Source organism: Sorex fumeus, unplaced genomic scaffold, assembly GCF_029834395.1.
Source record: "Sorex fumeus unplaced genomic scaffold, SorFum_2.1 ptg000043l, whole genome shotgun sequence".
NCBI lineage: Eukaryota > Metazoa > Chordata > Mammalia > Eulipotyphla > Soricidae > Sorex > Sorex fumeus.
Window position 1 is genome coordinate 5,967,539 of NW_026606100.1, and position 144,179 is coordinate 6,111,717.

At 43.9% G+C, this 144,179-nt stretch overlaps 1 protein-coding gene across 6 annotated transcripts; it reads right to left on the minus strand.

The window, feature by feature from the left end:
• Positions 1-23,988: 23,988 nt before the first annotated feature.
• PANK1 (pantothenate kinase 1) lies at positions 23,989-105,730 on the minus strand. 6 transcript variants are annotated; one of them, XM_056121062.1, is made up of 7 exons: positions 105,393-105,727; positions 57,482-57,834; positions 45,594-45,847; positions 39,975-40,151; positions 39,318-39,441; positions 33,187-33,312; positions 23,989-25,524 (listed from the first exon to the last, which is right to left on the minus strand). In XM_056121062.1, the coding sequence occupies exons 1-7, from the start codon at positions 105,625-105,627 to the stop codon at positions 25,465-25,467; spliced, it is 1,329 nt and encodes a 442-aa protein (XP_055977037.1). In that variant the 5' UTR covers positions 105,628-105,727; the 3' UTR covers positions 23,989-25,464. The 6 variants fall into 6 exon arrangements, with proteins under 6 accessions (XP_055977037.1, XP_055977039.1, XP_055977040.1 ...); XM_056121064.1 differs by lacking the exon at positions 105,393-105,727 and adding an exon at positions 104,540-104,672; XM_056121065.1 differs by lacking the exon at positions 105,393-105,727 and adding an exon at positions 97,738-97,806.
• Positions 105,731-144,179: the final 38,449 nt, after the last annotated feature.

Below are 144,179 nucleotides of genomic sequence, written 5' to 3' on the forward strand. Positions count from 1 at the left end.
TGCTGAACCAGGAGCAACTCCTGAGTATTGCCGGGTATGGCCCAAAAAGCAAAAAAGTAAGAAAGAAGGAAAGAAAGAAAGAAAGAAAGAAAGAAAGAAAGAAAGAAAGAAAGATAGATAGATATTTTCACATATCACATATCACCTGGAGTGATAGCACAGCGGGTAGGGCGTTCGCCTTACACGCAGCCAACATGGCCGACCCAAGTTCGATTCCTCCACCCCTCTCGGAGAGCCCGGCAAGCTACTGAGAGTATTCGATATGCCAGACACAGTAACAACAAAGTCTCCAATGGAGACGTTACTGGGCCCGCTCGAGCAAATCGACGATCAACGGGAGGGCCTTTACCTTTACCTTATCACATATCACCATCATCCCTCTCCTCTCATATCCTTATCCTGAACTTCATTTGATTATTCCCAAACAAGTATTTGTTTTTATATGTCTGATAGGTTAAAGTGTATCCCTAACCAATCTGCAGTATTAAAATGACCTATTTCTGCTCGGAGCTTTTTGGAAAGCCAGGTATGAGCAGGCAGTGACGGGGCAACTGAAACCTCATGGGAAGGGGGGCGTTCCCAGCTCATCCTTCACACCCTACCGAGGTCACGAGTTACCCCCCCCCCCCCCATGAGTGGATCTCTGGCACAGCCATGGCTCCAGAGCCACAGATACCAATCTCGTAATTATCTGGCTCGTGGCAGAAATACCTCCAGGGGTAATAAGTAAAATATCAGAAATCCAAATTCTCGTGGTCGCTATTGCAGCCACGCGACATCATATGGTTCTCATACCTAACTGCAGAAAAAAAATTATTTCACAATGCCTTTTCAGCAGTTCTGATTGTTGGGTGTAAACTCTAAACAATAATGGTGCATCTTTTGTCGAAATAATGAATGTAATCAAAGTAGATAGAGTGTTAAGTAGAATTCATCTGCCTCACAGGCATTGGGAGGGGTGGGAGGGGGGTATATTGTGGTTCTTGGTGGTGAAAAATAAGTACTGGTAAAGGGAAATGTGTTTGATCATTGCATAACTGAGACTTAAACCTGAAAGCTTTGTAACTTTTCCCACAGTGATTCAATAAATAAATATAAAAAAACTAAAAGTTCTTAGCATTAAAAATAGAAAACAATTATGATAAAAGCTAACTTTTATGCAATATCCTAGTGAACAATTTCAAGGGGATTCAAAAGTTAATTATACAAGATAATAAAGTTATTGTTTTTAATGACCACATCTTCTTTTTAAAAAGCCAAGTTTTTAATCTCATTGAAATATAACTACTAAAATAAAATGACCTATTTCCAGGGACCAGGGATGTGGTTCTGCTGGGTGTGACCCATACTCCCCCTGCCCCTAAAAAAAAGAAAGAAAGAAAAGGAAGTAAGAGAAGGAGAGGCCAGAGCAAGTGGACTAGGAGGGGCCGGGGGAAAAGGTGGTAGCCCTATAGTATCCCTATGCAGCAGAGCATGCCTGCAGAGCTATTATTTCAGAGTGAACATTCTAAATCTTCTTTGTGTGTCCTGAAGGGCTGAGTAAAAGAAGGTGAATTATGTCCCCTCAAACTTCAAAGCAGCAAAATTTTCAGAAAATCCAAGTGATTTGCTAGCAATACACAGTGCCAAGGGTCCTCCTGCCATCTGCTTTAGATCATGAATACCACAACAGCTACATAGCCTTAAATAAATATTTGAACCAGCTGCCAAGAAGAAATTTTGTTACACACAGTCTTTTAAGGCATCTAATTCCAAGTCTGAAATATAACAGAAGTATGGAATGTTTTCAAAAGGCTAGAAGGCTTTTTTCAAGTAAAATGGTATGGTAAAGTCAATTATATGCTTACTTTGCTTTGCCACTAAAATGAGAAAAGTTTGTCCTTTATAATCATACCAGTTGACATGTTTTAGCCAAGTGTGTTATTAATCACCATCAAAACCCTGAGTTGATTTAAACACAAAACCATGGTATGGTCATATGATTCTTTATAGTCTCTGCCTTTGATTGATTAAAATGCCAAATTGGGGTGGGGGGTTTAGAAGACTCTGTCTCCTATCTTACTATCCAAGTTAGTGCCTTCAGGAAAGGGAGGGTTTTGAAAATAAAGTAATAAGGGGTGGGAGAGATAGTACAGGGGTTAAAACATTTGGCTTACCGGCAGTGACGGGGCAACTGCTGTCTCATGGGAAAGGGGACGGTACCGGCTCGTCCTTCATGCCCTACCGAGGTCACAAGTTGCCCCCCACGAGAGGCTCTCCGGCACTGCCATGGCTCCAGAGGCAAAAGGACTTAATCCAGAGCCCGGCAGTTTGCGGCAGAAAAATGAATGGACCATGCCTTAAACTATGGCGCCATGCCTCGCCGGGAGGGAAAGGGTGTTGCTCCCTTCCGCCTTTCTCCACCCCCCACCCCAGCAGCAAGGTGGCCACCTCCTCAGAGCTTATTGGAAAGTCAGGTATGAGTCGGCAGTGACAGGGCAACTGTAGTCTCATGGGAAAGGGGATGGTACGGGCTCGTCCTTCATGCCCTACCAAGGTCACGAGTTGCCCCCCACGAGCGGCTCTCCTGCACGGCCATGGCTCCAGAGGCAAAAGGACTTAATCCAGAGCCCAGCAGCTTGTGGCAGAAAAGTGAATGGACCATGCGTTAAACTATGGCACCATGCCTCCCCGGAAGGGAAAGGGTGTTGCTCCCTTCCACCTTTCCTCCCACCTGGCAGCAAGGTGGCCACCACCTAAGAGCTTATAGGAAAGCCAGGTATGAGCTGGTGGTGACGGGGCAACTGCAGTCTCATGGGAAGGGGGATGGTACCGGCTTGTCCTTCACGCCCTACCGAGGTTCTGAGTTACCCCCCATGAGCGGCTCTCCAGCAGAGCCATAACAGCAGATGCCAGAAGCTAATCTCTAAATTATCTGGCTCTTTGCAGAAATCCAAAATCGTGTGGCCACAATAGTGGCCGCGCAACATTATATGATTCTCATAACCAGCTATAGAAAACAAAGTATTTCACAATGCCTTTTCAGCAATTCTGATTGTTGGGGGGGAAATTCTAAACAATAATGGTGCATTTTTTGGTCAAAATGATGAATGTAATCAATGTAGAGAAGAGTTAAGTAGAAATCATCTGCCTCACAGGCATTGGGAGGGGTAGAGGGGGGATATATTGGGGTTCTTGGTGGTGAAATGTGAGTACTGGTGAAGGGAAAGGTGTTTGATCATTGTATGACCGAGACTTAACCTGAAAGCTTAGTAACTTTTCCCACAGTGATTCAATAAATAAATATAAAGATTAAAAAAAAAATTTGGCTTACACAGTTCCTTCCCTGGCACAGCATATGGTTCCTCAAAGGCTTCCAGGAGTGACCCCTGAGCACTGCCAGGCATGGCCCTAAATTCCCCAAGAAAAAAAATGGAAAAGAAAAGAATGAGGGAGAGAAACAAACAAACAAGAAAGAGGGTGGGGCAATGGTATGCATTATGCAATGTTGATTTTGGAAACAGAGTGATGTTCCTTAAATGTCTTAAAAATACTTCTGCTCAGTGGGTCCTGCATGTCATTAGACCAAACATCCAGCTGTGATGTTAAAGAACAGTGCGTCTTGCTGAAACTTGATGGCTTTAATGTCAAAGTCCCTTGGGATTTTGTATACCTCTGTTAATTCTTTAAGGGCAAAAAGGTGTGTAAGTTGTAACTGCATAAAAAGCAACAATATAAGTTTTTGTTGGATAGTCTGAATATGATATAAATTTTATTTATGATAACAATCTATGAACTTACTTTATAAATTAGTGTATATGGTTATACAGCCATATAGACATAGCCACAGATATATGTATATATCTTCGCAACAAAATGATGGACCTTTTATTTTCAAAATAATGAAGTTGATGCAGAGAAAAAAATTAACTTTTATTCTTTATATTTTCACATATTTATCATTTCATTATGTGTGTGGGTGTGGGGAAATCCTCACGATAATGAAATGATCCTGGGTAGACTCTTTTTTAGTAATTACATAGTAAAACTTGAAGACAAGATATTTATTTCAATCACTTTTAACTTGGTACAGGCTTTTAAAAATAAGTTTCAGACATATTGTGCATTAGAATATATTATATATCATCGATTTGCTCGAGCAGACCCAGTAAAGTCTCCATTGTGAGACTTGTTACTGTATTTGGCATATATATTCGATATTATATATACTGTATTGTTGGGTAACATTGCTTTGTCCTTCAAGAAGCTTAGGTTTTATCTGGTTACACCCATTAATCTGGTTACACCCACCACAGTGCTTCCACTTCCATTGTGTTTACATGTAAACATGTAAACAGTCTTCCCTATGCTCTCTTCCCACCCAGTTAATCAGCTTTCCCCTTAATCAGACTTTGTTAATTTGTAAGATCAGTTTCCCAGAAATCTATGATTTTATATGTATGAGTGAAATATTGCCTTTTTCCTCTCCTTATGCCTTATGAACAGTTTACTTTAAAGTAATATCCTTTTTGTATAGATACAGGAAGACCGTTAACATTATGCTTTGTAACTTAGGATTTGATTGGCCCTGAATATTATTCACTCCCGGGCATCTGCTTTCTCGACTTAGCCTCAGTTGCCCTTAGTTCCTAACACCCCAAAAGCAGGGTCCCGACGAGGGACTGAATGGACCCAGGGCAAGCAATGAGCTACCCTGGCAGCGAAATGGGCCAGGCCAAAGTGCCACGATTCTTAACTATAAGTTAAGAGTTTGATCATAGACAAATGCTGTCATGATCCAAAGGTAACGACAAGTCTAGGATCCTGCTAGGGGTGGGAAAGACTATCTGGCCTGAGCACTGTAGTCTGAGATCAAGATGGCCCTAGGAGAGCAATTCTATAAGTTTAAGATATTTCTTACTGTATCCATACAAAATATTTATATTATATTCTTATATGCTTGTCGGACAAGGAGAGGAGAGGCACGCCCATGGGATTATGCTCTAGGGTGGGTCCTCCTGCTGAGGAAGGATCTGTCCTAGGAGCGGTCTTTCCTGAGGCTAAGATTTCTACCCCTGTTGATCTCTACCCCTATTGATTGTGACCGCACCTATGTAATTGTTCCCGCAATTCCTCTTGGAGAGAGATATAAGGAGATGGAAGATTAGGCAGAAAGAAGGAGAGAGTTCGGAGAGAATCAGAAGGAAGAGGAGGATGAAGGGGGATGGAGAAGGAGAATGAAGTAGCTGGGGGAGGAAGAATGGGGCACAGAGAGAGAAGGAGAGAGGGAGCAGAGACAGATGAGGAGAGAATCAGAATAAACTACGACTAATACCTACCAGCCTGGCCCTCGTTCCTTCCTCTGCCTGACCATCGCCATCGACCTCTCCGGGGTGGGAGAAGGGTGAGACTAACGAACACAGGCGGCGGGAGAGATAGAGCCACCGCCGCTGTGGGTGCTGAGCCCACTTTCTGTGAGCTTACACACTGTATACTATTCTAGCATTTTAGCATATTTACTATATATAAAGTAGCCCTGTCTTCCTGTTGTTCATTGATTTCCTAGAGCAGGCACCAGTAACATCTCCATTGTGAGACTTGTTGTTACTGTTTTTGGCATATCGAATACGCTACGGGTAGCTTGCCAGGCTCTGCTGTGCGGGATACTCTCAGTAGCTTGCCGGGCTCTCCAAGAGGAACAGAGGAATCGAACCCAGGTCAGCCATTTCATTTCATTTCATCATCCTGTTATTCGTCGATTGCCTCGAGCAGGCCCCAGTAACGTCTCTTTCATCCTAACCCTGAGATTATATTCAAGGCTATTTAGGAGAATGAGACCCATCATTGTTACTGGTATTTGGCATATTTGGTATGCCACGGGGAGTTTGCCAGACTCTGCCCTGTGGGCAGGCTACATTCGATAGCCTGCAAGTTTGTCAGCCATGTACAAGGCAAAACGTCCTACCTGTTGTACTATTGCTCCAGCCCTTGTATACTATATACTTTATATTCATATATATAAATTTCATATATGTTAAATCATTTATTATGTAGGTAAATAAGTGATTTGCAATCATTGGAGAATTTTTTATTTCAGATCCTAAAGAATCTAAAACTTCTCAATCCATGGGACATACTTTTTTTTTTTAAAGAGAAGTAATAACTTTGGATTCTGTTAGGTAGAAAGTTGGGAAAAATATAATGACATCTCTCAAGATAATAAGACTATAGATTTTGTAACCCAAGATGGGTTTGGAGACTAAACATAATATCAGGTTCATGAAGCCTAAATATATTAACTTACTAGTCAATTAATATTGAATTTAACAGAACTTTCACAGAGTGGAAGTTAACAAACAAGGGTTAATTTCTGTCCTGGAGACCTTTATCAGCATGACCTCTACTAGGAAATTGAATTTGAAATTATAGTTTTTAGTTGCTGGAGAAAATCTGGAGGCCGCCTAGGTCCTGGATGAAGAAGGATGACATCGTGGCAAGGAACAGGAGGTAGTTACTCCCCAAACACTGAAATAATCATACCATAGCACTGTCTCTGCCAATCAGGATAATGATCTTTTTTGAGGGGAAAAAAGTTATAACTTCTATAACCTGTACAAATGGCCTTAAACTTTTTAATTGTCCTTAAAGTTTGCAACACACTTCAGAAACACAGTGCTGAGCCCCAGAGGTAGTACAGATGGTAAGACACGTGTGGCAACCCCAGTTTGATCCCATGGCTGCATATCCCTGAGAGCACCACCAGGAGTCACGCCTGAGCACAAAGCCAGGAATAGTCCAGGAGCACTGGCAGGTGTGATTCAAGCTCCTCCCCACCAAACTTTAACCAACCACTTCTTGATGAACTTTTCATCTAACCTACACACTATTGCACTTACTTGAATGACTTTTTCCACTGTTGGGAGGGGCTGGAGAGATAGAACATAGGGTTCTTGCCTTGCATTCAGCCAGCAGAGATCAGGTTTAATTCCCAGCATCCCACATAGTTTCCCAAGTAATTCCCAGGAGTTTCCCAGGAGTAATTCCTGAGCTCAGAGCCAGGACTAATCCATGAACATCTCTGGATGTGGACCAGAAAAAAAAAAGCAAGCACTATTAGGTCAGAAATGTGATGTAATGTAGTATGTGCCTTGCATGCATGAGACTAGGACTTGACCCCCAGTACCGGGGGAACTGGGGTGGAGGGAAGAAGGTTTGTGTAATCAGGGATAATCAGGGATGACAGCAATAATAAAAGCATCTCATGAAGATGTCTTTGTCATATCCCTTGACTTGGAGAAAGCACTGTGGTTTAGCACACAGGCTAAACTTCATATGACCTTAAGCAGAGTAAATGCCCAGCTGTGAATGAGCTGAAACAAGCCCACACCTCCGGTGACTCAGAATTCCATCTTGAACCATTCACTTCCTGAAGAACTTCTCACCAGACCTGCACACTATTGCACCTCTGGTACCCTGAATGGCTTTTTGCCTAATTCATACACCACCTCACTTAAGAGCTCCTGCCTTTCCTTTGGGGTTGAAAGCCTTATCCTTCCCGAGGCAAACTGGAACACTATTCAAGGCTTTCTGGTATTTGTCTTCCAGGCCCCAGTCCCACTAATGGCCCAAACAAAGACCATCACTCTCACTGTCACTGTCATCCCATTGTTCATCGATTTCCTCGAGCAGGTACCAGTAACGTCTCCATTTGTCCTAGCCCTGAGATTTTAGCAAGTGCCACATTGGAGGCTCTTTCAGGGTCAGGGGAATGAGACCCATCGTTACTGGATTTGGGCATATCAAAAACGCCACAGGCAGCTTGCCAGACTCTACCGTGCGGGCAAGATACTCTCTGTAGCTTGCCAGGTTCTCCAAGAGCGAGAACTAGACAATAAGAATTCACGACCTCGTGCTTCCAGGAGTTGGTTTTATAGTCTCTGGGTCTTAGCCGTTGATGGAATTACACAGCACGGAGGCAGTTGGCAGGTGCGATGCCTAGCTACTGGAAGGTGGGGGGTCTGGGTGGAAGAGGCCCAGTCCTGATCTAAGCAGCCTTGGAAATCTCAGCCCTGGGTCCTGCATACCTGGGTTCCTCTGCTGGTTCTTTCATGCATGAGGCATGTCCAAGTGTGTGGAGAATGGTCTCAGCATGGCTGTGGCTGGTTTCGGAGATCATCAGCTGCCAGCGCCTTGCTTGGGGCAGGGAGGGAAACTCAACCTGCCGCCATCCAAGGGGCCCTGGTGAAGACAGGCAGGCATGGCGCAGGAGACAAATACCTTATTTTGTTTATTTTTGAAATTTCATAATTTCAGATCAACCAGGTTTTGATTTCTTGGTAATTATTTCATAAACAGAGCCACTAGATAAATGTGGGACTAGAGCTAATACCAGATGACAAAACTGTGCTGTCAAAATCTATTTCAGAGCTGGAGCAATAGCACAGCGGGTAGGGCATTTGCCTTGCACGCAGCTGACCTAGGTTCAATTCCCAGCATCCCATATGGTCCCCCAAGCACCGCCAGGAGTAATTCCTGAGTGCATGAACCAGGAGTAACTCCTGTGCATCGCTGGGTGTAACTCCCCCCAAAAAATCTATTTCAAAATAATGTGTGCTGAGAAGGGTCACATTTGTGTCTTGGGAGGGGATGGGACAGACAACCCACAGAAACCATGGCTGATGGAATCTATGCGGTGCCACCCATTTTGCACAGATGTCACCTACTGTGGAATGAGGAGGGTTTCAGAGGGGACATGCTGTCTGAAGCTGGCCTTAATGTAACCTTTTTGTTTGGTTGGCTGTTTTTGTTTTGTTTGGAGATCACACTCTGCAATGCTCAGGGGTTACTCCTGGCTCTGCACTCAGGAATTACTCCTGACAGTGTTTAGGGGACCATATACAATGCCGGGGATCGAACCTGGGTGGATTGCATGCAAGGCAAACACCCTACCAAAATATTAGTGCTCTGGCCCCCTTAACATAACCTTCATATTTTAAGTTTTTAAGGATCAGCTGGGGAGATTTTTTTAAAAAATAGGGGGACCACACCTAGCAATACTCAAGGTTTACTCCTGGCTCTGCACTCAGGGATCACTCCTGGTGGTGTTCAGGGGACCATATGGGATATTCCGGAAATAGAACCCAGGTCAGCCTCTTGTAACGCAAGCACCCTACCCGCTGTCTATCGCTCAATCCCTTGGGGAGACTTTTTTATTTATTTATTTATTTATTTATTTATTGAATCACTGTGGGAAAGGTTACAAAGCTTTCAGGTTTATGTCTCAGTCATGCAAATATCAAACACATTTCCCTTTACCAATACTTATTTTTTACCATGAAGAACCCCAATAAAACCCCACCCCTCACCCCTCCCCGTCCCTGTGAGGCAGATGAATTCTAGTTAACACTCTATCTGCTTTGATTAGATTCATTGTTTCAATAAAAGATTCACCACTATTATTTAGAGTTTACCCCCCCCCCCCAAATCAGACATGCTGAAAAAGCATTGTGAAGTGATTTGCTTTCTACAGCTGGGTTCAAGAATTAAATGTTGGTTTTGGATTTCTGCTATTTTACCTATTGACCCTGGAAGTATTTCTACTGAAAGTCAGATAGTTAAGAAATTGGTTTCTGTGTTCTGGAGTCGTGGCCGTGCTGGAGAGCCGCTCGTGGGGGGACCGGTGGCCTCGGTAGGGCGTGAAGGGCGGAGCGAAACGCCCCCCTTCCTATGAGGTTTTAGTCGCCCCCACACTCCCGGCTCATACCTGCTGTCCACAAGGCTCCCATGTGGCCGCCATCTTTCTTTCCAGAGAGGGGAGGGCGAATGGGGCAACACCCTTTCCCCTCCGGCAGACTTGATGGCCTGGATCAACGCATAGTCCATTCACTTTTCTGCTCCAAGCTGCTGGGTTCTGCATTAAGTCCTTGTGCTTCTGGGGCCATGGCCGTGCTGGAGAGCTGCTCGCGGGGGGCGACTGGTGACCTCGGTAGGGCGTGAAGGATGGACCGGAACGCCCCCCTTCCCATGAGGTTTTAGTCGCCCCCACTCCTTGGGGAGAATTTTAAAAATCATGCAGTAATTTGGATTCAGAAGGTCCCAGGGAGACATCCTCAAACAGGTATTTTCTCCCAATATATGTTTGCTTATTGCCCTCTGGGATGCTCAGGATTTTGTGGTACTTCTTCAGCAGGTACTGCCGTTGCTTCAGCTGCTACTTCCATTTTTATAAAATTTTTTTAATTTTTAAAAAAAATTTTTTGCTTTTTGGATCACACCCGACAATGGACAGGGGTTACTCCTGGCTCATGTACTCAGGAATTACTCCTGGCGGTGCTCGGGGAACTGAATGGGCTGCTGGGAATCGAACCCGGGTCGGCTGTGTGCAAGGTGAACACCCTTCCCGCTGTACTATATCACTCTAGCCCCTGCTGCTTCCATTCTTGGGTTCTCTTCATGCCTATTGAGTCACAGAAGCTTCTGGAGTTTTTCTGAGACTGGTTAATGAGGGACAGATTTGAGGACAGGTCAGATCTTGGGAAGCTCAGGCTTAGCAGCCTGTGTCCAAAGCTTTAGTGACACGGAGCTGGACAGCTTCATGGGCCTCCAGCAGCTGAAGCAAGTGAAGTTTCTTTTCAAGGAAGGTCGGACCTTCCTCCAGGCCATAGCGCTGTAGCTGCACAAACTGCCCTGACTCCAAGGGGGAGCCCAGCATTCAGCGCAACTCTCTGGGCTTTTCTGAGGCAGGTCAGCCTGCCCTGTCCTCTTACAGTTCCGGTTTATGTTGATGGGCCCCACGGGTGGCTCATGTAAAGTGGGGAGGAGAAAGACGATCACTTTCTTCTGATCTGCCTCTGCCACCTGGGACGCAGGATTGCTGGGTTCTTGTCTTGCCTCACAGAAAGGAATTTCAGGAGTAGAGGAGCAGTGAAATTACAGTTTTATTTGGAGGTTTTGAAGGGAAGGAGGGAGATAAAGTGAGAGAGAGAGTGAAGAGCAATGTGCTCAAGAGAGAACCTGGGCTTCTTCAAGGGCGGAGAGAGCCCCTACACACATCCCAGCACTAGACATGAAAGAACACATCTCAAGAGGGAAGATGCGGGAGACACGAGCTCAGGCACCACATGTGCTTGGTCACATGGCTGCAAGAAGCATGTGGGCTCAGGCAGCTTCTGCGCACCCTTGCTTTGTTCTAGGTGGCCTTTAGAGGACTTCTTCAACCTGCCCCCACTTGAGGTTTCTACCTAGGTCAAAGACTGTTGCTAAGGAGGTTACCAGAGGGTTGGGAATGGTGATGGTCTTCTTTCAAATTCCTTTCTTGGCCTTTTGTTTCCTCAGGAGCTGCTTTGGGTCTGTTGGTGTAGATGGGTAAGGGTCTTATCAGGCCGTAGTTCCTATTTTTCCCTGTTTTCTGCAAGGTCAGCTTTTGCCATTGCCTGGGGAGGGGGCCTTCCTTTTGCTGCCTACATCAGGGTTAGGGCTGAAAGGACAGTACCGGGGGGGGGGGGGGGGGGGGAAGTGCCTGTCTTGCATGTAGCCCACCTGGATTCCATCCCTGACACCACCCAGGCCCCAGAGTACAACTGAGTCTGGCCCCAAACAAAAAAGATTTGTAAATTATTTTAGTTTTAGTATTACACTTTACTATACATATTTGTATTATGAACATCTCAGTAAAAGCCTGAAATCTGAGAAGCAATGATTATTTAAGCCATTGAGCTGAGCTACGTGAAGATAGGATTCTATTTATTTTTTCTGCTTTTTTTGGGGGGGGGGGGGTCACACCTGGCGATGCACAGGGGTTACTCCTGGCTCTGCACTCAGGAGTTACCCCTGGCAGTGCTCAGGGGACCATATGGGATACTGGGAATCGAACCCAGGTAGGCCATGTGCAATGCAAACGCCCTATCCACTGTGCTATCTCTCCAGCCCCTAGAATTCTATTTTAAAATTAAAACTATTTGGGCCAGGACGATAATACAGTCAGTAAGGCATCTGCTTTGCACTCATCTAATCTGCAGTTCAATCCCCAGCACCCCATAAGTCCCCCTAAGAAGCACCAGGATTGACCCCTGTACATAGAGCCAGGAGTAAATCATGAGCACTGCTGGGTGTAGCTCTAAAAGAAAATGAAAATGGTCTTTGACCTGCTTCACTCCTGGGGTTAAAAATGACTCTTAAATAATTCCTTTATAAATCATCTTAAGGATAGTCAAATGAATCTAGAAGTCAAACTCTTCTTAATACAAATTATAAGCAGGACAAAGTGATAAATCATTTAAAAATTAATTAGCTATTGATGAAAATTTAATCACTGAAACCAAAACTTACACCAATGATTTTTTTTATTTAATAAGAACTACTGAAAGCCAAATGCTGCAATTCATACACATCTATCTCCCAGAATTTAATTTGTAAAAACACATACATACCATCAAAATGAATTTATTTCATGGAAAATATATTTTTTATCAGAGCTAAGAAGTACAAGTTACTGAATAAAATAAAACATATTTCTTTCAAATTATGATAAAAGTCATACAGTAATTATTAACAGTTCCATTAAGAAATAATTTTGGCATGGGTTCTCATAATGAAATCAATATTTTATAAATATAAGTGTCTCTTCCTGGGCAAGATAAAATTGCATGTTATTTTAACCACATGGTTTTGATAATAAATTTTTGTTGTTGTTGTTTTTGGGTTTTTTTGCCTTTTTGGGGGGGGTCACACCAGGCGATGCTGAGGGGTTACTCCTGGCTCTGTACTCAGGAATTTCTCCCGTGATGCTCCGGGGACTGTATGGAATGCCTAGGCCGACTGTGCGCAAGAAAACGCCCTACTTGCTACACTATAGGCCCAGCACCTTGATGTCAGTTTTTATGAGCACTCTGATCTGTCCAAGTCTAACATCAATGTTTGTATAAAGTGTGGGAGAAGTATAGTGAAGGAGAAAAGGGGATGTCAAAAGGAGAAATGTTAACACTGAATAAAGAGGAAAGAAATAGGGCCGAGGGATCACAGTACCGGTGTGAAGGCACTTGCTTTGCATGCAGCCACTCCTGGTTCAATCCCTGACACTGCATTGGCCCACCAGGCAGTAGGAAAAGTGACCTCTGAGCACAGAGCCAAGAGTAAACCCTACGCCTGCCAGCTGTGGTCCAAAAACGAAAAGCAAACAAACAAAAAGTGAGACATTTCAGCTCGAATGTCAGGCCAGTGAGAAATCTGGAGCCGGAGCAAGAGGAAATATCAGTGAGATGAAAGATAAGCACGCTTGTTACACAGACCCTTTTGGAGAATCGAAGCAGACATCTGGATCCTTCAAATTCAAAGAAGCCTTGATTGTTTCCAGAAGGTCTTTTCAGGATTCTTAGTTCTTGCTACATCATCTAGGGCAAGAATCTTTCCCTCTTTAAGCCTCATCTTTTCTCTTATGAAACAGCTAGAAATCTCCACCCATTCGTTGTCTGGGGAGATTATAGGAGATTAGGGGCAAAGAATGCCAAGGGCCAGAGAAGCTTAATTCTTCAAAGATGTTCTGGTCAAACACCTTTATCCCCTATGATAGCTTCGCCAGGGTAGACTTGCTGTCTCATTCTCCACATCACAGTCGATGAACAACGGGAGGATGTGCTAGTGTTAGTGCTAGTTTGGAGAGCGGCCAAGTGCACGGCTAGTGCTTTGCCTGTGGGAAACCCTGGGTTTAGTCACCAGCACTGGCACCATATGGTCTCCAGAGCACTGCTGGGTGACCTGGAGCAAGGAGCCAAGATTAGCCCCTGAGCACCGCTGGGTGTGAACCTAAAACAAAAACATTCAAATTATAACAAAAAGTATGAATTTTCATTTCTCATATGTGGTGGCCTGACTTTGAATAAAGGGGTTGGGTTTTTTTTGGATTTCCCTCCCCCAATTTTATTTTATTAAAGCACCATGAGTTACAAGGTTAATCGTACTTGGGTTTTAATTTAGGATCAAGTTTTGCAACTTCTCTGTTGAGTAATCAAAAATAACTTCTCCTGAGCTAAAATATAAAACTCAGCTATTGATTTCCAAGTCTCTTTGACAGCACTGGCTGAGGAGTAAGAAGTGACACAAACGGGGGGGGGGGGGGGGGCGGGGTCTGGAGCAATAGTACAGTGAACAAGGCATGTACCTTACATGTCACCGACCCAGGTTCAATCCCCAGCATCCCATATATCTCCTGAGCACTGGCAGTGCAGAGGCAGGAGTAAGCCCTGAGCACCTGGCAAAAAACCCAAAACACACACAAAAACTGTGTTTTGGGGAGTCTGAGCCAATAGTACAACGGGTATGGGTCTTGCCTTACATGCTGCCTTCCTGGGTTAGATGTCTAGTATCCCATGAAGTCGCTTAAGCACCACCAGGCACATTTTCTGAGTGCAGAGCCAGGAGTAACCTCTGAGCACTGCCAGACATGGCCCAGAACCAAAGCAAAAAAACTGTCCTCCTGCTGTTCATCGATTTGCTCAAGTGGGCCCAGTAACATCTCCATTTTGAGACTTGTTGTTACTGTGTTTGGCATACTGAATACGTCACAAGTAGCGTGCCAGGCTTTGCTGTGTGGGCGAGATACTCTCGGTAGCTTGCCAGAAAAAAAAAAAGTGATACTGAAATATGAATAGTAACCAATAGTTCACACTGGGGGGGTCAAAGTCATAGCTCAACAAACTGAGCCCAAAGCTCTGTATGAGGCCTGGGTGACGCATGCTGGAAATGACCCCAGGCACAGGGTCAGGAGTGGCCTGGGACTACTGATTTTGGCTTAAAATCCAAAAGCAGGGCTGGAGAGGTAGTAGAGATTAAAGCTTTTGCTTTGCTCACAACTCACTTGGGTTCGATTTCCAGCATTGCATATGTTCCCCAGAACTACCAGGAGTGATCCCTGAGCACAGAGCTAGGAGTAAGCCCTGAACACAGGTGCATCTGGCTCAAACTCTCTCTAAAATACTGAGCAGTGTAATGTTCTTTTTATTTTGGGGGAGGGGAGGAGCACACCTGGTGGTCTCAGTGCTTACTCCTGGCTTTGTACTCAAGGATCACTCCTGGATGGTGCTCAAGAACCAAGGGGGGTGGGCTGGAGCGATAGCACAGTAGGTAGGGCGTTTGCCTTGCACGCGGCCGACCCAGGTTCGATTCCCAGCATCCCATATGGTCCCCTGAGCCTGAGTGCATGAGACAAGAGTAACCCCTGTGCATTGCTCGGTATGATCCAAAAAGAAAAAAAGACCCAAAAAACCCCATTAGGGTGTCAGAAAATATAACCTGAGTCAGCCACAAGCAAGGCAAGCGTTCTACCCACTGTACTATCATTCCAGTCCATGACGTTATCTTTTTAAAGCAAATCTTAATGGCATATACTTAAAGACTATTTTCTTATATCCAAATGAGATTGTATTTCAATCTGATCATATTTTACTCTGTGCCACTAACATCACTCATTCAGATGAAATAGTTCTTAAGGTTCTGAAACCAAGTTTACACTGGACAGCTCCGTTTTGCTGGAACAGTCCTCACAGTTAATGAACCACCACAGTCATAAATGCTTCAGACAGCTGAGGTCACACATGGGCTGTTCGAATGCAGGCTAAAGGAAGAATTGTGTAATTAACTGAACTTTCAGAGCTAATAAGATTCAATTGTTCTGGACAAGCAGGCCCTTTTCTCCCCAGTTGCTGAAGGCTGTGTCGGAAAGACCAACACATTATGCCTCCCTTTTTCATTTCATTTCATTTTGCCTGTCTAAACATTGCATAAACAACTACTTGATAAATTCACTGTTGATGTTGGCTTGTGAAAAGACAGACAAAAGTGATTGCTCATTTTAAAATGTCTAAGTCCAATATAAATAGCACTAAACCCACAAAGAGAATGTGTTAAAAAACAAAAGTACCTATTTAAAATTCACAGATGCTTTTAACCTGCCTGATTTCAACCCACACACTAATGGAGATTAATGCAAAAATACTCTTTCCCCTTTTTTAAATAATGAGACATTTGACAAATCTTCAAGTATTGAATTTTAAAATGTACTCTGCCTAGATTATGACTGAATCTGAACTCTAGATCATTTGTGGGGTAACTTGAGGTTTATCTCTCCCCCAAGACATACATATATATAGTGTATATACAGACATACATATATGTGTATATACATATATGTATGTACATATATACACACATACATACAAAGGTACACACAATATAAATACTAGAAAACATAATACTATGAAATAAATATTCAATATATTGGGATAGATACATTTTAGTAGTTAATAGAAAACCAAAATTTGTAAATCTGCTCCCTTAAAAATGAAAAAGTGAAGATACACCAGAAGTCAGAGACCACTTGCATCCCTGGTGGGATGTGCTAAAACAGACAAAATTTGTTATTTATGTCATAGCAGCCAAATGGCATGAATTCTTTAGATGCCATAACCATTCAAAATAGAAGTCTTTGTAGGCTGTCACTAACTGCAAAAAACTAAAAAGAAAATCTTTGTTGGAAAAAATACTAATTTAGGCCACTCGGACGAAGGCAGTTTACATTTATGTCATAGCCCCTGTGATAATCACATGAACCTCAGGTCATTCGAGTGACCAAAGGCAATTGTTTAAAATGTGACACTGTAAGGAATGAATAGGGGAAAACGGTAGAAAAACAAAGAAACAGGAATATTTTACTAAACTGAGAATTAAATTTTATGACACTCAAAAGTTTTTTTTATTATTTGCTTTTACTTTGGGGCCACACTTGGCTGCGCTCAGGGATTCCTCATAGTTTTATCCTCAACCAGCAACATTTTGGTATGCTGTGTTGTTGGCCATTTTTAGTCCTTTCGAAGTATTTTCATGCTTTTGTGACTTCTTGGTAAACTGTTTATACAGAAGCATACTGTTTAATTTTGATGTATTTGTGAAATTCCCACATTTCCTTTGGCTTGGGTATCTAATTCCATGGTCATCAGGGTCATTTACATGGTGGCAATTCTTTTGAACGTTGTGTTTATGAACTGTCCTAATAAATCCGCCCCATACAACTGGCTGGAGCAATAGCACAGGGGGTAGGGCATTTGCTTTGCATGCGGCTGACCTGAAGCGATTCCTCTGTCCCTCTCGGAGAGCCCAGCAAGCTACCGAGAGTATCCTGCCTGCAGGGCAGAACCTGGCACGCTCCCTGTGGCGTATTCGATATGCCAAAAACAGTAACAAGTCTCACAATGGAGAGGTTACTGGTGTCTGCTCAAGCAAATCGATGAACAATGGGAGGACAGTGCTACAGTGCTACAACTGGGAAAACGGGTATTCGGGAAAATGGGTATTCCGCTGCTCTTGGGTGGACTGTCCGCTGCTCTTAGGTGGACTGTTTTATAGATGTGTGGTCTACTTGATTAATCAGTGTCAAATTTTATTTCATTGTTGATCTGACCAGTAGTACTTTTCACTATAGAAAGTGGGATGTTGACATTTTCGGTTACTATCATGTGATCTCACTTCAATTTTGCTTTGTACAATTTGGGACGTTTTTAAGTTTTCTTTAGCAGACCTGGGATGTGATTGATGTGGTCTGTGCAGGGCCCTGTGTGTCCTCCCTGGCCTTGCGTGTCCCCCACTCCTGCCCCCCTTCCCACCCCCGCTTTAGCATCACTGTGTGGCCCCTGTTAAAATTATATTAATACTTCTTTTTAAAATCAAGTATCCTTAGATTTTTGACTATATCCCTGCTCAATTCTTTTTGGGGGTGGGGGTGGGGGTGGGGAGGAGGATCACTCCTGGCAGTGCTCAGGGGACTATATGGGATGCTGGGAATCAAACCTGGGTCAGCCCGCATGCAAGGCAAGTGCCCTACCCGCTGTGCTATCACTCCAGCCCCGTCTCTGCTCAATTCTTATGAGGTGATTCTCAGGAAGCCGTACTGGAAGCGACCACGGAATGATCAATGTCGCTTTGCTGGGCAGGGGTTGTTAGGTCATACAGTGATGCCCAGCAGCTACTCTGGGCAGTACTTGGGAGTCTTCATGCAATGCTGAGATCAAACTTGGGTTTCTCCAACCTCCACTGTGATTCTTCTAATTGTTCCTTGGTAGGTCAAGCCCACCCTGGGCTGCTGCTGCTTTTGTTTTCGGGCTACACCTGGCTGTGCTGAGGGTTCACTCCTGGAAGGGTCAGGGGACCATGTGGGATGCCGGAGATCGAACCCAGGTGGCTGCGTGCAAGGTAATCACCCTGTCCTCTGTCCTCTTGCCACAGCCCCAATTCCTGACTTCTTTAAAAATTTCTTTGTGGAGCTGGAGAGCTAGCTCAGGGTTATGTGCATGCTTGGACATAGTTGGACCCCTGGCACTGCATGGTCCCCTAAGCACTGCCACGTGTGGCTCCCAATCCAGAAAATTCCTTTGTCTTTGATAATCTGCAGTGAATATGGTTGACATATGAATATTTTGGTATTTATTTTGATTCTCCAGCTCCAGGTCTGTGTCTGCCATAAATTATGGAATTAATATGAAGGCCATTATTACTTCAAGTATTTTTTTCTACTTCATTCTGTCTTCTGATGTTCTAATTATGCACATGATATATTTGGAATTGCCCCCCAAGCCCTCGATATTGGTTTTGTTGTTGTTGTTGCTTTTTGGGTCACACCTGGGGATGCACAGATCACTTCTGGCTCATGCACTCAGGAATAACACCTGGAAGTGCTCGGGGGACCATCTGGGACGCTGGGAATCAAACCAGGGTTGGCCGTGTGCAAGGCAAACACCCTATTCAGCCCCATTGTTTTGTCTTTATTATTCTTTATGCTTCAATTTGAAAGAATGACTTATCACCAAATTCACTAACTCTTTTCCCAGCAGTTCAGTCTTCTGAGGAGTCTAGGAAAAACATTCTTCAGTTCTGTTACATTATCTTTCTTTTCTAATTCTGTATTTTACACCCAATAGTTCTCAGGGGCCATGCTTGGTGGTGCTCAAGGGACTACATGAGTTGCCATATGCAGGGTTGCAGCCGAAACAGTCAAACACCTGAACCTTTAAGCTCTCCAGCTCTGGCTTTCGTTGTTGTAAAGATGAGAGTCATGAATTCTAAATTCTTCATATGCCGGAGGTGAAATGAGAAGTTTCTAGAACTTTTCAGAACAGATCAAAGCAATAGTATAGCAGGTGGGGTGGGGTGTGGCTAGGACACTTCCCTTCATGCAGCTAACCTAGGCTCAATCTCTGGCATCCCAGGTGGTCTCCCAAGCCCACCAGGAGTGTAGAGAAGCTACAAGTAACCCTTGTGCACAGCACGGTGTGGCACAAAAAAATTAAAAATAATAAAAATTTTCAGAAAAGCAAAATAGTTTTAAACAAATACCAGGAGCCCAGATGAAGCAGGCTTTCTTACAGCCACACCAGTAGGTGGGCAATAATAGGGCTGTGCCTTCAAAATTCTGAAGAGAAACTGTGACCTAAATTTTTATAAGTTGCCAAAAAGTAAGTTGGGTATGAGGACAAAAACGCACGTGCGTGTGTGTGCGCGAGCACACACACACACATTTTATTTTCATCCTGAGGCTACACCAGAGTCCTCTGGGGTTTCTCCTGGCTAAGGGGATAGAGACCTTGTGGTACCAGGGAGCAAATCTGGGACTCCTGCATGCCAAGTATGCACTTAACCCGTTGAGCCACCCCTTAGACTTGTATAGAGACAAGTCTTTAATACAATGGTTCTTTCATTTTATTTTCTTTTTGGGTCACACCCGGTGATGCTCAGGGGTTACTCCTGGCTCTGCACTCAGGAATCACTCCTGGTGGTGCTTGAGGGACCATATGGGATGCTGGGAATCAAACCCAGGTCGGCCATGTGCAAGGCAAATGCCCTATTCGCTGTGCTAACGCTCTAGCCCCTTATTTTTTTCATTGCAAGTGATGATCCTTTTAGAGCCAACTTTAAAAGACCTACAGAAATGATTACACTGTGGCTTCACCTGGCTTCACCAATACACCTCCTTTGGAAAACAAAACAACTGAGACATTACAAGAACAGATGCTGTAGTTTACTCTAAAATATTCAGTGTCATGACCAGATGAAGGTTTAAGGAGTTGTGCTTAAAATTTGGTGAGCTTTGTATACTACTAAATAATTGCACGACAAAGCCACTGACAATGGAGTCAAGAAAACAGTTCAAATTCTATTGGTTCTTTAAATGTGTAATAAAGAGGTGCATTATAAATTCACAAATTATTTTTGTATGACTCTAAATGTCTGTGAGTCAAACTAAACAGTACTACTCAAACAAAAAGATGAATTAGATGTCAAACTATTTCCAAAAAGCAAATTTTTCATTTCCACTGGGGAGATAGTAATGGATGAAAACAAGAAAAATCTGACTGCCTTCCTTAAAAACAGCTATGTATCATACATTTGACACTTGGATAAGGAAGGCTTAAACTGCAAGGCCTGGCCATACTTGCTTGCATTGGTTTTTTTGGTTGTTGTTCTTATTGTTGCTATTGTTTTTTCCGTTACACACAGCAGTGTTTGGGAGTGGTGCCAGGGAATAAACTGATTTATTGTTTAATGTACTTAAAAATCTATCTCCTTCACCAGAGTGTACACCCAATGAAAGCCTGGCACTTGTCTTATTCACAACTAAATTGAGTATCACCTCGTGACCCAGATCATAGGTGCTTAGTAAAAATTAAGTAGATGAAGAGAGAATGAAAGAGGGGCTGGAGTGATAGCACAGCGGGGAGGGCATTTGCCTTGCACGTGGCTGACCCGGGTTCGATTCCCAGCATCCCATATGGTCCTCTGAGCACCTCCAGGGGTAATTCCTGAGTGCAGAGCCAGGAGTGACTCCTGTGCATCACTGGGTGTGACCCAAAAAGAAAAAAAAAAAGAGAAAGAATGAGTATCTAGTAGAACATGTGTATTAATATATCTTCCTTAAAAATCTGAGGTCAACTCATGGTGTCTCACTAATAAAAATCAAAAAAAAAAATCTGAGGTCAGGACTGGAGAGATAAGCTGCTCACCTTGCCCAACCCAGATTCACAAATGGTCCCCCAAGCATTACCAAGAGTGATTCCTGAGCACTACTAGGAGAGGCTGCAAAAATAAATAAATTTGAGGTCATTTTCTGATCTGGAAGGAAGAGTGTCGTCCCTCCTAACAATTCTTGCAAGTAATGGAATTGTGGTGATCATGGATTGAAATCTTTCTCATGGAATATCATTGTAGAGGAATGAGAAAATTCCCAAGAATGTACATAGCCACCGATATTTCAGGGAAATATATCCACTAAGCAGCTCCCCATAAGGGAAGAAATAAAACAAACACAATAATGGAATGCAGTAGGTAGGGAAGAGCACAAGACTTGGTTATTTATTTTCAATAGATATTTTTCCTCTGTTATCACTTAGAAGTCAGATACTTGAAGCTGTTCGATGACTCCAGGTTGACTATAGACAAAACCGAAGTCTTTAGTATTGAAAAGTCCTTAGTAAAAATCCTGTTTTCTTCTCTCTTGGGGTCTGATTTCTCTTACTAACCAGGCTGCTGCTAAAACGTTTCCAGTTCCCCAGCAAGCTACACCTCATAGGTCTGCTTGGGAAGCCCTCTTCTCCTGGCCCACTCAATAGTATCTACCCTCTGATTCATACCTTCGAAGACTTGGAGTGCCCTCCTCCAGAACTGACCAGTTCCTCCGTCATAAGGAGCCCTCAGTCCTCAATGACTGACTTCCCACAGGGCCTGGCACCCCTAAACTGCTCCCAAAACTGCATTCCCCACTGCTCCCGCAGCCTCCTTGGAGTTCAAGAACACCCTTCCCATTTGCCATGAGTGAAAACTTTTCTCCCAGCTATTTACCTGTGCATTCCTACTGAATTCACTTCGGACCCTCTTTGAAAGCTTGTCTTTGACCACTCTGACAAAAGGAGTTTCTCCCCTCTCATCTACTCCCTCACTTATCCTTTATTACCATAATCTTACTTTCTGAATACTGACCAAACCTTATAGTATCTATTTAATAAAGTATCTGTCTTCTCTCCGAGCACATAAGCTGTTGAGGATGGATCTTCACTTTGTTCGTGGATGAAATAACTGAGAGAATGAAGGACACACGTGTTGTGTTCTTATACTCAAGAGTCTGACTTCCCCTGCTTGAAGGCCAGGTTGGGGGTTATAGTCTATTCCTCTTAGTTCTTCCTCAGCTCCTTCCTGACATCAGGTAATTTTTTAATGGTCTTTGTTTGTCAAGTATAAATGACTTGCAACAATGGTTCCCACCCAAAGGACTCTGATCCATTTATGTGACATAAGCCGAAGAACACAATTCTATTTCCACAATCCCTTACCTGAAGCTCTGGGATCCAGGAATCTTCCAATATTCAGAAGTTTTTATTATTTAACACCCCTCATAGTGTCTAGGACAGTAAATACCCTGTAACAAAATATACTAATAGCATTGCATTAAAATATGTGGAGGATATTACAGAGCATGATAAACAATGCTTAAGTCAGCCTTTTCTGTGAAGTGTACTAGCAAGATACTTGAGTTTGCTATTTTGGAATTATAGGCGTAGGGGTCTGGAGCTGTGGACACCCACTACAATATAGAGAACCGTTAAGTATCTTGGTACTAGAAAGGGTCCCTCACATTCCGGAAGGCTAAGAAATCAGATCTAACACATTAGTTTAAAAACATTTTTATTTATTTAGAACAATAAACTAATGTCAACCCCCATGTTCAGTTCTTTATATGGGGCTAATAAAAATACTCTTTGCCCCATTTTATAAGTGAAGAAACCAGGGTACAAAGAGGCAGTTTGCCTGCATAGTTTATGTTGAATAAGTTGGATCCAAACTGAAGCTGTCTCAGCATCAAAAGCCATGTTCTGAACTGCCTGGCAATCCGAACTCCACTTAGTTCAAATAAAATTTCATTAAAAAAAATTTTAGGGTCATACCCAGTGGTTCTCCACGGCTACTCCTGGCTCTGTGCACATGGGTCAGCACTGGTGGTGCCCAGAGGACCATAAGCACTGCCAGTTTCAGCGACATGCAAACACCTTAACCCCTATACTAAGTATCTCTCTGGCCCACGATAAAAATTCTTTAGTCCTGCCAAGTTTAAACCAAAGGAAATTTCCTATAATCCAAGTGACTATAAAAAATTTTTTGGAGCCAGAGCTATAGTACAGTGGGTATGGCACTCACCTTGCATATGGCCCACACAGGTTTGATCTCCAGCACTACAAACAGTTCCTGGAGCCCACCAGGAGTGATCCCTAAGCACAGAGTCAAGAGTTACCCCTTAACATCGCAGGGCATAACTCCCCACCCCCACCAAAACCAAAAAACAAAAAAAACCCCTAAAATCCCTTCACTGATAAATATGCAATGAAATGATTTATTTCCTTAGCTAACTAAATTATTTTAAACATTTTTAAAAAGAGATCAGTGCTTTTAGAATGTTAAAAATTTTAACATCACACTCATTTGCCCTAATTTCTTTTGCAGAACCCATGATCCAAGGTCTGCTGCTTCCTGACAGATGGGAGCTGAAATGGTAGATCAGTAAAGGCACTCACAGATAATATGTAGATTTCTAGGCTTATCTTTTGTTAAGACTGTCTATGTTGCTTGAATTTTTTCAAGTAGAAAAACTCCAGAAGTTCAGGCAGAAGTTGATAAAATGTATTTGCACTGACCAAATTTAGAAAGCTTTTATTGGAATTACCAAATATGGTAGTGATCGTTTGGCAGTAAAGAGTTACTTGTAGAAGAACAATAAAGCTATTAAAAAAAAAATTAACTGCACAGGGCAGCTTCAATTGAAGTCACAGTGATTTGGATCTCACCTCACTTATGTAGAAGCTTCAAACTACGCAATATAGAGCAGCAAAAAAATAGGGCAAATATGCATTCATTTTATGGTACAAAGGCAGATAATATGAACATAAAGATTAAGAAATAAAAATAAAATATACACTAAAAACATCACAACAAAAACAGACTTTATTTCAACCAGACAAGTGAATACTTTAATTAACATCAACTTCAAGACTTGAAAATATGAAAATTAAAAGATGGTGCTCAGGAGGAAGAGAAGAAAATATTTATCATGGAGCAATTGTACTGCCCTTCAATAAATCCCTTTCAATAAAATGCTCAATTCCAAAGACTGATTAGCTCTAAAACATGAGATCTCTTCCGTTTTAAGACTCTTATTTAAAAGTTCCCCATCATTTCCAATGATGTCTTTCCAAAAGAAATAGAAAGCTAGATCAATATCTTAATTTTTGTTAACTGTAGAAACTGGGGTTGAAATATAATTTCCAGGTAAAGATATTTCAAATGAGAAAACTTTATTATTTCAGATTCCCATTACAATGCTCCTAGGTACACACATGTACAAAACAGATATTACGACCTGCCACCTCAAAACATGACTTCCCCTCAACCTCCCTGTGTGCAGTTAATCAACAAGGGAGACTTTCCTCCTACTTCATAACATCCTAGAGGAGGATGTGCTGCCATTTGTACAGTGTGTGGATGAGAACATGTTAATGTAGAACATTTCAACTAATTTAACATAAACTAAACCCACCAAAAGACAGTGTATTCATAAGGGGTAAGATATAATTGCATATGGTTTTCAAGATTTACCAGGCTTACTAGATCCATTGACACTTTCAGAGTTTTCTATTCAAGGGCACTTTCTGAGCATTTTAGATGTTGCATTTAAGTATGTACTGAGTTGGTCAGCACCTTGATTAATACGAAATTTAAAGAAAGAGAAGGAGAAGAAGGGGAGTTATTCAAGCACAAGGGCTCTCTTTTTCCATGACATTTAAACAGGAACGACAACAACAACAACAAAAAACAAGACCCAAAAGTTTAAACAAACAAACAAAATAGTGTTCACAGTTAAACATGCCAGATTTGTAGTTTCACTTGAAACCAACAGCAAATCATGAAACGTCATGAAAAATATAAGTAAAGGTAAAATCTCCTAGAGTAATTACTAAATGAAGTTAAAATTACCACACTGATCAGTAAACCCCAGAAGAAATATAAACAGCACTTACATTTCAGGTCCTTCTTACACATCATACAACTTTCCAATGTCAATGCATGAAATAGGTAGGTTTTGGCCACGCTGCACAAATGGTTTTTCTTTTAAAAAATATGGTATACAGAAAAAACTCTTGAATTCCCCATTTTGAAACATATGCTCAAAACCCCTGAAGAAAAGATCAGCTAGAAGGATATTAAAGTATTTACAAATCCAGCAGGTTCATCAGTCACGATGGCATGGCGTGCATCCGTCCATCGGTCCGTCCATCCATCCATCCATCCATCCATCCATCCATCCATCCATCCATCCATCCATTTCATGGCATTTACACCTTCTCCAGCAGCGATGCTCAGTTCTCTGTCCTCACAGAAGGTTGTTCCATCTCCAGCTCATCTCTACTGATCATCATTCATTTTGAACAGTTCCAAAAGTGCCCCCACAGCTCCAAAATAACCCTACAAAAAAGAAAAAAAAAGGACCCTCTTGACTCATTAGCATCACTAGCCTCTGAACTTCATATTTTATTTTTTTCTCAAGGGAGGAGAAGATGGGAGGAACAGGGATAATCTCTCAATTTTGACCAAATACCTATTGGTTTCAGTAATTCTATGTTTATTTTGGGTCCATGACAATAAGTGCTGGGGAGACCATGAGGTGCCAGGGATCAAACCTGGGCCTCTTGCATGTAACGCATGCACTCAAGCCCATTGAGCTGTCAGTCTGGCACTGGCTTTAATAATTCTGGAAATGCTGTACTCTAATGTGGTCAAAAAGGGTGACTGAAAGCCTAAACATGAAACACAGTGGAATATTATTTATTGGACAATCACTTGTTTATAAGCTAAATAAGTTAAATGATGTTGAGTGCATAGATAAATGTTGGGCATATGGTATGTGCCCTAAGTGCTGTGTATTGTTTAACAATTTTAATCCTTGCTGCGCAGAATTCCTATTAGTACCTCCGGTTCACAGATGAGAAACGAAAGACAAATAAGTAAATTATTCTTTCGGTGTGTGTGGGGGGGTCACATGACTTATATCCAGGCTACATTTCAAATTTGACTTCAAAGTTCAGTTCACGGGTAAGAACTCTAAACTTTTCCAGTGCAACTCAAGAAGGCAGTGAAATCCCCCTGAGCTCCATTTCTGCACATCTATAAAAGAAAAGTCTCTACTCCTGTTCAAATGAAAGAAGGCTAAAATAACTTTGAGGGGCCAGAGAGTAGTACAGCAGGTAGGGCATTTGTCTTGCATGCAGCCAACCTGGGTTAGATCCCCGACATCCCATATGGTCCCCGGAGCCGGCCAGGAGTAAGCCCGGAGCCGTGAGCAAGCCAGGTATGGGGATTGCCCTCTGCCCCTAAAAAAATAAATTTTGAGAGAATCTGGTTTTGAAAAGGCATTTGCTCAACTCAACCGTTCCTGCAGAAATGGGTGGTCTCTCTATGCCCAGATGCTAAGGCAGGATGTTGGCCTCTGTAGCTCACTAGCTTCCCCCACCCCAGCCCCCCAGGTCTCATCACTATATGCTGAAAATCATTTTAAGTATTTTCCATGAACTTACTCATTCCATCTTCGTAATCATTTTATGAGAAAGATACTATTACTGTTTCATTTCACAGATGATAAAACAGGGACACAAAGCTAGTCATTGTGTGAGGACTCCACAACTGACCACTTCTACTGCTTTTCTCAGGAGACGCTCTCAGGGGCAGGAAGGCCAGTGGATCAGGCCTTCCCCAAACTCTCTCTTCCCAGATTCCTTCAGCAGGGCCTGTCTATGCCAGAGGGAACTTAAGAATGTCAAGAATTTTCTTAGATACATGAAGGAACTTTCTTTTTGCTTTGCAGTGCCAGCGATCAAACCCAGGGCTTCACATGTGCAAGGCGAGTGCTCAACTGCTGAGCTACACTCCCAATTCCCAGCCCAGAAACACTTTTTTTTTCCCTTTATTTTTTTTTATTTTTTTTAAAGTTGTAGATTTACATTTTTTTGTGCTTTGGTTTCAATTATACAATGATCAGATACCCATCCCTCCACCAGTGCCCATTTTCCACCACCATGGATAATATCCCCCCCCACCCCCATCCCCCTATCCCCCCCTGCCTCTGTGGCAGGGCAATCCCCTGTGTTCTCTCTCTCTTTTGGGCGTTGTGGTCTGCAAAAGAGGCATTGAGTGGCAAACATGTTCAGTCCATAGTCTACTTTCGACATGCATCTCCCCTCCTGGGAGGATCCTCCAAACATCCTTTATTTGCTGCTCCCTTCTCTATCTGAACTGCCCTTTCCTCTAGGATACCCAGCTGGCCTCTAAGTTATGGAGTAATCCTCCTGGTGCTGATCTCAGCTATTCTTGGGTATTAATCTCATACTTTGTTACTTTATATCCCCCAGATGAATGCAATCTTTCTATGTCTATCCCTCTCTTTCTGACTCATTTCGCTTAGCATGATACTTTCCATATTGTACCACTTGTATGTAAATTTCATGACTTCATCTTTTCTAACAGCTACATAGTACTCCATTGTGTAGATGTACCAAAGTTTCTCTAACCAGTCATCTGTTCTTGGGCATTCAGGTTTCTTCCAGTTCCAGAAACACTTTTTTTTAAATTAAAGAGCCAAAATTAAATTAAATTAAAATAATTTTTAAAAAAAAAAATAAAGTTACTGATGGTTGCATTTTAGGCATACAATAATAATTCTATACCAATTGCTGGTGTTCCTAAGATTCCCTCCCCCTCCCAAACCTGCACCCCACCCGCCTGTCAACTTGTCAGGCACATTATAAAATTTCAGTGGTTGCCACTTAGATCTCATGTTTTCAGTTCTGTTGAATCTGTATTTTGGGTATACGGCTGTACCTCACACGTATCAGTGGTATAACTGACGCTTGATGCCTGTTCACCCACTACGACTTGTTCTCTTCTTCCCCCTTTGATTTCTTTCCTTCTCTGTCTCCTTTCTACACACTGGGGTCAAGGGTGATCTAGGCGTACTCCTTTTACAAAATAAATTTCCTCATCCAGTATTCTATATACCATAGATAAGTCAGATCATTCTGTGTTTGTCTTCCTTCTTCTGGCTTCACTCAACATGTTATCATCTACTTCCAACCATATTGTGGCAAACTGCATGATTTCATTGTTCCTTGCACCTGTATAGTATTCCATTGCGAAACACTCAACTTTTAAGTCACAGAGATAGTTCCATGGTTAAGGCACTTCCCTTGAACACAGCTTACCTGGGTTTGATCCTTGGCAACACATACAGTTTTTCAAGCCCCACCGGGAATGATTCTTGAGCACAGAGTCTAGAAATAACCTTGAGCACAGCCAGGTGTGGCTCTAAAACCAACACTACCACAAGGAAAACCCACCCCATTTTCTTGGCCACAGAGAATGAATTATGATGCCTAGTAATAAACTAATATTGCTCCAACAGCACAGAGGGCAGGGTGTTTGCCTTGCACGCAGCCAATCCCAGGCAACCCGGGTTCGATTCCTCCACCCCTCTCGGAGAGCCTGGCAAGCTAAGAGTATCCCGCCCGTACGGTGGAGCCTGGCAAGCTCCTCGTGGTGTATTCGATCTGCCAAACACAGTAACAAGTCTCACAAAGGAGACGTTACTGGGCCCACTCGAGCAAACTGATGAACAATGGGAGGACAGTGCTACAGTGCAGTGCAGTCATAAACTAAGCCATAGTCCACAGAGGTTTCAGGCCAAACAAAGTGATGAATGACTATTTTTCAAAGAAAAGGGTTTCTGTGGGGGCTAGGACAGAAGGCTCACTGGACTGGAATGCATATTTTTGCCTGCAGGAATTTTGGGTTCAGTACTCAGTCTGCTAAGCACTGCTGGGAATAGCTCCTCAACACTAATGGGTGTGGCCCCCAAACACAAGAAAACAAAAGTTTCTGCAAAGACACTGGCTCTTATCTTACGAACTAACCATTGTAGCTTCCTAAAGGCCTTTAGTTTCTGATAACTTCCAGGCTTTGTTTCCTGCATTATTCTAAGAGATCCAGATGTAGACTAGACTGCCAGATGAAACAGATAAATGCCAGACAAAATAACGGAGGTGTTGCTTTAGTTTTAATCCCTAAATATGATCCTTGTGTTAAACTAGAATAGTGGTTTTTATCCTTTCTTTAATTATTTCATTAAAACAAGCTACATATGGAACTTGGGTCGGCCATGTTGGCTGCGTGCAAGGTAGACGCCCTACGCGATAGCACAGCGGGTAGGGCGTTCGCCTTACAAGCGGCCAACATGGCCGACCCGAGTTCGATTCCTCCGCCCCTCTTGGAGAGCCTGGCAAGCTACCGAGAGTATTCGATATGCCAGACACAGTAACAACAAAGTCTCCAATGGAGACGTTACTGGGCCTGCTCGAGCAAATCGACGATCAACGGGAGGGCCTTTACCTTTTACATATGGAAAACCAATAAACAGATAAATAAGCCTTTCCTAGCTGAGAAGGGGAGTAAAGACTAATTCAATTCCTCTTCCCCTCCCTCCCCACCCTCCCCTACCCTCCAAAGTTGCAACACTACAAAATTCAAGCTTTGAGAATTCTAAGTAACTTATAAATGCATCAGCAACTTTTCAAGTAAATCAGTTTGGAGATTTTGTTTTTAATGCTAGAGTAGTTATTTATGAAAATTAAAATTTATACAAATTTTCTAGATGCTTTTTTCTACAGATTATACCAAAGGGATTTGGTACTTCCTGTAATAAAGTTCTCAGGAAAGATTTTTAAAGGGACTTTCTAAAGTCTAAGGAGGAGGGGTATGGTGCCGTCAGGTCAATCTGTACCTGTGAGGCGAGTGCATCAGCAGCCTGATGGCGCCTTCAGACTTCCAGATACCCCAAAATTGCTGCTGTGCCTTTGGCTAGACCGCAAAAACTCGGGGTAAAGTTTACCAAGAAAGTAAACGGCCAAAAGTTAGGTATGTGGGAAACACACCCACAAACCACCTCCAGCTCAGCTATGTAAGTGGAGACAGGGTCTCTCTGGTTCCTGATTGAACTGCTTAATGGCCATGATCCCAGAGACTCAGAAACAAATCTTGAAACCCACTGGCTTTTGGCAGAAATGCCTCCAGACCCCGTAGTAGGTTACTGCCGCGGGCCACTCCAGGGGGGAAAGGATGCTGTTCCTCCATCTGCTCCCTCTTGGTGGCCTGGTGGCCGCCATCTGCCAGAGGCCATTGGACAGTCAGGTTTGGGCCCGCAGTTACAGTTACAAGACACATGGGGCCTCACAGGATGGGGGTGGAGCTGGCCCTTTCCTCCCTGTTCCAACAAGACCCTGAGTTGCTGCCCACAAACGGCCTTTCTGGGTTCTGATCAAGCTGCTTAACGGCCATGATCCAAGAGACTCAGGAACAAATCTTGGAACCCAGCAGGTTTTGGCAGAAATCCCTCCAGATTTAATTGTTAAAATTTTGAAATTTCAAAATTGTGCAGCCACTACTGCAGCCTCGCAGCATCATATGTTATTCATAACCAGCAATAGAAAACAAATTGTCTAGTATTGCCTTTTCAGCAGATCTGAGTGTTGGGGTAAAATCCCAAATAATAATGATGGGTCTGGTGTCAAAATATTGAATGTGATCAAAGTAGAGAGAGAGTAATGTGGAAATCATCTGCCCCATAGGTAGAGGGAGGGTATGGGATGGGGGTATACTGGGGTTTTGGGGGTGGAGAATGGGCACTGGTGAAGGTACGGGTGTTTCATTGTATGACCGAGACTTAGACCCAAAAGCTTTGTGACTGCTGTCATGGTGATTCAATAAATAAAATTATAAAAAATGGAAAAAAAAAAGTAAGGTGGAGTTCATGTCCAATTCAATCAGTTAATCAGTGGCTGAATAAATAGCAGTACTCCTACATAAAAAAAATAGATAAAGTCTAGGGAAGGATGGCAGGGAGGAGAGTTCTGCACTCATTCTTAGAGACCTCTGATTCATAGTACTGTAGAAACTGGACATAAGGAGTCCTCTGAAGTACCCCATGTCCTCCACTTTCTTGTAAGCAGCTGGCTAAGGCCATCCCTCAGGTCTACAGAAATGGCCAAACACTTGTCTCAGCAGAAGACTTGCAGATATGCTTATGTTTAGGTAAAGGTTTATTACTGACGTAAAATCAATTTTTATCATACACCATCTAAAATAACAGAAGAGCACAAAAAATGATCACATCAATGAAGATTCAGTTAAATTCTCTTTTTGTTGCCCCTTTGGGTTTTGAGGCCATACCCAGCAGCGTTCAGGGATTGGACTAGGGTTGGCGGTGTGCAAAGCAGGCTTCTACTCCCTGTACTATCTGTTGACATCCCCAATTCAAATCTTGGAAAAAGGATTGAAAGGGGTATTTTCAGTAGTAGAGCACATGTCTTGCATGTGTGATGCCTGAAGAAAGGAAGGAAGGAAGGAGGGAAGGAAGAAGGGAAGAAGAGTAGGAGAGAAAGAGAAAGGGGGAGAAAGAGAAAGAAAGAAAAAAGAAAGAAAAAAGAAAGAGAAAGAGAAAGAAGGAAGGAAGGAAGGAAAGGAGGGAGGGAAAGAGGGAGGGAGGGAGGGAGGGAGGAGAGGGAAAGGTGAGAAAAAAGAGAAAGGTGAAAGAAAAACAAGAAAGAGGAGAGTGAAAAAGAGAAAAAGGGGAGGGAGGAGAGGAAGAAAGAAAAGGAAGAAAGAAAGAAAGAAGGAGAGAAAGAATCTCAGTGAGGTGGAGAGCTTATTGTAATTCTTTTACAACATATACACATATGAAATCATTATGTCATATACATTATATTTCATGTTATACATCTCAAGAAAGGAAAAAAACCAAAAAGACTGAATGAAGGAGTCCCTAGCCGTTGCCCTCTGTTTATGTGGATGGCACATATGAAAGATAAAAAGGGAAATCTAAAAGGATTCTGTTAAGAAATTGCTTCAGGAGCATCTTTAATTCCTTGATCCATGTTAAAGATCAAGCCAGAAATCAAATATATATAAATACATTATTTGTAGATTATGAAGGGGAGTGGAGGGAAGGACAACTGCAGAACTCAAATTAGCAAAACCCAGTTGGAGTTACAGGTCTTGGTCTTACATCAGCAAAGTAGTGAGTAAATGAACTGATCAGTTTTATTTTAAAATTGACTGGAGAGGTAGTACAGCCTATGGCAGGGCACTGGTCTTGCATGTGGCTTACCTGGTTTCAATCCCTGGCATCCCATCTGGTTCCCTGGGCATTTGCCACGAACTATTCCTGAGTACAGAGCCAGGAGTGATGCCTGAGCATCACCGGGGTGGCCCAAATACCAGAATAAATAATACTAAATGAAACAAAACAGTTAGGGTCAGGGCAGAAGCTCAGTGAGCCGGACTACATATTTTGCATGCTGGAGGCCCAGGCTCCAACGCTCGTACCACATGGTCCCCTGAACACTGCCAGGAGCGGTGCCAACCCAGAACCATGAATAGCACCCCCAGGTATGGCCCCCCAAAACTGGGCTAACGAGGAGCCGGAGGGTAGTACAGCAGGTGACGGGCTTGCCTTGCATGTGGCCAACCCGTGTCTGATCACTGACACACTACAATAGTCCTCCAGCCCCAGTATGGCCCCCAAACAACAAAAAGTGAACTAACCTGCTCAGAGTTGAGAGACTGTTCGTAATTATCCACCCCACCCCACCCCCACTGTTCCAGTTTTGGGGCAGGGCGGGAGAGGTGACAGAGGATGCTGGGAATCTGATTCAGGGCCTCATAACCCTAGCCCATCAATTGCCCGTTTCCTTTCACTCATCTGACTCAGGTTTGATCCCTGTGCACTCCATATGGTCCCCAAACCTACCAGGAGTGAGCCCTGAGTGATCCTTGAGAAGAGGAGTGAGCTGGCCATGGCTCCCCAAAACCAAAACAAAAACCAAAAAATTTACCCATTTTCACTAACTTTTCACTAATTATTAGCTCATTACCAGTCTTGATTGCTAAGTGAGTTTGCCTTTTATACACAGCTCTTCATTATTCTTTTTACCTTAATTTTAAAACTGAAAAGCTCACTCATACATTATTCAACCCCAAGTATCCTCTACTTAGTGAAATTAAGTCCATATAAGTTCGACTTACCTCGTGTTCCAAAAACAGAGCTTTTAGCTGTCCTTTGGACCAAAAATCCATAGCGTATGCTAGCAGCTTCATGGAGACCATATTGATTCTGAGAAAATTCCCGACAAACACGACTCTGTCAATATTCTGGTGGGGGGAAGAATGAAAGAAAAACAACTGAACTGTGGCATAAAAATAGTACTTAACAAAGACCCAACGATCCATATATTACATCATTGTCCTCCTAGGATCTTGCAGGATAACTTTTTCAATAGAATTATTTCAGCATTTCCAAGATGAAACTGAGCAAATCTCTAGTATATTCAGTAAGGAGGAGGTCTCATTTTGGCAACATGATGCAGATCCCACCCTTATTTGCAGCATTAAGGTAGATTGCTCTAGATCCCAGAGGAAAGTCAGTTTCCATTTCACACATAAAATTGCATTGGGCCTTTAAATTTGGCTTAATTTTCTTATACGTTCTTTAAAAATGCCCTCCCCCAATTTCCTATTATTAAATATTATACCCAAGTAATAAATAAAATGGCCATAATATGGGTGAGTCATCTAATGAGTTTGCTTTATTTGCCCTGAGCAAAACATGGGCAATATAAAAAGAAACAAAACTCAGCCTCCACTTTTAGGACATAGTGCGGAATATCACACTTTACCAGCATATGGGTTAAAATATGATGATGAAAAAGACATTCTCCCCTTGTTGTCACGGACAGAGATTTGCATTCTGAACACTCATTGGTCTGGGTTCAGCCTGTTCATGCAGGGCTGCTCAACCACTCAGTCCCTCAAAGCCAGTTGCTATGGCCACTCGAAACAAAGGGCAGCGAGTGTTGGAAACTGAATTATCTCTGTTCAGTCTAACTAGAGTAATTAGGGTCTGGGAACAGCGCTTTTTCAACTGCCTCAAATTTTAACAACACAGGTTCATGAAATCTAATTAACCACTAAGACAATTTTCCATGTGTAGAAGGATGCAAGTGGTTTTTAAAAGTGGTTTTATATCCACTAAAAAAAAAAAAAAAAAAAAAAAAACCTGCCACTATAGCCACAAACCACTCACACTGAGAGGTGGCAGGAACTGTTCAAATTCAAAGAAAGAGAAATCAAATTAAAACTTAGGACTTTCATCTTTTCCCACCAAACAAAGAACTTGAAGGTCAATTTGCTTTGATCCTGGATGATGCTGGCAGAAAACCAGAATACCAGTGGCATTAAAGCTAATGGGCATTTCTTATCTCAAATAAATTCCAGATGGGTTAAAGATATACATGAGGGTTTTACTGGATGAGCTCAGGGTTATTCCTGACTGCTCAGAGATCACTACTAGCAATGCTAGAGAACTATCTTCCTTGCTAGGGGAACCAAGTCAGCCACATGCAAGGCAAGCACCTTAACCTCTGTATTCTTTCTTTTTTTTGCTTTTTGGGTCACACCCAGTGATGCTCGGGGGTTACTCCTGGCTTTGCACTCAGGAATCACTCCTGGTGTTGCTCAGGGGACCATATGGAATGCTGGGAATCAAACCTGGGTGAGTCGCATGCAAGACAAATGCTATAGCTCCGGCCCACCTCTGTACTATTTCTACAGACACATTTTTTTAAAAAAAGAAAAAAGGAAAAAGAGGATCCAGAGAGATAGTGTAATGGGTATGGTACTTGCCTTGTATGCAACTGACCTGGTTTCAATCCCCAGGACCATATACAGTGCTTCAAGAACCACCTAGAGTGATCCCTGAGCACAGAGCAGGAGTAAGCCTTGAGCACTGCCAGGTAGCCCAAAAGACTAATATAATTAATAGAATGATGAATTTACTTTACATTTCTGGAGAGAGAGTTCAGGATGAGGCATTTATCTTGCCCACAGCTGGCCCTGGTTCTCAGCATCACATATGGTCCCCTGAGCACCTCCAGGAGTAATCTCTGAGCGTAGAGCCAGGAGTAAACCCTGAACACTGCTGGATATGTAAGTGATCACCCTCCAATTGTATTTACTTATACAGGGACAAAGGGTCATCAAATCCAAAGGGAAAGCAATAAAAAAATATATATACTTTTAGAACATATTATATAAAATGGAGGCCGTCTATAAATCATTAAGGGAAAACAGGTGGCCAGAGCTGTTGTACAGTGGGTAGGACACTGGCCTTGCATCTGGTTGATCAGGGTTCAATCCTTGGCATCCCACATGGCCCCCTCGCCAAGCACCATTAGGAGTAATTCCTGAGCACAGAGCCAAGAATAATCCCTGAGCATCAGCAGATGTGGCCCCAAAACAAAAAAGAAAAAAAGATCAACAGTCCAATAGGAAAACAGGTAAATCATATTAACTTACAGTTTATAGACACAAAAGGAGAAATATTAATGGCTAATGAATAGAAAAGTACAACCTCATTATAACAAAAAAAAGTAGTATAAATAAAACCAAAATGGGACCAGAGATATAGTACAGCATGTAAGGTACTTGCTTTGCACACAACTAACCCAAGTTTGATCCCCTGCACCATATTTGGAACGATCCCTGAGCACAGAGCCAGGAGTAAGCCCTTAGCACTGCCAGGTATGACCCCAAACCCAAAAATATAAAAAATAAAATTAAAATAAGATAGTATTTCTTACCTACTGATTGGAAAAGATCAATATGTTTGTTAATCCATCTGGATACATTTATACTCTTATCCACTAATTGAGATATATAACGTGTTACTAGCCCTACGGAAATTTCTGTCAAAATTACAATCACTTAGCAATCTCTTTTGACCTAGCAATTTCCCTTTAAGGAATCTGATTTAGAGTCACTCACTTGTATGTAAAACAGTATGTGCACATTTGTAAATATACCCTGTTATGTATATAGCATAGATTATGTATATAACCTATAAATATACTAGATTCTAAAGACCATAGCAAGATTAAAAAAGCCTTAGTATCATTGGGAAATCAAGCTAAGAAAAGCATGTCTACCTTTCAGGGTGCACTATGAACCTGAAAAAAAAAATAATGCAACTTTAAATGTGCTTAGATGTACAATCTCAAAAATATCTTCACAAGAAAAAGAACATTCTCCAGAAGTAAATATTGAGGTACATGAGGTGGGCAGATGTATGGTACAGGACTAACTTTCTAATGGTTTAGCCAAAGAGAAGAGCACACAAGAGAGACAGAGGGAGGAGGCAGGAGAAATCAGACTTTGGTGAATCATGCCAAGTCAGATAACCCTTGAGTCTGAGTTGAAAGTTACAGAGGTTCTTTTTACTATTCCTTATGTATATTAACAATCTTTACAATAACCAGCTGACATCTGAAACAAAATACAAAATCTTGAGCAGACACTCTGGGCTGGCAGGAGTGTGGGCAGGCAGGCAGGGCTGCTCTCCCCAGAACCACGTCCCTTGGGGCAGCCGCTACCCATACTTTCCCTCCCTCAGCCTGCAAGGGTCAGATTTGCCATCAAAAACAACTTTTTTCTTTTGTATTTTGATAAACACTGAAGAAGCTGGAGCTGTTAAACTTTATTTTGGGGAAAACCTCAGAAATGGTTCATTTGGTGTTGTGGAACCTCTTACTGCTTTCAATACATAATTAGTAATCAACTGCTTTGTATACTTGTTTTCAGTTTTCATTTCGACAAACAAGCACTGTAATTATAGCTATTAGAATAAAATCTTTTACTATAAAAAAATAGTGAGCAGAAGGTGAATTGCATGGCATGCGATTATATCTCAGCAGAACTGCTATTTTAAAACATGATTTAAATTGCTGCCTTTGGAAGAATGTATTTATCTTTTTATTACATACAATCCAGAATTTAAAAATTCTAAAAACAATATTTATATCTAGTGACGTAGGTATTGAGGGGCCAAGGTGGAAAGGGTATGTCCCAAGATTCCTTTCTGGTATCTCTAGAACATTCTGTAGTGTTTTGTGTGCTCTACTTGCTATTCCAAAGAGGAGATGGGGGAGGACTCATTTTTAAGTGAATGAGGTAATACTTGTTTAAAAAAAAACACAGCAGAAATACTTTTGATTCAGTAAATATGTGTCTATGAAATAGCTGTAACCCAACTGGTTTCAGGGAGCAAGGTCACATTGGTCCTGACTCTCAGGGGGAAACAAGTTAGCACCGTTCCTGGGGTGTCTAAAAGGAGCCTGGTCGCTCAGGTTGCCAGAAAATCCAGTCCTTGTTCAAGGAGCTCCACAGAAAAGTCTCAAATAGTTGCTTGAACTAGCATGTAACAAGGCTCCATTTCAGTTATTTGTGCAATAATCCAAGAACAAAAGGTACTGACATAGAAAGCCACGGTGCAAAATAAAATCAGTTGCTCTCCCCGTAAAAGGATTGCAATGCCAGTCAAAAGACTTTCTGGCTGCCTCCCTCGAACTCTGGAAAGCAGGGCAAAGGGCATCTGCTGCTCTGCAGGGCAGGGAGGTAACATCAAACTGACCTTCGAGTCAGTGAGTACAGCCAACCACACTCAAGCACTGGTCAGAGGCTCAATTGGCTACTTGAGAAAAGTTCCTTTAAAGGTTATTGTCAAAAAATAAACCCTCTGTGACAGTGAGTCCTATGACCCAAGTGGACTTTGTCTCTGGGACACAGGGCTTCATCTGAGCATCAGCTGGCATTTAAATTCCCTCTGCCTGACCGGGGGACTTAGAGAAAGGAAGGCCCGGGGCATCTTCTATTTCGGAGCATGAGAGGCATCTTTCGTACCACCAGAGCTCAGAGGCGGGAATACACGCACCTCGGCACAGTCCTACTCCACGCCACGCCCCACCTGGCATGTTCTATTTATTCTTGCTTTCTGACATGACACAGCACACAGGTGTCTGTGTGTGTGTGTGTGTGTGTGTGTGTGTGTGTGTGTGTGTGCAGAGAGAGAGTAAGAGAGAGAAAGAGAGAGAGACTCCTCAGTCTATACAAATAGGATTTCACTCCTCTTCCATATGCACACTGCATTTTGATGTAATCCTTTTGCTTTTGTATTTTTGGGGGGGGGCCACATCTGGTGGTGCTCAGGGGTTACTCTGGACTTTGCTCTTAGGGATCACTCCTAGAGGGGTTCAGGGGACCCTATGGGATGTTGGGGATTGAACCCTGGCAGGCCCTGTGCAAGGCAAGTACCCTACACACTGTACTATGATCCTGGCCCAGATTGAATACATTTTAAAAACTGATTACTCCTCTGGTTCTTCAATGAATATTAAATATAAATAAATATTAAATATAAATATAAAGGAATCTACTCCGACAACCTATTCACCCATCCCAAGCTCTCCTATCCTAACACAACTCAGTGAAGGATGCGTATGGCATGTATTTCAGAAGTTTCTGGGCTGGAGCAATAAGCCCAGCGGGTAGTGTGTTTGCCTTGCAAGCAGCCAACATGTCCGACCCGAGTTCAATTCCTCCGCCCCTCTCAGAGAACCCAGCAAGCTACTGAGAGTATCTCGCCTGAATGGCAAAGCCTGGCAAGCTCCCCGGGACCTGGGACTTATTCGCTATGCCAAACACAGTAACAAAAAGTCTCACAATGGACACATTACTGGGCCTGCTCGAGCAAATCGATGAACAACCGGACAACAGTGACAGTGACATTTGTTTTCCAAAGGATCTAGCAACATTCATACCACGTTAACAAAGTCTTGTCTGTGGCCAGCCCCACCCCTTCTTGGGCTGGGGCCCTTGGCTGTAGCAAGCTCTCTGTGCTTTGATAGCCCTGTACAATGCTGCTTGAACTCCATGCCACAAGGCAACACTGTAAAGAAGCTGAAAGCAGAGAGAATATCAAAGCGGCAAATGGAAAGTGTTACCTGCCATTATTTACAGAGATGCACAGAGCGTTTTTCTTTGGCTTCAGCAAGTGCATGGTAGTAATGACAGTTAGTGAGGTGATGCATGGGTTGTAATTTTACTGCTTCTATGGTGAAATAACTTGAGTCATTATCCAGGTCCTACTTTTAGTAAGGAAGCACAGGTTCCCCGCTTGCCCTCCGCACCATAGCTTCACATTCTACAAGGGGCAGCTATGACAAAAGACAGATTCCCAAGCACCCAGAGTGTTGTAAGCCTAGCAGCTGCCCGACCCAAGCGATGCGCATGAACAACACACAGCTTGCCCTGGGATCCGGCCTTACCTCATTCAAGGCACACATCCGAGCAATGGAGCCAATGTTGTTGGTGATGGTGACCAGTGTGGCTCGGGCGAGGTCTTCTTTGCTGATGGACTCTCGCTTTTCTTTACTCATCATGTTGCCAAAGCTATGTCAGAAATATTAGCGGAGAGTGTTCAATATCATTCTCAGGCAGCCCCATTCTTCCACCAAAGTACTGTGGAAAGCTTTATGAATAACTCTGTCCAAACCCAAATGACCTGGTTTGGCTACCACGGTGTACAAGCAGACAGGATTACGATATGAATGGTCAGCTGTCCTTGCCTTAATCGGGACAAAGTAGCATGGCTATTAACGGGGAAAAAAAAACAAAACAAAACAAAAAGGAACTTTCAAAAATGCCTCTAAATTAACTAGACAAGAATGCAATGGGAGAAACTTTTTCTAGAACCTTCTTTCAAAGCTGCCGTAGTGTAAGTACAAGCATTAAGAACTATCTCAGTGCTTCCTAAGGGCCAGATCAAGTCTGAGCTCTAATACCACAGATGGATACTGCACCGGCTGGTGGGTTGCCGTTTGGAAAAAGAACCACATGAATGGCCGGGGCGGCGGTTGCGTTCGGTTGAATTAGTACTGCTCCTAGGGTTTAAGCACTACTGCTCCTAGCTACTTAGGCTCTACCTGGATGCTACAGCAGATCCTTGAAGGCCAAATCGTTCATAGTCTCCTCCGTAAATGTCCTTCACCAGCTTATCAACATTGGTGCTGTCGCCTTTAGCTGCCATTTCCAGAGCTTCTTCAAAGGTCTCACAACCAGTCAGCAGGCAACATAGGCCTAGGAATGTTCCACCTCCAAGACTGAAGGAACAATAAGGTTTATTTTTTTAAATGGACTGAAAGATATGCCCATCCAAGTCCCCAACTATAGCAAGATCAGTAGAAGAGGTTCTGCCCAACAGGGGAAGGAAAACAAAGGGGCACTTGAGTGACAGTGCGAGGGTACAAAAGAGTTTTAAGGTAGCTGGAATAAAGAGGGCAAAGACTACAAAGAAACACAAGGAAGACTTGCCCTGAGTTTAGGCACAAAACCAGAGTCAAGACTCATTGATTTCCGTTGTGAGACCTTCAACTAGCTACTAGCTGAGTCCTTCATTGAGTGTTCCCTCTATGGAGAAGATAGAAATCATAACCTCCTTTATTGGGGTGGGAGGGTCCCCTAAAAATAGCAATAGCCAGGGAAATCGTTGCTTTTTAAAAAAGACAAAAAACCCTAAATACTTAGGAAAACAAACTGCTTGTGAAGTACAGTTCAAATCTATAATGTCAAACCCTGTCAACAAGACTGACTCGGGAATGAGCCAGGAAGAGCAGCTCAAAGTATCTTGCACTTGACCTGTTTCCAGCAGAGGTAATCTCACCAAACCGCCTGGGAAATTTCTACAGGGAGATTTCTGCAATTGGGCTCAGATGGAATTTTTTTTTCCCTCCCACCTCTCTAGTGTATGCTGGTAAAGTCTATTGTACTCCACTTATCACCCAATCATGGAAACAGTCACAAAGCTCATAAAATGGTTCCAGAGCTCAAACTCTGTTTTAAAAGCATTTCCATTGCTTTGGGGGAGGGGGTGGAGTTGGGGAATGGGATGGAGGGAGAGACATTCTCTAAAATACTTTTTAGGTAAAATTAGAAACTCATTACGGTACTTGAGAATGAACTCAATTGTGTATTAAGATCAAAGTTAGCCAAGGGAAAGCAGATTCTGAGTAAAGATATCGCCAGCACACTCTAGACAGGAAGGAACTTGAATAGGAACGTGGTTTTTCACTCTTCCTTTACCACAGGGAAGAGTAAATGTAAAAGAATAAATCGCTCACATCAATTTATTCTGAGGCTCCAAGAGCTGCTAGCCCAGAAATCTCATGTGTTGGCTACAGGCTTTAATTCTAAGAGAAAATTCAAGTTGAGATTCAGGTTATTTTTAACTGAAATTTAAAAAAAAAAATTAGGGACAATTCTATTTACTGTCAATAACCATTAGCCAGTAGGTAACAGATTATAGACAGGCACGTAGTTCTTTAAATCTCAGTTAAAATGAACTTTATGTAAACTTCCTGGTGATTCTTACAGAGCATATCAGTAGTTTAGAAGTATAGGGTCTCAAGAAAATATTTTACAGCTCCACACCACCAGAAGCAGCTATCCAAACTGCAGGCTCAGGACCAACAAGGAAACAGAGATCCAAAGACCTTATTGCCTCAGCAACTGAGTTATGGCCAAAGTTTTAGATTTATTCTACATGTCTCTTTACTCACATTTTACGTGGCGTGCCCTGTGGCTTCAGTCTACCCCACAAAGCTAGCACTTTGTGTTGAGAAGCCGGGGATCAAACCTGTGCATCATACACCTGAGGCCTGGACTCTAGCACTGAGCCACATCCCTGGCCCAGAGCTAGTTTAATTTTAACAAAGGCACTTCTTTTATGTGCCACCTGAGTTAGTCTTGGTTTTATTCTCTGTCTAATTGTCAGTCATGTCTAGCTTCTGTCTTTCATCCACATAACTTTGCTTTCAGCATCAGGTATTTCTACTGATCAATGTACTCAACAACCTGCTCCAAACGTCAGCACTGAAGACATGGGCTGTCTTAGAAAGAAGGCAACTCAACTGATGCATTGCTATGAGGGAAGCAGTCTAAGTGCTTTGCATGGCTGGACAATGACAGGTGACTCCAGACAAAGAATCAGAGCTGAATGGGGAAAGCGAGCATGCACTGGCACAGCCAGACCACTGCAGAGGAGGAAAGAATGCAGAGTTGCAGAAGAGAACTCCCTTCGCATCTTCACCCTATCGCAATAATTTAACTGAGTGATTCTGTAACTCATACTCAGATACGGCTATTTCAGCAATACCCACAGAGACTCTCAGGAAATCAGAGACGAAGCACACTGCATTTTGAAAAACCCAGATACCTTGTAGGGAGACCCAAGAGAAAATGTATTAACTCAATTCTTGTGCTCTTCACATGGACTCTGAAATGACCTTAACATTTTTTTTACAGGGGGTAGCGGTGTCACTCCTGACAGTGCTCAGAGGGTTATATGTGGTGCTGGGAACTGAAACAGGGTCGCCCACATGCAAGCAAGTGCTTTACCTCCTGTACTTTGTCTCTGATTCAGGTGAGTCCCACTTTTACCAAGGTTTCCACATTCTTTTCTTGTTTTGTTCCTGGGCCATACCCAGCAGTGCTCAAGGCTTTCTCCTGGCTGTGTTCAGGGATCACTCCTCGTGGGCTCAGGGACCCATATGAGGTGCCAGGGATTGAACCTGGGTTGGCTATGTGCAAGCCATATGCCCTACCCACGGCACTACTGCTCTGGCCCGTTTCCAAATTCTTTATGTTCCTTTTTGTACTCTGGGGGACCATGCAGTGCTGTGTATCAAAACCAGGGCCTTGCACATGTGAAGACATGTGCTCTATTACTTGAACTACATCAAGCTCTATCATTTGATTTTTTTTTTAATAAACCACAATCTATGTCAGTTCTAAGTCCTGTTTTGAGTTCTATCATATCTAAACTAGGATGCAATCAAATCACATATGACAGACACTGAAATGAACCACTTAAATGTTTAAAGAAAACTTGGGGCCAGAACAATAGTACAGCAGGTACGATATTTGCCTTGCACACAACTTAGAGATGCAGCCAACCCAGGTTCAATCCCTGCCATCCCGTATGGTTCCCTGAGTAATTCCTGAGTGCCAAGGTGGGAATAACCCCTGAGCATCACTGGCCGTGACCACCCCTCACTCCCCCCACATTAAAAAACCAGCAACAACCACAAAAAACTGATGTCCCACTATGATACAACTTCCTAAAACTAAAATTGCTTACTAGAAAATAGGGCATCATAGAATTTCATTTTTCATTTTTTCATTTCATCATCCTGTTATTCATCGATTGCCTCGAGCAGGCCCCAGTAACATCTCTTTCATCCTAGCCCTGAGATGATATTCAAGGCTCTTTAGGAGAATGAGACCCATCATTGTTACTGGTATTTGGCATATCTGGTACGCCACGGGGAGTTTGCCAGACTCTGCCCTGTGGGCAGGCTACATTCAATAGCCTGCAAGTTTGTCCAAAGTAGGAATGAGACAATAAGATGTCAGGGCATCATAGAATAAAAAAAAAAAATCTAGAGTGACCATCTATCAAGTGACAACTGAGTTAGCAAAACTGAAATCCTAAACTACTAGTTGGATCAGTGACACCCACACTGACTGACATACATCCATCACAGTTTATGTCAGTGGTTTCTAACTCAAAACAACTCTAGCTGGACCATGTGGATCAGGGCCCATAAGAAGTGAAATTTCCTTCCTCTCCCCGATGCTTGGAGACACATTAAAAGGGTTTTCTGAATAATCCTCAATCTCCTTGAAGCACACTTCCCAACTACTGGTTGCAGGAATCTCATAGAAAAGCTTTTCAGACAGAAATTGATGATCATTACAAAGTCATTAATGGGCATTTACTAGTCACTGGGACTTTCAGGTATGTCACATGGTCAACAGAAACCAAATGCCACAATCAGATCTTTAGCAGCTATCCAGGAGACAGCCCAGACTACCAGAACCGTCAAATTTGAGAGCAGACCTGTGGTATATAATTCATGAATTTGTGTTGATAGATGGAACTAAATATCTATAATTACAGGAAAAGTTTGACATGTTGTTACATTGGGACTAGCTCTACCAACTCGATTTTTTCTGGAACATGTAGGTTCTTAAACATTTTAGCTTTATCAGAGGATCACTCTTTAAAGCAAAACTAACTCAACTCAAATGTTTAGTCATCTCTATCAGATCAGCTCCAGAAACGGTGGTATCACAGACAATTTTATGTGACCCAATTAGTTGAGCTCCGTCACCTCTATAAGAAAATGTAAACCTAATGGCTATTAACTTGAGCACCAGCCAATCTTCTGAACACAAGTAGGACTCGGTCAGAACATGTTTGTGTGTACCTGCCTCTATGTACCAGATTTCACAACAAATTTGAGGCTTGATACAGTCCTATCAGAGTAGAGGTTGCCATATATGTTGCAGGGATTTAGCAAGGACCTTGACGTCTAGCCACAAAGTGAGGCTCAGTTGTAACAACTGAAAGGTCTCCAGACATTGCCCAACATCCCCTCCATAGATTCCCTTGTCCCAGTGGTGAGCAATGATTTACAAGTCATAGAAAAGTGGCAGAAGTGTACTGCTCTTTTCCACAGCTGCAAGCTGCCAGGCTAAGAGAAACATGTACAATCTCCTCAAAGGAAACTTCCAGATCTCTGAGATCTATTAAAAGACACCTGGACATCCAGACAGGGTTTTGTGACCATAAAGCAAGAGTCATGCTCAAAACACTAAAACTAAGAAACAGCTTCCTTCACAGCACAAACCAGGACAGAAAGTTGTTCCAGACAGAGAGCTTTTCTTAACTTCATCTATCTAAAAGTTTCAGGACAATGTCCCAAAGCATACTGCACAGGGCAATTGCTTCTCACACTGTTCTTCCACAAATGCTTCTGTGGTCCAGCAAGTGGAGAAGCAACCCACACGAAACCTTTCTCTCAGAAGGAAGGAAAATCAGTTTACTTTGGTTGACATAATGATTTCTCCAGATCTTTGACCTGGGGTCTTTTCCCCCTGCTGAATCCCCCTCAACCAGAAGCTGCTGGCTGCCCTTCTATAGGCCCTGGACTATGGGTTCACTAAAAAACACGAGGAGTTCTGCCCAATGGCACGAGGTCACTGCCCACTGCAAGCCAACACTCTGTTAGGGATGCCAACTGTTTCAGCTCTTTGGTGGTAAAACATTCTTTATCAACTCACTTTGCTTTCCTAGGTGGGAAGAGACATTATTTCAAACAAATTCTGCTCTGCTCATCAAGGAGGTTCCAAAAGGTGTCTTCTGAAGCCATCTCTGAACATCCCAAGCACTCCCTCTCAGCCCCCACCCCCACCCCCGACTTCCGTGTGCTTCCTGCCCTCTCCTTCTGGGAAAACTCCTGAAGCCTGCAACCCTTCTTCCGCACCCCGCCCAGTTTCCAGAATGGCAATGACTGTTCTTTTAACTTAATGTGAATCACCCTCTCACTCCTCAACACCATGCTCAATAAATCCCTTCAGTTTGACTGAAGAGGATAAGATCTTTTAAATACATCAGTCCCCTTTCCCTCCCTAGACCAAACTTGAAGGATGAGACCTGAGTTTAAGCAGAAAGATGTTCTCCTAGTGGAAGCCATGTTTACCTGGTCCCTGTCACTCTTTTATAGTTGTCCTTGGAGTACACTGCGAGAATGCTGACCCCCGAGCCCATGTTCACCAGCAACATAGGGTACGGGTTATCAAGGCAATACGGCTTTTTTTGACACAATTCAGGATTTGTGGGATTTTCAAAATAGTAACATTCCGGCTTGCCATTGAAGCCAACGGAGTCGACATAGAGCAGGCCCTGAATCAGACAGTCCAGTTCATCCAGTTTGTGGAGCTGCAGGTCAGCAATCTGAAAGAGAACAAAACCTCGTGAGAGAGGTGACAGCCACTTCAGGGGAAGCCCCAGAGGCTTTTAGCTGGACTTTAAATAAAGATGTCATGAACCTAAGAGCCAAGGAAACGCCTTGCCAGACCCTGCTGTGGGATCTTGTGGCTCTCCCCTGAGGAAGTCATCTGAGCAGGATGTGGTACATGCCCCCCTCCCCCCGAGAGCTAGCAAACTAGACTAGCTAGATGCTCGTCTTTGTACTGGAAAAGCATCAGCATGGGGGAGAGGGGCAGGAGGGAAGTCAGCATTGCCCTAAAATGATGTCCACTTTCTGAGTTTCAGAAGCTGCAAATAAATGTCACCTATTTAGGAAAAGGGACTTTGCTGGAATAATTCAGTTAAGGATGTTGAAAGGCTGAGAGTATTTAAATGGCTTTTTTCCTAGGTGGATCCTAAGTTCATGGACAGGTTTTTCACAAGAGAATCACAGGGAAGATGGGATGATACCAAGGAGAAGCCACAGAAATAGGAAGGTCCAGGCTGGGGTGCTGACCAGGGAACCACGACAGAAGTGACAGCCAGAAGAGGCAAGAGAAGGAATTGCTACCCGAGAGCCTCTGAAGCAAGTAGGGTGCTGTCGACATTTTGACACTGACCGTCTGGCTGGAAATGGCCTGAACTACAAGAATGAATATGTTTCTGTAGTTTAAGTCATCAAATTGGTGATCCTTTGCTAAAAAACAGGCACAGGAAACTAAAGCAGCATATGAAGTAAAAGCAGGCCTCTCCCACAGGAAGACGAGTAAAAGAATCTTCCAAAAGCAGCTGGATCCTGGCGCTTGGTTGTCAGGACATGAAGTTCTAAAGGACATACAGCAAGCCTAGGAGTTGGGGAAAGTCTCCTTCAAATTCACAAAGTATAACCCCCTCTTCCCAAACTCTGGCACTTACATGCATGCTGTGGGGCAACTTAACTTCTTCCCAAGCCTGTTTCCTCATCTGTAGAAAGGAACTCATGATAGTCCTGCTCCTTATGGTGGTCAGTACTACGTGAACCAAGGCTCAACCTTTAACAACATATTAGTAATCTCTCATAGAAGGGCTTAATGCCCCCTGGGTGAAATACAACAATATTTACACACTCTCCTCTAAGGAAAGTTTTTCGAAGCACTTTCGTTGATTTATTCATAACAAACAATACAAAATAAATTATTTTGGTTCTGCTTTGGGGTAGGGGTTGGGATTCGGGATGGAAACATCCGAAATATGGTGGTGGAAAGGTGTAATGATAGTGGGATTGATGTTTGAATATTAAATGCAATCAAATATTGTAAACTACTTTATAAAAATAAGATGAAATATAAAAAAATACTATGAGAACACACATATAAAAGGCTTACAAGGGGCTCAGCAAATGCTTGCTCTGATTACTCGGTGGGGTGGCTTCAAAGCATCCTTCTATGCCTCTAAGAGAAAGAAAGAAAGAAAGAAAGAAAGAAAGAAAGAAAGAAAGGAAGGAAGGAAGAGATAAAAAGAAAAAAACCACCTTGTTCTCCTAGGTAGGGAGGGAAGAATTGAAAGGAAAATGGTTAGCTTAGAGGCAAGCAGTCACTTTGCATCTGTAGAAGTTGAAATCGGGCTTGCCCGAATGGATATTACTGCAGATCAGGTTGATGTCCATATTCCATGGACAAAAAAACCAGTCTGAAAGCCAGATAGATAGTGCAGGGGTAAAGGCACTTTGCCTTGCACATGGCCAATCCTGGTTTGATCACTAGCACTGCCAGGAGTGATCCCTGAGTATAGAGCCAGGAATACATCTGGCTAAGTGTGAGCCAAAACCAAAAAATAAATGAATAAAATAAAATATTTCTTTTAATTCCCTAAAGAAGGTATTATTATCCTTATTCTATGGTGAAAACACATCATAGAGCTTAGTTTTCCATAAGAGACACAACTAGCAAGTTTCTCCCTGTTCTTCTCCTCTTAGTTGTCATACGGGTACTGCTTCTAAGATCCAGAAATAATCCTTTCAAGAACTACTGTACTGCGATAAACTACCCAAAAAGGTATCATCTTTGCCACAAAAGTTAACGGCAGTTGGGGGCCGGAGCAATAGCAGATAGGGCACTTGCCTTGCATGCAGCCAATCTTGGATCAAGCCCCTATCCCATATTATCCCTTGAGCACTGCCAGGAGTGGGAGTGATCCCTGAGTGTAGAGCCAGGAGTAAGCCATTAGCACTGATGGGTGTAGCCCCCCAAAACCCAAAATAAAAGAAAACAAAAGATAACAACTAAAAGAAAACTTCTCATCACTCTGAATTTTCCATTCAATGAAGTCCACCAAAGCAATACCCAAAATTTAGTTGGAATAGGTTAAGTATTCTTGCAATACAATCATTCGTTCTAAAGGACACTTGTGATAAAGCAATCTCTCCCATAATGGTTTCATCAAGTGAAACTTGGGGGTGAGATGCATGGGATTATATACATTTTCAGGGGTACAGCTACAGCTATAAAACAATCAGGACACCTACAAGATGACAGTGAGGTGTAACAGTGTAAGTACCGCCTACCTCTTCAGTCCTCCTGGATTCCTCAGCCCCATAAGCTCTCCCATAGAACTTACTGCACTGGCCCATATTACGGCAGGTTTTCTGATTCATCCGAAGCTCCTGAATGCCACAATGTTCTGCCCATAATAATTGCTAATAATCACCCCAAATTGAAAAATAGCAATTTCATTAGCCAGAGTTGGGAGCCATAGGTTAACCTGCTTAAAGATTAAGCAGAGAGCCACAACAATATTGACAGCAAATATTGCAAGCACAGACAGTGTACCCAGCTAGATACCTGAAAGTATGTGAAAGAAAGGGAAAAATCTCTGAAGGCAAATAAGCTGGTACAACTTTGATCTGAAAGCAAACAGTGAATCTCACCTTTCCACCACAAACTCGTGTTCAAATAAAATGTCAGCGGCAAACAAATACCTCTTGCAATATTTTCCTGAGTTATAGATACTTCCAAAGCTTGAGGTCATGTACTCTCACCATCACCACCCCCCCCCCCGCCCCACCCCGTGACACACACACACATACACACACGCGCGCGCGCGCAGGGAAACAGGGTTATTACTACTTTTTTGGAGTCCTAGAAATCTCCTTCAATGTCTTTGTCATCCAGGAAAAGGAGAGATTCCCATAGGAACCTAATCCTATTTGTTTTTAAGGCTTTTTGTTTTGTTTTGAGACCACAGCCACCAATGCTCCTTTCTTTGTGCTCAGGGATTGCTCCTAGCAGTGCTGGGAGCACCATATGGGATATCAGGTATTGAACCTGGATCAGTCATGTGCAAGTGCCCTATACCCACTGTGCTGCTCTCAGTCCAGCCCTCAGCAATCCAATCTTTACTGCATTTTCAAACAGGTCATCTGAAATTTAGAATAAGATGAGGATTACTTCTCAGACTGTGCAACTGACTTTGTGGGACTCCGAAATCAACAAGTTAGGTTCCCACCTTGTGAGAACAGTCTGTCTGTGGGCTGTTTTCTCTATACAATCAGGGACAACAAATGCAAATGCCTGTAGGAGACAGTGAGAGAAGTTGGAGGAGGGGTCACTAGCTCCACCTATGGAACTAACTGAATGATGAGGACTGCAGCAAGGAGACCACCATACATACTTCAAATTCACCTGAGGCTCACAGTTGCCAAGTTGGTAACTAGAAACCGGTGGTGTCTGAAGACGTTATTTTTCAAAACCCAGATTTTTATGCAATCTTTTCCAATTTTTAAATGCTAGAAGCTGATTTAAATTTTATTAATATCTCAGACTGGCAAAGCACATCTGTGGGCTGAGCCTGTCTTCCATTGAACTAGTTTTCTCCACGTTCTCCTCTGATCTCTAACCGGTCCTAAATGATGACAGAGCTGAATGATTAAACCCAGCAAACACGTAGGTGTAACTTCAATGAAGGTGAACATAACCTTGTAACTAAACTGTGCTGGTAAATATTTGACAACCAGGTCTCTGGGTGCAAAAGCCTTGGTTTACAGCATTTACCCTGTGGTATAAAGGTTCCTTCCATGGCCAATTTCAAGCTACCAGATTTGGAAAGAAACACAGAGTGAGCTCAGTTAAGCCTAGGATAGCTGGCTCCTGCCAACGAGTGACGCTCTCTGGCAGTTTTGAAGAAAGTGACTCTTGCCAATTCCTAAGCCATTAAGTTTAAACCACTGCCCACACTTTAAAACAACAAACTTAAGCTTGACTTGAATATTGAACTGTGTAAAAGGACGCAGCTTTTTAAAACAATGGTTGCACACTCTATAAGATCCCAAGGCTAGTGAGAACCGAAGTAGAACAACTTGCAAAATACATCTGAGATAAGCTAACCTTGCTGTGCGTGGTACCAAAGATAGCCAAGCCACAAGTACAGGTGCTGTGGGGCTCTGTACAGGCAGTACCCCCTGGAATGTTTGCTGAATGCAAATTGCAACATCATAGAGGATACAGAGGCTGCTGGAACTGGGACACAGGATCTGAAGAGCCAGGATGGTCTGTCATTTCAGCCCATTCTGATAGCAGCATCACTCCCCAGACAGACAGACAGACACACAGACAGACAGACAGACAGACAGACACACACACACACACACACACACACACACACAAATGCCCTCCATAGGCTGTTCACGGTTTGGAAACTGTAAAGTACTGTATATGAGAAGGCAAGTCGGTTGGGTCTTCTAATCTCAAAAAAATAAAACTCATCTGGAAACACCATTTCCAGAGTGAAAGCTAATAAAGGTTGGAGGGAACAGCATAGACTCTTTCTGTGCTAATGTTAGAAATTTTTTAAAAAGTCCTCAAACACCAGGCATACTCCGGATATGACTGTAAAACGGTTTGCTTTTAATTCCTTCAGTCAAGAAAATAACTAGATAGGGGCGGGGAAGAAGTACAGGAGTAGGGTGCTTGGCCTTGCACATAGTCAACCACGTGTGATCCCCAACACCACATGACCTGTGCAACTCCAGGAGTGATCCCTGAGCAGAGAGCCAGTGAAAGCCAGGAGTGGCCTTTGAAAAAAGCAACAAAAATAAATAGAGAGCCTCCCCCCGAAAAACAAAACAAAAAAAAAACCCACATTTAAATAAGTAGCTAAACTAAAGGTAAAGGTAAAGGCCCTCCCGTTGATCGTCGATTTGCTCGAGCAGGCCCAGTAACATCTCCATTGGAGACTTTGTTGTTACTGTGTCTGGCATATCGAATACTCTCGGTAGCTTGCCGGGCTCTCCGAGAGGGGCGGAGGAATCGAACTCGGGTCGGCCATGTTGGCCACTTATAAGGCGAACGCCCTACCCGAACTAATCTGGTAAAAAAAAAAAAAAATCGAGGTTCCATGCCACTTCCGTAGCCCAAACCAGGTACATCATCACTCCCGCTGGTCCAGTTTCTGAAATCTATAAAATATAGCACATACGACACTTTCCAAGGCACTTCTATTGACACCTGATCCATAAATCACAGCAGCAAGAGACAGTCATCTCACTAAGCCATGAGCAGTTTGCAAATGAAATAACTGGTTGGAATTAAATTACATGCAGAGTTCTTTTCACAAAGGAAATTTAACAGAAAGAGATGAATTTCAACTGTGCTCTGTGTTTGGGGCTGGAGTACTAGTACAGCAGGTACACTTGGCCGACCCACCTTCCTTCAATCCTCAGCTCCCCATATGGTCCCTGAACCCCGCCAAGAGCGAGCACAGAGGCCGGAGTAAGCCCTGAGCACTGCCAAGCGTGACCCAAATGGAGAGAGAGAGAGAGAGAGAGAGAGAGAGAAAGAAATCAAATGTTCTCTTGAGTGAGAAAAAGAATAAAACCCCCAAAATGGTGTCTTTCTTCCTTCCCACACTCACTGATAAAAAAAGTCCACACAAGAGCGAATGAAAAGTGTCAAAGAGTTATGGCCAGGGAGACACATTCTCAGGTGCCCAGTTCAATCCCTGGGACTTTATGTCTTCCCCCACACCAGCACCACTGGGTGTGTGGCCCTGGTTGACACCCCACAAACTGTCAGACTCCTACTACTGGCCCACTGTGCTTGGGTATAGCCAAATACTGTGCAGTTGCACACACAACCCCCCTCAAAAAAGCGTCAAGTCAGTATAAGTGCCAAGTCAGAATAAGAGAATGACCATATCTCCCAAACTTTATCCTCCTGCGATCACAAATAACTTTCTGAATTTATAATAGCAGAATTCAATGTTAACTCGGGAGAGATCTAGAAAGTTCACTTACCACTTGCTGCCTGACACCCTCCTCATAACTCTTCTACTGTTTTTAATTTTTTTTTTCCTTTTATGATGCCATGGATCAAACACAGAGTCCCACACATGCAAGGCAATTGCTCTACTACTGAGGTGTGCCTCCGGGCCCCACCATTAGTAGGATTTTTTGGAGGGGCATCATGTCCAGCAGTGCACCCTCAGGATGTATTCCTGGCTCTGTGCTCAGGGATCACTGCTGGAAGGACTCAGGGGGCTATATGGGCTGGGGATCAAACCCATATGCAAGGAAAGCATCCTAGCGGCTGGACTATTGCTCCAGCACCCTGGGTTGCCTTTTAAAGCTTTTTCCCTTAGAGATTTTTGGTTTAAGAAAAGCAGATTCTTTGTTTTTTTGTTTGGTTCTGTTTTGTGGCCACACCCAACAGTGCACACAGGGGCTTGGCACTCAGGTATCACTCCCGGCAGGCTCAAGAGACTCAATGTGGTGCCAGAGATCAAACCCAAGCACCCTACCCACTGCTCTATCTCTCCAGCTCTCAAAGACAGACTCTTAAGTTCACACAGATTTTGAAAGAACTAGGACGAAGAAATCAAAAAATCCTTTTTTTGTGCCTTGAATCTCATGTCAACATCATTCAGAATAAGTTCACTATTATTTGTTTAGGAGGTAGGTGCTTTATTTTGAAATAAAATAAAAAGAAATGAGTTACTTATAATGTTTAACTATTGTTAGTCTTAAAGCAATGTTGTGAACTAAAGCAGACAATGGAAAACATGAGCTAGATGAATAAGAAAAGACAACTTTGGCCAGCTATTGCCAGCAAAGAAAAGACCCAATAGCAGATCTCCAAAAGAACGTGATTCTGCCAAATCCTCCCAGGTCGGTCTGGGCTGAGCACTCTGGGGCCTTCTTGGAATGGGGGTGGGCAGATTTTCCTTTCTCCCTAAAGGCACAGGAGCCCGCAGCCACCTAACACCCTGTGACTTAGAAACAGGCCAGCTCCACAACTGAATCTTATCAAACTACCCAGCCACTAAAGTGTTCCAGATCTACAGCTCTTGGACTGCACAACACCCCCAACACCTCAAAACTTCACAGTACTGTCAGCCCAGTAGGGTCATAGCAAATCTGATGGGAAAATTGCACAGAAGAGCACCAAGCTCAGTGAGCCTAAACAAACACAGAAGGCTCGTGCACTGGTGGAGGGATGGGTGTTTGATCATTGTGTGATTGTAACCCAAACGTGAAAGCTTCTAACTATCTCACGGTGTTCAATAAAATTACAAATAATAATAAATAAAAATTTCCATACCCCCCCAAAAAAACACACACAGAAGGCTCAGCTAGCACTAACCAGCACAGCAGATCCTCAGACAAAGGATTTAGTGACATCCTTGTGAGATATAGCAATTATCACAAATTGACTCATTGATCTATGATTTGATAATCCCATTTGCCTTTGTAACTAACAATAAGAAGCAAATCTGATTGTGCCTGGGTGGCGGGTGGGAAACGGGCCATTGGAGGAAAGAGCACAGTGTGCTGAACTGGTGTTAGAACATTCAATGCCAAAACAACTGCATTATGAACAACTTGGTAAATCACAGTGTTATCATAAAAAAAATTTTTTAAAGACAATTTTTTCTATAACATTTTCTATTATTGTTGTAATACCTGGCATTTTAAAGAACACTCTTGATGAAGTTAGAAAGTGTAGTAGTGGGTAAAAACATTAGGTTTGAAACATTCTGGCAGATTTTTTCAAACAAAACTCATGGAATAGAGACAGTGGGGAGAAACACAAAGTTAAGTGAAACCTACAGTCGTAAGTGTCCTGGGGCACAATCACGCAGGAGTCTCCCTCTGAGAATCACTGTTTTAAATGGTGGAATCCCTCATTGGTTTATCTTTTTCTTGGACCACTTGTAGTTAGAGTAAGCTTTTCTTTTGTGTTCCATTTTCATGCATCATTAATTTTGAAGACTAATTTTGGCCAGTTAGAGATTTATTTGTGACAGTGAACCTAAAATGTTAAAAGAACAAGGAATAAAGGAGGGGGGAGAGGGAGGGAGGGAAGAACAAAAAAGGAAAGAAAAGGGAAGAAAGAAATGCAGCTTTGTTCAATTGAAAGTATTCTACGCAGGTCGGATTTAATGCTTGTCTCTTCATAGCTCTTTTTTGTATGAAGAGTACTTACTATTATCTAAGGACTTAGATACATTTACTATATACAAAAAGAACAACAGACATCAAATATACGTAACAAACACTAACCCTTTGGAAAAAACCTTTTAGTTTTAACAAGATTTTCAAAGCACGTCATTTGCAAAGTTGCATTATAACGAAAGCAGCGATTTTATGCAGTAACAGGACTTGATAGACATATGCAACTGCTTTACCTATAAAACTAGACTCTTAAACATACACAGTAGATTATATTGATCCTTTACAAGTAAGTAATCACCTTCGAGTGTCTACTGTCAAGAGAAAAGGCTTGGCTATTGCACACCGAAGGCCCTGGCCCCAGGTCACCTCCGCCTGACCTTTTCCCCCAATACCAGCATGCTTTGCTCTACTGCTTCCCGTGGCTCCTGCGCCAATGTTACCTCACGCCCACAGACCCTCCCGAAGCTCTGAATCCTCTTCTTCTTCTCCTTGCCCTACTTTCCCCTGCTCCACACCACTTGTCACCATTTGATAGATCTTTTAACTTATTTCGCTTGTCTGATCACTGACAAACTCCCCACGCTACAATTAAAATTTTGCTTTTGGAGGATCAGGGTTTGACTTTGTTCTTGATAATACTTGGGTGTATGAAAGGAGCATGATAAACACGAGTGAGTGAATGAGCACATAGAAAAGAAGGTGATAAAAACCTCACAAACTTAGGAAGGGTAAGAGCACATCACTCAGTGCGATGGCAAGCAATCTGCAGGACGAGATCTGACTTAAATTTGTCTTCACCTTTTTCCAGGACCACGCATAAGCATGAAAAACGGCCAGCCCATTCATCCCACTGGTACAGATACGGGCCCCGCACCTGGCCAAGCTGTTGGCAAATACTTCCAATGTGCTATTCACAAGACTCCAGCCGCCAGCCTTGTTATCTTGGTTGTAAAGATCTGACCTTTCTCAGTTCGGAACCTTGAGAAATGCACTTGCTCAAGGCCGACGTATACTGAGCAACTTTCTCCCAGGGCATGTATTACCCCAGAGGAGGCACAGAGGCACTGGCAGAAGTTGCATAACACTTCAGGGTCACCCTGGTCCACTGAGGGTCCTGAGTGGAAATGGCGAGACAGGGTGTCCTTGGGGGCGGGGGGAGGACAGTAGAGAAAAGGGGGGGGTGAAGCTCTCAGTAGGGGTGGATCAGGATTTCTTGCCCCATCAGAAATGAGCAGATATACTGGCTCTTCCTACACACTCCTAAACTCAAACCTTATTTTCCCTGTTTGTGTAATAAGAATGGTGTGGCCTTTCTATATTGCAGAGACCACTTGCAATTCTGCCATCCTAAAATTGCTTCCTCTGCCACCTGACAGCCACTTTCTCATAGATGATGAAACTCAAGGCCCCAGCAGAGGTATAACTTACCCAAAGAGCTCTAGGTGGTTAAATGCAGGAATGTGCCTTCTCATTAGACTCCAATTTAATTTTGTTTTGGTTTTGGATCACATTTAGTGGTGGTCAAGGCTTACTCCTGAGCTAAGGCCTGAATCATGCCTGGCAGGCTTGGGGGACCGTATGTGGTTCCAGGAATCAAACCTGAATTGGCAGAGTGCAAGGCAAGCACCTTACATACTGTACTATACCCTGGCCCTCAAATTTAATTTTTATGTTCAGTAAACCTAATTTAATTTTATGCTCTACCTTCTCAGTTTCAAAACTCTTTGGTCATTAGGGCCCCTCTGGTGGGGAAAAATATCCCCCACAGATCATTTAAGAGGAGGTGTCAAATTGCTGAATAGGAAAAGAAGACACAGAAGGGAAAGGAGCCCAAACCAGAAACAGTCTCACTTGTATTCTGCTCTAGTCTTATAGATGCTACTTACTCAACCAATGAGAAAAAAGAACAATGTTACCTTTCTTTAGACAAAATTTTCATGTATACCGTATTTAGTGCCATGAATAATGCATAGATTCACTAACTTGGTCATTAACGATAGACTTTATACTGAAGACTGGATTATTTCAGCTCTGTGACAAAATGCCAGTCATTTACATGAGCCTATGAGAAAAATGGATTTTGCCAGTTACCCATCATATTTTCAACTTTCTGGTGAAGCTAATCTCCAAATCATGTAACCTTCTCTTCTCCTATGTTCAATCACTTATGTTGACAAACCTTCCTAATTTATGGTCTCCGTTTCTTCACTTTATTCTCAGTTTCTCCCCTATCAGATGGGTCCGACAGAATGGAGGAAACTGGAACTCACAGATGTTAAAGTTTTGCTAGATTGGGGCTGGAGAGATAGTACAATGGGTAGGGCGCTTGCCTTGCATGTGGTCAACCCAGTTTCAACCCCTGGCATCCCGTGTGGTCCCCAAACACTGTCAGGAGTGATTCCTGAGTGCAGAGCCAGGAGTAAACCCTGACCACCACCAGGTGTGGCCCAACCTTCCCTCCCCTCAACCCCAAAAACAGTAGAAAACTGGGCTGGGGTGGTAACTCAAGTGGTAGCATATCTGCAAGGGTCTAAGTTCAACATCTGGCACCACGAGCTCGGCCTCTGGGAAGCAGAACCTATAAAACTGTAAAACACCTCAGGTGAACAAAGCATGTGTTCCAGCCCTTGAGAGTCATTTCCATGACCCAAATGATTTTTTTTTAATACTGCTTTTTCAATTCTGTGGAAAAGTAACTGAAATACTTCAGAAGAGTATTTACATCATCTTATTTTCAGAATACTGTGCAGAAGGAAGTCCAATGAAAATGATTGTTATCTAGTATCTCTTGAGCAATTAATCCTTTACATAACAACCCTAAGTGGTAAGAACTTGGGTTTTTGTTGCTTTTTAGTTTTTGTTTTGGGAGGTGTTTTTTTTGGGGGGAGGGGGGAGTTGTCACACGTGACAGTGCTCAGGGCTTACTCCTGACATTGCCAGGGGACCATATGGGATGACAAGGATGGAACCTGGGTCAGCCACATGCAAGGTAAGCACCTTACCTGCTATACTATCTCTCTCTCCAGCCCCAGTAGGAACTAGCTTGTGCCACATTCTAGTGAAGCAAGCTTGTGCTACATCCCAAGACTAAGAGTCTAGTTCTTCAGATGAGCTGCAGGGATTTTAGGCATGTGAGAGGCTTTCTTTCTCTGTGAGGTGGTTCTGTTGCTCTGACAAGGACAACCCCGACATACCATTCTGAAGTCCTCTTCAAACTTGAAGGCCCCTCCTCCTGTGGCACAGAGGGTGGTATGAAGGCTGGAGAAGTTCTTCTCGCTGCCCATCTGAATGAACCTGTGCAAAGCACAGCTGGGAAAGCGGATGAAGTGCAGGTTCCCCGTGCGCCCACACATGGTCAAGTTCTTCAGTTCCAGGTGGACATCTCGGATCCCCGTTTTCCCATAAGCGGTATTAGAAGTCAAATACTTCCGGATGCTCTTCAGGTTCTCCACTTCCTCCTGTTCCTCCTCAGCTGTGATGTCCTTTGGTTCGAAGTAGACCAGTTTAACCAGCGTCCCACCGATATCCATGCCGAACCAAGGAAATGCTGGCGGACAGAAAAACAGAGGGCTGTTGAGATCTACGCAGTCAGAGAAAGGTCTGAATAGTTTATAAAATGCAGTGGCTACATCTTTGGGTACAGTTATCTGTCAGCGTATCGAAATTCAATCATTTGTGCCTATGATTCAGCATAATCACAATCTACATGAGAATTAGAAAATGAGGTGGGATGAAGAATCAAGTCTCTAGATTCCCTATGGCCAATCTCAATTCTCATGAGCTCATCAGGGCTGGAGAATCTCCTTCACCTGGGCGTAATTCTGGTACTTAACACACTGCCTATACCCAGGCTGCCAAATGCTAAGTCACCAATATCTCAACAGTGGAATCCAATGCCAGAAGACAAACAAGCTATGTTCTATGTGGTAGGAGACAGTGTGTGGGTCTCTAGCTCAGAGTAGCTTCCATAGTCATTCTGACAACACTCAATCTGTATCTCTGTGAGTTGATTTTATAAGACGTGACTCTATGATTCTACAGAATGAACAGGAAGGAGAAAGGGAGAGAAAGTGGGCTAAAGGAAATGATGGCCAGAGCCCTTTGCTTAAAGGATTCTAAAAGGAACAGTTAGAAAAGTAAATGATAGAAACAGCCCCTAGACAGCCGGTTTTCAACCCCTGATCTGCATGGGACGGGCACAGAGACCCAGCTCTGGACAACAAAGCTGAACGGCTCCAATTCCAACAGGTACAGCCCGCCCCCAAGGGCCTGGGTCCCTCTCTGGGCACGCGCAGCTAGAAACAGCCCCTAGACAGCCGGTTTTCAACCCCTGATCTGCGTGGGACGGGCACAGACGCCCAGCTCTGGGCAACAAAGCTGAACGGCTCCAATTCCAAACAGGAGACGTTCCCAACTCCTCGCCCAGTGCCAGTGACTTTTTCCAGAGCCCCGGCCGCTGACGCGGCCGCGAAATATTTTTCCACTACATATGCCATAGGAACCATAAGCTAACTTCTTAGATGGAAACTTCTCTATTTTAGCTCAGTCACTAGAAACACAGTAGACAATAACTCATAAGCCTATCTTAACTCACACTGCATATCAAGCAGAATAGTAACAGTGAACATGAAGGACTAAACCACACCTCTCACAATGGTAAAGCAACGCAAAAGCCCACCAAACTTTCATATTGAAGAATCTAGCCCAGATGACACCAACAGTACTGTAGTGTTAGACAACCTCTCTGACAAGGAATTCAGAAGGGAGCTACTTAGGATGCTTAGGGAATTAAAAGAAACAATGGAAACCAATGCCAATAGAAGACAAGAGGATCTGAAGGCAGAAATGAGGAAAATGCAATCAGAAATGTCAGACCTGAAAAATCTCGTAGGCGAATTGAAAAGCTCAGTGGAAGGCCTCAGCAGCAGAGTAAGAGCGGCTGAGAACAGAATCAGTGAGCTCGAAGATGAAGTTCAGAGACTCTCCAGAAAAGAGCAGAAAATGGAAAAGAGACTCACAATTCGGGAACAGATGGCAAGAGAAGATCGTGATGAAGCCAAGAGGGGTAACATAAGAATTATTGGAGTCCCAGAGGGACAGGAAGAAAACCTCGATGAAGAAGAAACTGTCAAAGAAATCATTGCTACAACATTTCCAGAGCTGAAGAAAACTTGTGACCACATTCAGGAGGCCCGAAGGGTACCAGCTAGAAGAAATCCGAATAAAAATACCCCAAGACACATTCTGATCAAAATGACCAAAACCTTAGACAGAGACAAAATTCTGAAAGCAGCAAGATCGAAGAAAGAAATCTCTTACAAAGGAGCATCCTTAAAATTCACAGCTGATTTTTCTGATGAAACCCTCATGGCCCGAAAACAGTGGTGGGACATAGTAAAAAAACTCAATGAAATAAATGCCTCCCCAAAAATACTTTTCCCAGTAAGACTCTCATTCATAATAGAAGGAACAACACACAGTTTCACAGACAAACAACAGTTCAGGAACTTCATAGACTCAAAACCATGGTTACAAGAACAACTAAATGGGCTACTTTAAGGCAAGAAAGGCCCCTCAAATACACCAAATTTTAACAGAACAATGGGACAAAATCCCATAACAATAATCTCTCTCAATGTCAATGGGCTAAACGCACCAATTAAAAGACATAGAGTGGCAGGATGGATTAGAAAATTGAACCCAACATTCTGCTGCCTGCAAGAAACGCATCTCAATAGTCAAAGCAAACACAGACTCAGAGTCAAAGGCTGGAAAACAATCCTACAGGCAAACAGCTCCCATAAAAAAGCTGGGGTAGCCATCCTTATATCAGACCACATCGATTTCAGAGTGAGGAAGGTCATAAGAGACAGTGAAGGCCATTTCTTATTGATCAGAGGATCTGTACAACAGGAAGAACTTACAATAATAAATGTATATGCACCTAATGAGAGACCAGCAAAGTACTTAAAACAACTACTCATAGATTTGGAAAAAGACATCAATAGCAACACAATACTAGTGGGAGACTTCAACACTGCTTTGTCACCTCTTGATAGATCAACCAGACTCAAGCTTAGCAAGGACATACTTCATCTGAGGGAAACAATGGAAGAAAGGGACTTAGTAGATATATACAGGACACTTCATCCACAAAAAGCTGAATACACATTCTTCTCAAGCGTACATGGAACATTCTCCAAGATAGACCACATGCTGAGCCACAAAACATGCCTCCATAAAATTAAGAAGGTAGAGATTGTATCAACAATCTTCTCAGACCATAATGCGCTGAAATTAGAAGTAAATCACACACAAAAACAGAAAACTAAATCAAACACCTGGAAATTAAACAGTGCACTATTGAACAACGAGTGGATTAGACAGGAAATCAAAGAGGAAATCAAAAGATTCTTAGAAACGAATGAAAATGAGAACACGAGTTACCAAAACTTATGGGACACAGCAAAGTCTGTGTTAAGAGGAAAGTTTATAGCTCTACAAGCATTCCTCAGGAAGGAGGAGCGAGCACACATAAGTAACCAAACCTCACAGCTTAAGAGCTTGGAGAAGGACCAAAAAAAGGAGCACAACCCGAACAGGAGAAAGGAAATAATAAAACTCAGAGCAGAGATTAACGAGATGGAAACCCAAAAAACAATCCGAAAGATCAATGAAACCAAAAGCTGGTTCTTCGAGAAAATTAACAAGATCGATAAGCCTCTAGCAAAACTCACAAAGAAAGGGAGAGAGAAAACCCTAATAAACCGAATCAGAAATGAAAAGGGGGTCATTACAACAGAAACCACAGAAATTCAGAGGATCCTCAGGGAGTACTTTGAGAAGCTTTATGCCACGGAACATCAAAACCTCGAGGAAATGGATAAATTCCTAGACTCCTACAGACTCCCAAGGCTGAACCAAGAAGACCTGGAATACCTGAACAGACCTATCACCATCAAGGAAATTGAAATGGTAATAAAAAGTCTCCCCAAGCACAAAAGTCCTGGCCCGGATGGATTCACTAGTGAATTCTTCCAAATCTTTAAAGAGGACTTACTCCCGATGCTCTTTAAGCTTTTCCACGAAATTGAAATATCAAAAACACTTCCGAACAGTTTCTACGAAGCAAATATCACACTGATACCAAAAGCAGACAGAGATACCACAAAGAAAGAGAATTACAGGCCGATATCCCTGATGAACACAGATGCAAAGATCCTCAACAAACTACTAGCAAATAGAATCCAACTACTCATCAAAAAGATCATACACCATGACCAAGTAGGATTCATCCCAGGGATGCAAGGATGGTTTAACATTCGGAAATCAATCAACATAATCCACCATATCAACAAAAGAAAAGATAAAAAGCATATGATCATATCAATAGATGCAGAGAAAGCATTTGATAAGATCCAGCACCCCTTTATGATGAAAACCCTACCCAAAATGGGTATAGAGGGGACCTTCCTCAACATAATTAAAGCCATCTACCACAAGCCTACAGCAAGCATCATCCTCAATGGGGAAAAACTGAGAGCCTTCCCTCTAAGATCAGGGACGAGACAGGGATGCCCACTCTCTCCACTGCTGTTCAATATAGTACTGGAAGTACTTGCAATAGCGATTAGGCAGGAAAAAGATATTAAGGGCATTCAGGTAGGTAAAGGTAAAAAGGTAAAGGCCCTCCCGTTGATCGTCGATTTGCTCGAGCGGGCCCAGTAACGTCTCCATTGGAGACTGTTGTTACTGTGTCTGGCATATCGAATACTCTCGGTAGCTTGCCGGGCTCTCCGAGAGGGGCGGAGGAATCGAACTCGGGTCAACCATGTTGGCCGCTTGTAAGGCTGACGCCCTACCCGCTGTGCTATCGCTCCGGGCTCTCCGCCCCTCTCGGAGAGCCCGGCAAGCTACCGAGAGTATTCGATATGCCAGACACAGTAACAACAAAGTCTCCAATGGAGACGTTACTGGGCCCGCTCGAGCAAATCGACGATCAACGGGAGGGCCTTTACTTTAGGGCTGGAGCGATAGCACATTCAGGTAGGAAAGGAAGAAATCAAGCTCTCACTATTCGCAGATGATATGATACTCTACTTAGAGAACCCAATAACTTCCACCAAAAAACTCCTAGAAACAATAGACTCGTATAGTAAAGTTGCAGGTTATAAAATCAATACCCAAAAGTCCATGGCTTTCCTATACGCAAACAGTGAGAGAGAAGAAAGCAACATGAAAAAAACAATCCCATTCACAATTGTGCCCCAGAAAATCAAGTACCTAGGAATCAGCTTAACTAAGGAAGTAAAGGACCTGTACAAAGAAAACTACAAAACGCTACTTCAGGAAATAAAAGAGGACATGAGGAAATGGAAAGATATACCCTGCTCATGGGTCGGGAGACTTAACATTGTCAAAATGGCAATACTACCGAAAGCATTGTATAAATTCAATGCAATCCCTATAAGGATACCCATGACTTTCTTCAAAGAAATGGAGCAAACACTCTTGAAATTTATATGGAACAATAAGCCCCCACGAATAGCTAAAGCAATTCTTGGGAAAAAGAAAATGGGAGGAATCAACCTCCCGAACTTCAAACTGTACTACAAAGCAGTAATAATTAAAACAGCATGGTACTGGAACAAAGGCAGAACTGCAGACCAATGGAACAGGGTTGAATACACTGACATCTCTCCTCAATCATATGCTCATCTAATCTTTGATAAGGGTGCAAGTAATGTGAAGTGGAGTAAGGAAAGCCTCTTTAATAAATTGTGTTGGCATCACTGGACGGCTACATGCAAAAAAACAGGCTCAGAACTCTGCCTAACACCATGTACAAAAGTAAGATCAAAATGGATTAAAGACCTCAACATCAGACCAGAAACCATAAGGTACATTGAAGATAAAGTTGGCAAAACTCTCCATGACATAGAAGCTAATGGTATCTTCAAAGATGCCACGCCACTGGCCAAGCAAGTGAAAACAGAGATAGATAAATGGGACTATCTTAAACTAAGAAGCTTCTGCACCTCCAAAGAAACAGTGACTAAAATACAAAGACAGTCTACAGAATGGGAAAGGATATTCACCGAATACACATCTGACAAGGGGCTGATATCCAGGATATACAAAATACTGGTTAAACTCCACAAGAAGAAAACATCCAACCCCATCCAAAAATGGGGCAATGAAATGAACAGAAACTTTCTCAAAGAAGAAATCCGAATGGCAAAAAAAGCACATGAGAAAATGCTCTACATCATTAATCATCAGGGAGATGCAGATCAAAACCACAATGAGATACCATCTGACACCTCAGAGACTGGCCCACATTCAAAAGAACAAAAGCAACCGATGCTGGCGTGGATGTGGCGAGAAAGGGACACTCCTTCACTGTTGGTGGGAATGTCCACTGGTTCAGCCCTTCTGGAAAACAGTATGGACGATTCTCAAAAAATTAGAAATTGAGCTCCCATTTGACCCAGCAATACCACTCCTGGGAATATATCCCAGAGAGGCAAAAATGTATAGTCGAAGTGACATCTGCACTTGTTTGTTCATTGCAGCACTCTTTACAATAGCCAGAAACTGGAAGAAACCTGAATGCCCAAGAACAGATGACTGGTTAAAGAAACTTTGGTACATCTACACAATGGAGTACTATGTAGCTCTTAGAAAAGATGAAGTCATGAAATTTACATACAAGTGGTACAATACGGAAAGTATCATGCTAAGCGAAATGAGTCAGAAAGAGAGGGATAGACATAGAAAGATTGCATTCATCTGGGGGATATAAAGTAACAAAGTATGAGATTAATACCCAAGAATAGCTGAGATCAGCACCAGGAGGATTACTCCATAACTTAGAGGCCAGCCGGGTATCCTAGAGGAAAGGGCAGTTCAGATAGAGAAGGGAGCACCAAATAAAGGATGTTTGGAGGATCCTCCCAGGAGGGGAGATGCATGTCGAAAGTAGACTATGGACTGAACATGTTTGCCACTCAATGCCTCTTTTGCAGACCACAACACCCAAAAGGAGAGAGAGAACACAGGGGATTGCCCTGCCACAGAGACAGGGGGGATGGGGGGATGGGGGTGGGAGGGATATTATCCATGGTGGTGGAAAATGGGCACTGGTGGAGGGATGGGTATCTGATCATTGTATAATTGAAACCAAAGCACAAAAAATTGTAAATCTACAACTTTAAAAAAAATAAAATAAAATAAAGGGAAAAAAAAAAAAGAAAAGTAAATGAAAGAAACAGTTTGTGCTCTGTTTTTCTTCAGTCAACAAAAGACACTCTCCATCTCAAATGAACCACTTAGAAGTACAAAATTCAGTTCTGTCTTTGGACACTCTAATTTTTAGTCTTCTCTCCTGAATACCCACCTAGCTCAGGTATAAGACAGGACATGTGTATTCCCTGCCACCCCTTGAATATTCTTTGTGGTTCCCTGGAGAAGTGTGTCTATAAAAAAATGAATCTCAAACATTTAAAAAAAAATTTCAAGACAATGGGCTGGGCTTAATTTAGACCAGAATAGACTGATTTAATTTAGTGGTGATCTGGAAATTTTATACTTTCAAAATGATCCCCCCCACTTTCCCTCCAAAAAACACAGAGTAAACCCAAATGAGAACCCAAAACTTGGAGAGTTTCCCTTACATTTCTTTCAGTGAACTGCAAAGGCTAAAGTTAAAATTAATATTAAAACTGGGTTTTTAATATTTAACTCAAGGAACTAAAGTGGCTTCTTCTAAAACACTTATCAGGGCTGGAGCGATAGCACAGCGGGTAGGGCGTTTGCCTTGCACGGGGCCGACCCAGGATCGATTCCCAGCATCCCATATGGTCCCCCGAGCACCGCCAGGAGTAACTCCTGAGTGCAGATCCAGGAGTAACCCCTGTGCATCGCCAGGTGTAACCCAAAAAGCAAAAAATAAAAAAAAAAAACACTTATCATTCAGTCCTGGAAAACATTCACGTATGCCCTTTCAGACTTCTGCAATTTCTATCTCTGGTCAACAGACAGGTGCTGGGCCACAAATGTTGACTTCACTGTTGTGTATTAAGCTGCTAGGTCTCATTGCCAGCAACATAATTGGGACTTCTGGAAGATTCTTTTTTCTCTAGGTGGCCCTAGAAGAAGCTCCCGGAAGAGAACAACACAGAGTCTCCTGCCCCCGCATCTGGCTGTCCTCACCAGAGCTCATGGGAGAGGGGCGGGTTGAGTTTCCCTCCCCACCCTGAGCAGAGCCCTGGAAGCTGAAGACCTCCGGGACCCAGCCACAGCCATGCTGAGACCACTCTCCACACACTAGGACGGGCCTCATGCATGAAGGAACTGGCAGAGGAACCCAGATGTGTGGGATCTGGGGCTGAGATCTCCAAGCCTGCTCGGTTCGGGACTGTGCCTCCTCCACCCAGATCCCCCACCTTCCAGTAGCTAGACAGTTACACCCACCAACTGCTGTGTAACCCCATCAACGGCCAAGATCCGGAGACTATAAAACCAAGCTCCCGGAAGTGACTAGATAGTAAGCAACCTCTTATTATCTAGTTCTCACTCTCAGAGAACCCGGCAGGCTACAGAGAGTATCCTGCCCACATGGCAGAGCCTGGCAAGCTACCCGTGGCGTACTCAATATGCCAAAAACAGTAACAATCATGGTCCTCATTCCCCTGACCCTGAAAGATCCCCCAATATGCCATCAGACTACACTAGCACGTGACAGGGATGAATGGAGACGCTACTGGTGCCCACTTGAGCAAATGATGAACAACGGGGTGACAGTGATAGTGATAGTGACAGGTGCCCCTATTATTTATTCATGTGAGAATGTCAGGGGAGGGTGGAGAGAGGAGACCAGGACAGGAAGCCATCCCTTTACCCAGAATCTTCTCCCCTATGCTTCACTGTTACTGTTTTAGCTGTGATCCAAACCAGCTTATTCTATATTTGAGGGGAAATAATTACTCTTGATACTATGGAAAGAACAAATCCCAAACACTCTCAAATGATTAAACTTAACACATTCCATCAAGTTATGAAACATCCTATTATCTTTGCCGAACTTTGCAGAACAGATCCCACACAATCTGGTGCAGGTTGGAAAGCTTGCTTGTCCTGGCAAGAGATAACAGAAAACTGGTAACAGACATCTCTATTTGTCAATTCAGCACTTAGATGACATTTTCTTGGTCCACGCTCTAACACTCACTGTCAGCACAGCCCACTCTAGGCAACAGGTAAAGCGAGGCCCTTGTTCCACGTCAGAACAACTGCTTCCAGTAACAGTAACCACTCACTGATGGTCTCCATCTCCTTGATCTCAATTCCTGGAACTTAGAGGCACTACAGTGGAACGGTCTCCTGTTCTTCTCCTATACACTTGCTATGGGTTCCATAAGAAACACACAACACAGGAAGAAAGGGGGAAGGGAAACGGGGTACACTGGTGGAGGAGAGTGCACACTGGTGGAGGGACTGGAGTTGGAGCACTGCAGGCCCAAAATACAATTATGAATCATTTTGTAATTCATGTTTTGTAATTCGTTTAATGGTAAAGAAAAACAAAATGAAAACACAATCAAATGGTGCCAGGTGCACAATCTGATATAGCAGAAACCCACTTTCATCAAAAGAGGAAAGACAAATGCTGCTGGGTAGCACGAAGGACTCTCTGGGCCACTGCTAAGAAAGCTGTTTTGGAAAGGCACTGGCACAGCTATAAAGATTAAAAACATACATATGTTTTTAACCTAGTTAATACCTTCTCCTGCACCATATCCTAAAAAAGCACCAGTACTCAAAGAAAGGTAAAGGGTGTTTGGAGGATCCTCCCAGGATGAGAGATGCATGCTGAAAGTAGACTATAGACTGAACATGATTGCCACTCAATGCCTCTTTTTCAAACCACAACACCCAAAAGGAGAGAGAGAACAAAAGGGAATGCCCTGCCACAGAGGCAGGGTGGGATAGGCGGGGGAAAGAGAGATGGTGGGAGGGATACTGGGATCACTGGTGGTGGAGAAAGGTACTCGTGGAGGGATGGGTACTCGATCATTGCATAACTGAAACCCAAGCACAAAAATTTGTAAGTCTACAACTGTACCTCATAGTATTTCACTAATAAACACACACACACACACACACACACACACACACACACACACACACACAAAGAAAGGTATAATGATATTCTTGCAGCAACCTTTAAAGTGACCAAATTAGGGGTATGGTGCCGCCAGCAGGTCAATCTGTACCTGTGAGGCGAGTGCATCAGCAGCCTGATGGCATCTTCAGACTTCCAGATACCCCAAAATTGCTGCTGTGCATTTGGCCAGACCCCAAAAACTTGGGGCAAAGTTTACTAAGAAAGTAAATGGCCAAAAGTTAGGTATGTGGGAAACACACCCACAAACCACCTCCAGCTCAGCTATATAATTGGAGGCATGGCCTCTCTGGTTCCTGATTTAACTGCTTAACGGCCATGATCCCAGAGACTCAGAAACAAATCTCGAAACCCAGTGGCTTTTGGCAGAAATGCGTCCGATCCCCGCAATAGGTTACCAGTGCTGGGCCAACCCAGGTGGGAATAGGTTTCGTGCCTTGGCCTATTTCCCCTGGCGGCCCAGTGGCTAACATCCTCCAGAGGCCACTGGACAGTCAGGTTTGGGCTTGCAGTGACAAGACATGCAGGGCCTCACGGGATGGGGATGGAGCCAGTTTTCTCTTCCCTACCCCAATGAGACCCCAAGTCATCACCCACGAACGGCCTCTCTGGCTCCTGATCAAGCTGCTTAACGGCCATGATCCCAGAGACTCAGAAACAAATCTCGAAACCCAGCAGCTTTTGGCAGAAATGCGTCCAGACCCCACAATTGGTTACTGTCACCTGGCCACCCCAGGGGGGAAAGGGTGTTATCCCTCCGCCTGCTCCCCCTTGGCGGCTCTGTGGCCGTATCCTCCAGAGGCCATTGGACAGTCAGGTTTGGGCCAGCAGTGACGAGACATTTTGGGCCTCACGGGATGGGGGTGGAGTCGGGCCTGTCCTCCCCACCCCAACGAGACCCCAAGTTATCGCCCATGAACAGTCTTTCTGGTTCCTGATCAAGTTGCTTAACGGCCATGATCCCAGAGACCAGGAGCAAATCTTGGAACCCAGCAGGTTTTGGCATAAATCCCTCCAGATTTAAGTGTTAAAATTTCAAAATTTCAAAATCACGTGGCCACTGCTGCAGCCACGCTACAGCATACGTTATTCATAACCAGCAATAGAACACAAATTGTCTACTGTTGCCTTTTCAGCAGATCTGAGTGTTGGAGTAAAATCTCAAATAATAATGGTGGGCCTGGTGTCAAAATATTGAATGTGATCAAAGTAGAGAGAGAGTAATGTGGAAATCATCTGCCCCACAGGTAGGGGGAGAGTGTGGGATAGGGGTATACTGGGGTTGTTGGGGGTGGAGAGTGGGCATTGGTGAAGGTACGGGTGTTTCACTGTATGACCGAGACTTAGACCCGAAAGCTTTGTAACTGCTCTCACAGTGATTCAATAAATAAAATTATAAAAAATGAAAAAAAAAATAAAGTGACCAAATTAAAAACAAGAACAAAATCAAAGCAAAGCGAATCCCCTCAAGAGGGAAATTGTCAGGTCAGGTTGGGTGTTTGCCTTGCATGCTGCCAATCTGAGTTCCATCCCTGGCATCCCATATGGTCCCCTGAGCACCACCAAGAGTAATTTCTGAATGCAAAGTCAGGAGTAACACCTGAGCAATGCCATGTGTGTCACAAATAAAAAAGATAAAATAAAAAAAAAGGAGACTATCTAATAAAGAATGAGTCTAGAGCTGGACAAACAGTACAGCAGTTAAGGCACTTGGCCTGCACACAGCCAATCTGGGTTTGACCCCTGATATTCCATATGGTCCCTGGACCCCCACCCCCCAGGAATAATTCCTGAGTGTAGAGCCAGGAGTAACCCCTGAGAATAACAGGGTGTTGCCCAAACACTGCTCCCCACCTCCAAAAATAAAAGAATCCAAACCATAGACTATTAGGCAGCCATTAAAAATCTATACCAGCTGCTTGAAGAAATATTCCATCGTCTTATGAATGACAAGTGAAAATTAGTTACTCATCTCATTCTCCCAGAAAGGAGGAAGATCTTTATGTTCATAATTAAGTGAGCCTGCAAAAAAGATCTAGAAGGCCAAACTCTGTGTTAATATTGTAGGGTATGGCTGAATAAGCAGGTCTTATAGTTAGAGGCTAGTGATCCAAAGGATGGAATGAAAAAAAAAAACTACACTTAGAATTTTTCAGTTAGAATTAGAAAAATAGGCACTTGGTAATTATGGAAAACAGGAAACAACTTAACATAGATTATACAGAAAAATCTATGCTTAAATAAGAGAACCCAATTCTGCTCTGGAAATGCTGCACTTGGGGGTGAAAATCCCCTCAAAGCCTATGATTTAATGGACAACTGAATGGGGGTGTGTGTATAGGAGAGGGAAACTAGGGAGGAGTTATGTGATTTTTTTTTTGTTTGGTTGGTTTGGCTTTTTGATGTGCATATACATGTATGCGTGTGTACGCATGTGAGCATGCATGTGTGTGTGTGTATGTGTGCATGCCCAGGGATCTATCACTAACTCATGGGCTGGCCCCAAGGTCTCCCTTTTTAAACTGCCACAGAGGACAACTGAACACTCATAAGCTATTAAAACTCCTGGTTTCTCTTTTGCAAACCACAGCACCCAAAAGGAGAGAGAGAAGAAAAGGGAATCCCCTGCCACAGAGGCAGGGTGAGACAGGGGGGGGGGGAGGGGGGAGGGGGGAGTGAGGGGGGAGGAATACTGGGATCCGTGGTGATGGAAAATGCACTGGTGGAGGGATGGGTACCTGATCATTGTATAATTGAAACCCAAACACAAAAATTTGTAAATCTACAACTATACCTCATGGTGTTTCACTAATAAAAATTAAAACAAACAAACAAAACTCCTGGTTTCTTCTTCCTGCTCTTAACTCCTGCTCAGTTTTTAGTCATTCAAAAGCTTTTGTTTGGGCCTGAGCGATAGCACAGTGGGTAGGGTGTTTGCCTTGCATGCGGCTGACCCAAGTTCGATCCCCAACAACCCATATGGTCCCCCAGTACTGCCAGGAGTAATTCCCGAGTGCATCACTAGGTTTTAACTCTGAGCATCACTAGGTTTTACCCAAAAAGAACCTAAATAAATAAATAAAATGAAATAAAATAAAAGCTTTTGTTCACAATTGAACAAAACAGTGAGGAAAACATACAGTTTTTGAAGTGAAGTTGTTTTTGTTTTTGTTTTTAAAAGAGGGGGGGAACTGGGGACTCAGCAATGGCAGAGTTCTCGCCTTGCATGCAAACCCTGGGCTCAACCCCAACACCACCCAAACAGTCAGAGTCAGGGAACAGAGAATAAGGTGGTGGCAGAAACTGCTTTCACTTGCCTATGTTCATTATTCACATACCGAAAAATGTTCTTCTACTCACAGCTTAACACTTTTACAGGATATACTTTTATGTTAAATAAAGTTTTATTTAACCCAAACGTCTAGTTCTAGGATTTTCAAATATTGCAGAAGAGTTCAAACTTCGTAAGATATTCACAAACAAGTGACCTCGTCACTCAAAACAGTTTTTTTTTTTTTGGTTGTTTGTTTTTGGGCCACACCAGGGTGATGTTCAGGAGTTACTCTGGCTCTGGGCTCAGGAATTAGGCCTGGAGACACTCGGGGGCCATATGGGATAATGGGGATTGAACCCAGGCAAGCACCCTATCAACTGTTCTATCACTCTGGCCCATCAAAACAGGTTCTACTGTTATAAAACCCCAGCACTACACAGCATCCCTAGCATACTTGGTCCAAGCTCTGAGCCACTGCCAGGTTACCTGAGTATCAGAGGGAGTGGCACCTGGACACCCCAGTACCACTAAGTATCTTCCCAGAAGAAAAAAGAAACAATAAGGTAGTCAATAAAAGGAAGTGCATCCTTTCCTAATGATCTCAAGTCTCTGAACACGTAACTAAGTTCATCCTTACATCAGTGAAAGACTGGGAATCCTGAATTTACTGAGTCTCCCTGGTCTGCTACTAGCAGTGGTTGGAACAGCATCTTTAATATTTCTGCCTTGGGTTGGGGGGATAAGGGGCATGAAGGGGAGGGGAGAGAGGGAGAGAGGGACCAAAATAGAGACACTTATGCTAAAACCCACCAAGACATAATACCCAGACTCCAGTCAGGAGTTTCCTGGCCAGCACTTGGATGAGAGCAAAGGCTAGGTTTGATCCCTGGCACTGCCAAGCACCAACAGGAGTGACGCTTAGAGCCCTAAGCCCACTGGATATGGCCAAAAATATGTAATAATAGTAATGATCACTGTCACTGTCCTCCTGTTGTCCATCGATTTGCTCGAGTGGGCCCAGTAACGTCTCCATAGTGACACTTGTTACTATGTTTGTCATATCGAATATATCACGGGTAACTTGCCAGGCTTTGCCGTGCAGGCGAGATACTCTTGGTAGCTTGCTGGGCTCTCCGAGAGGGGCAGAGGAATCGAACTTGGGTCGGCCTTGTTGGCCGCTTGCAAGGCAAACACCCTACCTGCTGTGCTATCACTCCAGCCCAATAGTAATGATAATGACAATAATAACAGGGTAAGTGAAATGGTCCTTTTCAAAAATAAATAAATAAAAGAATAAATAAAATAAAAGGCACTATTTCCTAAAGAAATTCTTGTACCCATAAAGTAAGGCAACATATCAAAGGCAATCTGTATTTGCACTAATTGCAAGCTGTTTAACCACCTGTATATCCATCATACATAAATAGAATGGGATATACGAAGGAATACTACAACAGGAGAGAATCAATTAGGCTCATAGGCCTCAAGATGGATAGAGGTCAAGTTCCAGGCTGAAGGGAATCTGCTTTAATGGAGAGAAGTGAGTGCAGTTACCACTTCTGGGCAGGGATATTTAGTGAGCACAGAGCCTGGAGTAGCCCAGATCACTGCCTGGTGAGGCCCCAAACCAAAAACCAAAACTTTAGCTGGAAGGTTCTAGAATCTTCAGGTTCTCCAGTTTCACTGATAAGTCAATGATAGATGAATATTTTAAAATTAAAGATATTGGAGGGATGAGTGTTTGATCCTGGTATGCCTGAAACTCAAACATGAAAGCTTTGTAACTGTCTCTCACAGTGATTCAATTAAAAAATAAAATTTAAAAATAAAATTAAAGATATATAAATCCAATGGCATTTTTGGCTAAAATTATTTTCATACACAAACCAAAACTGGCAATCTGGTCGAAGTTTAAACTGTGAAATGAAACTGTATTCCAAAATCCTGTGGTGAAAATACTGAAAATTGTTATTGGTGGTCGATAACTTTGAAACAAAGCTTGTTTCTTAAATTTTCTTTTTCCGCAGAAAACTAGAACAGTCTGTGGAGCATTTATGCAGTAAATTTCAAAAGAACACAGTGAACTAAATTGCACAAATGAGCAAAGATCGGGGGCAGGGGGGTTACAATTCCTCAGAATAAATTTCCCACTAGTTTAAAAAAACAAAACAAAACAAAATTTAAAAAGCTGAGGGAGGCAGACAGGAGAAAATCTACCTCCTCAAACAACCAAGCCACAGAGCTTTGAGACTTTCCAAAGAAGCTAGACTCCCCCTAACACCAGTGTTTCTTTCTAAATGAGGCACCAAAGAGCCACATGAACTCCTTGGGGTCTGGGTCTGACTCAGCAACTGCTGCTGTGTGGACAGCTGAACAGCTCTCAGGGTGCCAACTAATGAGAATCTGGGTAATAATGAAGAGGGAACAGCAGAATTGAATGGCTTTTCCCACCTTCTGTGAACAGAATTCTTACGTGAAATAACAAGTTGAAAAGAGAATTATATAATCAACAGAAATACTTCATTTTCCGTTTCATGAACAAATGAAACCCCCATTTTGCTCCAATATTTTTGGTTGTACATAAATTCTAATTCCAGTCAAGTTGCCTGAGGTCCTCTACAAGTCTGACTGAGATCTGGTGGGTTTTTCTTTTAAATTGTGCTGTGGGCTAGCCTTCCCTTCTCCAGAGCTACATCTGGTTGATAACAGATACAAATCTTTGCTACTATATTCACAGAAACATTTACTTTTAAGAGGTAGAAAAGACTTCTTAGGATAAATAAGCACCTTACTCACAAATAAGTAGATGTGGAGGTTTAGAAAGATGTAGTTAAATAAGTTCGATGGAAGATAAAGCTTTAGGAGTTCTCAAGGTGAGTCAGATAGATATAGCAGAACCCATTTCCAGTTGCAAAAGCCTCTAGCACCCACTTCCCACCAACCCCTCACCTTTTGCTAGGCTACTCTCAATGTCATTGCAACAGATAAAATGATTGTGAAGGGCCGAACTGTAGCACTGTCCTCCCGTTGTTCATCGATTTGCTCGAGGGGACCCAGTAACGTCTCCATTTTGAGACTTCTTGTTACTGCGTTTGGCATATCGAATACATCACAGGGAGCTTGCCAGGCTTTGCCGTTCGGGCGAGATACTCTCGGTAGCTTGCTGGTCTCTCCGGGAGGCGCGGAGGAATCGAACCCGGCCCTGCCAGACTGGCTGCGAGCAAGGCAAACACCCTACTGCTGTGCTATCGCTCGCACCGAACACAGTATAGCAGGTGCTCACCTTGCACAAGGGTGACCCAGGTTCAATCCCTAGCACCCCCTGTGGCCCCCCAAACCTCTCTGAGTGACCCGAGAGTTCAGAGTCAGGAGTAAGCTGGGTGTGGCCCCAAACAAAACAAGATTGTGGAGAGGTACCAATCTGTAAGAAGGAAGTGTGCTACCAGTCACTCAAGTTCTGTCTCGCTCTTACATTCCATCATCCAAAATACACACACACACACACACACACACACACACACACACACACACAACAGAGTTCTTCCCAAATCATATATTTAACAGCATGAAACATAAAAAGACTTGGAAACTTCAGCACTGTTTAAGAACCTAGAATAAAGTGGTGAATGTAAAATTTAATAAAAGGGTTTCTGTAATACTATAAAGAAACCCATAATTATACTCAGAGCAATCTGCTAAACATACTCTATGCATAAAGAAACTTGAGTCATGGTTTCTTTCAAATTAATGCATACCAGACTTCTTTAGTTTGAATTTTAGTCACGTGGCAATGCCCAACATTGGCAAGAATACAAGCACTTACATAGTACCAATGAGAATGTAAATTGGTACAATCTTTCCATGGGGAAATATTAGAAATACATATTTCTAAACTCCATTACCCTTTTGATATATTAGTTCCACATTACAAAAAAATAATTATGTGCACATTCAAAATTTTATCTAAAAACTCCTGACATTTTATTGATGAGAAGATTAATTTATTGTTGAAAACAAACTGTTTACAATTATCCATTAACACAAAGGAGCAATCCTCACCATTTTGCATGACAGCATTTAATGATTTGAAGAAAATGTTCATTATGTATTGCTAAGTGAAAACAGTATTATTTTGAAAATGATTATAATTTTTCAAAACTAATTATCTGTATACACAGAAAACAAGAATAGAAACTTTAGGCCAAAATGCTAACAGTTGTTTCCAGATCATGGACTAGAAGATATTTTTTTCTTCTGGCTTTTATGATGAGGAATTTTTACAATCAATATACTTTATCTTCCAAATGAGAGTAATTTTAGGTTTCTCAGTCAAAAATCTCACTATAATGAGGCAAAAGAAAAGGATGCTGTCTTAACTTTGCTTCAATAAACAGATGACATATTTGTGGTTCTGCTCATGGAAATCAGTCAATGTCCACAACTCTGCCTTTGGCATACAGTGCCTCGGACACAGCAAGTTTCCAATCAAAATTCAATGCACACTTGAAACCCAAGGTTTGATCCCCCTCACCCCCCCTCACACCATCCCCACCACCATAAACACAAACATATTAGACACAACAGTAGGATAACATTGGTTTGTAGTTTCTTCTGGGCCGCAGTAGGTGTACTGGGTTACACCCATCACAGTGCTCCCTAGGCACTCCCATTCCTGTGTGATTAGTAAGTAAAGTAAAGGCCCTCCCGTTGATCATCGATTTGCTCAAGCGGGCCCAGTAACGTCTCCATTGGAGACTTTGTTGTTACTGTGTCTGGCATATCGAATACTCTCGGTAGCTTGCCGGGCTCTCCGAGAGGGGCGGAGGAATCGAACTCGGATCGGCCATGTTGGCTGCGTGTAAGGCAAACGCCCTACCGCTGTGCTATCGCTCCAGCCCTACCACCCTGTACGCGCCTATGTGATTATTTTTTATTTTTAAAATTTTTTTTTAATTAGTGAGACACCATGAGGTACAGTTGTAGATTTACAAACTGTCATGTTTGGGTTTCAGTTATACAATGATCAAGTACTAATCCTTCCACCAGTGCCCATTCTCCACCACCAATGAACCCAGTTGCCCTCTCACCCCCCCAACCCCCCCCCCCTGCCCCACCTCTATGAGAGCATTCCCTTTTGCTCTCTCTTTCCTTTAGGGTGTTGTGGTTTGCATTAGAGGTACTGAGTGGCCATCGTGTTCAGTCTATAGTCTACTTTCAGCACACGTCTTGCCTCCTGAGCAAGTCCTCCAAACACCCTTTACTTGGTGTTCCCTTCTCTATCTCTGCTGCATTTTCCCCCAGCATGTGCTGCTGGCTTCCAAGCCATGGAGCAGACCTGTGTGTTTATCTTTAACCTCTGCCCAACCAGTTAATCACCTTTATCTCCAAATCAGACTGTTGATTTGTATTTGTAAGTGAATTACTGCTTTCCTCCTTCCCTTATGTCCTTTTGCATAATTTACTTCAGAGCAATGTCCTTTTTGTATAGACACAGGAAGACAGTTAATGCTATGCTTTTGCAGCTTGGGAGTTAATTGACTCCGAATAATATTCACTCCTGGGTATCTGTCATATTTACTCAACTTAAAGTCAGTTATCCTTAATTCCTCGCACCCCAAAAGCAGGGTCCCAACAAGGGACTGGATGGACCCAGGGCAAGCTGTGAGCTACCCTGGAATCAAAATGGGCCAGGCCAAGTGCCATCATACTTAACTATAAGTTAAGAGCACAGTCATGGACAAATTCTGTCATGATCCAAATAGTAACAACTGGATTAGGACCCTGCTAGGGCTAAGAAAGATTAATCTGCCCTGAGCACCGTAGTCTGGGATCTATAGCGAGATGGCCCCAGGAGAGCCACCCTACAAGCTTAATGTATCTCTTACTGTGTCCATACAAAATGACTAATATTAAGAAGTAGAATTAAGATGTTTAAATGGTTATTGGACTAAGGAAAGGAGAAACACATCCTAGGCGGTATTTCACCCTTGAAGGGATCTCCTGGCTGCAAGAGATCAGGAAGGGCTTTCAGGTTGATTGTGCTACAGGACCGAGGTATGGTTGGTACCCCAAGGCTTGGAGGCGAGACTAAGGCAGCCAGAGATGGAGCGTGGAGAGATCAGTATGGGGGACAGGAGGAGACAGGAATGAGGGGCAATGTGAGACTGGAACAGGTACGTGGGGAGAATGGAATAAATGGCAATGGAATAAACGCTAATCAGCCTGCAGGCCCTGTTTCCTCCTTCCCTCAACTGAGGGTGGAGACTGCAGCTCATAACCACTGAGAGCAAGTAGTTGGTGAGAAAGAACCCCACCCCAGCCGACCACTTATTTATTTTTGATTATACACATAACCATCAAGGATGGACAGGGACAGCCCAAGAGCACAGTTGCTCAGCCATTTCCAGACATGGGTAGGTCACTGACCCACCTACTCCACTGCCAAGGCAAGCCTGTGTATAAAACTTGGCAATTCTAAACATGCTTAGGGGGCCACAGGGGCACTTGTAAGAAAGGATTACATTGGAGAGTCATAAGCCCCTTGTGTAAGCCCCTTTCCACAGGCAAAGGGCTCGGGTTCCAAACAATTTTCTCACCTAGAGAAGGGAGGGCACCAAAGGGTGACTGGGATTTCCAACAAGTGAGAAACCAAGAACAGTCAGGAAGCCTTGAGAAGTTCTGAGACAAATAGAAATATTATCACATCGCCCACATAGAATTAAGTCTGGATTGGGGCTGAAGCGATGGTACAGTAGGTACAGTAGGTAGGGTGTTTGCCTAGCACGCTGCCGACTTGGGTTTGATTCCCAGCATTGCATATGGTCCCCTGAGCACTGCCAGGAGTAATTCCTGAGTGCAAAGCCAGGAGTAACCCCTGTGCATTGCCAGGTATGACCAAAAAAGGAAAAAAAAAAAAGAACTAAGTCTGAATGTAGCCATCTTAACTATGGAGAGCTAATTTGTTCGTTAGCACAAGAGTCTCGGGGCCTAGGACCTGTGATATTTTTAGGCACTCAAGAAATATCTTTATTTTTGACCAGAAGAAAACATGAATTTTCAAGTCCTATGTCATTGTAATGTCAATGGCAGTCATCTTTAAATAAACACAGGCATAAAACAAATTTTACTGATTGACTTAAAAAATTGGGGGTCCACTTAAAGTCATTTTTTAGGTAAAACATAATATTTATCTTTTTTGTTTGTTTTTAGGACAGAAGGGGTTCCATAAAAGTGCATCTCTACCCCCATGCCCAATACCAGAGAACAAATAAGACAGACCAATTTCCAATTTCCAATTTGAACTGGATTCCTGTGGTTTCCTTAGGGTTGGATTTTCTTGAAGTAATTTCAATTTCATTATTTGGTACAACAAATCTAGAAAGTCAAATGTCTCAGTATATTTGTTTTTATAAAGCTGGCACCTTCACCCGCATTATTTCTCAAAACTGACTAATCAGCAAATCTACCTAAAGTACTCATTACAAAGAGACTGCCCAACCATTGCCTGGAAATTCTCTATCAGCCTTGTACACAACTGACCCAGGATCAATGCCTGGCACACATATGGTCTTCAGAGTCCTGCCTCAAATGATCCATGAGCAGAGCCAGGAGTAAGCCCTGAGCACACTCAGGTGTAGGACAAAAACAAAACACATTCCTTCACAAAGAAGTTACCACTCGTCAGCCCCATGTGTCTAGGTCATGCAGACAGGCAGTGTTTGATTTGTAGCCCGTGTGGCTGGTCTTGATGCAGACCATCCCATGAGATCAGAATCAAACAGAAACACCAATATCAAATATTGAGTTACTTTTTTCTAAGGTTAAGATGGGGCGCAGAGGGGGCAGACAAAAACTTTTCAAAGGCACCTTTTTGTTGGCATCAGGAAATGTTGTATTAGCTTGGATTGAACCAGGAGGGAGTGGACAAGCAAACCCAAAATGATAAGCCCATAAGGTTAAAAAAACATCCCTGCAGTCTCTTCCTGAAGTGCCTGGGGAACTCAGTGAGATGCACCATCTTTCCCAATGTCCGGTAGCCTCTCCCACCCACCTGAAAATAGAGAAACCAGGGGGTTGGTGGTGTGGTCCAAGTGGTAGAATGGTCCCAGCCACACGTGCCCCACTGCTACGAACACTGGGTATGATCTCGGTACTAACAGTGTCTTGAGTGGCTGCCTTGCAAAGTCTGGAGTTCCCATCCCAGGTGAGAACACCATGTGCAGAGTATTATCTGGGCAACACCACTGTTTGAGCCTGGTGGTTCTGCTGTCAAGTCCCTGGTGCTTCAATTTCCTTCTACTGTACCAGTCAGACCTGTTAAGCCCCAGAAAAAGGCATGCAATCCTTTGGGGCGTGAGGGGGGCGAGTATGAGCACCACGGCCAAGCAGTGTAACACCTGGCAAGCACCACAACCAGAATCATGTGTCCTGGTGAGCACATGCAAGTGCCCATGCAAGGAGTCAAACCTCAGCGATCAACTCTGCCATGTGTGGTGGCACTGCATCTCGGTGTGATTCCAAGCGTCACCAAATCCCCAAATCCGGGCATGCACCAAACAATCCAGGCATCACCAAAACCCCAGATCCAAGCATGTGTGCAGCCTCTGGTCATTAATTACATCAAGAAAGGGAAAAGAAGAAAAAGGTTTTTGAAGAGAGGGACGGAGAGAAAGTACAGGGGTGGGGCTGGAGTAATAGCATAGCAGATAGGGCGTTTGCCTTGCATGCTGCCAACTCAGTTCGATTCCCAGCATCCTATATGGTCCCCCAAGCACCACCAGGAGTAATTCCTGAGTGCAGAGCCAGGAGTAACCCCTGTGCATCACTGGGTATGACCCAAAAAGAAAAATTTAAAAAAAAAAGAAAGAATGTACAGGAGTGAGTTAAGGTGCTTGACTTGCATGTGATCGAACCCAGTTTGATTCCTAGCATAGCAACATCCTCCAAGTACCAACAGGAGGAAACCCCTGAGCCAAGATGCAGGTCCCCAGAATATCACTGGACATGGCCCCCAAACCCTAAAAAAATCAATCAGGTTTTATTTAATTGAATGGAGCTGGGGGCCGGAGGAATAGTACAGGAGCTTGACTTGCCTGTAATCCACCAGGGTTGGATCCCCGGCACCCTAAATGGTAGCCCAAGCACAACCAGGAGTGACTCCAGATGGCAGAGCCAGGAGTAAGCCCTGAGAGTGGCCCCAAAATAACAACAACCCAAAAATACTCGAATGGTCCCCTGGGCTACAAAGAAGATCCCACCACTATAACTGGGCAGAAATACAGCTGAGGACCAAGGCACAGAGCAAGCCTGACACTGCAGCACCTAAAGAGGATCAGGGCATAACCCAGGAATGGTTCCTCTTGCTACCTAATGCCCCGCTCAAGATGGTAATCTTATTACCTGCTTAAACAAATCCCAATTTAAACCACCAAGAGGTTTAGCTTTCTGCCTTGACAAGCCACCAGAGTACTTACTCCAGGGATGCCAATGGCAATTTAATGCCAGGCGAGGTTAATTAAAGAGACTTTGGGGAGAGCAGCATTGCTAGGAGACACCACCTTTAGGACAATAGATCTACCGGAAATGGGCTCTGTTCATTTACTTGAGTTCAACTGTAAAGGTCCTGTGGTGGGGATGACTAAGACGATATGCCAACTGCCCCTATGAAAATGCAAGGTGAAATAAAGGAGGTCACAAGCCCCTCAAATAATCGAGACCAATTACAAGTATGCCTTCACCTGTTCATTCATCAAGTATTTATTTTATTCCTAGATAGTGTGAGACTGTGCACTGAATTGAATGTGGCAAGGAATTTGCCACCTCTCCCCCAGCCCCCCACCCCCTTACTTATATTCCAGGTCACTAGGGCAGATCATCAGTAAAACACAGTCCCAGTCACTGCTTCTAAAAGAGAATCTAGGGCAATGTTTCATGATTTCTCTGTGCATACCAGGATCTCTCAAGAGGGGGCATAAGCAATTATGTAAATGCGGGGGGCTAAAGCATGAGGTCAACTGGCAGGACAGGGGTGGGGTCACAGGAATGAAACAAAATAGAGGGGAGAAATGGTCATTAAAAGATTGAAAACATTGACCTAGAGAACAGTTAACGCTTCGAGAACAATTCAGGGTCCCATTCTGGTGAGAGAGAGAGAGAGAGAGAGAGAGAGAATGAGAGAGAGATCTTGAATTATTATTGCAATAAACTTAACCAGGAAGTGTGCAAGCTTTGTTGATTTGTTATGACTACAAATTTGATAGTTTTGACTTAAGGAAAGTTGTTTTAACTGAACAGTGAATTTGTTTACATAGGTAGATGATACCATCAGATGAGTGCTTATTATCAATAGGAGTGTATGGAAAAGTCACAAGCATGAAGGACTTACAAGCTTTAAAGACCAAGATGTGGAGCCAAAGAGATAGAACAGTATGCAAGGTGCTTGCCTTACACACGGCCAATCCGGGTTCAATCCTCGGCATTCCATATGGTCCCCCAAGCACCACCAGGAATGATTCCTGAGTGCAGAGCCACGAATAACCCCTGAGAATTTTTCAGGTATGGCGCCAAAATCAAAAACCAGAACAAAACAAAAACCAAGAACTTTGTGCCTGAGAGGCAGATAGCAATTAAGGCACCATCTTGCACAAAAGCCAAGTCTGATAAGATCCCCAGTACTGCATAGAGAGTGATCCCTGAGCAAAAAACCAAGAATAAGCCCTGAACACTGCTGGATACGGCCACCAAAATTAAAAATAAAAGCCAAGAGCTTTAACCAGCAACTCAAGTGAGTCTGGTCTGGACAAGGATACCCTCTGCAGCTCTAAAGTGCTCTGTGAAACACTTAGCCCCTTTCTGTCACTAGGGGCAGGCTGTTCTTGGTAAGCAGAGGTGTCAAACTGGACAGCAGGCTCCAGAAGAAAAGGGACACCTGTTCCTGCTTGACAACACCAGTCCTGGTAAATTGTGACCTGGAGCTATCTCTGGAGTGGGTGCGGCCTTGCCAGCCTACACCAGGGCTGCGGCCTGAAAGACAGCTGCCCCTACAGCAGGAAACCTGAACCAGCAGCCAGGAGTACTCAGCTTCTCTGAGTTGGAAGGACCGGCTTTGCTTAGAGTCATCTCCTGAAAGAAACGCCCTAACTAAATTTAGGAGAGGGGATGTTTGCTTGGTTCGGTTAGACTGGTTCGGGGCAGTGCTTAGTGCTTACTCCTGGCTCTGTGCTCAGGGATCACTCCTTGTGACGGTGCTCAGGGGCCCGTATGTGGTGCCAGGGAAGAAACTGGGTCTTTCCTATGCAAGGAAATGACCCTGCTTTGCCACTGCACTATCTTTCCAGCCCTAAACTTGAAGCAAAATAGTCGTTTGTTTTATTAAGATATCATGATTTAGTTATTCATAGTTGAGTTTTAGGCTTTCTATGTTCCAGCATCAATCCCACCACTAGAGTCAGCTTCCCTTCACCAATGTCCCCAAGTTCTGTCCCGTAGCTGCAAAATATTTTTATTTTTGTTTTTGTGTTCCCTTCCGTTTGGTTTCTGGGCCACACCTGGCAGTGCACAGGGCTTACTTCTGGCTCTGCACTCAGGGATCAATCCTGGCAGTGCTTGGTGCTCAGGTGACCATATGGGGTGCCAGGGATCGAACTGGGTCTACTGCATACAAGGCAAGTGTCCTGACCTCTGTACTATTGCTCTGGCCTTTACAAAATATCTTTTGTTTAGTAAAATAAAATGAAGGGGATGGAGGAGGAGGAGGGGAGAGAGAGACAGAGACAGAGACAGAGAAAGAGACAGAGAGAGAGGTGTTTAAGAAAAATCACCAGCTTCTCAGAGTGGGGAAAAAAGCACAGAATGGCTTTTGGAAGAAGGTCATATACAATTTTTCCAAATTGTGTTACCCTGGGGGCCGGAATGATAGCACAAGGGTAGGGCATTTGCCTTGCATGCGGCCAGCCTAGGTTTGAGCCCCAACATACCATATGGCCCCCCAGCACTGCCAGAAATGATTCCTGAGTGCAGAGCCAGGAGTAACCACTGAGCATTTCTGGGTGTGACCCAAAAGGGGAAAAAAAATTGTGTTAGCCTGGAGTTATCTGCATACATAAAAGTTAAACTGGGGGTTGTGAAGGGGAAAGCACTGCACTCTTGGGAACATCCATATTCTTATCACCACCTTTAGATTCTCCTATAGGTTCCCCTTACCTGAGGGAGTCCAGCTTTTTCTGGATAGTCCTCAGTACCTTTGAATCTGCATCTCAAAGGGATGTGGTCTTCATGCCCCTGGGCTACTTCAAGGTTGGATTTAATATCTCATTACCTGGTAATAATACCTGGTAATATTTAATATCTCATTACCAGGGTACCTCCACCTTCCTGCCTGCAATCTGTCACCTTAGAAACCACACCCTGGGGCTGGCCAGAGCTATGGACAGCAGGTGTTTGACTTGCACTTGCTGACCCAGGTTCGATCCCCGCAACCTATATGCTCCCTTTGAAATCTTTATGGTATGCCTGGTGAAGTTCTGTTCTGTAATTTCATGTTGACAAAAGGTCAGGCCTAAATTTAGACTTTACGGGGCTGGAGAGATAGCACAGTGGGTAGGGCGTTTGCCTTGCACAGGGCCGACCCGGGTTCAATTCCCAGCATCCCCTATGGTCCCCTGAGCACCGCCAGAAGTAACTCCTGAGTGCAGAGCCAGGAGTAACCCCTGTGCATCGCCAGGTGTGACCCAAAAAGCAAATAAATAAATAAATATAGACTTTACTCTTCTCATTTCCCTTCTTTCAAATAAGAATAGTACAGTAAATCTGGCACTGGTAAAGAGCAGAGGTTGCCAAACCTGTCTGGCCTACTGCCCCTTCTTCAGCGTGCCCTCTTCCACCACACCCCCCACCCCACAAAACTACCTTCACTAAGTCAACATACAAGAAAGGACTCCACACCTTCTCCAGATAGAATCCTGGTGACCATGAGCTTCTACAAGCATGGCTCTGGCATGCTTGTACCAGGACATTTTTTCCGAACTGCAATGGGGCCGCCCCGGCTCCCAGGCAACTTCTGACTCTGGAAAGTCACGCCCACAACTCGCCCCCCCAGCGCCATCTTACAGCACACAGCAACAAAGAAGAAAACCGGATGGAGGCCCCCACAGCTCCTGGAGAATGCTCCGAGCCCCAAACAGAGCCGATATCACCGGAGGAGGTCCCAGATGGGGTAGGTGCTGCCGTCCCACCATCTCCAGATGGAATCCCAGTGACCATGAGCTTCTACAAGCATGGCTCTGGTATGCGGGTACCAGGACATTTTTTCTGAACCGCGCGGCTGCTTATGTGCGACATTTCCTTATATGCAAAGTGATCAATGGAAAGTAAATGGCCCTGCCACAGAGGCAGGGTGGGACGGGGGCATGGGGGGTGGGAGGGATACTGGGACCCGTGGTGGTGGAAAATGGGCACTGGTGGAGGGATGGGTGTTTGATCATTGTACAATTGAAACAATTGAAACCCAAGCACAAAAATTTGTAAATCTACAACTGTACCTCATGGTGTTTCGATCACGATCACAATCACGATCATCCTGTTGTTTGTCAATTGCCTCGAGCAGGCCCCAGTAACGTCTCCTTCGTCCTAGCCCTTGAGAGTTTAAAGTGCCATATTCAAGGCTATTTCAGGGTTAGGAGAATGAGACATCTTATTATCTCATTCTTACTTTGGACAACCTGGCAGGCTACCGAATGTAACGTGTCCACATGGCAGAGTCTGACAAACTCCCCGTGGTGTACACAATATGCCAAATACCATGGTGTTTCACTAACAAAAAATATTTTAAATATATATATTTAAATGATGGAGAATGGGCACTGGTGGAAGGATGGGTACTCGATCATTGTATAACTGAAACCCAAGCACAAAAATTTGTAAGTCTACAACTGTACCTCATGGTATTTCACCAATAAAAATTTAAAAAATAAAAAGAAAGGACTCCCACCCCCACCACATTGCACCTGAGATGACTGTCTCCTCTCTGGGTCATTACCATCACCCATTTAGGGAAACACTGGATTAGAGCATGTTGATTCTCCATTGGTTCATTAAGAGACATGACCTTTTATACACCTGTCTTGCGAAGTTTTATTTTTATAAATCGTAATCCCTTTGGTTAGCCTTGAGTTAAGTAAATCACTGGCAAAACCCATAAATCTCTGAGCATTAGTTACCATGAATAAGACACATGCCTTATTAGGAATCTTCTAATGAAAATCTCAAGACCTCACAAAACATCGTTTCTTCCACAAACACTGTTAGATACACTAAATGAGGCTGGTATGTTCCTTAGAGATGTTCACATACATTAGTTCTACTACAGGAGTCTTTAGGGGAAAAAAACACCGCTAAAATTAGAAAACAGAAAAAAAAAAGAAAGAAAGGAGGAAGATTTGAAAAAGAAGACATACAAACTCTTGAGTGAAACCACAATCCTAAGTCAGACACTCCACTTGATTCAACTTAAATGTGGGCTTTTTCAACCTCCTTTTCTTCCAATGCTCACTCAACGTGAAGATGAGGATGAAGATATTTATAACAATCTATTCATGATTTTTATATTTTCTTTTCTCTATTTTTTTATATGAACATGATATATAATACAATATAATACAACACAAAAAATATGCCTTAACTATTTCTATAAATAGTTAAGCTTCTGGTCAGCAGCAGCCTATTATGTAGTAGTTCAGTTTTGAGGAAAGTCAGTTATTCGTAGACTTCCAAATGGGGACATAGTGCTTGGTACAGGTCAACTGTACTTAATGAAAATAATTCTGTAAGATTTTCAAACACCAGCTCTATGCAGGGCTCCCTCTTCACAAACTAACCATTCCACAGTCAACACTGACATTTCCCAACCATTCAGGAATTTTACAAGTTAGTTGGAGATAATACTTCAACTTTCAATATTTAAAATCACAGGATGTTAGAGTCTGGGCGCTTGTTAATAGCTGTGGCCGACCATAAATATGAAAAGACATTCACAATGACATACCACTCCAGACCCTCCAGGATGGCTGTCACTTGAAAATTGGAAATTAGTGTTGGTGAGGACGTGGAAAAATTAGAGGTATTGTATGCCTATGGTGAGAATGTAGAAGTATCGAGGTGCCAAAAAAAAAAAAAAAGTATCGTGGTGTCTTAAAAATAGCCTGGCAGGGGCTGGAGTGATAGCACAGTGGGTAGGGCGTTTGCCTTGTATGCGCCTGACCCCGGTTTCGATTCCCAGCATCCCATACGGTCCCCTGAGCACCGCCAGGAGTGACTCCTGAGTGCAGAGCCAGGAGTAACCCCTGTGCATTGCCGGGTATGACCCAAAAGGCAAAAATTTAAAAAAAAAAATAGCCTGGCCGATCTATGAGGCCAAACATCAAGTTGGTTATGACCAGGCTAGTCTACTTCATAGGGAATGAAAAAAACAAAATTTGCACATGGATCTTCATAGCAGCCCTACTCATGAGCCAAAAAGTAAGAACAAACCACATCTCCAGCCACTGGTGTATAACATGTGGCATTATCTCCATGCAGTGGTATACTTGGCAATAAAAAGGGAAAAAAAACACTGGTACATGCTACAACATACATGTCCCTTGAAAACCCTAAGCTAAGGGAAAGAGGTCAGTCACAAAATCCTCATTATAATTCCACTGATATAAAATGCTCTCACAGGATAATCTATAAAGACAGAAAGGAAACTGGTGGTTGCCTGAGGTTGAGTGTTATAAGAAAGAAGAAAAGAGATAATGAATGCTACTGAGGTTTTGGGGGAAAGAGATGAAAACTGACTGTGGTGTGGGGCTGGAGGTATAGTACAGTGGGTAAGGCGTTTGACTTGCATGTGGACTACCCAGGTTCAATCCCCAGCATCATATATAGTTCCAGAACAATCACCAGAAGTAATTCCTGAGCACAAAGCCAGGAGGTGCCCCTGAGCACTGCCAGGCATGACCCCCCCAAAAAGTAAAATCTAAAAAAAAGAAACTGACTGTGGTGATGGTTCTACATCTCACTGAATATACTATAAAGAAAAAAAGAAAAACATTAAGCTATATACATTTGGGGTTAGGGGACACACCAGCGGTTCTTAAGGCTTACTCCTGGCTCTATGCTCAGGAATCACTCCTTTATGAGGCCAAAGGTCCATATATTGTTCCAGGGATGGAATCTGGATCGAACATGCAAAACAAGTGCCTTAACCCCTAACATCATCTCTCCTGCCCTGAGTTGTACAGTTTATTTTATCTTTTAACTTACATTTGGTTTTGTGGGCCACACTGAGCAGTGCTAAGGGGTTACTCCTGGCTCTGAGCTCAAGAATTACTCCTGGTGGTACCCGGTAGATCATATGGGATGCCGGGGATTGGACCCAAGTCAGCAAGTCAAGTGCCTTACCCACTGTCGTTAGCACTCTGGCCCACTGAGTTGGACCTTTGAAATGGGTGAATTGAGTATTGAATCTATATTAAGTTAATATTTAAGTATGTGAATCCTATCTCAATAAAGCTCTGTGTGTGTGTGTGTGTGTGTGTGTGTGAAGCTCTGGCCTATTTCATTTGATGTAGTTGACTTAAATTTTAAACTATAAATGTCTTAAATGAATGACCCACTTTTTCACATTCTTTAAAAACACAGAAGAAAATATGAGCTCTTTCTGATGATTTAGGATAAGATCACATAAAAAGCAATCAGTGTGCCCACTATATCCCAATGTTCACATATTCTTTTCCTTCTATTATGATTTTCTTTCCCTTTTTTGTGCGGGGGGGGGGGGCGGGGAAGAAGGGGGATAGCACACCTGGGTCATGCTGGCCATGCTCAATAAATAAATAAATTCCTGACTTTGTGCTAGGGATCACTCCCAACAGTGTTCAGAGGACCACATTTGGTGCCAGGGATAGAACCAGGGTCAGCTGTGTGCAAGACAAGCCCCCTACCTGCTAGACCTACGATCTCACTGGCCCATGGTTTCCTATGTCTGGCTTTGCACTATCCCTGTTAAGTTCTTGGGGCTATCAGTGTTACTGCACTGATCTATCCCAGACCAAAGCACAAATGCAGAGGAACCAGAAATGCAAGTCTGCTAAAGCTGTGACTGGTAAGAGCAAACAGACTCAGAGCGTACAGGAAGTCTCTTGAGTGTAAAGCTACATGCGTCTTCAATTTTACTGACTTTAGAACACTGACTTTAGTTGCTCAGTTACTTCCCAAGTTCTCTGCCGCCTTCCAGGTTTATCATCAGCAAGATATCATTTGCCACTGCCATTAGCAATGCACTTACTTAAAAAGGAATTTTTAAAAATGTAAGACACAGATATACTATCTGATAAGAAAATAAAACTTAAAAAAAAAAGAGAAAATAATGAAATAGACCCTGACTACTGCCAGGTCTGGCACAAAAATTAAAAAGTAAATTAATTTTTGTAAGTATATTTACCTCTCACCAGCTTAAGGAATGTGGGGGACACAAGTGCATACAAATATAAAATACATCTCAATAATTAATTAGGGAAATATATATGACTATATCTGTAACAGATATATTTTGAGATTATACATTGACATTTATCAAACTCATGCATCAGATTTTATCTTCATTGAACCTTAACTCTAGACCTTATTTAGGAAGGAGAAAGGGCAACATCCTTTTAATGTACAATGATCCATTTTTATAAATCATGCAACATATTTAATGTAAAGTTCATCAGTGAAAATGATGCTGTTTTGATAAACATTAAAACTAAAAAACTCACTTTTAGGCGATGGCTCAGTTTCATAAACTTCAGCTTCAAATTCTGTACTTTGGGTTACCTAGTACAGAGAAATGCTTCCTTCACAGTAAAGTGGGTGCAAATTATATCTTTTTGAACAGCTTTCCTAAAATTTCAGGAATTTCTTTTTTTGTTTTTTTGTTTTAGAGTCACACCCAACAATGCTCAGGGGTCACTCCTGGTTCTGCACTCAGGAATCACTCCTGGCTGTACTGAAGACCACATGGGATGCCAGGGATCGAACCTGGGTTGCTGTGTGCAAGCTAAGCACCCAACCCACTGCACTTTCTCTCCATCCACAACAGGTATTTCTTGAATCGAATCTGACTCTGCTTGAGAAAACTTCTTGAAAATGTTTCATAAAAAGATACGCACTAGGGGCTGGAGTGATAGTACAACAGAGAGGGCGTTGTTTGCTTTGCACGCGGCCGACCCGGGTTCGATTCCCAGCATCTCACATGGTCCCCGGAGCATCGTCAGGAGTAATTTTTGAGTACAGAGCCAGGAGTAACTCCTGTACATCGCCGGGTGTGACCCAAAAAGAAAAAAACAACAACAAAAAAGATATGCACTGAAAAATATCTAACAAGGGGCCAGGGTGATAGTACAGGGGGTGAAGCATTTGCTTTACTCATGGCCTTTCCAGGTTCAATCCCTGACACCTCATCACGATCACGATCATCCTGCTGTTCGTCGACTGCCTCGAGCAGGCACCAGCAATGTCTCCTTCGTCCTAGCCCTGAGATTCTAAAAAGTGCTGCATTCAAGGCTCTTTCAGGATTAGGAGAATGAGACCCATCATTGTTACTGGTATTTGGCATTTTGGGTATGCCACGGGGAGTTTGCCAGACTCTGCCATATGGGCAGGTTGCATTCGGTAGCCTGACACCTCATATGGCTCCCCAAACTCCCCTAGGAGTGATCCCTGAGCACAAAGTTAAGACTAAGTCCTGAGCATCATTGGGTATTGCCCCCAAAACAAAACAAAACAAAACAAAAATATCTAACAGTCTGGAAAAATACAGTGATTAGGGTACTTGCCTTGCAAACAGTCAACCTGGGTTCAATCCCCAACATCCCAAATGATACCCAAGTGAGGCCAGGAGTAATTCCTGAGTGCAGAGCCAGGAGTAACCCCTTACCTTACTGGTCATACACACATACACACACACACACACACACACACACACACACACACAAAAGGATCTAACCTTTTCTGCTAATTGTTAAAACTCTAAAGGTAGCATGACCTGACCAGTTACGCACTTACTGGTTTATTACATAACCATACTAAGCCAAGAGTGAGAGCATTTGCCAAGCAAACTTACCACGCCTAAAATTTAACCAAGTTTGGTACATGTGCACTAAGGTGAACAGGTTTATGCAATTTTATGTGGACATAAAGGCCATGCCATTCTAAACACTTCAGAACTACAAACCTGCCAATCTATGGTCTGCGGTAAGAATTCAGAATAAGCTTATTACGGGAGGAAAGAAGGTGGGGGTGGGGGTGGGGGGGTTGGGCGTCAGGGAGGAGAAGAAAAAGATTATTCCAAGCATACACACACACACACACACACACACACACCAAGAGGAGTAGTACAGCAGCTCATCAGTTAAGAGTCAGATTCTGAGCTGGAATGTTTGATTTGATTTTTCAGAACTCACTATGGGAAGCACAATTGTATGTATTCTGTAAATGATAAAAATGTGCTTAAGGATTAGATACTCACGCCAAACACCAGTTAGAGTGACCCCCCCCCCCCCACTATGCCTCTATTACAGCATTTAAATAGACAAAATAAAATTTTTTAATTTATTGATTTTTTTTTTTGCTTGGGGGGGGCCACATCTGGCAGTAGTCAGAGATTACTCCTGTCTGCGCACTCAGGAATCATTTCTGGCAGGGTTCTGGGGACCATGAGTAGTGCTGGGGACCAAAACAAAGCCTGCAGCCTGACCCACTGTACTATCTCTCTAGCCCAAACAGACAAAAACGTTTTTAAAGAATAATTATGAAAACAAAGAGAACAAAAAACAATAAAAAGGAAGAAAAATGAATGAAGTATTTTGAGCAGAAATATCTGAGCCCCCAGAAAAATTCCATTCCAGATACAACTGATATATAACAAATATCTACTGAATGAATAACCAAAAAGCAAGCCCAAATGCTTTGAACACCATTATTTATACTTACTACAAAATATTAAATAATGCTCATTATTCTGTCAGAGAAGGCAGAGTTAGTAAAATGCACTTGAAAGCATATTTTTTTCCTGAAACTGAAAGAGCTTTAAAATTGACAGAAGTAAACCAATCCTGGCCATTAGAAGGTTAAGAATTCAGTAATTTTTTTTTTTACTACTTTGATCCCCAAGAAAATTTGACAGGGTGAAACCCCATAAGCTCAGGATCTTTTTCATTGCTCTTATGCTTCATTTCAAACATAGGATCATAGATCCAAAGTCTGCTGACTCACAACTTCCAGCAAAATCCCTGCTATGAGTCTGTGGTGGGCCCTGCACCCAACCATGAGTTCAGGTTCCCCAGTGCTACACCTAATCGTCGCTCCAAACAAAACTAGTAAGAGATATTCATCCTCTGTGAAGCCCTAGGTTGAGAGAGAAAGAAAGGGAGAGAAAGACTATTCACTTTAGGCCACTGGTTTTGGGGTGATCCACAGCACTTTTCTGGCATAATCCTATTTGATTCTAAGAATGATATTTCAAATCTCAAACTGTGAAGAAATGGTTAAAAACTTAATCACAGACGGGGCTGGATCAATAGTACAGCGTGTAGGGCATTTGTCTTGCACATGGTCGACCCAGGTTCGATTCTCAGCATCCCATGTGGTTCCCCGAGCACTGCTAGAAGTAATTTCTGAGTGCAGAGCCAGGAGTAAACCCTAAGCAATCCCGGGTACCCAAAACAAACAAACAAGAGTCAATCACAAACAGGGACCTGGGGAGGTGGAAGGGCCAGCACTGCCACCACGGCATCCCCATCAAGTGCAGCCCCAGCAGCACCGTCACTGGCATCTCCAGCACGCTATGAGCAAATGGATGTGAGCACCATGACTAAATTGTGCGACCTCCAGAAAGTACCGAGTGTGTGAGCAATCAAGCATACACCCTCCTGCCAACACTACAACAGAATAACCACTTTAATATGGTTTTTAAAATTTTCCTGGGCTAGACAGATAGTACAGGGGCAAGGTGCTTACCCTGCATACTGTCGAGACTCCGGTTCAAATCCTGGCCCTGTATATAGTCCCCCAAGCACCACCAGGAGTGATCTCTGAGCACAGAGCCAGGAGTAAGCCCTAAGCATGTGTAGGGTGTGGCCCAAATACAAAACAAAACAAAATATAAAATCACAGGACTAGGGAGATCGCTCAAAGGATTTGATGAATATATTTTGCAGGCTAGAGGCCTAAGTTGGAGCCCCAGGTTGGACCCAGTTCAGGGTTAAATTCACTGAATATCATCAGGAGTGAACCTGACCACGGCCAAGAATGGCCGCAAAACAACAAAAATAATAATCGCACACAATAACTGTCAAAGCAAACCCAATTCTCTGGCACAACACATCTATTACCAACAAAAAGGATGTAACAGTTTAATTTGTGGGTTAGATAAGTGAATTTATTCAATCTAATTGTGCAAAATAAGATCTGATCATCTCAATTGGATATTGCCAACATTAACTTCTCCAGCAAACAACATTACAGTTTTATTTTTTAAAGGAGTTCTTATCCTCTACACAGACATATGAAAATAATGACCATTGAGATGTTATGGTAATTGAGATTTGTTTTCATGCAGTATGGGAAGAGCATGTAGGCATGAAATAGATACAACAAAACTGAATCTAGGTTGGTTGCAGCCAAGGGCTGTTCTATAGGGATCCCCCTTATATTCGGAGGATGCACACAAATACACTCAGTGCCTAAAACTGGGGCTAGTACTGAAATTTACACACTGCTCTTCACTATACACACACACACACACACCTCAATAAAGTTTAATTTATAAATTAGTTAAGGGAGTAACAACAATAATAAAAAGCAAGCAATTAAAACAATATACTCTAAGTCAAATGAACGTGTTCTCTCAAAATACATTATTGTATGTAATATTTTTGAACAATGGCTGATGGCAGTAACTGAACAGATGGAAAGCAATATCACAAATAATGAAGGCCTACCACGATCAACACTGTAATTTTATGTATTTGAAATTTTTCTAAACCAAAACACTGTGTGTGGAGTGGACAGAGAGATAGTACAGGAGGTGAAACAACTGCCTTTCAGGGCTGGAGCGATAGTACAGCAGGTAGGGTGCTTGCCTTGCGTGGCCTACCCAGATTTCGATCCCTGGCATCCCATTCAGTCCCCCGACCACCACCAGGAGTGATTCGTGAGTGCAGAGCACTTGAGCACCATTCATATAGCCCCCTGCCCCCCCAAAAAAACTGCCTTTCATATGGCCAATCTGGCTCCATACAAGATCTGTGGAGCATAGCCAGGAGTCACTCCTGAGCACAAGCGTGATCCAAACTCCCTCCCCCAATCAAAAATACATAGATGGGGGCTGGAGCGACAGCACAGTGGGTAGGGCATTTGTCTTGCACACGGCCAACCTGGGTTCAATTCCCAGCACCCCCTATGGTCCCCCAAGCACTTCCAGGAGTAATTCCTGAGTGCATGAGCCAGGGCAGGTCCCCTTTTTGCCTCATACACAGGATCAAACATACCAAGCTCCTTTCTTTCTCGGCTGAGACAAATTTCAACCTGCCCATACTACCCAGACGCATGAAGAGATTCTGGCAACTCCACCCTGTGATTTCAGCAGCAAGAAATAAATTATAAATCACCTGAGCAAGCTGCAAGGCTCAATGGTGGCAGATTTATCGAGGATTTAAAGGAAAAATGCAAATTTTCCCAGCCCACAAGTAATGAGTGCATGACTCAAAATAAGTCAAGTCATGCTAAATAAAAGCAATAGTGAATCGTGAATCATATAATAAATATGAAGCAGTCCAAAGTTAGGATTTTCCTCTAAATGATACTTCAGTGTGTGTGTATATGTATATACGTATATGAATACAGACACACACATGTAGAAGTACACATATATTTTTTTAACTTTTTATTTATTTATTTTTCCCTCCTTTCTGGCTTCCCCTTGCTGGTACATTCACACCTACATATGCTATCTTTTGGTTCTTTCAGCACTCAGCAAAACTGTATTTCAGGTAAAAATTTAAGAGGAGAAAGGGAGGAAAAACAGCAATATGATTTTTTTGTTTTCAAGGCCACACCCAGCAGTGCTTAGAGCTGACCTGACTCTACACTTAGGGTGAGACTTGGGGAACTAAATGGGGTACCAGAGCTAGAACTCGAGATGGCTGATGCAAGGCAAGGGCCTGACCCACTGGACTATCTCTCCAGCCCTACCACATGATTCTAACGCAACTCTACCCAGACCTACCTTTGTAGGCCACTTTCCTCCTATCCTGAACAAGAGGCTCTTCCACCTACCCTTTCACCTTCTGGCACTGTCCTGTTTAGCCAAAGACATGTTGGTCTTTTCCACCCTTCTCTCTCCAATGCATCAATAGTCAATGTGTATTATGTCTGTGACCTGTGACCTAGTCAGTGGTGCACAGGTAAAACAACAATAAAGACCTAGTTTCAGCCTTAGCCAATTTCCATTGTGTAAATACAGCGTATGTGTGGTGAACTTTAAGCCACCAACCAAGACGGAAAGGTACAACATTAGCACCTGAGCGTCACTGAAATACCAGAGACTGGTTCACCTCTGATCATCCCAGGCCCTGCCCGTGCACGTGGCATGAATATTAAGGATACCTCCTTCATGCCACCCTTTTAAAATGTTGATGAAATATTAGGTGGTCAACCCAAAGAATTAATTATATTTGGACCACTTCCCTTGGCAAAAACTTCCCATAAGAAGACAGAATATCTCACTGGTCAAAATAAAATTAACTTTCTTCTCCTAAATACATCCTGTTAGATGTATTCTAATTTTGTATTCTCCACCAAACAAGGTAGCTGGGGAAATATGAATAAAAAAAAAAAAAGAAAGAAAGAAAGAAAACAACCTCAGTGATGTTCAAGCCCTTCATACACAGGTTTACTGACATAAGGAACTGCCACAGCATTTGAGAAAAATCAAACTAAAATTGCTTTCAGGTGCCTCTCCAGCTGGGCACCACATAAAACCACGTATCAGATCTAGCATCTAACATTGCCACGTATCAGATCTAGCATCTAACATCATATTTGCCTAAAGAAATAAAAATTCGTTAGTTCCTATGGGAACCAAAAGCATTTATTAGATCTCAACATTCAAGGCCATTCAGGTCAGTACTAACTAATTCTCTTGTTATTGTTGTTGTTGTTATTGTTGTTGTTGCTGTTTGGGGGCCATACCCAGTGATGCTCAGGGGTTATGCCTGGCTCTCCTGGAATCACTCCTGGCAGTGCTTAGGGGTCCATATGGAAGGCCAGGGATAGAATTTGTGTCGGCCGCATGCAAGGCAAGCACCTTATCCACTGTAAGGTGTCTCTGCCCCACTTGTCCTCTTTCTGACAACTCGAAGAAACTCTTCTCCAGTCCAGTTTTAATTCTTCCCAGACCACTGAATAAAATACACTGACTCCCATAGGTAGTACACTCTGACGGACAAGAGTGAGTCCTGGAGCTGGAGAGAAGGCCCAGGCTGAGTGCCTGCTTTGCAAATGGGAAGCCCAGGTTCGATCCCTAGCACCGCCTGGTCTGCCGAGCACCGTCAGGAGGAAACACTAAGCCAAAAGTAGCACCAGAACACCACCACTAGGTACTGTAGGGTCATCCCGAGATGGACACTCTGAAATCGGCCTATGCAGTTCCGCATCCACCAGCCCCTGGAGCAACAGACTTGGGCAAGCTAACCAACCCCCACCCCAGGCCTCCTTAAACATAAACCCACCATAAAATACAGGTGGGCTCATTAGCCTCCCTCGGGGCTTGTGAGATCAGCCTGGGAGCACTCTCTTTCCAATAAACCCCATTTCAGCCTTATCCTCCTCTTGGACTCTTGTTTCTTCCTTTCTGCGCCCCATTTCCAGACCTTTCATCTTGGTGCTGAAACCCAGGAGGTTCGAGAACTGAGGGCCCAATGCCCTGAATGATCCTTCTTCCTGGGCACAGGTTTCCACCTGAGCTCTGGGGTTGGAGTCGATTATCCAGCCCCAAGCCCTTGTTCCAAACCTCTTTCTCTTCTACGAGGGATCTCCATCCTATCCTTTATAGGCCCCAGCATCCACCATATTTGGGCCTTCTGTAAATTCCATCACTGCCCATAATTCTGGTTGCCCAGATTTCCTTTAGTCCCTGTCATTTTGAACGGTTCCCAGACCTTTCAAGTACACCCCTGACCCCCTCTTTCCCCAAAAGAGTGTTGTTTGTTGGAGGGGAAGATTCTGAGGAAAAGTAAGGTGAAATAGCTTTCTAGACATACTCAGTAGATAGTATCTATTGTGTAGAAGATGGATTAGATATTCTGTTCAGATCGTCGATTTGCTCGAGCGGGCCCAGTAACGTCTCCATTGGAGACTTTTGTTGTTACTGTGTCTGGCATATCCAATACTCTCGGTAGCTTGCCGGGCTCTCCGAGAGGGGCGGAGGAATCGAACTCGGGTCGGCCAAGTTGGCCGCTTGTAAGGCGAACGCTCTACCCGCTGTGCTATCGCTCCAGCCCTAGAGATAGTACAAGAAAGTCTGGATTTGGTTCTCTGTATCACATGGTGCCTGAGCACTGCTGGGAGTGACCCCCAAGTACAGAGCCAGGAGCAGCCCCTAAGCACTGCTGGTATGGCCCAAAAAACAAACACAAAAACAGGCCAAGAGTGATAGTACAGCAGGTAGGGCACTTGCCTTGCTTGTGGCCAACCCAGGTTGAATCCCCAGCACCACATATGGTCTTCCAAGAACCATCGGGATAATCCCAGTGTGTAGAGAATATAGTGGGTAGAGAATCAGGGGTGATCCCTGAGCAATGAGACAAGACTAAGCCCTGAGCACCACTGGGTTTGGAAAAAAAAAATAAGAAAAAAAATTGGGGGCTAGAAGGATTAATTGGATGGCTCAAGAGGAATTCTGGGATTCAAGGCCTCAACCAACACTCCCCCCACCCCAAGAAAGCAACTCTGAGTTCAATACTTAATCTGTGCCTCTTTTAAAAAGCAAAAGTGCTCACTTCTCTGATCTTTCTTTCCAGCACTCATCTCTGTCCCAGGGGCTGAGTCAGCAAACAATAAGGATCAAGGGAAGACAGTTGTTCTGACACTAGATAAAAAGAAAACTACTTACAGTTTCTTATTTCCAAAGTTGCCAAGACCATATTTTTGTTTGTTTTGTTCTTTGGGTCACACCCCGCAGTGCAAAGGGCTTACTCCTGGCTCTGTGCTCAAGGATCACTCCTGGCAAGCCCATATGGGAAACCAGGGGTTGAACTAGGTTGGACAATAAGACAAGGCAATGGCCCTACCCACTGGACTATAGCTCCAGTCCCTTGCCAAGACCACTCTCAGGCAGGGCACCCACCCTGGTGCCAGGAGTTGCAAGGGGGTGATCCATAAAAGCAATAATGAGGTTCAGACTGGTGGCAAGTTCGCATGTCAGGACTCTAGAATCCCTAAAGGGAATTAGGGGAGCGTCTATCCAAGAAGTAGCCTCAGATCAAGTTGAGGATGCCCCAAAGGGTTTAGTGTCAAGATGAACCTTGTTGGGGGCATAAAGCCTTCTCTGTATGGCAGTACCACCCTCTCAGCGAGTCTAATGAGATAATCCACCAAAAGCATGGTGCCCTTTAACTGGGCCACTGGGACTCCCACACAGACGCAAATGAGCTCTGGCCAAAGGTGAACACGCTGCAGACACCTGCCTTTTCCAAAAGCTTTACAACACACTTCCTTATCCCAGCACAACAGGCTAACTGTGGCAAAAGAGAAAGCCAGCTAGCTAGCTGCCAATGGAGTTACACTGGGGTTTGGATTTTGGTCCCGCCACTCACTACCCAGAGGGCTTGAGTGTGGGAGATACGGTTTCACATGAGCCTCGTTTTCCTCCCCTGTAAAATCAAGAGCAGGAGTGATAAGCGCATGCTTACCAACACTAATCAGAACACAGGTCACACAGCTGCTGCTCCTCTGACTGTTCTGGCAGAGATGGCTGCAAGGACCCACTCTAAGCACAAGCTTTCCCTCCCTCATTCCAAAATAGAGAGAAATCAGTGGAGGCCCAAGATCATTACTTTGACGCAACTGCCTATAAAAATAACACCTCCTTCCTCCTCTGAATCATCGGCAGCTTACAAATATATTGCTGAGGAGAAAACACACACACACACACACATGATTAGTCAACTCTAAATGCGTCTTTTAGACATCATGAATTAAGTAAGCTGCCAAGCTTGGCAGCTACCCTTACCTAGAGAAAAGGTCTACTTAGAATTTCTGTGCAACACCTTAGGTACACTGAACAGTTCCTGATTCAGAATATTGTTGTCCCAAGGTGAATAATGGCATAGGCATGAGAGTATATAGCATTATTAACACAATAGAAGTCAATCCTTGATTGATTTTCATGGTACCTGATTTGATTAAAACAAACACACATAGGGGCTAGAGCAATAACACAGTCAGTCAGGCCTTGCAAGTGCCAACCCAGGTTCCACTTCTGGCACCCTATGTGGTCCCCCAAGCCCTGATAGTTGTTATCTCCGAGCACAGAACTAGGAGTCAGCCCTGAGCAACACACACAAACACACACACACACACACACACACCCCAGGCTATCACTCAAATTAAAAACAAATCCAAAAATGCCCTGTCAATTAAAACCAGTTCTCTCATTTCCCTGCCAATTCTGTCCCCAAAACTATGGTGGACTTTGTTTTACTCATATGTTAAATTCTCCACATGTTAAGAAACAAGAATAGTAGTTTCATCTTTGGTCTCTATGCCAAACAAAACATGCTTTGAGGGCTGAAGAGGCAGAATAGTGGGAAAGGCGCTGGGTTCGATCCCAACACCACATACGGTCCCCAAGCAACACAAGGAGTGACCCCTGAGCAGAGAACCAGGATTGGCCCCCAAACAAACAAAACATATGCTTGTATTAATTCTGAGTCTCATTGGTCATTGGGGGAAGAAAATGTACTCACATCTACCTCCTGATACCTGACCAAGGAGTTAGCACATTTGTGCCTCAACTTCCTATTTTCACATCACATGTGCATTGTGCCATTCAGAAGGTAAATAAGTAGCCTGGGAACTTGACCAGTCCCAGAAGATAGCAACACTGGTGCACCCCTGCCTTCCATTTCAGTCTTTTGTGCTTGACTATCTGTCAGGGGTCCCTCCTAGGGGCGCTCACGATCAAACCCTGGACCTGCAACACGCAAACTCTGAGCTCTGGCTCCTTGAACTCCCCGCTCGCCCCAACCTTCTTCTTAAACTTTGTAGTGTTTTCAGTGTTTCCCATCCATCTAGAAGTATTAATTATAGTCTTTCTCAAAAAGTTCTTTTGGTTTTGCTTGGTTTGGGTTGGAGGCCACCTCTGGCTGTGCTCAGCACTCTCTCCTGCCTCTATGCTCAAGGAACCATTCACAGTGCCAGGGATTGAACCTTGGTGTGTGCAGACCAAGCACCTTAACCTCTGTACTATCACTCCAAATAGAACTATATAATGTCATATAATTAGAACATGGTTATGTTTTTTACAATATATAACCAGTCTACATTTATGAGGTTACAACCAGAAAATTAGACCTATCTTTTTTATAATTTTTTTGTTTAGCCTGATTCAGAGGCAGTGGAAAGTTCAAGGATGAAAACCAAACATCCAATATTTAGAAAACTAGGGCATTGGGTTTTCCCTTCACAGTGGTAGGGTGTTTGTCTTGTGTGCAGCCGGCCCGGCTGAGCCAGGTTCGATTCCTCCGCCCCTCTCAGAGAGCCCGGCAAGTTACCGAGAGTGTCTCGCCCGCACGGCAAAACCTGGCAAGCTACCCAGGATGTATCCGATATGCCAAACACAGTAACAACAAGTTTCACCATGGAGATGTTATTGGGCCTGCTCGAGCAAATCGATGAACACGAGCAAATCGATGAACAATGGGAGGACAGTGCTAAAAAAAAAATTAAAACGTGGGAGGGCGGTGGCAAACAATAGTACAGCAGGGTGGGCACACTTGCCTCGCACATGGCTGACCCAGGTTCATTTCCCCAGCATCCCATATGATCCCCGAAGCCCGCCAGGAGTGCTCCCTGAGCACAAAACCAGGAGTAAGGCCTGAGTATGCCGAGGGTAACCCAAAAAAAAAGGGGGAGGAAATCATTATTATTAATAATGATTTTTTAAATCATTTTTTAATCCCAATAGTGTCAGGTGAGGCAAGCAGTTGGAGAATTAAACATGCTAGGCATGTATGTGCTCCACCACTCAAGCTGTTTCCCTGGCCATGTAAATGGAAGCCTTGTACTTTCACAAGTGCTGAAACTGGTAACAGATCTGAGTTTCTTCAGTTTGTACACACAAATGTGCTGTGTGCACTATGAACTCTCACCCACTTTCTCTACTGTTCTAGCTGGATGATTTGAGAAGTCAGAAGTTTCCCCCAGAGCCTGCCAGCACCAATTCAGATCTTATTCCTGCCTGTTGCCACACCAGGTCGGAGAGGCCAGCCATTTGCCCTCCAACCTTCAGACTACGTTCCAAGGCTGGCTTTCTGCAGTGGCTCACCTAACAGTGTTGGCATTGCCTATAGCCAGGATTTTAAGCATCATCTATTTCTTACTTTTAAGCATCCACAATTTTAGTCTGGAGAGACAGTACATCAGATAGGGTGCGTGCTTTGCACACAGCCAACCCGGTTTTGATCCTGGCATCCGGAAGCACCACCAGGAGTAATTCCTGAGTGCAGAGTCAGGAGTAACCCCTGAGAACCACTGAGTGTCGCCCCAAAAACCCAATATATGAAAACATATATTCACAATTGCATCAAAAGTTATATACCAGAGGACCGGAGAAATAGTGGGTCAGGCTGCCTGCTCTGGTTCAATCCCTGGTACCACATATGGTTCCCCAAAGAGCACCAGGAGTCACTCCTGAGCACAAACTCAGGAACAGCCCCTGAGCATCACAGGGTATAAGCCAACCCCTCCTTTAGACCCCACTCCAAAGAAAGTATGAGTTAGTCTGCAAGTTCAGTTGTCTTATTCAGTCCTGAGTAAGCAGATGATTTTGTGTATGGTACCAATAACAGCTGGCATTTACTGAATCAATGGTATGTATCAAACGGTAATCTAAGTTCCTTTCTCATTTAATCCTCACTTATATATTTTCTCATTTAACCCACTCAAGGACAGAGTGCAGTTTTCTTTCTCTTTCAGTTAGGAAACTGAAGCATGAAGGTGAAATAACTGATCCTTGGTCATCTAGCTGCAGTTCAAACTCAAGCTCTTCAGGGGGTAAATGACAACATTATAGAACATTAAACACTCACAGTATTAGTTTCAAAATATAGTTGATCATAGGAGCCAGAAAGAGAGTAGGCAGGTAAAGCATTTGTCTTGCATGTAACCAACCTGAGTTTGATCCTCAACCCTACACACAGTCCCCCAGTATCACCTAGAGTGATCCCTGAGCACAAAGCTAGGAGGAGCCCCTACACAGAGAGACAGGAGAGACCCCTATGATTGCCAAGTGTGCTCCCTCCCCAAAAAAGGGAGGGTATATGCAATTTTTGCATGGAGAATGGTGGATGTCAGCATACTTCAAATCACACACACACACACACACACACCCCTCCAGTAGTTCAAAGGTCAACTGTGTTGGGGAGATAAGCTAACTCAATAGCTACCTAGGTCTGCTTCTAAAACTGACACCAGGAGTAGACCAAAGAAATCTCCTATCAATTTTTACCAAAGTCTATGGTAGGACTCACTGAGGTGGTATTGGTGATGTCACTTGTACCATTTTTCTATGGCATCAATCAAAATTCTTGTTCATACGGTGTTAAGGCATTAGAGAAAATAACAACCTGCAATCAAATTTCCAATTTACCTGGAGAGATAAGACAATACAAATGAAACAATTGGCACCAGGCAAATAAAATGTTTAATGAAATGGAAGTCACAAGGCCAAAGAAACAACTAGCACAAAAACCATGCAGGTTAACCGCTAGTTCTGGAATTTCAAAAGTATAAGAAACACTGAGAGATATCCTGGCCATTTCATTCCATTTCCAGATGGCTCTGATAACATGGCACCATGGCAAAGTTACCGATACGATTTGACGAATGAGTCTTGGAATGAGTAATGAGTCTTGGAAAAAGCTTTCTGAGGACAAGAATGGGACAATACAGGCTGGAGTGATAGCACTGCAGGTAGGGCGTTTGCCTCGGACACGGCCGACCCGGATTTGATTCCCAGCATCCCATATGGTCCCCTGAGCACTGCCAGGAGTGATTCCTGAGTGCAAAGCCAGGAGTAACCCCTGAGCATCGCCAGGTGTGACCCGATAAAGCAAAAAAAAAAAAAAAAAAAAAAAAAAAAGGACAGTAGTACTTCAGAAGGAAATAGTGAGTGATATTTGTCTTTCTTGGCTTAGCAAATTTAATTGCCTAAGAAGTCTGGTTCTGGCTTTTTAAAAATAACCAAAATTTTCCTATCTGCTTGTTTCCTTCTATTCATAGTTTTATAAACATTGTTGCCTTTCTTGGTGGGGACTGTAGTGGCACCCAGCAGTTCTCAGAAGTGAGTTTCAACCTTGACAGACCATGTGGAGGAGGGATGGAGTCCAGCGCAAAGCCTGCACTCACCCTATTGAGCTACCTCTTTGCTATCAAACCAGTGGTGGTTTGTGGTGATTGTTGTTGTTTGGGGGGGAGGGGGGAAAGACCAGTTTTGATGCTACACCTAGCAATGCTCAGGTATTCCTGGCTCTATGCTCAGGATTACCTGGTGGTATTTGGCCCATATGTGGCGCCCAGATTCGAACCAGTCATTGCTGCCACAGACATATGCAAGACAGTGTCGTACCTCCTGCACCATCTCCTCTGGCCCTAACAGGTTTTTGTTTTTTAAAGCTGTACTGAACTCTACCCAAAACATTACCAAACAGAAACACACCAACCCACATATACATTCCAGATGCCTGCCTGAGAAGTGGTATCGAGTTGTCCTGGCACTCCCCTGCTCTAAACAGAAACAGGGTCTGATGTTGAAACTAGTTAAGTAAGATTAATTAATCATTTCTCCAGCTCTGGTGCTTTCACCACCTACATTCTCTAAAATTTAATTTAAAGTACCCAAATATTTTCTAATAATTACTCACCTTAGATAATTACTCATCATCGAAAAATAGGAATAAGTAGATATGTCTTAAGAGTATCTAGATAGCAACTGATTCAGCAATATTTTCTCAGTAATTTTTTTTTATGAAAATGTTTTAATGTTGATATGCAAGGTATAGGGCTGGAGCAATTATATACAGTGGGTAGGATGCTTGCTTTACACTCACCCAACCCAAATTCGATCCCAGCACCCCATATAGTCCCCTTTCCCCGCCAGGAGTAATCCCTGAGAACAGAGACAGGAAAAAATCCTGAGCACTGCCAGGTGTGGCCCAAAATCAAAGACAAAAAATAATATGCAAAGTACAAAAATATTAAATCTAGCTTTAACTAGGAGAGCTTAGAAGCAACCCCAGAGCATGTGACTCAGAATGCACAAAATTTATTTCAGAAACATTTGTTTGAATTTGAGAAAATAAAACAGTAAAATAATGAAAAGTTCACTTCTATTAATATCTTTTAGGTTTATAAATAAGGCCATGGATATGGTTGTGATAGCGCATTTGTTCTTGCAGGTTCTATTCCCAGAACCACAGTGTCAAGTTGGAAGTAGCCCCCAAGCACAACCAGATGTGGCCCCAAAATCCAAGAAAATAAGAAATATGATCACTAAAGAAAAGATAACTGATGTTTGTTGTTGTTTTTAAACACACAAAATGCTAATCCTGCCACAAAGCACAAAGGCTTTAGCTTATATTTTCTTGTATTCTAAAGTAACCATTCTTGAAGGTTTGTAAGTGCAAGGTACAAGGTTATGTTTCCTCTGCCTCTAAGCCATCCTTAAGAGAGTGTATTTTTCAATGTTTCAAAATTATTTCAAAGTGTCATAGCCTGAAATAAACACAGACCATGCAAGAAGTTAGCACTGCTAAACAAAAAACTCAAATATTGATCTTCTTTGTTATATTTTAACCATTTACATTGGGAACTCTGATATAATTTGTTAATGGAGATTGAATAACTGTGATTTCAAAGAATAAAAATAGGTCAATAAACCATAAGTAATGTCATTGTCTAACAAATCTCAAAAACAAAAAGTAAAATGAGTAGTGAGTGAGATGTGGCTCAGTGGCAGAGTACTTTCCATGCTTGTGTGTTCTCCTGGGCACAATCAATCACACACACATACACACACACACACACACACACACCCCTCTCAAAAACAAAATACAACCAATAGAAGCTCAGGTGCTGCATGCCTTTCCTTTAACCACAAAATGCTGTTCCATCCTGTGTCACTTCCATCTTCCAGACAAGATCTTGATTTTCAAACTAAGTTTTTCTGACCTGCAAAATACAATTACCAGTCTCCACATTCCAGTGAGAGCTGAATACAGGAAAGTTAAGAGTCTAAGTTGACAAAGAGACAAACAGAAAAAGTGTGTTGTTTGCCACCAAATACTTGCAAATAGAAAACCTATCTAATCATGCCCCCTTTATTAAAAAGAATCACCTGGGAGGAGGGGTGAAAAGAGAGAGAAGAAAAAAGAAAAAGAAAAAGGAAAAATTGCGAGTCTGATTGCAATCGCTTATTTGAATGCATTTACTTACTTTCCTTTTCGCCCTTTATAAGCTTCATTAAAGAAATGAGAGAGGGACCCAAGTTGAATAAGGCTCAGCTGAGATGAGCAAAAAAAAAGTTGTGAACTCGATCTACAGATTTACATCCCAGAGCGTCCCACGAGGAATGTACCTCCTCACAAACTAACAGTATATATGCAAAGTTTAGGTTGTGAAATAACGCGTTTCAGTGTTCTGGGCTGTGCATTTACAAACCTACAACTCAAGCTCCCGGGCGGGGGCGGGGGGCGGGGGAAGGGCCCGTCTCCGTTCCTCATTGGTCCCACAAAGTTCCGGCCCACATGGTATCAGTGGGTGTGTCCCGCCTGGCGGGCCCTCTGATTGGCCGCGGGGAAGCAGCGTCTAATAGGCTGTGATTTCGGGGGGTTGTCAAACTACACGCCTCCAGCTCTGGCGGTCGCCGGCCGAGCCCAGGTGCGGGCGGCCACTCTGCAATTCAGAGGGGCCGGCTGGCCGCGCCTGCCGCAGGCAGAACAGCTCGGGCGGGGGGGGGGGGGGGACCCCGGGACCAGAGGGGCAGTCCAGCCCCGGTTCCCCCTAGGTTCCCCCACGTGTTTGCCCCCCACCGCCCGCACATACACCGGCCAATTAGGAAAACGGCCAGCGCCTTGGATTTTACGCAAAGCCACGACCCCGGAGAGGGGCCCGTCCCTTCGACCCACCGCACAGTCGGTGGGGTCTGAGCGGGCTCGGCGCGGGGGCAAGAGCCGGCCCCCGGGGGCGCCCCGTCCCCCCGCCCGGAGCGCGCCGGCACGTCCACGCGCCGCCCGGGCCCCGCGCCCGACTCGCCCCGCGCCCCCGCGCCCCTCCGGGGAGGACTCACGCGGCCTGTTCCTCCTCCCGGAGTCCATCCTCCTCCGCAGCCGGCATTTCTTGGCCGGCGAGTCGTGCTGAGGGGGCGGCGGCTGCGGCGAGAGCTGGGGCGGGGGCGCGGGCGGCGCGTGGAAGCCGTTGTGCAGCAGCAGCAGCCCGTTCACGGCGGCAGCGCCCGCGTCGGCCGCCGCAGCCCCCGCGCCGTGCAGGCTCGGACGCTCGGGCTGCCCGCCGCGCTCGCCCATGCCGGGGGGCCGCCGGGCAGCGCGCGGCGGGGCTCACTGGGCAGCCGCGCGGGAGCTCATGCCCGGGCGCCTCGACTCCCCCGGATCCTCGCTGCGGCTTCCGACTCGCGCCGCAGAGCCGGCGCCGGGGGATGGCGAGACGCGCGCTCCTCCCCGCCTCCGCCCGCGACGCCCCCGCCCCCCGCGCGCCCGCCCCGCCGCGCCCGCCGCGCCCGCCGCGCCCGCCGCGCCCGCCGCGCCCGCCGGAGCGCGCCGCTTCCGGGCGCGGAGCCCGGGAGCCCGGGCGCGCCCCCCGCGCGGCCGCCCCCGCCGCCCGCCCCGCCGCGCCCCCCACCGCGCCGCCTCAGTCGCGGCTCCCGCGCCTCCCGGACCCGTCCCCGCCACTGAGCATGCCCAGTCCTGCCCGCCGCCGCCGCCGGAGAGTTTCGACGCGGGGACCGAAGTTCTCCGGGCTGGCCCCGGGATGGGCGGGCGAGGCTGGGCACGGCGGAACGGGGCCGGACGGGGACCGGGGCGGCGCGCCGGGAAGGGCAGCCCCGGGAGGAAGGCGGGCGGGGACGGAATAATTGTCGGGGCTGGGGGCTCGCTGATCCGGGCACCCTGGCAAGGTCATCCAAGTTGCCCTCTCCCCACCCACCCCGCCCGCCCGGGGAGTGGCGCGTGTGTGCCCGTGTGTGTGTGCTCGGTTCGGTGACGAAACTACTCCCCGACCGGAGGGCAGGGAGGAGAACGATTATTTATAGAAAGGTAGGCGATTTGGAAAGGGAGAGGAGCGAAATTCGTCTGCGGGCGGACGAGCCAAGAGCATGTGGTCTCCTGGAGGTGTCTGCGGCTGGGAGGCCACCTCGGGGTTCCGGTGCAAGGACAGTGAAGGGCACAGCTGCGGGCCCAGTGAACCCGGGCTGCAGGAGCCCGAGTACACAGAGGCCATCCTGGGCTAGAAAAAGCACTTTCCTCCCCCAGAAGGGGCTCCCGGAGCCAATGCTCGTTAGGAAGGAGGACGCCCGTGGCTGGGGTTTGAAGAAGGGAAGGTAGCAGAGAAAGGGAGTCGGCGCCACACGCTTTGGTGTTAGACCTGGGTTCAAATTCCAGCTCAGCCACTGAGCAAACCTGCGGCAAGTCATTGCTCAACACAGGAACCAGGACTGAGCATGCCCCGTAGGCAGGACAAATTGGGGTGTGGAGGACCCTCCCCCAGGTGGACTGATAGCTTGAAGCCTGAACTTTTGAGTCTCACAAGGAGTTTTCAAGAAAAGACTGCTTAAAAGTACCTGGCCCAGCCCACATATGGTCGATCAGAGCAAGTGACTGCTGAGCACCGTTCAGTGTAACCCCAAACCAACCAAATGGGGGGGGGGGGGGAGTGTGTGATATAATCCTGGCATACAATAAATGCTTCAAGGAGGTAATTATCTTAATACGCTATGGCTACTAGCTGTTCCCCTCTTCTTCTGTAGGACTGATCATGCCCTACCCTGTCCCCCTACAGATGTTCTTATAGGCTTTTTCCAGTTTCTCTTTTTTTCTTTTTGGGTCACATCCAGAGATATTCAGGAGTTATTCTTGGTTCTGCGCTCAGAAATTATTCCTGGCGGTACTTGTGGGACTCTGTGGGATGCCAGGGATTGAATCCAAGTTGACTGCATGCAAGGCAAATGCCCTACCCGCTGTACTATCACTTCAGCCCCCCTTTTCCAGTTTCTACCCTGACACATCAGTGTTGTCTACCATAACTTGAAGCTACCATAACCTTAAAGAAAAGAGGCAACCCAGATGTTGGTCTTCTCCAGAGATAATCATTTTATTAGGGTAACCTCTCTCAAGGCAGGACAGTTATCGAGGGTAAGACTTGGTGATATAAATCATCCCCTTCTCATGTGAGATCCACCACCCACCCCACACCCCACACTCACCCCTCCTCTGCCCTAAGTCCCATTCCTCACCTCTAGATATAAACCTTGCACCTGTCTTAATTACTTGAAGTCTTACGCTCTAATTCTTCCTTATCTATGTTGTTAAATTTGGGTCAGAGAGATAGCACAGGGGTTAAAGCGCTTGCCTTGCATGTGACTGACCTAGGCTAGATCCCCAGTACTGCACATGATCCCTGAACAGAGAGCCAGAAGCAAATCGTAAATATCATGTGTCTCCCAGCCCTTCACCCTGTTTGCTCATCCAAGAGGGGTGGTAATTCTTTTTCTCTCTGCCCTGATAATTGCAAGCAAGGCACATAATCCATGATCACAGTCCTATTTTTCATGTGACTTACTATCTATGATGGCCGCCTTATTTGTACTTATATAATCTACAGCCACGAGGCCCTCTGCATTCAGCAACAGTCAGGGCTGACGCCTTGCCTGGCAATTCCTTCCAGCAAAGCCTTACCTAAAATCTGAGCTTGGACATAATGAGGGTCACTCAAGAACTCTGGGACATCTACTCATCCTTTTCATGTATGGGAGCAGAGCCACAAACCAATCATCTGAAGTCAATGAAGGCAAACAGAGGTGTAAATTAAGTCTTCTAACTGCCTCTGCTTCTCTAACCTGACCATATGATTAAAGACATAGAGGGGGATTGTAGCAGGTGATCTGACCCTGCCCGCTTCTCTTTCATTGCTCTCCACTCCAGAGTGCAGCCTAGCTATTTTTCAATTATTATCCCTTTCTGGACATTCGACAAGGGGTTGATATCAAGGATATACAAAGTACAGGTTGAACTCCACAAGAAGAAAACATCCAACCCCATCAAAAAATGGGGCAACAAAATGAACAGAAACTTTCTCAGAGAAATCCGAATGGCAAAAAGGCACATGAGAAAATGCTCTACATCACTAATCATCAGGGAGATGCAGATCAAAACCACAATGAGATATCATCTCACATCGCAGAGACTCACCCACATCCAAAAGAACAAAAGCAACCGGTGCTGGCGCGGATGTGGTGAGAAAGGGACCCTCCTTCACTGCTGGTGGGAATGTCAACTGGTTCAGCCCTTTTGAAAAACAGTATGGACGATCCTCTGAAAATTAGAAATTAAGCTCCCATTTGACCCAGCAATACCACTGCTGGGAATATATCCCAGAGAGGCAAAAAAATATAGTCGAAGTGATATCTGCACCTGTTTGTTCATTGCAGCACTCTTTACAATAGCTAGAATCTGGAAAAAACCTGAGTGCCCGAGAACAGATGACTGGTTAAAGAAACTTAGGTCGCCCTCTCTTCTCTGGAAAGAAGGATGGCGGCCGCATGGGGGCCTTGTGGACAGCAGGTATGAGCCGGGGGTGTGGGGGCGACTAAAACCTCATGGGAAGGGGGGTGTTTTGGTCCGTCCTTCACGCCCTACCGAGGCCACCAGTTGCCCCCCACGAGCGGCTCTCCAGCACGGCCATAGCCCCAGAAACACAAGGATTTAATGCAGAACCCAGCAGCTTGGAGCAGAAAAGTGAACGGACTATGCGTTAATTCAGGCCATCAAGTCTGCTGGAGGGGAAAGGGTGTTGCCCCATTCGCCCTCTCCTCTCTGGAAAGAAAGATGGCGGCCACATGGGAGCCTTGTGGACAGCAGGCATGAGCCGGGGGTGTGGGGGCGACTAAAACCTCATGGGAAGGGGGCCGTTCCGGTCCGTCCTTCACGCCCTACCGAGGTCACCAGTTGCCCCCCACGAGCGGCTCTCCAGCACGGCCACAGCCCCAGAAGCACAAGAACTTAATGCAGAACCCAGCAGCTTGGAGCAGAAAAGTGAAAGGACTATGCGTTAATCCAGGCCATCATGTCTGCCCGGAGGGGAAAGGGTGTTGCTCCCTTCCACCCTCCTCCCTCTGGAAAGAAAGATGGTGGCCACATGGGAGCCTTGTGGACAGCAGGTATGAGCCGGGGGTGTGGGGGCGACTAAAACCTCATGGGAAGGGGGGCGTTCCGGTCCGCCCTTCACGCCCTACTGAGGTCACCAGTTGCCCCCCGCGAGCGGCTCTCCAGCACGGCCACGGCCCCAGAAGCACAAGGACTTAATGCAGAACCCGGCAGCTTGGAGCAGAAAAGTGAACGGACTATGCGTTAATCCAGGCCATCATGTCTGTCCGGAGGGGAAAGGGTGTTGCCCCAGTCGCCTTCTCCTCTCTGGAAAGAAAGATGGCGGCCGCATGGGAGCCTTGTGGACAGCAGGTATGAGCTGGGGGGGTGGGGGCGACTAAAACCTCATGGGAAGGGGGGTGTTTTGGTCCGCCCTTCACGCCCTACCGAGGCCACCAGTTGCCCCCCACTAGCGGCTCTCCAGCACGGCCACGACTCCAAAGCACAGAAACCAATTTCTTAACTATCTGACTTTCAGTAGAAATACTTCCAGGGTCAATAAGTAAAATAGCAGAAATCCAAAACCAACATTTAATTCTTGAACCCAGCTGTAGAAAGCAAATCACTTCACAATGCTTTTTCAGCATGTCTGATTTGGGTGGGGGGGGGGGGGTTAAACACTAAATAATAGTGGTGAATCTTTTATTGAAACAATGAATCTAATCAAAGCAGATAGAGTGTTAACTAGAATTCATCTGCCCCACAGGGACTGGGAGAGGTGGGGGGTGGGGTTTTATTGGGATTCTTCATGGTAAAAAATAAGTATTGGTAAAGGGAAATGTGTTTGATATTTGCATGACTGAGACCTAAACCTGAAAGCTTTGTAACCTTTCCCACGGTGATTCAATAAATAAATAAATAAAATAAAAAATAAAAGAAACTTAGGTACATCTACACAATGAAGTACTACGTAGCTGTTAGAAAAGATGAAGTCACAAAATTTACATACACGTGGTATGGAAAGTATCATGCTAAGTGAAATGAGTCAGAAAGAGAGGGACAGACATAGAAAGATTGCATTCATCTGAGGAACATAAAGTAACAAAATAGGAGACTGACACCCAAGAATAGCCGAGATTAGTACCAGGAGGTTTGCTCCATGGCTTGGAGGCCAGCCACACATGCTAGGGGAAAAAAAGGCAGCTCAGATAGAGAAGGGAGCACCAAAGGGTGTTGGAAGAATCCTCCCAGGATGGGAGAAGCATGCTGAAATTAGACTCTAGACCAAACATGATTGCCACTCAATGCCTCTTTTGCAAACCACAGGACCCAAAAGGAGAGAAAGAACAAAAGAGGCAGGGTGGAATGGGGGGTTGGGAGGTGGGAGGGATACTGGGATCAGTGGTGGTGGAGAATGGGCACTAGTGGAGGGATGGGTATTTGATCATTGTATAATTGAAACCCAACCACAAAAATGTGTAAGTCTACAACTGTACCTCATGGTGTTTCACTAATAAAAAAAATTTTTTTTAAATTATCCCTTTCCCTCAGCTGTTTCCGTTGCCCAAAGCTCTCTTGCCCCAGACCCCTTTGTCTACCAGAGTCTGTTATCCCGAGACCTAGGCTCCAACCGTTCTCTTTAGAGAGCCCTTCCCTGACCCCTAGGAACAGATTAGGGCTTCTTGCTACACTCCCTCCTACATTTGGCCTTGTTCACGGGCAGATTATGTCTACAACATCTATTGCAAAATAAGCAAAATAGAAAGGCATCATTTGTAAATGGGGATAATAAATAGGACGTCACCAAGTAACTACAATGATGAAAGTGCCCAGGATGTTTTATGAAAATGCAAGGCAGCTGTTTCATTGTCCATCCCACCTCCTCCCCACTGTGCCCCACTACATTGTAATCTCCATTCAGAGGACTTTTGTTCAAGGGAGATTTTGGTAATTATTTGTGACTGATTAAGTGACTTGCATGACGACCCAGAATGTTTCTTGCTGTTTTTTGTTTTGCTTTTGTGAGATTTGTTTTTTTGTTTCTGGTTTTTGGTTGTTGATTTTGGGTGGGGTATGTGTGTGTGTGTGTGTGTGTGTGTGTGTGTGTGTGTGTCTGTCTGTCTGTCTGTCTGTCTGTGTCTGTGTGTGTCTTGGTTTGGGGCCACATCTGGTGGTGCTCAAAGCTAATTCCTGGCTCTGTACTCCGGGTACCTAGGGATCAGAACTGGAATTAATCACAAGCAAGGCAAGTGCCTATCCTCCCTGTACTATTTCCCCAGCCCTTGCTTTGTTTTTGTAACTACCAAATGGTTCCACTGCCACAGGTGGGCACTTCAGGATGCTATTTGAGGGCTTCGAATAAGAGACACTGTGACGGAGGTAGAAAGTCTTATTGGCAACAATCCTGCATTTAGAATTGGGCACTCAAAGCAAACATCTTACCCGCACTGTCACAAGGGTTTTTTTGTTTTTGTTTTTGTTTTTGAATTTGTCTTTTGTTTTGGTGGGTCCACATCCAGCGGTGCTCAGGGATTACTCCTGGTTGTATACTCAGGAATTTTTCCTGGGGCACCATATTAGATGCCTGGCATTGAACCAGGGTAGGCTGCATTCAAGGCAATCAGGCAAGCGCCAGCCCTACCCATTGTACTATCTTGATGGCCCCAGGAAGGGGTTTTGAAAGGGAAGGAAAGGTCTTTGGCACCAATACCACACCCTGGGGACAATAAAGTCCCCTCCAGAGTTGGTGCCCTGAGGCAGTCTTATCTGCAAACCTAAACAAGTAAGGTTTAAGCTTTCAATGATGGCCTTATCCTTAGGCTTTTATTGGAGGGGCGGGGCTCAGGGGTCAGAGTAGGTGGTATACTGAGGACAAGATTGTCCTTATCAAGGTTTGGGGACAAGGCAGTTGTCCTTTTCTAATATTAATCTTTGGACTGGCTTCACTTTCTACTATAAATTTGCCTTTTTAGGGAAAAAATCCCCATTGCTACTTCTAAATATTGACTTTTTTTTTAAATAATAGTGTTTATCATTTCAAAAGTCCCTCTATGCTTCCTTTTGCTGTTGATAATGCAATGACTGGGGGCCTAACCGGGTTACAGACCTGCGGTACTTGCTAACGTGGGCACTTCAGGTCGCGGTGTTCACACACTCAGCCTTGCTGTTCACTGAGGTTTGCGTTTTGTCTGTTTTCCTTTTTGATGTTCTGGGCCTCGGCTGGTGGTGCTTGGGGAACCATGTCCGGGCCAGGGAGTGAATCCAGGCCTTCCTCGTGCTCAGCCTATTGACCCACCTAGCCCATCTCGCCTCCTTTCATGCCTCTACCTGCTCACCTGGGCGGATCCGCTTACTTGGCACCCGCAAGTTATGCTTGCAGTGCTCGTCAGGGATCACTGCCTGGCTCAAACAAGCGCTCGCCAGAGGGTGGGCCTCCTGGCCTTGCTTTGCATTTTAGTTGTCATCCTTGTCAGGGGCTGCACCCCTTTTTTTGCGATGCTTGCACACATCTAGTTGTGGAATGGCCAGAAATCAATTTCCAAGCTGGGGATCACAGACAGTACAGCCGTGCCAAATTCAAAGAGCGGAACTGCCTGGCCTGTCTGCAGCATATGTGACACAGAGCATTTGAATTCATGACCAGGTGCTTGCAAGGCTGCTGTAAATTTGGGTCCCAAATATGTGGGGTTTTTGTTTTTGTTTTTTTGTTTTTTGCAGTGGTCGGGAAGGGCAGTGGCGGTTAGGGCCATACCTGGTGATACTCAGAAATTACTCCTGGCACTGCATGGGGGAATCATATGGATTGCCAGAGATTGAACCCAGGTTGGCTGTGTGCAAGGCAAGTGCCCTACTCCCTATACTATCGCTCCAGCCTCTCAAATATGCAGTTTTGAAATGCTTATGTAATTTAAGCACTTTACATCAGAGATTCCAATAGAAGCTTCAGTAGTGCAGTATGTCTGGGGACACATATTTCTTCAGCTAATTCCCAGGCCGGGGAGGAAGGCCTGAGCCAGGTGGCCCAGATCCAGGTAGGGCAGAAGTACTGTTACTGGGGACAGAATGTCCTCCACCTGCTTTATTTCGCCTGCCCTTGCTGCTTAGTTCCCTGGATCAGTTACATCCAGCATGGGGTAGGAGGCAGCCAGGTGGCATGTGTAAGAATGTAACTTTTATTTATTCATTTATTTTTATTTGTAGTTTTTAGGCCACCTCTGACTATGCACAGAGCTTACTCCCGGCTCTGCACTCCTGCTGGGGCTTGAGGGACCATAAACGGTGTCACAGATCAAACCCACACTGGCCGCCGTACAAGGCAAGTGACCTATCTGCTATACTGTCTGTTCAGCAGAGGTGTAACTTTGGGGAATAAACTGTCCTGTACTTTAGTGGGGTTGTAGAACAGGTCATGTTTGCAAGAGTGAGGGTGGAAGAAACCCACAAGCACCTCTCCCTTTGTTCATTCGTCCTTTTCCCAATTAATTGTTGCATATACTACGTACAAGCGCACTAAAACAGAATGCAAGGACAAAAACAGATGATTTTACCACCTTCAAAGGGCTTGCAGTATAGCAGTTAATTTTTTTTTATTTTAGTTGGGGTCACACTTGATGATACTCAGGGATTACTACTGGGGGTGACTCAGGAATTACTCCTGGTGTTGCTGGGGGGATGCTGAGGATCAAACTTGTGTTGATCTCCTGCAAGGCAAGCACTCTACCCACTGGACTATCACTCTGGCTCCCCTAATCTAGATTTTCTTTGTTTGTTTGTTTCTTGTTTTCTGTGCTGTTCTCTTCCAGGGAGCTGGGTTTTATAGTCTCTGGGTCTTGGCCGTGGATGGGATTACATGGCATGGAGCTGGGGGGGGAGGGGCAGGGGGCAGTTGGTGGGTGTGACCCCTGCCTACTGGGAGATGGAGGAACTGGGTGGAGGATGCTCAGCCCCGATCAGAGCAGGCTTGGAGATCTCAGCCCCGGGACCCGGATGCCTTTGCTCCTCTGCCGTTACCTTCATGCATGTGGAGAGTGGTCTCAGCATGGTTGGGGCTGGTCTGGAGGTCTTCGGCTGCCGGAACTCTGCTCGAGGCGGGGAGGGAAACTCAACCCGCTCCCCTCCAAGGGGCCAGGCAAGGACATAAGATGCTCAGGGATTACTCCTGATGTTGCTCCAGGGACCATATAAGATGCTGTCCTCCTCGCCGGGGCCCCTTGGAGGGGGTCGGCAGAGCTCCAGCAGCTGAAGACCTCCACCCAGATCCTCCGTCTTCCAGTAGGCAGGGGTCACACCCACCAACTGTCCCCTCCCCTCCAGGCCGTGTAATCTCATCAATGGCCAAGACCCAGAGACTATAAAACCCAGCTCCCGGAAGCTTATTATCTCATTCTTACTTTGGATAACCTGGAAGGCTACTGAATGTAACCTGCCCACACAGCAGAGTCTGGCAAACTCCCCGTGGCATACCCAATATGCCAAATACCAGTAACAATGATGGGTCTCATTCTCCTAACCCTGAAAGAGCCTTGAATATGGCACTTCTTAAGATCTCAGGGCTAGGACAAAGGAGATGTTACTGGTGCCTGCTCAAGACAATCGAGAACAGGATGATCATTTATTGTTTTGGAACCACACCTGGCAGTGCTCAGGGATTACTCCTGATGTTGCTCCGGGGACCATATGAGATGCCAGGGATGAACATGGATCAACTACATGCAAGGCAAGAAACTTACCTGTTGTACTATCACTCGTACCTCAAATCTAGATTTTTTTAAAAATAACTATATAAAGCAAAGCAGCAGATGAAACCAATCCCAAAACCAACCCTCAGATTCAGGCCCTGCAATTAGCAGAAAGTGGATGGGGGGACTCAAAGAGTGAATAGTTGGTGGTGGGTGGGTTTTGGTAGTGGGCCTGGTGTGACAACTGACTTTTTTTTTTGCCAACTTACTTTTGAAAAGGTGTGAAACACTTCTAAAACATATGGGATGATATAAACCAATTTACTGCCTCAATGAAAATATAATTAGAAAGATGTAATTAATTTAAGAAACAAAAGCAAACCTTTTTTTGGGGGGGTGAGAGTTTGTGGCCACACCCAACGATGCTCAGGAGGAACATATGGGATGCTGGAGTTTGAACCCGGGTTGGCCACACACAAGGCAAATGCCCTGTCTGCTGTACCATCTCTCTGGTCCCAGAAACAAAATTGTCAACACTGGGGATGGAGCTATAGTACAGTGGGCAGGGCGTTTCCCTTGCATGCCGGCCAACCCAGGTTTGATCCCTAGCATCCCTTTAGGTCCCCCAAGCACCACCACAAGTAATTCCTGAGTGCACAGCCAGGAGTAACCCCTGTGCATCACCGAGTATGTCCCCCCCCCAAAAAAAAAAGCAAAATCATTAATGCTAACTTACTTGTAATGGAATTGTTAGGCTTCTAATTGGTTCTTGTTTCGAAAAAAGGGGAATATGCAAAGTATGCTCTTGTTGGGACAGAGAGGAAATTTTCCCCTTTTCCTGTAAGGGTTCTTTTTTTGTTTGTTGGTTTGTTGGTTTGGGGGCCACACCCAGGCAGTGCTCAGGGCCTACTCTTGGTTCTGAGCTCAGGGTCACTCCTGGCTGGGCTTGAGTGACCAAATGTGACTACGGTGGTGCCAGGGATCGAATCTGCAAGGTGAGCTTCTTACTGATATATTGTCTCTCCAGGCCTCCTTCTGGGCTCTTCTTGAGCTGGTTAAACAATCAAATTAATATCAGACAGATTATTAGAAGAAAAGAACAAATTTGATTAATGCTTATGATTGAGAATCTACAAGGATTTAAGTGCCAAAGCCAATTACGTGAAAGGGAGTGCAGGAATCCATTAATGCCTTGTGGCTTAAGAAAGGAAGAAGCAGATTCTCTTGATAAGGAAAGATATGAAACACCCTAGGGTATTGCATATGAGAAAGACCAAATGCTCTATAATTCCTGTCCTGCCACATAAACAGATTTTGCTGGTAGGAAGTATATGCTGGGTAAAATAGCCCAATTCTAGATATTAATGCCTATTTTCATTCTTAGAGGTAAAGGGAATAGTTGCCGTGAAGGGGAAGAGACTCAGTGGGTGGGTTTGAAACCATCTGGCCTGTTGGGGAAGCTGCCAAAAGTTCAACAAGGCTGCAGGAAGGAGGAGATGAGCAGTAACAGCCAAATAGGTTACATGGGGTCCAGTCTCAGATGGCCTTTGCACCCTGGGAAAGAATGTGGGGCTTTTTCCAGAGTCACAGGACGCACTGGAGAATTTTAAATGGTGGGGAAAAGTGCCAGATTTGCATTCTGCGAGGATCTCAGGTTGCCAGGGGGAAACTATGTTGGGGAGGAATTCCCTAGTTGGGGAAACAAACGGGTGACAGCAGGAAAAAATCCAGATAAGAGGTGATAAGGGACAGGGAAGATGAAGCATGAGAAGCACATGCTCTGTATGCTTGAGGCCCAGGATCCTTGGAACTGCATGTTTCCCCTACCCCCAACACCACCCGAAGTGACCCCTGAGCACAGAGCCAGGTGTAGTTCCCCCAAAACAAATTTATTAATTTGATCATGACGTTCTAATACCTAAAGTCCTTTATGAATGCCCCACAATTCATAATGTATCTAAACTCTTCAACAGGGTACATTCTGCCTTGCCTGCCTGGGCCTTTATCTCTGACCACTCCCATTTCTAACTTATGGTGCTGCAGAGCTGAAGATAAAATTCCCCAAAGCTATTGTGGGATTCTCACCTCCTCAACCCTCAAGACTCAACTGCCCAATGGCAAACCTCCATGCGATCCCGCCCTCATGTAAAACTACACCCTTTGCCCACCACAGTCTAATACAGCACACCGCACTTTGGGGGCAAAGCTCAGTGCTCAGGTCCTATGATGACATGTTACTCAGGCCAGGCAGTGGTTCAGGGCCACCAGGGCCATATCTGGTGGTGCTAGGGGAGGAACTATGAGTTCCAGGAGATCAAACTCTGGTCCCTTCTCATGCCAGGCGTGTGCCCATGACCACTTAGCTTTCTGCCTAACCCCAACCCCACATTTCATTATATATATATATATATATATATATATATATATATATATATCTTTTGGGGTCACACCCAGCAATGTACAGGGGTTACTCCTGGCTCTGCACTCAGGAATTACTCCTGGCGGAGCTCAGGGGACCATATGGGAATTGAAGTCGGGTTGGCCACTTGCAAGGCAAACGCCCTACCCACTGTGCTATCGCTCCAGCCCCTTCATAATATATTTTTATTGCTTTTTAAATTTTTTTGCTTGGGGACCACATCCTGCAGTGCTCAGGGATTATTCTTGGCTCTATGGTCCCTAGTTTGAGGACCATATGTGGTGTCAGGATTTGAATCTGGGTGGGTCACATCTAAGACAAGTCCCTTAATCCGTGTATTATCTCTCTGACACATACACACACAAATATATAAGCATTATATATTAACAATATTATATAATGTTTATATATATAACATTAATAAGAGAAGTGTATACATATATATATGCTCACGCTCTCTCTCCCTCCATATATGTATATATATGTGTGTGTGTGTGTGTGTGGTGTGTGTCTGTGTGTTGTAGCACTGTAGCACTGTCCTCTCATTGTTCATCAATTTGCTTGAGCAGGCACCAGTAACAGCTCCATTGTGTGACTCGTTGTTACTATTTTTGGCATATCGAATATGTCACGGGGAGTTCACCAGGCTCTTCTGTGCAAGCGGGATATTCTTGGTAGCTTGCTGGGATCTCTGAGAGGGATGAAGGAATCAAACCCGGGTCGACCGTGTAGAAGGCAAACTCCCTACACGCTGTGCTATCGCTCCAGCCCATATATATATATATATATATATATATATATATATATATAGCGTTTGCCTTGCACGCAGCCAACATGGCCAATCTGAGTTCAATTCCTCCGCCCCTCTCGGAGAGCCCGGCAAGCTACCAAAAGTATCTCGCCCGCACGGCAAAGCCTGGAAAGCTCCCCATGATGTATTCAATATGCCAAACACAGTAACAACAAGTCTCACGATGGAGACATTACTGAGCCCGCTCGAGCAAATCAATGAACAATGGGAGGACAGTGACAGTGACAGTGATGAATATATGTGTGTGTGCATATATATATATATACTTCTTTTCAAGGGGTCACAAAGAAGAAACAAAATCTCCCTCCCAAGTTACATGTGTTCTTTGTGACTAGCTGGGTATTTTTAATTAAAAATTGGCAGGAGACACGAGACATACTACAGTAGATAGGGCATTTGCCTTGCAAGATGTCGACCTGGATTCCATTTCAGCTACCACATAAGGTCCCCAGAGCTTTGCCAGATTTGATCCCTAAGCACAGAGTTAGGAGTAAGCCCTGGGTACCACCAGAGGTGACCCCAAAACAAAAAAAAGTCGGTTTTAGAAAGCATGGGCTGGAATGATAGCACAGCAGTAGGGCGTTTGCCTTGCGTGCAGCCAGCCCGGCCGAGCCGGGTTCGATTCTTCTGCCCCTCTCGGAGAGCCTGGCAAGCTACCCAGAGTATTCAATATGCCAAACACAGTAACAAGAAGTGTCACAATGGAGACGTTACTGGGCCCGCTCGAGCAAATCGATGAACAACAGGAGGACAGTGACAGGTATTAGAAAGCAATAGGGTTATGGTTATAGATTATACACATATACAAAATGGAATATTTTGGTCATTTAGTAAAGAAAATCTTGCAGGCTGGAGAGATAGTACAATAGGCCCTTCCAGTCTAGGTAAGAGCTCTCATCTTTGAATTTCTGGGAGTGTGCAGTTTCCTCACTGGACAAGTAGAGAAGCTGAAGCTGCAGAGTCCCAGACTTTGGAGCAAAGGAGGAGCACAGAGCTGTAAAACTCTCCAAGGAGTTGGGCCCAGACTCGGGAGAGCAATCCTAATTGGTCTAAGTATTGACTTAGGAGCTGCCTCATCAAAAAGGTTATAAAGGAAGGAGAAAAGGCAAGAGAGGGTGTGAGGAAAGTTCCCAGTGAGGGTTTGAAACTTGGTTTTAAGCTTGCAGTTTCTGTTATTTCTGAAGACACAGATAAAACTTATCCACCAAGCTACTCTCAGCACACATTATTACTAAAGAAAACCCCCGTTCTTCGCTAACGTGGGAGTACAGTCACAATGTCCAAGCTTGCTCTTGGTAGTGCTCATAAGGAACCAAGTGAGTTGGGGATTAGCACAGTTCGGGCTCTTGCCTGGAATGCTGCCAACCCTGGTTTCAATCTCCAGCACTGCATGTGGTACCATGAGCACTACCAGGGGTCACTCAGGAATAGGCGTTGAGCACTGCCAGATGTGGCCCCAACTGCCCCCCCAAAAAAATTTCCCCTGTGACTGACAGGAAGTTTACTCATATGGAGTGTGCTTGGTTCTTGCACACACAGTTATTTTTACAGTGGCAGCTGGTGATGCTATTAATTTCTATCTTTGTTAATTTGGGAGGGGGCACTTAAATAGACAATAAGAGTTAGCTGGGTTGAAAATATCCCATCACCAGAGAGAAAAAGCAACATTATCTCCCATACTCTCACCAGCCTTAGTCACGAATTTTTTTTTTTACACCTAGTTATGATGTATTGGAGGAGGATAATCAGGCATATCTGTCTTGACATTTGAAACGCTATCAAAAAGAGTATTTGGGATGATTTCAGAAATGGAGCTGGGTTGAGCAAAACTAGGACAGTCTCATTATCTAACATTTACGAGTCTTCGCCTGCCATCCACTGTCACAAGCACATCATGAGGGTCAGCAGCAGCAGCGGGCAGCCGGGTGTGTTGGGTGCTATTCTGACCCTCACATTCCAGTAAGAGCTCTTGATAGAAGCTTAGAGCTCATGAATTTATCCAACTTCAAGCAGCAGAAAATATATAAGTCAGTTGTACTCAGATCTGGGTGGCTTCGAAACTACACACTTCATAACACAACTGTACTACCTTCCCAAATGCTATACATCTGTCTTTACCTGGAGGATTTTTATTTTCTTTTTGGGTCACACCTGGTGATGCACAAGGGTTACTCCTGGCTCATGCACTCAGGAATTACTTCTGGCAGTGTTCAGGGGACCATATGGGATGCTGGGAATCAAACCTGGGTCAGCCCGGATGCAAAGCAAATGCCCTTGCTGCTGTGCTATTGCTCCAGACCCCCAAAAATCCCAGAGGACTTTTTCCCTGGCAGGAAAGACCTGATACATTCTTCCACTGGCTATACAGCAAAAACAGCTGACACAGGTGTGTGCAAATTCCATAGCGAAAGAGTGTAACTTCCCCTGTGCACTGCAGGCAACAGCGTATGAACCCTAGAGTGTGAGCCCTAGAAGCAGATGCAGAAGTAACACAACTAAAGTGTGTGCCCCACCTATCACACCACCAGCACAACAGTCAGTAGTGTATGCAGCCAACCACACAAATAGAAAAAATGGGCGGTAGCAATTTCCTAGCTAAAATGATTTTTATTTTTTGTTTGTTTGTTTTGGGGTCACACCCAGCAGTGCTTGGGTTCTTACTTTTGGCTCTGCACTCAGGGATCATTCCTGGTGGGAATGGGGAACCATATGGGATACCAGAGATTGAACCCAGTTCACCGCATGCAAGGCAAACGCCCTACCCGCTGTACTATAGCTCCAGCCCCATGATACCTATTTTGTATGTTTACTCAACAAATCTGGGAGTGAGGATTGGGCCACAGCTAGCAGTGCTCAGGGGCTATTCCCCACGAGGTGATCAGGGGACCACATGCAGTGCTGGAAATTGAACTGGTCAGCCACAAGCAAGACAAACACCTAACCCTCCTATTATCTCTAAGTCCCCCCCCCCAAAAAATTTTTTTGTATTTGTTTTTGGGTCACACATCCAGTGGTTCTCAGGGTTTACTCCTGGCTCTGAACTTAGGGATCACTCTTGGCAGGCTTGGGGGGACCATATGTGGTACCAAAAATAAAACCCAAGAGCTCAGGAGATAGTTCAGCAGGTAGGGTGTTTACCTTGCACACAGTCAACCAGAGTTCAATCCCCAGCATCCCATATGGTCCACCAAGCACCACCAGGAATAATTCCTGAGTGGAGAGCCAGGAGTAATCCCTGAGCATTGTTGGGTGTGACCCAAAAAGCAAAAAAATTAAAATTAAAATTAAAAATAAAAAAAGGAAGGAAGGGAAGGAAGGAAGGAAGGAAGGAAGGAAGGAAGGAAGGAAGGAAAACCCAAGTCCACCTCAAGCAAAGGCCTTACCTCCAGCCCTCAACAATTATTTTTAAATGGTTCTGGCATGTGCAAGCTGCTATTTAAATTCCTGAAATTACAGTACTAGGTATGCAAGGTAAACGATCTCTTCCTTCATGGAACATAAATTCTTTGGGGGCTGGGACATGGGTAAATAAAAAATTAAACCATCAAATAAAAAATACAGGTTGTGTTTGTGTCATGAAATTTAAATATCAGTATGTAAAGGGCTCTAACTGGAAGAAGAGGTTCAATTGAGATGCTTGTGTTTGCGGAAAGCCACATTTATACTGGTTCCTGATGGCTGAGAGGCCATGCCAGGAACTGTAAAGAGATTTGGAAAGAAAGAGCATTTCTACGTAAAAAACTAGTACACAATAATATGTTATTGTGTGCATATATATAATATACACATAAAGATTATGGCTAATAATTTTCAATAAAGGTTGGAAATAATTCAAAGATTAAAAAATATATATAAATAAAAATTGGGCCCGAGAGGTATTATAGCAGGTAAGGCAATTGCCTTGCATGTGGCAGATTTGGGTTTGTTCCCTGAGCCAGGAGTGTTCCCTGAGTGCCGAGCCACGAGTAAGCTCTGAGCACAGTGGGGTGTTTCCCCATATATATACATATACTAGTGTGTGTATGTGTGTGTCTGTGTATGTCTGTGTGTCTGTGTGTGTCTATGTGTGTCTGTGCAATTATGTGTCTGTCTGTGTGTGTATACCTGAAGGTCTGTGAGTGTATGTATGTTCAGTCAGCTCTCCATAATCAAAGTTCAAATGGGGATGTTAAGAACTGAGCTGGAACATATACCATGGTAGAGGGATTGTGGGTGGACACTGGTGGAGGAGGTGGTATTGGGGAATGCTATTATTTTAATTTTATTATAAATTACGATGCTTAAATTAAGTTTTTAATTAATTTTTTTTGTTTGGGGAAACACCCCACTGTGCTCAGAGCTTACTCCTGGCTTGGCACTCAGAGAACACTCCTGGCTCAGGGAACAAACCCAAATCTGCCACATGCAAGGCAATTGCCTTACCTGCTATACTACCTCTCGGGCCCAATTTTTATTTATATATATTTTTTTAATCTTTGAATTGTTTCCAACTTTTATTGAAAAGTATTAGGCATAATCTTCATGTGTATAATATATATATATATGCACACAGTAACATATTATTGTGTACTAGTTTTATATCTTAGGGAGAGATTTCTTATGAAATTAGTCAGTGAATTTTTACTTTAAAAATGTAAATGAGTGGGTATGGTGCCGCCAGCAGGTCAATCTGTACCTGTGAGGCGAGTGCACCAGCAGTCTGATGGCGCCTTCAGACTTACAGATATCCCAAAATTGCTGCTGTGCCTTTGGCCAGACCCCAAAAACTTGGGGCAAAGTTTACCGAGAAAGTAAACGGCCAAAAGTTGAGTATGTGGAAAACACACCCACAAACCACCTCTGGCTCAGCTATATAATTGGAGGCATGGCCTCTCTGGCTCTCTGGTTCCTGATTGAATGGTCATGATCCCAGAGACTCAGAAACAAATCTCGAAACCCAGCGGCTTTTGGCAGACATGCGTCTGGTCCCTGCAGTAGGTTACTGGTGCTGGGTCAACCCAGGTGGGAATAGGTTTCGTGCCTTGGCCTGTTCCCCCGGCGGCCCAGTGGCCAACATCCTCCAGAGGCCACTGGACAGTCAGGTTTGGGCCTGCAGTGATGAGACATGCAGGGCCTCACGGGATGGGGGTGGAGCCGGTTTTGTCTTCCCCACTCCAAAGAGACCCCCCAAGTCATCACCCATGAACGGCCTCTCTGGTTCCTGATCAAGCTGCTTAACGGCCATGATCCCAGAGACTCAGAAACAAATCTCGAAACCCAGCGGCTTTTGGCAGAAATGCGGTCGGACCCCGCAGTCGGTTACTGCCGCCGGGCCACCACAGGGGGGGAAAGGGTGTTGTCCCTCCACCTGCTCCCTCTTGGCAGCTGAGTGGCCGTCATCCTCCAGAGGCCATTGGACAGTCAGGTCTGGGCCCGCAGTGATGAAACTTGTTGGGCCTCACAGGATGGGGGTGGAACTGGTCCTGGTCTCCCCATCCCAGTGAGACCCCAAGCATCGCCCATGAACGGCTTCTCTGGCTCCTGATCAAGCTGCTCAACGGCTATGATCCCAGAGACTCAGGAGCAAATCTTGAAACCTAGTGGTTTTTGGCAGAAATCTCTCCAGATTTAAGTGTTAAAATTTCAAAATTTCAAAATTTCAAAACCACATGGCCCTACTGCAGCCATGCGACATCATATGTTATTCATAACCAGCAATAGAACAAAAATTGTCTACTGTTGCCTTTTCAGCAGATCTGAGTGTTGGGGTAAAATCTCAAATAATAATGGTGTGTCTGGTGTCAAAATATTGAATCTGATCAAAGTAGAGAGAGAGTAATGTGGAAATCATCTGCTCCACAGGTAGAAGGAGGATGTGGGATGGGGGTATACTGGGGATTTTGGTGGTGGAGAATGGGCACTGGTGAAGGTACGGGTGTTTCATTGTATGACCGAGACTTAGACCGGAAAGCTTTGTAACTGCTCTCATGGTGATTCAATAAATAAAATTATAAAAAATGGAAAAAAAACCAGTAAGGTGGAGTTCATGCACATTTCAATCAGCTAATCAGTGGCTGAATAAATAGCAGTACTCCTACATAAAAAAAATAAAAATAAATAAAAATGTAAATGGTATCTACTACAACTTAGTAAAATGACCTATTAAATGTATGTATTTCTCCAACAATGAGAGGACCTATTTATACATCCTTGCAGTGGATGTGATATCCTCTTTGTTGTCAGATGAACATTACTTTGTATTTTCCCGAAATAGTGAAGCGCTAGACCTCTTAAGGGTTTTTTAGCCTATTCTATTTCTTGCCTTATCTATGAATTATTTCTTCTTTTTAAAAAAATTATTAGTGAAACACCATGAGGTACAGTTGTAGACTTACAAGTTTTTTTTCTTGGGTTTCAGTTATACAATGATCGAGTACCCATCCCTTCACCAGTGCCCATTCTCAACCACCAATGATCCCAGTATCCCTCCCACACCCCCACCCCCCACCCAACCTTCCTCTGTGACAGGGCATTCCCTTTTATTCTCTCTCTCTCCTTTTGGGTGCTGTGGTTTGCAAAAGAGGAATTGAGTGGCAATCATTTTCAGTCTATAGCCTACTTTCAGCATGCATCTCCCACCCTGGGAGGATCCTCCCAACACCCTTTATTTGGTGCTCCCTTCTCTATCTGAGCTGCCTTTTCCCCTAGCATGTGTGGCTGGCCTCCAAGCCATGGAGTAAACTTCCTGGTACTAATCTCTGCTATTCTTGGGTGTCAGTCTCCTATTTTGTTACTTTATATTCCCCAGATGAATGCAATCTTTCTATGTCTGCCCCTCTCTTTCTGACTCATTTCACTTAGCATGATACTTTCCATGTAATACCATTTGTATGTAAATTTCATGACTTCATCCTTTCTAACAGCTACGTAGTACTTCATTGTGTAGATGTACCAAAGTTTCTTTAACCGGTCATCTGTTCTCGGGCACTCAGGTTTCTTCCAAATTCTGGCTATTGTAAAGAGTGCTGCAATGAACAAACAGGTGCAGATGTCACTTCGACTATACTTTTTTGCCTCTCTGGGATATATTCCCAGCAGTGGTATTGCTGGGTCAAATGGGAGCTCAATTTCTAATTTTCGGAGAATCGTCCATACTGTTTTCCAAAAGGACTGTACCAGTCAGCATTCCCACTAGCAGTGAAGGAGGGTCCCTTTCTCACCACATTCATGCCAACACCGGTTGCTTTTGTTCTTTTGGATGTGGGTCAGTGTCTGTGGTGTGAGATGATATCTCATTGTGGTTTTGATCTGCATCTCCCTGATGATTAATGATGTAGAGCATTTTCTCATGTGCCTTTTTGCTATTTGGATTTCTTCTTTGAGAAAGTTTCTGTTCATTTTGTCACTCCATTTTTTGATGGGGTTGGATGTTTTCTTCCTATGGAGTTCAACCAGTACTTTGTATATCCTTGATATCAAACACTTGTCGGATAAGTATTCAGTGAATATCTTTTCCCATTCTGTAAACTGTCTTTGTATTTTGGTCATTGTTTCTTTTGAGTTGCAGAAGCTTCTTAGCTTAAGATAGTCCCATTTGTCTATCTGTGTTTTCCCTTGCTTGGCCAGTGGCGTGACATCTTTGAAGATACCTTTAGCTTCAATGTCCTGTAGTGTTTTGCCAACCTTGTCTTCAATGTACCTTATGGATTTCGGTCTGATGTTGAGGCTTTTAATCCATTTTGATCTTACTTTTGTACATGGTGTTAGGCAGAGATCTGAGCCCATTTTTTTGCATGTAGCTGTCCAGTTTTGCCAGCACAATTTGTTAAAAAGGCTTTCCTTGGTCCACTTCACATTTCTTGCTTCCTTATCAAAGATTAATGATTATCATGTTTGGGGGGAGATGTCAGTATATTCAACCCTGTTCCATTGATCTGCAGCTCTGCCTTTGTTCCAGTACCATGCTGTTTTAATTATTACTGCTTTGTAGTAGAGTTTGAAGTTAGGGAGAAGGATTCCTCCCATTTTCTTTTTCCCAAGAATTGCTTTAGCTATTCATAGGGCTAATTGTTTCATATGAATTTCGGGAGTGTTTGCTCCATTTCTTTGAAGAATGTCATGGGTATCGTCATAGAGATCGCATTGAATTTGTACAATGCTTTGGAAAGTATTGCCATTTTGACAATGTTAATTCTCCCAATCCATGAGGAGGAGATATCTTTCCATTTCCTCGTGTCCTCTTTTATTTCCTGAAGTAGCATTTTGTAGTTTTCTTTGTACAGGTCTTTTATTTTCTTCACGGTCACGGTCACGGTCACGGTCCTCCCGTTGTTCATCGATTTGCTTGAGCGGGCCCAGTAACGTTTCCATCGTGAGACTTGTTGTTACTGTGTTTGGCATATTGAATACGTCACGGGTAGCTTGCCAGGCTCTGCCGTGTGGGCGAGATACTCTCGGTAGCTTGCCAGGCTCTCCGAGAGGGGCGGAGGGATCAAACTCAGGTCGGCCATGTTGGCCGCTTGTAAGGCAAACGCCCTACCGCTGAGTTAATCTTATTCCTAGGTACTTGATTTTCCGGGGTACAATTGTGAATGGGATTGTTTTTTTCAATGTCACTTTCTTCTCTCTCACTATTTGCATATAGGAAAGCCATGGACTTTTGGGTATTGATTTTATAGCCTGCAACTTTACTATACAAGTCTATTGTTTCTAGGAGTTTCTTGGTAGAGGTTTTAGGGTTCTCTAAGTATAATAATCATATCATCTGCAAATAGTGAGAGTTTGGCGTCTTCCATTCCTATCTGAATGCCCTTAATATCTTTTTCTTGCCTAACCACTATTGCAAGTACTTCCAGTACCATATTGAATAGCAGTGGAGAGAGTGAGCATCCTTCTCTCATCCCTGATCTTAGAGAGAAGGCTCTCAGTTTTTCCCCATTGTGGATGATGCTTGCTGTAGACTTGTGGTAGATGGCTTTAACTATATTGAAGAAAGTCCCCCCTATACCCATTTTGGCGAGGGTTTTCATCATAAACAGGTGCTGGATCTTATCAAATGCTTTCTCTGTATCTATTGATATGATCATATGGTTTTTATCTTTTCTTTTGTTGATATGATGGATTATGATGATTGATTTCCAAACGTTAAACCATCCTTGCATCCCCGGGATGAATCCCACTTGGTCATGGTGTATGATCTTTTTTGATGAGTTGTTGAATTTTATCTGCTAGTATTTTGTTGAGAATATTCGCATCTGTGTTCATCAGGGATATCAGCTTGTAGTTTTCTTTTCTTGTGTTGTCTTTGTTTCCTTTTGGTGTTAGAGAGATCTGGGCTTCATAGAAACTATTTGGGAGAGTTTGTTTCTTCAATTTCCTGGAAAAGCTTGAGAAGAACTGGCAATAGGTCCTCTTTAAATGTTCGGAAAAATTCACTAGTGAATCCATATGGACCTGGGCTTTTGTTTTTGGGAAGACTTTTGATTACAGTTTCAATTTCCTTGATGTTAATAGGTCTATTCAGGTACTCTAGATCTTCTTGATTCAGCCTTGGGAGGTCATAGGTATCCACGAATTTATCCATTTCTTCTAGGTTCTCTTGTTTCTTTGTGGTTCTCTTGTTTCAAAGTAGTCTCTGATGATCTCTTGAATTTCTTTGGTTTCTGTTGTGATATCCCCTTTCTCATTTCTGATTCAGTTTATTAGGGTTCTCTCTCTCTCTCTCTCTCTTTCTTTGTGAGTCTTGTTAGTAGTTTATCTATCTTGTTTATTTTCTCAAAGAACCAGCTCTTGGTTTCATTGATCTTTCGGATTTTTTTTTTTGGTTTTCCTGTTGTTGATTTCTGCTTTAAATTTTATGATCTCTTTCCTTCTGCCTGCTTTGGCTCCTTTTGTTGATCCTTTCCTAAGATCTTGAGCTGTGAAGTCAAGTTGTTTATGTGGGCCCTTTCTTCTTTCCTGAGAAATGCTTGCAGGGCTATAAATTTTCCCCTTAACACGGTTTTAGCTGCATCGCATAGGTTCTGGTAGCTTGTGTGTTCATTCTCATTTGTTTCCAGGTATCTTTTGATTTCGTCCTTGACTTCCTTCCTGACCCACTCGTTGTTCAACAATGAGTTGTTTAATTTTCAGGTGTTTGATTTGGTTCTCCATGTCTGTGTGTGATTCACTTCTATCTTCAGTGCATCGTGATCTGAAAAGATTGTTGATACTATTTTTATCTTCCTGATTCTGTTGAGGTATGTTTTATGGCCTAGCACATGGTCTATTTTGGAAAATGTTCTGTGTGCACTGGAGAAGAATGTGTATTCTTTGTTTTGGGGGTGTAGAGTCCTGTATAGGTCTATAAGCCCTCTCTTTCTATTTCTTTCTGCAGAGCCAATGTTTCCCTGCTGAGTTTTGTTCTTGTTGATCTACCCAGAGGTGATAAGGCGATGTTGAAGTCTCCGGCTACTATTGTGTTGCTAGCAATGTCCTCCTTAAAATCTGTTAGCAGTTGTTTTAGATATTTAGCTGTTCCCTCATTAGGTGTGTATACATTTAAGAGTGTGATTTCTTCCTGTTGTACGTATCCCTTGATGAATAGAAAATGACCTTCATTGTCCCTTCTAATCTTTTTCAACCTGAAATTTATGTTGTTGGATACTAGTATGGCCACCTCAGCATTTTTGAGGGACCTGTTTGCTTGCAGGATTGTTTTCTATCCTTTAACTTTGAGTCTGTGTTTGCTCTGACTGTTGAGATGAGTTTCTTATAGGCAGCAGAATGTTGGGTTCTGTGTCTGAATCCATTTTGCCACTCTGTGTCTCTTAATTGGTGAATTTAGACCATTGACGTTGAGAGAGATTATTGTGTCATCTTTCTGTAAGGGTCTGTTGTGCTTGTCGGGTTTGTCTTGTCTTATATTAGCCCCTTTAGCCTCCTTTCAGGTTTGGTTCTGAGTCTATGAAGTTCCTGAGCTGCTGTTTATCCAGAAAATAGAGACCGTTCCTTTGAGTTTGAGTAAGAGTTTAGCCGGATAGAGAATTCTTGGTGAAGCGTTCATTTCAGTGAGTTTTTTCACTATATTCCACCATTGCCTTCGGGCTTGGAGTGTTTCCTCTGATAGGTCTGCTGTGAATCGAAGGGGTGCTCCTTTGTATGTGATTTCCTTCTTTAACCTTGCTGCTTGTAGTAGTGTGTCTCTAACCGCAGCATCCATCATTCTAACTATGATATGTCTTGGAGTGTTTTTGTTAGGATCTCTTTTAGCAGGCACCCTTCGGACTCCTTGAATCTGAATGGCTGCATTGTCCAGCTCTGGGAATTTTTCAGAAATGATTTGTTTAACCGTGGCTTTTTCATTGGGATTGTTTCCCTGACCTTCTGGTACTACAATGATTCTGAATGTTGTTCCTCTTGGAATCATCTCCTAAGTCTCTGATTCGCTCTAGAGCTATTTTTAGGTCTCTTGCCATTGTTTGTTGTTGCCTGTTGGCTTGGTGCAGTTGATCTTCCAGCTCACTGATTCTGTCTTCAGCTGTGGCCATTCTACTGTTGAGAGCACAGACTGAGTTTTTTTTATTTCATCTACGGAATCTTTGATTCGTGACATTTCTGTGTATAGCTTTCCAATTTCTGTTCTCATTTCTTTCTGGATTTTCTCAATTGTCCGATCCATTATTTCTTTCATGTCTTCCTTCAATTTATTGGATATCTGTCTCACTGTTTCACTGAGTTCATTGAACATCTTCATTACTTCATATCTGAATTCTTTCTCAAAGAGGTCCCTTAGGTGAGTAGCACCTACTGAGGCTTCTGGACTCTTTTCATCGTTCTCCCCACATAGTGGGGATTTGTGTTGTTTCTTCATGTTGGTGTGGAGGTATGGAGACTGAGATGTTACTTGAGATTGCTGGGTATGAGTAGATTACCTGCACCCACGTGACGTTGGCTGGCCCAAAATTAGGCCATGCCCACTTCTTCAGGAGCCACCGTCCACTTCTGAAGAGGCCACGCCCCTACAGGTACCTGGTTGGGGGGGAGGGGTACAACCTGGGGGAGGAAGAAGACCAGCACAGCTTGGGGATGAACAGGAAGAGGCTCAGGGATGGTGGGCGTCCCAGGGTTCTAGAGCCCCAATTTTTATTTTTAAAAGAGGAATGGTGGGGCTGGAGCTATGGCACAGTGAGTAGGGTGTTTGCCTTGCATGTGGCCAAACTGGGTTCGGTTCCCAGCATCCCATATAGTTCCCCGAGCACCGCCAGGGGTAATTCCTGAGTGCAAAGCCAGGAGTAATCCCTGAGCATCGCCGGGTGTGACCCAAAAAAAGAAAAAAAAAAAGAGGAATGGAACTATACAAAACTTGCTTTATTTATCAAGAACCCAGAATTTGGGACATTCAGATTCATCTAATAACGTCTGTGTTTTCTAGGTCAAGTTTTCTCTAAATAGTGAAGGTTTTGTTTTTTGGTTTTGTTTTGTTTTGTTTTTTAGTAGTTTTACTGAACAAAATTTACTTACACATGTGAGGAGGGGAAACACGTGTTCAAGAGAGAATCTGGATTTGAAGATCAAGCAAAAGAGTGAAGGTTCTTCAGCTGCAAATAATCAAATTCTCTAATTTCATGAAGAATTCAGGGAAGTGAATAAAGAAAATATCACTGGTCTAATGGAACAGATTATAGGCTAGACTTCCAGAAATACTCTAGAGAAGCAGTTACTTAGGGAACCAGGAGAGCTGGTCCAACAGCAAACTCAGAAGTTAGCATCTCCTCCTGACAGTTCAGTCTCAGGCTGAAGCTGTATCCGCAAAATGGGTGCCCTGTACTAGCTCTCCAAATCCATAAAGTCAAGGACAAAGCACTGACATTTCTGCTGCGACTGCTCTAGTAACAGACAAAACAGCGAAATGTAGCCGCTGCCTCCACTGCCTGACCTTCCAGACATTGTTGGAGGGATCTACCTGGCTGGGTGAGGCTGTGCACAGGACCAGAACTCTCAGGGAGATGTGGACACACAGTCCCCAGGTTTCTCACCTCTGGTATGCAGGAAGGGGTATTACATGGGAATGAAGTGCAGCCCTCCTGTTGATCATCGATTTGCTCGAGCGAGCCCAGTAACGTCTCCATTGGAGACTTTCACAGCGGTAGGGCGTTTGCCTTGCACGCAGCCAACATGGCGGACCCGAGTTCGATTCCTCCGCCCCTCTCGGAGAGCCCGGCAGGCTACCGAGAGTATCTCGCCCGCACGGCAGAGCCTGGCAAGCTCCCCATAAGGTATTCGATGTGCCAGACACAGTAACAACAAAGTCTCCAATGGAGACGTTACTGGGCCCGCTCGAGCAAATCAACGATCAACGGGAGGGCCTTTACCTTTACCTTTGAAGTGCAGCCGAATAAACCCATCTATTTACCTGCCCCAAACCTCAATGAGACATTTGATCCTTAGTGAACAGGGGTTTTCCTGTTCACTGGGGATCAAACTCTGTTTGTCCTTGCCTTTCCAGCTCTACTATCTCTCTGGCCCCACATGCAACTTTTTTTTTCTTTTTTAAAAGTTTTTGGGCCATATTCAGTGGTGCTAAGGACTTACTCCTGGCTCTCTGCTCAGGGATCACTCCTGCCAGGTTCAGGGGACCGTATAGGGTGCTGGGGATCAAACCCTGGCAGGCTGCATGCTAGGCAAACACTCTACCCACACACTCCTCTTTTTTTTTTTTAATTTTATAGAGTAGCTCACAATATTTGATTATATTTAATATTCAAACACCAATCCCACTACCATTACACCTTCCCACCACCATATTTCAGATGTTTCCATCTCAAGCCCCAATCCCTAACCCAAATTAGAACCAAAATTATATATTTTCTATTGTTTCTTATGAAAAACTGCTGAATACGCTACCAAAAAAAGTATCCTTAGAGGAAAGAGTGTGAGGATTGTTGCATTTCACGCAGGGTCCATTAAGGCCTTCTATTAATCTGTAAAGAAAATATTTCCCTCTAAGATTGGTTGTTTTCTACTTTGAACCCCATCAAATATGGTGCAGGACTCTTGGAATATGGGTGATGTGTGTCCTATGAAGCAAATGCACCCCGAGTGAAACAGCCTGATGTTCTACCCACACTCCTACAATCCATGTGACTATTTTAAGTTAAGGATTTTATAAACTAAAATGAAGAATTATCTATGTCCTGTTTTTTTTCTCATCCCCAAACATGCAGTGTCTCATGAATAAAGTCAAAACACTTCAGCATCACATTTGGAAAGGGAAAAAAATCTGCAAAGTCAACACAGGTCAAAAGAAGTTTTAGGAGTATCAGGACACTTTCCTAACCAAGAGACACTGGGCATTGGCTTAAGACTCTGTTTCTGCTCTGTAGTAGGAATTATTTTTACAGCCATATTTCTCTGTTCTGCTTTTTAGAAATTTTCTTCAGTGTTCAATTACGTCCCCGGTCCCCACAGTGATATTTGAAGTAAGCAAGGGTTTCAAGTTATCTTGGGGTTATTATGTAGAGTATGGAGTATGCTTTCTTCTCATGCAAAACCGGACATGCAAGGGTGGGTGTTGTTTTATACCTCGATTGATCTCTGTGCCAGACTTCTGTTTTCTTTGGAAATATGTTCTAAGAAGTTTAATCAGCTCCTCATTGGTTTCCTTATGATGGTTCCTCTGTCACACTACGTACGAAATACCTTCTGAGACATAGTTCTTTCTTCTTGATGTGTTCTTTCTTCTCTCCTGTCTCTCTTTTTTCTCTCTTTGATGCCTCTTTGATGATATTTTGATGTGTTCTTTCTTGATGTGTTCTTTCTTCTCTCCTGTCTCTCTTTTTTCTCTCTTTGATGCCTCTTTGATGATATTTTCTCTCTTTGATGCCTCTCTCAGCTTAGTGGCAGTCTCAACTTTTGTGTCAGAATTCAATTGGAAGGTCACAACCTTTAAGACTGGATCTCCCAAGCAGTGTTCTGGGGACCCAGAGGCTACCAGACTCACCCCAGCAGTGTTTGAGGTACCACATGATGCCTGGAATCACACCTGGGCCACTCAAGCAATCCAGCCCTTTGAACTTTCTCCCTCACTCGTCACAGCTTTAATCCTATCTTTTCTATAAGACAATCACCAAGAAAACAGATCACAGTTTTCTTAATCTTATTTCCTACACTTTTGAGGTCTAAAGGCAGTTCACGTCAAGACCTTAGGTTTATGTAATCATCCTACTTCCTTTCATTTCTTCCCGTAAAAGATCAAAATTTGTCAGCCAACAGTGGTCAATTACATACAAATGATGTGGTTCTATCTGATTGTTTCTCTGGCTGCTGACTGAGCAGTTTTTCTAAATTTCTTTTTACTCTTGAACAGGATGGGTCACCACCTTCTCTGACTCTGGAATCAATTTTCTTTCTACCCACAACTGGCTTGCTAAGTAAGTGCCACATATTTTAGGTGTCTGTTTTTGAGGACTGGCCTACTTCAAGGTCCTATTTGTGGTTTAGTCATAACATTAATGCTAGTTGCATAAAAGGACTTCTAGATCTCTGTGGTTTTAGCACAGTGAAGTTCATTTCTTACTCTAGAATCTAGTGTGAGAGGAGGATGGAGACACCTTAAAGTCAGGCAGAGGCAAAGCTAACAGAGGCTCCATCACCTCCACCATGTGGTTCCCCAGTAAGTTCTGAGCAAGAATATTCAGCCACTGGGAGGAAAGAACAGAGAGTTTGGATGACTACATGGGATGCTTTAGAAGTCACGTCTTGAGTGGCATGTCATAGCTACAAACATTTCTTTCATCAGAAGTCAATCATATGACACCGCTAACCTTGAGGTGGAAATACAGAGCTCTGTCTATGAAGAAAAGGAATTGGGTTTGTTAAAACCTCAGCATTGCTTCTGCCCCAGATGCTATTACAGGCATACCTTTATGTGTTTTACCATATTGCGTTTCACAGATTCAATATTTTTTTACTGTTTGGAGCCTTTGTGGTAATGCTTCATTGAGCAAGTCCATTGCTATTATAGAAGATACTGTTATAGAAGATATTCACTTGTGTCTCTATGTCACAGTTTGGTAACCAAGAAATAGTTCAAACTTTTCCATTATGTTTATCTGTTATGATCATCTGTGGTCAGTGATCTTTGAAGTTACTATAACTATTTGGGCATGCCACAAACTATACCCACATAAGACGGTGAATTTAATTGATGAGTGTGTATGTTCTGACTATTCCACAGACTGACTGTTCCTCAACTCCCTCTATTTCCTGAGACCTTCTTATTCCCTAAGATTCAACAACGTTGAAATTACGTCACTTAAAAACCCTACAGGGACTGGAGTGATAGCACAGCGGATAGGGTGTTTGCCTTGCACGCAGCCGACCCGGATTTGATTCCCAGCATCCTTGAGCACCATCAGGAGTAATTCCTGAGTGCATGAACTAGGAGTAACCCCTGTGCAACGCTGGGTGTGACCCAAAAAGAAAAAAAATACCTACAATGGCCTCTGAGTGATCTAGTAAAAGGAAGAGGATCAGGATGTGGCTTAGTGGCAGATATGAGTCCCAGGGTTCAATATATGGCACCACAAAATGATGAAAATAATAATGTGATAGGAAAAGTCATATGTCTCACTTAAACAAAATCTATAAATTATTAATCTTAACATTTTGAAAGTTAAGTAAGATCAAAGGCTAGACCCCCTACCACCAATTAGCTAGTTAGAATCACAAAGAAATAGTTTTGAAAGAAACCCATGTCTATTACCAGGCACACACAAATGATAAGAAAGAAAAACAGCCTTATTGTTAACATGTCCTAAGTGTTAGAGGTCTGAATATGAAATAAAACTAGCCTCAACATTCCCTTAACCAACGGCCAATACACAGCAAAGCTCTAAATCCTCAAGTCTATGAAGGTTAAGAGAGGTGTGGAGATCTCAGAAGAAAAGTTAAAACCAGTAGGGGTGGGTTCATGAGGTTTAAGGAAAGAAACTACGACCTAAAAGTACACGGTAAAGCAGCAACTACCGACAAGTAAGCTGCGATAAGTTACTCAGAACATGTGGCAAAGATCACCAATGAGGGTGACTATACAAAAAGAACATATTTTCAATGCAGACCAAAAAAGTTTCTGGCAAAAGAAGGCACCATCTAAAATTTTTATAGCTAGAAAGAAGTTTTCTGGTTTCAAAGCTTCAACAGACAAGCTCTGTTTTTAGGAGTTAATGCAATAGATGACTTTAAGGTGAAACCAATGGTTATTTACCATTTCCCAAATCAAAGCACTCTTTAAAAAAGATGCTAAATATATATACTCTGCCTGTGTTCTATAAATGAAACACAAAGCCAGAGTGACAGTACATGTTTACAATATGATTTTCTGAGTATTTTAAGTTGACTATTAATACCTACAGCTAAGAATAAATAAATAAAGAATATATTACTTTTCCTTGTTACACGGCAAGGTAACAAGTTATCATCCAAGAGCTCTCACAGAGATGTATAAGAATTTAATGTTTGTATGCCTGCTAACCCAATCTCCAATTCTGGAACTCACAGATCAAAGAGTAATTTTGACTCTCAGTCTTATTTAAGAAATACATTATGGGGGTCAGAGCAATAGTACAGCAGGTAGGCCATTTGTCTCTCAAAGGCCCACCCAGGTTCAATCTCCAGCATTCCATCTGGTCTCCCATATACTGAGTACATAGCTAGAAGTAACTCCTGAGTACTGCCAGGTGTGGCCCAAAACTCAAAAAATGAAACAAGCAAACAAAAATCATTTTGTGAGTCTATGACTGGCATAATAATTCCTCTGAAGGATCCAGGCAAAGTAAATGAAAACCTTTTGGAAAGGACTTACCATCCTAGTTAGTTTGAGACCAGTGATGTGGCTCAGTTGTAAAGCTCATGTTTTGCATGTGTGAGGCTCTGCCAAGCACTACAGAAGTAAGCAAACAAATAAATACATTTGTTTCTCCAGTTTAAGCATCTTCACTGATCTAAAACTGTTCTGGTTTCTCTCTCTCTTTCTGTCTCTCTCTCTCTCTCTCTGGATGAGGAGTTTGTGGGCCTAGAAGTCCTAACACCAGGAAGGGGCTAAGGCTATGCTCAGGGGGCCATTTGGTCCCAGGGATCAAACCAGGGCCTGCTGCCTGGAGGACAAACCATTAACCCCTGTACTGTCTCTCTGGCCCTTAATTTTTTTTTCCTGATTTATACTGTCACTGTCACTGTCCTCCCGTTGTTCATCGATTTTCTCGAGCAGGCCCAGTAACGTCTCCATTGGAGACTTTGTTGTTACTGTGTTTAGCATATCGAATACATCACGGGTAGCTTGCCAGGCTCTGCCGTGCAGGCGAGATACTCTCGGTAGCTTGCCGGGCTCTCCGAGAGGGGCAGAGGAATCGAACTCGGGTCGGCCACGTTGGCTGCGTGCAAGGCAAACGCCCTACCCGCTGTGCTATCGCTCCAGCCCATTTATAAGATGAGGAAAATCATCTTACTTTTCCTACCTGTGAGGTATGCAAGGAAGTTACTAAAATAAATCTTTGTTGCACAAGAAAAAATCTTTGTGAACTCTAAAAATATTCACTGTGTTCTGTATGCCAAGCATTACATGAAACATTGAATTTTGTTGCTTTCCTTAATTCCCATAACTGCTGTTTTTGTTTTGTTTTTGCTTTTGGGGTCATGCCCAGCAATGCTCAGGGGTTACTCCTGGCTCTGTGCTCAGGAATTATTCCTGGCAGTGCTCGGGAGACCATATGGGATGCCAGGAATTGAACTCAGGTCAGTCGCATGCAAGGCAAATACCCTACCTGCTGTACTATCATTCCAGCCCCTCCCATAATTGCTATATGATGTACATTCTACTGGAAATTAAGGGCCTAATGAGTTTAAGGTGCACTCTTAGTATCACGTGACTAGTAAATGACAAAGCCAACTCTGGAACCCAAGTCAGTGTCTCTCACATTTGATTACAGAAATAGAGATAAAAAGATGTGGTTCCCCAAAAATAAACTACCAGGAGAGAGGAAAAGAGATTTTGCAAAGTCAAATCAATAGACATTTATTATGCAAAACTGACTTCCATATGCTCACTTTCCACAGACAGAAAAAGTGAAACAAATAGTAGAGAATAATGGGGGCAATACCAACTTTAAACTGGGTCAAGCCATCATTTCCACCTTCCCCCAAAGAATCTTTCCCTTATCTGCCTGGGGTTCATCATAAAATTAGGGACACAGTAAAACCCAGGAAATTTATCATGATTCCCTGCCCTGAAAAGATAATGAGGCTGGAAGGGAGAGATAGGGTTTAAGGCATTTCTCTTGCATGGAGCCAATCCAGTTTGATCCCAGCTCAGCATGTAGTTCCAAGGCACCATCAGCAGTGATCCCTGAGCACAGAGACAAAAGTTTGCCCTAAGCACAGCTAGATGTGGCCCCAAAGACAAAGAAACAAATTTAAAAGGAGAAAGGCAAGAGGGGAGGAGGAAGGGCGGATGGGAGAAAAGAAGGAAGAAAAAACTTTCTCCCCATAATAGATGGGAAGAAGAGACAGTACAGTGGTAAGTGCTTGACACAATTTATTTTTTTTTCTTTTTGGGTCACACCCAGCGATGCACAGGGGTTGCTCCTGGCTCTTCACTCAGGAATCACTCCTGGCGGTGCTTGGGAAACCATATGGGATGCTGGGACTCGAACCCGGGTCGGCCGCATGCAAGGCAAACGCCCTACCCTCTGTGCTATCGCTCCAGCCCCCAACCCAATTTAATTAATCTCCAGCACCACAGAAGTCTGAGCCTAGAGCTCTGACCACGGAGCCAGAAGTAAGCCCAGAGAATTGCTGGGCATGACTCCCAAAAACCACAAACAAGCTAATAAAGTAAAATAGTCTTTCTTAATACTAATGTCTTTCCCTACCTCTGAAGCTATGCTAACAACTTCAAAACAATGGATGCTGTAACTATAAATGAAAACAGAGTAGAGATGTGAGGGCGAGTGGGAAATGGGGGTGGGTGATGACAATGGTCCAACAAAAGGAATCTGGGGTCCCAGTAAAACTTATTACTTTATTTGCAGTTTTTCTGTACATTATATATTAAACTGTCTCTAGACATACCCACACACCAAAAAGAAAAGGGGATGGGGGAACGTTCATTACGATGAAGCAGATGTCATAAGGGCTGAGTAGACAGATTGCTTAAGTAATTTGAGTGAGACTAAATATGAATCTTGGAAAGGCAAGATTTGTTGAAGGGGGAGAGGGGCTCCCAGGGACCCAGGGGGTCTAATAACTAGCTGCTTGGTTACTGATGCTTATTGCTTATGTCCAGTGGTGGTGGGAGTCACCAGGACTACATCCAGTAATGCGTGGGTGGCCATGTGGTGTCAGGGATCAAATGGAGGCCTCACATTATAAACTATGGGCTTAGGCCCTTTGAGCTATCTCCCGCTCCAAGGCATGACGTTTTTGTTTTGTTTTATTTTATTTTATTTTATTTTATTGGTTTGGGGCCACACTTGGCAGTGCTCAATCTACGTCAGTGCTGAGGGTCACTCCTAGTGGCACACAGGGGACCATGGAATGCTGGAGATCAAACTTGAGGCTCCTGCATGGAAATCATGCGCTCTGGAACATAGTACTATCTCCCTGGCCCTAGGTGCACTGTAGCTATGAAGCTCCTACTAATTATTTCCAAATGGGAATGTAGTCCCAGAGCTGCAGAACTAATTTCTTTCTTTTTATGGGGGAGGGAAGTTGGGGGCCACACCTAGCAATGCTCAGGGGTTACTCCTGGATCTATAACAGTAATTACTCCTGGAGGTGTTCAGGGGACCAGAAGGGATTCCAAGGAGCAAACATAGATTGATCCTGTAAGACAAATGCCCTACACACTATACTATCTCTTCGGCTCCTGGCAGAACTAATTTCTTAAGAGACTTAAAATAATAATAATAATAATAACTACACATAAAGTCTTATCTAAAATCTTGTGATTTATTTTGTTTTGGTTTTGGTTTTACCTGGGGGGTAGAGGGCACAGTCAACTGTGCTCAGAGTTTACTCCTGGCTCTGTGCTCCGGGATCATTCCTGGTGGACACAGGGTACCATATGGAGGTGCCAGAGATCGAAACTAGGTCAGCCATGAACAAGACAGCACATTGCCTGCTGTACTATCTCTCTACCCCTGAAATCTTGTGATGTTTAAAATGTTCGTGTGACACATGCTAGGGGAAAAGGGAGCTCAGATAGAGAAGGGAGCACCAAATAAAGGGTGTTGGGAGGATCCTCCCAGGATGGGAGAAGCATGCTGAAAGTAGACTATAGACCGAACATGATGCCATTCAATGCCGCTCTCTTCCTCCTGCGCAACTCAGGTGCCAGGTCATTTGTCATGTTGACTTCTCGACCTAGGTATACAAAACTGTTGCATTCAGAGATGTTTGTCCTGTTGAGAGCGAATGGAACGTCAGGGACGAGACCATTTCTCATAAACATTGTCTTCGTGAGATTCAGCTGTAGTCGACATTTCCACACTCATGGTCAAAGCCAGCCAGCATTTGTGCCACTTGGCTGATGTTTGGTGCTATTAATCACTTAATCACTTAACTTCCCGTTAGTCGTCGATTTGCTCGAGCGGGCGCCAGTAACGTCTCCATTTGTCCCTGTCGCGTGCTAGTGTAGCCCAATGGCATCTGTTCGCTCCGGGAACATGAAGGGCCTCAAACCAATCGTTCATGATCTTGACGAAGAAGTCTGACCATCTGGAAGGTGGGCGGCCACGCGGTCTTGTGACATCACGTGGAATCCAGTCGGTAACAGCTCTAGTCCAGCGGTCGTCTTTAAATCTCATTACGTGACCAGCCCATCTGATTTTCAGCACCTTGGTATATGAGACAGCGTCCCTGATTCTTGATCGTCGATGGATGTCAGAACTCCGGATTCGTTCTCTCATTTGAGTGAAACGTGATATTCCAAGCATAGCTCTTTCTATTCTTCTTTGGGAGACCTGAATAGCGTTCTCATCTTGTTTGCGTAGGGCCCAGGTCTCTGAGGCATATGTTAATGCAGGAAGAACAGTGGAATCAAAGAGATGTGCCCGGAGCCGGAGGTTCTTCGTCCTCTTAGCTATTTCTTCGACGTTCTTGAAGGCGTTCCAAGCCGCTCTCTTCCTCCTGCGCAGCTCGAATGCAACAGCTATGTGTACCTAGGTCGAGAGGTCAACATTGGTGCTATTAGAACAATGTTATCAGTGAAACAGAGGTGGTGTAGTTGCCGACCATCTATCTTCACTCCCATTCACTCTCATTCCAGTCGTCACATGATGTTTTTGAGGGTGGCACTGAAGAGTTTCAGTGAAATGGTATCACCCTGCCGAACCCCTCTCTTGACATCAATGATCACCTCCCTGTAGAATGGTGAGATTCTGGTAGTGAATCCGTAATACAGCTCACGGAGGATCCTGATGTATTGAGTTTGAATGCCCTGTTTGGCTAGGGCTTCAATGACTGCTTCAGTCTCAACAGAATCAAAGGCCTTCTTTAAATCAATTCATGTTAGATAGGGCGGCATCTTGAACTCCCGAGAAACCTCAATGAGCTTGGTTATCGTGTGGATATGGTCGATTGTGTGGATATGGTCGGTTATCGTGTGGATATGGTCGATTGTCCTTTTTGGACACTGGCTTGCTCACATGGTTGTCCTTCATCTAGTGTTCTGCCAATCCTATTCAGGATGACTTGAGTGAACAGCTTGTAGACGACAGACAGCAGGCAGATAGGGTGATAGTTGCCAATGTCGTGGATGTCTCCCTTCTTGTAACACAGTCCTGCTGGTTTTCGATTGGGACGGAACCTTGCATTCAGACAGGTAGCGTGTGAAGAGCCAAGCCAGTGTACTGATGAGTACTGACGCCAGGTTCTTCAGGTGTTCGGGTCTGACCTTGTCTGGGCTGGGTGCTGTTTGCATCTTTATCAATGAAATGGTCTGTCAGATTTCGGAAGGGAGAACATTGGGAACGACATATCCATACTGTGGAATTTGGTATGTGGGTAGGTGGACATGGCTTTCAAAGAGATCCAAGTAGAAGTCATGGATAATCTTCTCCATTGCCCTTCTGGAAGATATGATAAATCCATCAGGGATCAGACTACTGTCTCCTGGGTTGGATGGCAGTCATCTTGGTCTTGTAGTTGGCGAAGGACAGGCAGGCATTGCAAATGCTTTTTCCAGCTCCTGCCGCATCTGCCAGCACTGCTGCTCTTCTCTCTCTGAGGTCTTCCTTCATCTCTTCTCTGCACTGCTTTGTGAGCTCAGACGTTCGCTTGTGGTTGCCTGAGGCTTGCGCCAAGCCACGTTGACGAATGAGCTCAAGAGTTTTCGAAGACAGGCGTCTTTTTCTGGCTATCTCTATCTCTCTCTCAGTGTTCTTCATACAATCATGGAGGTGCTGAACCAGTCAATCATATTCCTCGTCAATGTTGTCGATGACGGCATCTTCCCATGTTGCCACAATACTGCCAAAGAGCTCCCAGTTGGTGGTCGTTCTGGGAGTTCTCGTCTTAAACTTTGCAGCCCTTTCTCCCCGCTCTGTGAAGTAGAATTTTGCATGAAGGAGATGATGGTCCGATCCCGTTTGGAATTTTGGGACAACAGCGACATCAGTCAGGCAAGACTGTTGATTGAATATGATGTGGTCAATTTCGTTGTGGAACTGTCCACCGGGAGACTCCCATGTCCAACGTTTAGATTCAGCCTTCTGGAAGTGTGAGTTACCATGGATGGTCTTGGTCGACATGATGAACTCAGACAGTCTCTCACCCTGTTCGTTCCATTCTAGGCCATGGGTCCCAATGTGGAGTTCTTCGGCTGATCTTCTCGTTCCTATCTTGGCATTAAAGTCACCGATAATGATCTTATAGAAGGTGTGGTCTTCTTTATAGAACTTCTCCAGCTCCATGTAGAACTTCTCAATTTCTTCTTCATCATAATTGGATTCGGAGAGCCCGGCAAGCTACCGAGAGTATTCGATATGCCAGACACAGTAACAACAAAGTCTCCAATGGAGACGTTACTGGGCCCGCTCGAGCAAATCGACGATCAACGGGAGGGCCTTTACCTTTACCTTTACCATAATTGGATGTTGGTATGTAGATAATGAAGATAGGAACTGCCGGCAGTGAGCCACATCTATTCAAGTGTACTCATCTGATTCGGGTTAGGCTTTCGAATGAATCAATGTTTATGGCCAAGTTCGTGTTGACAAGGACACTGACACCACTGATGCCTCTTTTGTCGCATGTTCCGAGGAACAGTTCTTCTCCAGTGTCGAGAATGGCGTGATGTGATTGATGCCTTCTCATCTCGATCAGATGAGTCATACTTGTCGTACTTGATCTCAAGGTTTATTATTATATCAGGATTAGTCTGCATGACTAATAAAGCATAACAGAATTTATAAGATATGACCCTTTTCCCAGGTGAGGTCATAAAAAGATATGAGAAAGAACTAGAGAGATAGTAATTCAAGTTGCTTGTCTTGCAACCAACCAACCTGGCTTCAGTCCATGGAACTGCTTACTGTCTCCCACCCTGCCAGGAATGATTCCTAAACATAGTCAGGAGTAAGCCCTGAGTACTGTCAGGTGTGGCCCCAATCCTCTCCCTGTCCCATCCCCACTCCATGCACCAAAAATGATGTGAAAGAGGGTCTCATTTTCTCTGGGATTACTCATTCTGGGGAAAGCTAGCCATTGTGAAATGCAGATACTCAGGCAGTGTGTGAAGAAGCCCAGATGGGGAACATCAGATTTCTCACCAACAATCAAACCACTTTACCAATCAAATGAATGAACCACCTTGGTGGCAAATCATTCATCCTCAGCGAAGTTCTGCCATAGCAATTAGCCAAGAAAGAGAAATCAAAGGAATTGAAATTTATAAAGAAGAAACCAAATATCACTCTTTGTAGATGGCATGGTATTGTACGTAGACACCTGAAGACACCTATTGTACCTAAAGACACCACTAAAACATTCCTACAAACAATAAATTACGCAGCAAAGTTTCAGGCCACAAAATCAATGCACAGAAATCTTGCATTCTGACATGTTAGAACACTGGATATAGGAGAAAGAAAAATTTTAAACTATTCCATTTATAATTTTGTCAAAAATGTTTTCAATATTTAGGAAACAACTTAAGTAAGGAGGTGAAAAAAACTATCTACTGAAAATTTTATCACTTCTGAAATAAATAAAGGCACAGGAAAATGGAAGCATATTTCTTGTTCCTGGGCTGGAAGAATCAACATTGTTAAAATGGCCATCTTATCCAAAGTAATTTACAGAGGCAAAACAATTTTCATCAAAATTTTCCAGCTGGAGTGATAGTACAGCAAGTAGGGAGTTTGCCTTGCATGCAGCTGATCCAAGTTTGATCCCCAGCATCCCATACAATCCTGCCAAGAGCAATTCCTGAGCACAGAGCCAGGAGTAAGCCGAGCACCACCAGGTGTGGCCCAAAAATAAAAAAACAAAATTTCTAATGAAACTTTTCAAGGACATAGAATCAATATTTCTAAAATGTATGTAGAACCATGAAACTCTCTGAATAGTCAAAGTTATCCTAAAAAAAAAAAAAAAGATGGGAAGTATGCTTTCCCAGACTTTAACCTTTACTACAAAACTACAGTAATTAAAAATGTATGGTTCTGGATCAGAGACAGATTCTCAGATCAATGGAATTCAGAAACCAGAGTTAAGCCCTCAGATGAATGAGAAGAGCATGAAGTGGAGCAAGGAGAGCCTCTCCAACAAATGGTACTGGAAAAACTGGACAGCCACAAGCACAAAGAAATAAACCAAGACCCCTTTTATCACACCG

What these genes read in the sequence shown, in the direction of transcription:
- PANK1 (XM_056121062.1), bottom strand. Translation starts at nt 105,627, where the DNA reads ATGGGCGAGCGCGGCGGGCAGCCCGAGCGTCCGAGCCTGCACGGCGCG. An exon ending in GGATGTGTGCCTTGAATGAG is followed by an intron (nt 33,313 to 39,317) that starts GTAAGGCCGGAT and finishes TCCCCCCACCAG; the next exon opens with AATATTGACAGAGTCGTGTT. An exon ending in CTCTGTTTTTGGAACACGAG is followed by an intron (nt 25,525 to 33,186) that starts GTAAGTCGAACT and finishes TCTTTTTTGTAG; the next exon opens with GGTTATTTTGGAGCTGTGGG.